At 43.8% G+C, this 120,000-nt stretch overlaps 4 protein-coding genes and 4 long non-coding RNA genes across 9 annotated transcripts in view; 2 read left to right on the top strand and 6 right to left on the bottom strand.

The window, feature by feature from the left end:
• Positions 1 to 10,956: 10,956 nt before the first annotated feature.
• LOC115593148 (uncharacterized) lies at positions 10,957 to 11,612 on the bottom strand. Its single transcript, XR_003986262.1, has 2 exons — positions 11,340 to 11,612; positions 10,957 to 11,250 (listed from the first exon to the last, which is right to left on the bottom strand). It is a non-coding gene; the product is annotated as an uncharacterized LOC115593148 (long non-coding RNA).
• Positions 11,613 to 17,957: 6,345 nt separating this feature from the next.
• Positions 17,958 to 21,378, bottom strand: LOC115592415 (uncharacterized). 2 transcript variants are annotated; one of them, XM_030435098.1, is made up of 2 exons: positions 21,210 to 21,378; positions 17,958 to 19,436 (listed from the first exon to the last, which is right to left on the bottom strand). In XM_030435098.1, the coding sequence occupies exon 2, from the start codon at positions 19,400 to 19,402 to the stop codon at positions 18,647 to 18,649; it is 756 nt and encodes a 251-aa protein (XP_030290958.1). In that variant the 5' UTR covers positions 19,403 to 19,436; positions 21,210 to 21,378; the 3' UTR covers positions 17,958 to 18,646. The 2 variants fall into 2 exon arrangements, with proteins under 2 accessions (XP_030290958.1, XP_030290959.1); XM_030435099.1 differs by lacking the exon at positions 21,210 to 21,378 and adding an exon at positions 19,474 to 20,340.
• A 5,577-nt stretch (positions 21,379 to 26,955) lies between these two features.
• LOC115592425 (uncharacterized) lies at positions 26,956 to 28,610 on the bottom strand. The gene is made up of 2 exons (XR_003986143.1): positions 28,388 to 28,610; positions 26,956 to 27,619 (listed from the first exon to the last, which is right to left on the bottom strand). It is a non-coding gene; the product is annotated as an uncharacterized LOC115592425 (long non-coding RNA).
• A 9,168-nt stretch (positions 28,611 to 37,778) lies between these two features.
• Positions 37,779 to 52,715, bottom strand: LOC115592308 (uncharacterized). The gene is made up of 5 exons (XR_003986112.1): positions 52,538 to 52,715; positions 49,978 to 50,069; positions 40,335 to 40,623; positions 38,654 to 38,714; positions 37,779 to 38,261 (listed from the first exon to the last, which is right to left on the bottom strand). It is a non-coding gene; the product is annotated as an uncharacterized LOC115592308 (long non-coding RNA).
• A 9,891-nt stretch (positions 52,716 to 62,606) lies between these two features.
• Positions 62,607 to 79,876, bottom strand: LOC115593128 (alpha-mannosidase 2). Its single transcript, XM_030436503.1, has 24 exons — positions 79,650 to 79,876; positions 78,303 to 78,445; positions 77,851 to 78,072; positions 77,593 to 77,737; positions 77,384 to 77,471; positions 74,633 to 74,716; positions 73,642 to 73,769; positions 73,388 to 73,561; positions 72,998 to 73,184; positions 72,702 to 72,879; positions 71,218 to 71,408; positions 70,474 to 70,671; positions 69,594 to 69,708; positions 69,368 to 69,435; positions 68,606 to 68,774; positions 68,027 to 68,263; positions 67,550 to 67,672; positions 67,344 to 67,458; positions 65,849 to 65,982; positions 65,556 to 65,697; positions 64,618 to 64,751; positions 64,066 to 64,260; positions 63,657 to 63,767; positions 62,607 to 63,380 (listed from the first exon to the last, which is right to left on the bottom strand). Exons 2-24 carry the CDS (start codon positions 78,441 to 78,443, stop codon positions 63,210 to 63,212), a joined length of 3,450 nt encoding a protein of 1,149 aa, XP_030292363.1. The 5' UTR covers positions 78,444 to 78,445; positions 79,650 to 79,876; the 3' UTR covers positions 62,607 to 63,209.
• A 5,616-nt stretch (positions 79,877 to 85,492) lies between these two features.
• On the top strand, positions 85,493 to 101,553 carry LOC115592679 (uncharacterized). Its single transcript, XM_030435721.1, has 2 exons — positions 85,493 to 85,562; positions 99,179 to 101,553. The coding sequence occupies exon 2, from the start codon at positions 99,195 to 99,197 to the stop codon at positions 100,800 to 100,802; it is 1,608 nt and encodes a 535-aa protein (XP_030291581.1). The 5' UTR covers positions 85,493 to 85,562; positions 99,179 to 99,194; the 3' UTR covers positions 100,803 to 101,553.
• A 5,934-nt stretch (positions 101,554 to 107,487) lies between these two features.
• LOC115592723 (uncharacterized) lies at positions 107,488 to 108,419 on the bottom strand. Its single transcript, XR_003986203.1, has 2 exons — positions 108,069 to 108,419; positions 107,488 to 107,984 (listed from the first exon to the last, which is right to left on the bottom strand). It is a non-coding gene; the product is annotated as an uncharacterized LOC115592723 (long non-coding RNA).
• Positions 108,420 to 114,519: 6,100 nt separating this feature from the next.
• The window catches only part of LOC115592686 (glycerol-3-phosphate acyltransferase 3-like), a 47,042-nt gene continuing 41,561 nt past the window's right edge, over positions 114,520 to 120,000 (top strand). Inside the window, 2 exon segments of the mRNA XM_030435732.1 lie at positions 114,520 to 114,643; positions 116,430 to 116,509. Coding sequence (XP_030291592.1) covers positions 116,482 to 116,509 — 28 coding nt within the window. The 5' untranslated portion in view covers positions 114,520 to 114,643; positions 116,430 to 116,481.

The following is a 120,000-nucleotide window of genomic DNA, read 5'->3' as shown; positions in this document are numbered from 1 at the left end:
TAAAACGAAGTGACATGTAAACGACCACCTGAGGACTGACGTGGTGTCAGTCAGTGTTTGTTCCTTCAGACACTAGACTCCCTCAGCTTCCCGAGAGTTTAATCTTCTGCCTGGTGTGCTCACAGTGGTCAGTGTTTCACTGTGAGTCTCTCTGCCTGTGAAGATGCTGCTTCATTGAGGAGTTGTTTGTTTGTTTGACTGACTGATGTCGTGAACATAACTGCTCAGCTCTGCAGTGAAACGTTTGGGTTGTTAAATGTTGGATCTTCTCATGTTTCTCTCTCTGAACTCTGTGATTGGTCCACACAGTGAACTTTCTCTTCTTTACAGGATGTTCAGTTTTAGTAACGTTATCTTGTTCCTGCAGAGCTGTAGTTGTTTTGTACACAGTGGATCCTGATGATGTCACAGATCAGCTGACACCAAACTAACCAGGCTCAGTTCTGTTCTGGAGTACAGAAACTAAACCACACCAACGACGACTCGATAACAAACTACCGTCTGACAAACACATGATGGAAAATCAAACGTTTCACAGGTGAAACTGCACTGAGTGATGCTGACAGATACAATGATGTGACCTGCTAACTGATTCATTTCACAATTTACTCAAATTAAAAATAAAGTTAGTTTAACGTGTTTGTAAACAAACTGCTGAGAGAGACTGGAGTGTATTTTAGTTTTCAATAATGTATAAACACATTGTTTTATATTTGTGAAACTGATTCATATATTTTATTTATATGTTTCTCACATACCAGCTGACCCACCAGGCCACAAGAATTATGATATTTAATGTGATTTCTCACCTGAATGTTCCTCAGGTGAGGCACCAGGAGACTTTCTGGATTCTATCTGCCTGTTTTACTCCTTTATATTTTTATCATGTGGAACAACGTCAATGAGTTTACAAGCGATCGTTTAAATCAAAGACAGAATGTTGCTGCACACACACTTGTAATCTTGGCAGAAGAAGAACTTCCTGTCCTCCACGATGCTCCTTCCTGCCACAGGCTGCAAACACAACCAGCTGAACGATGGAGAGAACCAAAGAGAACAGCTGGTTAGAAACAGGCCTCCTGTAGTTCAGCTTCCAAGCCCTCAGCAGTCTGACTGCAGCAGAGATCACAGGATATTTGAGCAGCGAGCTAGCTTAGCAGCCTGCAAACCAAGTCAAGCATTTAACGTTAGCATTTGTTTTTTTATTGTTATTTGGAGACCGCCATGAAATATGAAAAGCTGTTTTCTGGACTGAAGACTGAGCGTGTTTTCTGCAGATGTGTGTGTTCAATAGAGCTAATGTTCTATTTATATTTTTGACAGTCCAGATTTAAGGAGCTCTAACACAAGAACAAGCTGTGATTTATTGATTTGCTGTGTTAACAGACTTTTTTCTCTTGGAGATGAAGGACTTTTTGTTTGGATCATCGTCACAGTTCACATATTTTTAGACGTTTAGATAGTTAGAGGCAGAGCAAACTGCATTCAAATGCTTGAGATGCAATATGTGTTAATTGTGTTATTAAAAGTGATCGAAGATGTCGGTAGTTATGTAACGATAAACCTTTGTAGATACTATAAATAGACATAATTAGACATAAAATAAAATCCTTTCTTTTGGACGTTTTAATGGAGTCAAAGCTGTTATTTAAGTGGTTCCAGAACACACTGATTCTAACCCAATGTGACAATGATCCTGCTCGATGTTTGCAGTTATAGGTATTACTTCAAAGTGAGTTGACGGACTGATTGATTGATTGAGTGATTGAATTACAGTTCACCAGGGATATTAAGAGAACAGCTATGAAGAGAAGACGAGATATTCAGAGCTTCTTCAAAAAAAAGAGAAGAGTCAGAGCAGCCGCAGCTTCAGTTACACAGTTACAGCTGTCTGAAACAGAACAATAGTTACAACAGTTGTAAAAGACAGAAGAACGATAATAGAATGTGCATAATACACACACACACAGACACACACACACACACACACACACACACACACAGACACACACACACACACACACACACACACACAGACACACACACACACACACACACACACACACAGACACACACACACACACACACACACACACGTGTGCAGTAAAAAAACCTCTATTGCACTTTGTTACTATTATTAGAATCGTTGATTGCTCATGAGAGTTTTTAAGGTTTACATAAATATGACTTTACAGTATATACTTTGGAGTTAAGATTTGTTTGGTTTATGTTACAATTGTTTATGAGCATTCCTCACAAGTTAATTTATGAAGAAGCATCTGAGCCCTTTATGATTCTAAGTCTTAACTGTTTTATTTAAATAACTTCTTAATTTATGCTGAATCAAAGTCAGCGTTTTAATGCATGCCTCCATCACGGCCCGGACATGAATACTGTCTGAATACTTCTGACACCTTTTCATACATCACAAGGCATCAGCTCATCACCTGTGTCACCTGTACTGTTACCTGTGTTTGCTTTACTCATTCAGGTGCCATCTTGTGGTTAAATACAAACACACCTAACGAGACCAACAGACAAAGTCTCCGACAAATCATCCATCCGTTGTTTGTAACCACTTTATCCCTGTTAGCTTTGATTTGAATTCTTTGGTTTGTTCTTTGTCAGGTGTGTTTTCATGTAACCACAAGATGGCGCCTCAATGAGTAAAGCAAACACAGGTAACAGTCCAGGTGACACAGGTGATGAGCTGATGACTGATTCATGTTATTTATGAGTTAAGAGCAGGTTTGCTTCCCTAATCTAACTTGTGAAGAGATGAAGACTTTAATCCACTACAAGGAAACGTGAAGCCTCTCCTGAACATAATTACTGAGTAAAAACAGACGTGTTAAAATAACCAGAGGTTCCTGAGGACTGTGATAAGTACAGACACCTTTTTATACAGTAACGAGACAGGAAATGATGGAGCGAGAGGGGATGTGACATGATGTGACATGCAGAAAGGACCTCCGGCCGGGATTCAAACCTGCGTACGCTGCATTACAGCTGGCTGTGCCGTGGCCACCTGCAGCTTCAGGTGATACGTCACTGTTCAGCTGCACAAACTGCTGCTGTGTTACAGAAATGTTACAGCTGCTTAAAGTCTCCAAATATCAAAATAATGTGAAACGTTGTGTCATTAATAATGTCTTTCATCAGGTCATCACTGTGTGTGACATCTAGTCAGATTAGATTATAGCTCTTCCCTCTTTACATACTGACTCAATATCTGTAAATATGAAATCATTCTATATGAATCACTCTCAGTATTTGGACCAGACTTCTCATTATAATGACTCACATGATCTTCAGGACTGTTTGGTGGAAACGGGCCTGACAGAACCACAGAGCAGGTGAACCAGCATCAGATATTCATCATGATGTTTCACACATTACACACACACACTTTTCACAAGTTTTAAAGGTGCTGAAAGAAAACACAATTACTGACACGGAGACGTGTTCCTGTTACATTTCATCCCATCTGATACCGATACCAGAACTTTGTGTATCAGCCGATATCACTGCTGTGTACGACTCACCCTGTGTGGATGTTCAGTGAGTCGTTGTTGGCTTGGCTCAGGTTAAACCCTTTGAAACATGAACTAATACAGAGAACTCCAGGCAGCTCGATCCACCACTGAGGGGAAGTCCAACACACGGCGCGCTGCTGGGAAGGACCGGTCCATATCAGGGTTCATCAACACCGGTACCAACATTTCAGACAGTACCAGAGACATTTTCTGATGGTGGTATCAGTATCAGAACAGTCCAAATGATCTCTGGATAGAAACAGTGACACATGCTAAACACTGTTGACCCGTTACGTCTCTCTAAATATCTCTAACCCGGAAACAAACCGGTCCGTTTACATCAGTGACTGCCTGGTGGAACACTGAGGAACCAGTTCAGTGCTGAGCAGGAAATATAGTGAGAGTCTAACCCCCAATTTCCACTGGATACGTCTCCGCTGTGTTGCGTCTCCGCCACGCCAGCGGAGCAAATACGTTTCACTTTAGTCAATGTGTCAATCTCCACCAGGTCTGCTGCGCTGCGTATCCGCTCCGTCCGGTGTGCTTCACTAGACTGCACTCTAAAAGCAGATTTAATCACAGAAACATCATAGAAAAATTAAGCAATCATTAAATAACTTGAGCCATACCTTATGTTTGATCCAAGAACACTTTTTTTAACTTTTCTTTAAGGAAAATGAGCCTGAACTGGGTGAACAAAAATTCTTGTCCCTTCTCCTGGAGCCCATATTCACACCTGTGATGAAGTACAGGAACAAGAAGACAAACATGAACCCTTCACATTTATCAAGACCATTTAGAAACTGTCCAGAGATAACTAATAATAAATAAAACCAGCAGCACTTACTGAGGAAACTGTAACTGTCTGAGAGACAGTTTAATTGCTGTGCTTATTGTGTATGTTTCTGTTATAAGTTCATTATCATTTAAGTTCATAAAGTAATTAAAAATGTATAACATATGTGTCTAAAAGATACTTAAAAACATCTGTACAAGAATACTGCAGAATGTAACGCCTGTTTAGGTGAGTGGGATTTTGGGAAACGTGATGTCATACGATGAGGTCACTTCAGTGGCATTATGGGTCAGAACAGCGCGGCGGTGAATAAGCAAGAAGCAACTCCAGAGTAAAGTTATTCTACATGTGGTCCAAGAGGCACACGGTCATTTTCTTCATATGTTTAATGCTTCTGTGTGATATTGTTAATACACCTTTGTATGGATGTTAATGGTGCATTTTAAGTTGTTTTATTTTACCTCAACACATTTCAGTTACGCTAACGTGTTTCCGACTGTGTAATGGAAACTGGCTTGTGAGACTTTGACAGTGAGTCAAATCTGTATGTGATTTGTGAAACTTTAATGTCCTTTATTTCCGTTGTAGTTTTCACGGTGTCTGCTGAGACAGACAGAGAGAGAGAGAAGGAGCAAATAAACCTGGAAAAGACATCTGTATGAATCGTGGCCATTGTTTAATTGGACCGGTGTAGCTACAGAAACATTTAGCATGCTCCACTCAGGGATAATCTTCAGCCTTCCAGTTTCGCAGCAGAAACACGTCTTGACAGCATCATCACGATCTTGTGGAGAAATAATAAAATGTATGCATAAGATGAAAGACAGCTGTTTGAGATTTGAATACACTTGGTTTGTTCCTCATATTTCATTTCATTATAGTAGAAAGAATAGCCCATATTATACATTCAATTTATATGCATCTTACATTTGATTTTAATATTCACGTTACTTATTCAGATTTAGATTTTTAAATGGAAAACTTACATTAACAGATGCTTTCTCCTGAGTTTTGATGAGTCGAAGTCCTTCATAATGTCTTTAAATCCAGGGAGGTTGTAAATCTATTCTCAATTGCCAACAGGGCAAAGGCATTCAGTTTTTTTTCTGTTACTGTTGCTCTCCGGTATGTTTTCACTCGTTTCAACAAAGAAAATGATCTTTCTCCTGAACAGTTTGCAATCGGTAATGTCAGATACATGCGAAGGCAAGTGTCCACATTAGGGAAAGCATCCTCAGGCCTAGCTCTAGGAGCTTCTTGTACATGGCCATGACTGACTCTTCATCTTTTACCATTGAGATGAACTGGCAAAACTCTGCTGTGAAGTCCTCCTCAAGATGCTGAGGGTATATTTTCTTCAGCTTTTCTGTGGCTACACGGATTTGTTCAATGTCCACTGATTTCATTTTAGTAAGGAAACCAAATTTCTCCTCCACATTTTTGTATGCGTCTTTGCGTCGTTTCAGTTCTTGTGACAAGCAGTCACAGATGACATGATGTGTGTCAATCAGGAAAAGAGCTTTTGTTGCATCAGCTCTCACAGACCACCACCTTGTGCCGGAAAGGCTCTTCAGTGTCAGACCTCGCTCACGTTTTGCGAGGTCGGCTGTTAAAACTTCCCACCGCCGAGTTGAAGCTGAAAAAAACTTGTAGAGATTTTGAATGAAGCCAAAAAATGAAACTGCTTCCAGGCAACATTCTGCTGCACATGCACCAACTAAATTAAGAGAATGTGCAGAACATGATATGAAGTCAGCATTAGGATGTTTATTTCTTATTCTTGCCTGCAGTCCAGAATATTTCCCTGCCATATTACTTGAATTGTCATAGCTCTGCCCATGACAGTCCATCAAATCAATGTCCAGTTCTTTTAACTCAGATTTGAGTGTTTCCTCCATATGTTCTGCAGTATGACCATGTAGTGGTATGAACTCCAAAATCTCTCGACAGGCTCCCCACTTTTCTTCAGGACATAGCGAATGATCAACATGTGTGACGTCAGGTGTCAACAATGATGGAGAAATACTTGCTATCTTTAACTTCTTTTACAATGGCACGCAGAACCTTCTCAGCCATCCGCTGAATAAACTCATCACAAACTGTAGAGGACAGGTAACTGGTATTTCCCCTTCCCTTGTTTCCGTATCTGGCTAGATGTTCTGACAGTAGTGTATCAAATTGACTAATTAACTCCAAGCAGCCCAGAAAGTTCCCATTGTGGGCTGATCCTACGACCTCATCGTCCCCACAGAAGGGCAGTCCTCGCCAAGAAAGAAACTGAATAGTTGCCACTATACGTTTCAAAATGTTGAGCCAGTATGCTCTCTCAGACTCTGTTGCTGTACTATGTTTGAATCTATGCGTGCATTTTTATTTCCAAGTGAAAATAGACTCAGCACAGCAGTGCAATGATCCATACTATTCTCATGTTCATGCATGCGATGAGCACAGTTTTTCCAGTCATTAAATCCAGTGACAAATTGATTGTCTCTTATACTGAACAACTTGCAGCAGTAACAGAATACAGTGCCAGTAGACGGTGAGTACACTAACCATTTTCTTGACAGGGTTTCTCCATTTAGCTTTTTTCTAAAGAAATGTTCCTTAGTTAAGATTCAGTTAACATCTCCATATTTTCTCTGTGATGCAGAGAAATCTCCAATATTTTGACAGGGATGGTTTAGTGCAAAGTACTCACGCATCCTGTCGTCAATTCTGTCCCACTTTGCAGGATCAGATGGATAGCTTGTCAATAACGTTACCCTTTCTGGGTGAAGAGGCTCCGTCAAAACTACATTGGGCTCACTTTTTCTGGCCGGCTGCTGTTCTTCCATCATTTTGTCATTCTCCTGTGATGGCACTGATGTTGAAGGCCCCAACAGCATCTTCCGCTGCGTCTCCGGGTCGCGTCTCCGGGCCTGGCTCGGCCTCTGGCTCTGCTAACACTAGCAGGTTTACAGCTGCTGGGTGGCTGCCCGACAGAAACTTCTGTATAGCCCCCCGCTGTCTCTTCTTTGGTTCCTCTTCATTTTTTTTCTTTTTACGTTTTGCTGCACCTGAAAGCATCTTGAATGTTAGCCTGCTCAAAAAACGACCTGGCTGCCTGCTAGCTTAATTGTCCCGCTTAGTCCTGACTGGCGTTAATGTGACGTGACGTAACATTAAGTTAAGATAAACAATGTCACTATTTTTAGTTAATTAATAAATATTGATATATTAACACTGAAGTAAATTGTGGATAGGATATTTGTATATTTTTATTTTTTTGTAAATCTTTTATCTTTTTTGGTCCCTCTGTCTTATTATAATAATAATATATAATAATAATAACAATAATCCTTATTGATAAAATCACAGTACTGTAAATAACAAATGAATCTAAGAGAGCTGAGGCCTGGTTAAAATACTTACATGTAGCTGGAGAGGGTCAGGTCTTTCCAGGGCCGGAGTGGGACTCATTTTCAGCCCTGGAGTTTCATGCCTCAGACCGGCCCACTTTAGATCACAACCTAGTATATTAGAATAATGTAATTATAACATGTTAAGCCCTGTTCTCCAAAGCCTTGTAATTTTGTGTATTTTTCCTAAAATAATCCCAATTCAGTGCAAGTAATGGTTGCTGCACAATGTGGATATATTTCAACATAAGTGCACATCTCCACCATTATTCTTTGCAACACAACAACCTTTTCAACAAATTCAAAAAAGAATAATTAAAATATTGAATATTAAATTTGAATAAATTAGTGTTGCACACGTCCTCCAGTTTCCCGAGACTTGCCTGCGCCTGTATCACACGAAAAACAATAATCTGCATGGCTTTAGCATATTTGACATGGAAACACATTTTAACTGAACCAATTAATATTTTTTCAATGGGATCATTTGCAGGCTTATTCCATATCACTTTCATTCTATTCACTTTCAAATGTGTGCTTTGTTTAATATCATACTTTTAATGATAAAAAGTATATCGGGCCACTGCTATCATTTGGGCACAGAAAGTGGTTATATTGGAACTGATGCTTGCTTGTTCACACACTAGCTCACCTGTTCCTTCCATGACAGCAGCTCCCTTCCTCCCCACTGGCTCCTGCTCTGCCTCTGACACTAAATCACTTTTTAAAAATGGTCATAATTCTCAACATAAATCTCCCCCTTTTCAAGTCAGTTCCATTATTGTAGTGCTGAATCATCTATCATCAATAATCTCAGGGCATTTACCATATAGAGCAGGTCTGCACCTTACTCCTTATTATATTGATTCTAATAATATTCACTCAATGAGCAATCCTACCTGCCCACTCTGGACCTGTGGTGGGCTCCTGGCTGCTGCTTGGTGCAGCATCTGAGGAGCTACAAGACAAAGTTTCCCAGTTATGTGGCGTCGCATCAGTTAGACCGGCCCACCGGGAATTGTCCCGATGCTCCCGATTAGCCACTCCGAGCCTGGGTCTTTCCAGGCCCTTTTTAGATAGAAAAGGCGGCACATTTGCTCCAAGGTAAGGGCGGCAATGTGCCGGCCTGTCTTTCTAAAACCGAGGTGTAATATTCCTTCTTTTCCAAAAGCTGCCTCTGAGGTAGGCGTAAACATGTGACGTGACCTGAAGCTCGAAGTTGGGCTGTGAACAGTGACAACGAATCTCTCTTCAAAATAAGAGCTTTACATTGCACCCCATTGGAGTTTAGAACTGGGTTCTTAGCGGGGGCTTTTAATTTGAAAGTAGCGACCGTTCCTAGCTTGTTGCTACAACAACAAGCTAACACAACAAAGACAGCTCCAGAGACCGAGGAGACGCTGCATCTCCTGGATCTCAGCGGCTGTCCGGAAAATCAGCGGACCACAACAGACCCTCAATTTGCCGCCCTCTGCCTAAAACCGCGGACCGAGCTGCCAAAAGGACGGGCAAATTGGCGGCTTGGTGCTCTGTCTAAAAACGGCTTCTATTTGTGAATAACCTTCACCCATGTGTACGCACTCATGTTGCAATTAGGATGCATCAGGAAAACCTCCCACTGAATGAGATAAAGAAGATGCAAAGGTGGTTCAGGAAACTGGCGAGGTGGAAATAAGTGTTCCCTCCGCAAATTGTAATCCACAGCTTGTTGGCAAAGATGGTTAATCTGTTGTGCTTAATGTCTTGGTCTGTTTCTGCTGAAGATTTCTTGAAGTCCTTTCTGCGATGTTGAGGCTGCTCACATTCTCCGTCTCAGGTGTTTCTTCAAGGCTGGAGTGAGTGGAAGAACCAACTTTAGTCCGTGCTTCTCGGTTTATATATTCTTTTGCTTCGGACAGTGGCTCGGTTTTATGTCCCTATTAGGACATTTTCCCAGCCATCTCTCTGTTCAATGACTAATAATCCCTTGATGACGGCTGACGATTTTGTAAGGCTTCGTTACGAAAGAACCAGCTTGTTCTGGAGGCCGAGGCGTGGCCTTTCCTCTGACTCGTTCAGTTCTTTAACACTTTCTCATGACCTCAGCTCAACACCGTTTCTTTACTGATTTTCATTAGATTTCTAAACTTCAATGCATTGATAAATTGCAAAGTTAATACTTAATTCTCATTGTGATCGTTATCATAATCAAAAATGATCATCAGAGACAGAGTGACGGACAGAGCCTTGACTAACACTTCCTGTGGTGTTGTCACTTCCTCTTGGCCTTTCTTTCATTCACCTTGTAAACTTTCATACATTTATTTCAATCTCTGTTAAACATCTTTTACTGAAATTATGGCCAACACAATATAATGTCCATTTCTTGTATTTGTGTCTGGCAGGAGTGTATGACCAACTTTTCAGACACTGTCTCCGTGTGTTACCTGAACAGAGATTCTGCTCTGTGACTTCAGTGTACTGTCATTATTTTACAGTAATATAGATATTAAATCACTAAACTGTGTTTTGCAGTGAATATACAGCAGTATGATGTACAATGACGTGATGTAACTGTAATAAGAAACATTTACAGTCATATTACAGAAAGTTACTGTTTTCTCATGTTTTTAAAGATTTTTCTGAGGCACAGACAGTAAATGGGAGAGAGGGAGTGTGACATGCAGTAAAGGTCCTCTGGCTGGATTCTAACCAGGGTCCACTGTGTATGTGGCACGCGCTCCAACCACACAACTACCTGCGCACCCTGTTTTCTCATGTTAACCAACCACACTGTTTGTTAGCATGTTAGCATGTTAGCATGTTGCACTGAGTGTGAAAGTCAGTATCTTTGTGTTTGTCAGCGCTGCACATCTGTATGTACATGTTGTTGGTTTTACAGCTGACATGTAAAAACAATGACATTCTTTTTTGAAATTGTATTTTGAAATGTAAAAGGGAAGTTAATGTGCTGTGTGCTGGCAGCTGATAGCTGCTGAAGATGGATGAAGGCAGAAACATCACTAAGACTTCTGTCACATGTGACGGACAGAAAAACTGTGCAGACATGTTGTTTTGCTAATATGCAGTCAACTTTTTCTGTTCTTTTCTTTTGCTTATACTGTATGTGGTTGGTACTTTGTTATTGAATATATTTGTATATATCAGGATCATTTTCAGTGATGTGTGCGTTCTGTTATGATGGACAACAGAGGTTGAACCCAAATGCACGACTCGACTCAGGTGATTCTGTTCAAGGTGAGATTTATTGTGACCCAGTGAAAAGTACCACGGTGCAGGAGGGAATAATGGCGTGCTAGGAGGGGTCCCGGGGTCCCACGAGGAGTGCTGGTGGTGCTGGGTGAAAACGTGGTGATCTCCCCGGTAATGGCGGAGCCGCGTCTCAACGCGGTCTGCGTCTTGCTGGTCGGGAGCTTCCCTAAGATGGAGGTTGGATGGCTTCAGTGACTGGCAGTGGCAGGAGGAGACGAACAGGTGTGGGAGCAAGTAGGCAGACGAACTGGCAGGCAGGCAGGATTAACTGGGCAGAGGAATCAACAGGTTAGAGATGCTGCACAAGTGAAAAAAAACACACAAGAGATAACTAGAGGCCGGTGTCAAACTAGGTACCGCTCAGGCTGAGAGTATGAACTGGCGACGAGTGGCTGGAAATCTGGAGGTTATATGGAGAGGTTGATTAGTGGGATGAGATGCACCTGGCTCTACCTGCTGGAGAGAGAAGACCACGCCCATGCACAACACTGACTGGGAAGGGAAGAGATGAGGATCAAACATACACAGAGCAAACACAAAGGAGAGGAGGGGCTGCCATGATGTAGATCATGACACGTTCTCTACATGAACAAGTGGAATGGATTGATAGCGACGCACTGAAGGGGCTCTGTCTACCTTACACCATGAAGTGAAGAGAAACTGACAGATTTATGATCATATTTAAGTGAATAATGACAGATTATATGATTATTTATTTAAACTCATATTCTGGCCACTTTATATTGAATTTGTCAGCACTTTTTTGTAAAGCTCCCCATAAAATAGGCCTAATGATGCCACTGTTTTCATGACTGTTTACATTGTTATTAGTCCACCTTTAAAAAAAGATAAAACCCTTTAGATTGTTCATCATTTAGGCTTTTAAGTCTCCTCAACGTGGACTACAAAACTGTTGCAAAGACACTGGCTGGGAGGTTGGAAGATAAACTCAGATCAGGCAGAGTTTGTAAAATCAAGATATGGAACAGACGATGTTGTTGTTCAGTGTCTTAACACTGATAGAAACTCAGTGCTGATCGTCTCCCTTCATGCTGTAAAGGCCTCTGACTGAGTGGAATGGTTGTTTTTGTTTCTGGAATTAGAAAAATTCAAAACCCCATTAATATGATTAAAACCTTCTGCTGAGACCCAACAGCCACTCTAACACTACCAGCCTGCTGACTGATGGCTTCCCGGTGTGCAGGGCTGCAGACAGCCAGCATGGTGCCTCTGTCACCTTTACTGTTCATATTGTTTATTGATCCTTTGTCCGAGGTCATCAGAATGAACCCTGATATATCTGGAGTTAAACGTGAAGAAAAACACATTATTTCCTTAATCGCAGATGATGTCCTTCAATATCTGAATAAACCTGAAAAATCAATTCTGGCAGTTGTGAAATCTACAGCCTCATTCAGCCTGTCGGGTTATAAGATGAACTGAGGGAAGTCGGTCGACTTCCGGTGATGCAGCTGAACTAGGGAGACGTGTGCTTCAGAGCTCTTAATGAAAACTCGGCTTTAAGTGATAAAAACCGCCCGCTGTACCTCAAACTTTATCACACTGGTGAAAATAAGACGCAAAGCTCAATTATCTAGGCCTACCACTTTTCTTCTCAGGAAGCTGCAGCACGTGAAACGAGCGCTGAACACAACATGGCCTCTGAAGAGCAGTGTGGAGTAGAAGGAAGCTTCGCCATACTGCAGGAAATAAAACATGTAATGAAGCACTCTCCCAGAAGCTTCACGCTCTATTTCGGGGTTGAAAACGGCGATAGACGGGATGAGTTCACGACGTATTACGGAGGCAGAGGAGCGAATTAGCTCAGCTGAAGACAAGCTAGCTGACCTGGACTCCATGTCCTCCGCCTGTTGAAGCAGAAGGAGCTCCTTGTGGACAAAGTAGACCAACTAGAGAACCAAAGCCAGCGCCACAATGTACACATTGTTAACCTCCAGGAGGGCGGAGAGGGAACGGATCCGGTGCAGTTCTCTACAGACTGGATCCCCTCTGTGCTGGGACAACAGCACTTTCTCAAGCCGCTGATTATTGAGAGAGCGCATCGGTCCGCGACATACCGCCCGCCAGGAGACAAGCGACCCAGACCTGTTCTCATCCGTCTACTGAAGTACCAGGACCGGGACACAGTCTCAGAATAGCCGCCAAGACATCCAGAGAAAAAGGTGGGCCTATCACTTTCAATGGAAATGCTGTGATGCTTTTCCCAGATCTGAGTGCAAACCTGGTGAAGCGCAGAAAGGAATACAACCACGTTAAGAAGGAGCTGCATGCAAAGAAGCTCCAACTCAGCGATCCTGAGAGTCGTCCTACCTAACGGAGAGAAAAAGGTCTTCAAATCACCTGAAGCAGCGGCGTCTTTTCTCCGAGACCTCCCGGGAGGTGAACAGTCCTGCTCCGCTCCGGTGGCTACAGGTGCAGCACTACAGCTCCTCTAAGGCTGAGGGGAGAGCGATTCCTGCATATTCTTTTATACAAACTTTTCACAAACTTTATAATGACTCTTACGTAAGTGCAACGATGTCCCTGCTATCTCTTTTATTTTTTATTTGTATTATTATTACATAATAAATGACAAACACATTTTTTTGGACATTATTGACATAAAAGGAGCTTATCCTACTTAAACTTTCATTTACTTCTGGTTAAAGCGGGTGTAACAATGTTTATATTTGAGGTTGTCTTTATACCGAGTGATAAAAAGTTTATATACAAAAGAGCTCCGGGCCAAAAAGGATCTAAAGGTATGATAGTTCTAAAGAGCATTAAAGGGAGGTCCCGGTTGGTGATTTTGGATGGTGCCGAGTGTTCAGGGGGTCAGTTCTTAAGGGAACGGGGAGGTTTTGACCTTATTTGTTTTTTTCTGTTTGGTTGCATTGAAAGAGAGGCATTTTCTTTAAGCTTATTGTTGAGAGGCTGCAGGACAAGCTCCTGCCAGTTCTTTAAACTTTTCACATGAATAAGGTGGTGAAATTTGTTAGTTTTAATGTCAATGGTTTAAATGGGCCCGTCAAGAGGAAAAGAGTGTTAACATATTTAAAAAAGATTGAAACAGACATAGCCTTTATACAGGAGACCCATCTTACACAACACAACAAATTAAAAAGAGGATGGATAGGCCAAGTCTTTTCTTCATCTTTACATTCTAAGGCGAGAGGAGTCGATATTTTAATAAATAAAAACATTCCCATCACTGTTCAGGAAATGTTTAGTGACCCATTAGGCCGCTATGTTTTAATAAACTGTCTAATCTATTCTGAACAGTGGACTTTACTAAACCTTTACGCCCCTAACTATGACGACATTTCATTTATTCAGGATATTTTTCTTAAAGTATCAGGAGGTCATAAACATATTCTCATGGGAGGAGATTTTAATTTCTGTTTAGACCCAATTCTGGACAAATCAGCTACTTCCACTTCAAGGCCTAAATCAGCCTCAACCACTCTGTCATTCATGAAAGATCTTAATTTAACAGCCGTCTGGAGGCAAAAACATCCCCAAACAATAGACTATTCTTATTATTCAAACCGTCATAATTCATTTACCAGAATAGATCTTTTCTTACTATCGACACATGTGACTTACTTATATGATAGTGCTGCGAGCGAGCATCGCGGCTCAGATGGTGAAGCTGCAGCATGTGTGTCGTCTGTCTGCTCTTTTCATCAGGTTATTTCATGTTTCCTGCGTTGCTGTGAGAGACTGCAGCTGACTCTCTGTGGCTGTAAAGGAGGAAAGCTGCCGGCTGCCATCTCACACATACACAACCCCCCATTCACACAGTATACACACATATACAAATAGAGCGCCATAAAAAGTGAACTCACCTTTGCTGGCCAGCAGTTCATGTCTTCTTTTTGATCAGGACGATCGAAGGACACCCTTGTGATTTTTAAAATTTTTGGATTGAAGACGTTTCAGGTTTTATTTTCATCTCATGGACTGAGAGAGAGGCGAGTTATAACTTAAGTAGTGTGAAGTTTTTCCTCACTGGAATCGAGGGTCTAAGGACAGAGGATGTTGTTCACTGTACAGATTGTAAAGCCCACTGAGGCAATGTGATTGTGATTTTGGGCTATATAAATAAAATTGATTTGATTTGATTTGATTAAGTACCTCACATGTGTGACTGTACAGTTATTGTTTCATTTTGACAAACTGTTATAACACAATGGACCTAAAATCACAAAAAAACATAAAATCAGAGTAGAAAAAAGTTTGATTTTTTACTGTGAAAACCACAAACAGTTTAATGAACCAATTTTATTACTTATCATGCAAATATAAATTGTTGTTTGCTAAATTTGGGCATATGTGTTTGAAATTTACAAAGTTCCATGTAACTATTTACATTTAAATGCAGGCAATGCTCAGGTCTGCCTGAGCTCCTTCCAGCTGAATGAAGAGCTGCACTGCCTGCTCCACATTCAGCTTCTCCTCATTATTCTGACTCATTAAACAAAAACCGACTCCACTACACACTTAACACACTACACCAAACACTACATAACACAATAACTACACACTCCAAACACGCTAAATGTCACAAATCTCTCAACTCTCAAAACTCGCTATCTCTATCACCGTCACTGCTGCTGTCACTCTTTCCCCATCGTCCCTCCCACAACTTCCTGTTCCTCAGCTACCAATCACGTGGTTTGCCATCATTTTGTGATTGGTTGGTGTGTTGTCTTTTTCCACTAATAGGAACGTGTTTTTTTTGCTTGTAAACACTTCCCACTTGCGGACACTTTCGTGAAAAAAGCCGGTTTTTACCGTTTCTTCCTACACCAGACACAAAGCAAACGTGACAGCAATGTTCGCGAAAAAGCGTGGCGGACATTATTTACCCTAAGTCCGGTTTTGGACGTGCCAATGCTTCCGGTCCGTCGACTTGGGAGGTGGGGCGTGTAGCTAGCGGCTAGCAGTTAGCTACACACAAACATCCACAGATCCGATTCCACTTTGTTGTCTGCGCGTCTCCGGATCTCCTCAGACCCGAACAGACTCGGTCCGGACTCGTTTAATCTCATTAATCCACAACAGTCAGTTTAGATGCACAGAACAGAACAGAACGGGACCGAACGGCCGGCAAAATCCCGGTCCAGCTCGCACCGCTGCAGGTATAAATAGGCTCTGGTGCGCACGTGGCTACGGTGGCAATGGTTAGCAATGCTAGCAGAATTTGTAAAGCATTTATGAAATAATTTATTAACAGTATCATTGCAGTCCAAACAAATCCGACGTTGCACACCATTGAACCACGCAGCAGCCATGTTGAAACTCTCAGGTCAGTCTGATCCTGATCCGCAGACACACACACACACACAGACAGACAGACAGACAGAGATTCCTTGCTTTTATAGAGAGATATCTCCAGAAATGTCAATCCTTGTTATTGTTTCCTCACTCAACTTCTGGAATTTATCCCAATCTGCTTTTCCAAAGACCCACTTTGAGATTTCACCACCTGGTCTCACTTCATCTCTTTCTCCCATCAAGCATGATACTGGATAGTGATCGCTGCCTACTGTTGTAGCCGTCAAAACTTCCCAGTTACTAACTCCAGCCAGGGGATTAGACACTAATGTAATGTCTAATGCAGATTCAGTGCCTGTTGTTATGTTTACCCTTGTTTCTCTACCATCATTCATACAGATCAAATCCCTATCTTCCATCAAATCTTCAATTACTTTTCCTAACCCTAACCCTTCCACTCTGTATTCCTGATCATCCCCCTTTTCCAGCACCCATATGGAATATCTAGCTTGATGAATGTAGCACACCCTCCTCCTCCCCCATGACTTCTGTCTCTCCTTATCACTGTATACCATGTACACAAAGTCTACAGCTGCTTTTAAGCTTCTGCCTCACTTCTTCCCACGTCAGTCCAACTACAACTATCCAACTAACTTCTTCTTTCCACTCTGTGGACTGTTTGAATCTTGGTTTCCCTTCTCATGAGCTCACAGTCACTATGTGCCACACTATGGGCTCCTCCTCCACAGCTACAGCACACTTCCCATCCACATCCTGCACTCCTCCTCTTCTCTTTACACTTCATGGCTGTGTGTCCAAACCTTTGACAGTTCAAACACTTCCTTTGGTATATTATCTCCTTCAAATTCAATCAGTACTGTTTCACTATCCTTTTTCACTCCTTCTTTTGTCGTTTTCATTCTTAGTGCACTCATTATTTTTCCTCCTTTGAGATTTCTCTTTAGTTCCTCCATACTCACTCTTATTGGCATCCCAGTAATTACTCCTTTACATCCACCACCATTTTGTGCTCCCACCCTTCCTGTGTTTGCCACCTTAAGTTTTCCTATCTCTTTTAGTTTGAGTGCTTTCTCAAGTTGTTCTTCATTCGCACATCTCACCAATAGGTTGCCATCATTAAGGATCTTGGCATACATTATCTCCCCTATCGCTTTAGCACCGCTACTAAAATGCGCACCACAGTGTGGCGTAGAAGAAGAAGACGGTTCCGCAGAAGAAGAAGAATATGAATGATGGCGGAACATGTTGAGGAGAGCAGGAAAGCGAAACCAAACACGTCCAAAGTTTGGAAACATTTTCGGGCGGCAACCTCCCATCTTCAATATATGACATTAAATTTACGTGTGATTCTGTAGTAGAACTGAGATCGAGCCCAAAAGCATCAAACCCGACCCGACTCCGTGCATGTTGAGTCCTGGCCCGGCCCGGCCCGGCCCGGCCTCAGTAACGAGTAATCTACCGCGTTAATATTTCCAAACCAGTAATCAGATTAAAGTTACTACTCAAGTCACTGTGCGTTACTATTATTCTGTCATTTTCCTCAGTAAAAATATATATTTTTGCTTTCTTCTTGCGTCTGGAGGAGTGACGTCACGTGTCCTTGCCCTTTTGTAGCTGGAAATACAGTCATTATTTTGAGTTATTTAAAAAAAATAGCCTACAAACCATCCATCCATTATTGTGCAACCAAAAAGTGATTTATTAAAGTTCATAGTTATTAAAAATGCAACAGATCTCGAATGACAACAGCAAGTGTGGCTGTGCTGCCCCATGTGTCATCAGCCAAGAGGCCAGCTGGAGACAGGCTCTTTAATACATTCACTGGCTAATAATGTGTACAGATGTGAAGGGGGGCCAGTAAAATGATTCTATAAAAATAAGTCAAATTTGCAAATAAGAGGTTTCTGTCTGACAGCAGTGATATCAGTAATAATTCATGTGTAGGATATTAAGTCAGTAAACAGAAATAATATAAATTGGATAAAACACTGAATAGTAAACCTCCACTTAATGCGATGATTTATAACATAATAATTTATTTGTAAGATATGTAATCAATTAAAAACTGTAATAATTAGTATTAATTAGTTAAGTTAACATATTAAAAATCCAGTTGTGTTTCAAAATATTATGTTTTCAAATGCATGTTTCATGGGTTTTTAATTTGCTCTGAGAATATGAAGGTAAAACCAAAGCAGAGACAGATGCTGCCAAAATAATCATGACTAATCGAAAAAATAATCTATTAGTCGAAAACCAAAGTAATCGTTAGTTGCAGCCTAGTTTCAGTGTTCAGTCTGTTCACCTGGATCACATCTGCTCTGTCCTGAGACATGATGTCAGTCTGAACACGTCTGACTGTCTCACTCTGTGTCTCTGAAGACTTTCAGCTCCTCCTTCATGTTATCAAAGTTATCAAAGACCCTCTGGCACTGATCAGCTGACTGGATGATGGACTCTCTGAACTCTCTGTCCTGTTCAGGGGTCGCAGAGACTCTGAAGACTATTCCAAACAACCTTAACAGATGCCCTATAATGTTCATCACCATTACGGCTACATCCAAAACCTGTCCACTCCTCTTTCCCAGTTCAGCGACTCGTCTAAGAACCCTCTGAAACTCCTCCATGTCTTTCAGAGTGTTTCCAGCCTGAACTTCAGTTTTCTTTTGTTCCAACTTTTCACACGTTGTCTTGATTTCTTCCAGGATTTCCTTCAGCGGTTTAACTTTCTCCATGAATTGTTTCCCCAGGTCTTCTACTTTCTTTGCACTTCCATTCTCTATTATTTTTTTTGTTATATTTGTACCAACAACAGCAACAGCTCCTCCTCCTGCTGCTGCTGCTACTGCTAATAAACTCAGCCCACCAGTGAGCGGAGTTGCGAGGATTCCCAGTGCGAGGACTGTTCCTCCTACTGTTCTGGCTTTATCTGTTGTTTCCTGCATCTTTCTCACTTCATCAGAGATCTTGTTAAACTCTCTGACAATCTCTCTCATCTCTGATTCTTTGAGGTCAAATCCTTTGATGAATGAAGCTGCATATTTAATAATGTCGTTCATTAAATCAGTAAAACCAGGAGGGAGATCTCTGCTCTCTCTTCTTCTTGGAGCAGAATCCATGTTCAGGAAGTCGTGTCAGCTGATCACAGAGACTCTGTGGAGACAAAGAGAGAGAGACAGGTGATACTCACACAGGCGTTCTCATCTGTTCTGACTCATTATCACTCAGGTAGAAGGTGGGTGGAGCCATGATGGGGATTAAAGGTCACACAACATTCCCATTAGTCTCTTATTCACTTCTACTGACAACAGACAAGTTCAATTCAATTCAATTAAAAAAACACTATTTTTCCCCATGGGGCAATTTAAAAGGCATGAGGATGATTTAAAAAAGGACAAACAGAATATCAACAAGATAAAATCTGTACTGTGTCAGATGTGCTGTAGTCAGTATTTTCATTGCCCGTCACAGTCAAAGTGCTCTGTGCTTCATGGTAAAGTGCTGCGTGCTGTGTGCATTCAGTCAGTCGAGGGGCAGTGATGTTGGGACAGGGAGGAGTCAGAGTTCAGGAGCTGGACTGCAGTGGGGACAAAGGTGGCCCTCCTCCTTTGAGTTCTGCAGCGTGGACGGGCAGCCTGCGGCCTGATGGGAGGGTTAGGGTGTGTGAGGGGTCGTGTAGGATCCTGTGAGCAGAGCATATTGTCTCTGGAGGCACTTTTTCAGGATCTCCTTTGTGTTCGCGGAAAACCTCAGAAGGCCGTCAAAAATTGTGCCCAGGTACCTGTATTCCTCCACCACCTCCACAGGCTCCCCCCGGATGGTGGTAGTGATGGCCTCTGTCAGTTGTCTCTGTCGACAGCTGCCATGTTCTTCAGGCCCTGCCAGGCAGAGCGGAGGTTCCCCTTTGTTCTTATAGCCAAGCTTGGCCTTTTTAATGGTGCGCTTGACCTCTTAAAGTTGGCATGTTCTTTCAGTGTGTTTACATGACACTCAAGAAAACTGAATTACTGTGTTAGTCCGACTATGATGGGATGTTTAAGATGCATGTATTCACCTTAGTCTGACTAAAATCGGACCGGATCAGATTTCTCATAGTCGGATTAAAGCACCCAGATTATTGATTGATAGTCTCATTACTCCTGCATGTATACGTTCCATCAGATCGGATCAGATTTTGCGTTCTGCACAGGCTCGAGATTTCTTTCCCCGGGGCCGTGAGCCGGAAGTAGAAGTACGGCGGTGTCTTTCCTCCGAAATCACCGTAAGAAAGAGAGAAAGAGCTCCATTGTGCATCTAGTGTGTGTAATTATCATGTACACCATATATGAAGTGTACAAAGATGGAGCTTCGTCTCGCTCTTCGTACGCCATCTTTCTGGAATGCCGAGGCAGTTTGTTGTTGCTGGTGACGTAAAGAGGTCAGCCGGAGGTGTTTCTGTTTCCACTAGTTGAAATGGGTACAGCGCCACCTAGTGTACCGGGTATGACATGCTCCGGACAATAATCACATTTTCTCACCGGCATGTATACTCGGATAATTGCAGTTGTCTGATTGAGCAGCAGAGTCGAACTATGGCTGTAATCTGACTAAACTGTGCATGTAAACACACTGACTGATTGGTTCATCTGTGTTCAGACTGTGTTCTTAGTCCACCAATAGAAACTCAGCTGCACTACACATATGAACACATTGAACTTCTGATTCTGGTGTGTAATATCATCATATTGAGATCATCATCAGACTCCAAAGCTCTGATCAATGTCCTGATCCATATTAAAGTGTGATCTGCATTAGAAACATGACGTCATGAAGCAGCTGATCTCAGGTGTTTGAGGACGATCAGTAATAAATCAGAAGCGCACAGTTTATAATCCAGCTGCACTCAGTTCTGTTCATAAAGGCTTTATATGATGTGGCTCTTCTTACCTGTCTGTCTGAAGAAGACGAAGCAGAACCAAGCAGAACTGAGCAGAACTGAGCAGAACCGAGCCGCTCTGCCTTCGCTGTGTTTCTTCACTAGCAGTGTGTTTTCCGTGTTCAGCACGACGAGCCTCGTGTCTGACAGGATGTGAGCACTTCCTGTCAGAAACAGTTTTACTTTCAGTCCAAACTGCAGCCGGGCCTTCGCTCTGTGAACAGTTACTCTGTGGTGCCTGTTTACAGCAGATTTTACAGTAATGCAGGTCCAGAACTGAATTTATAATCAAAGCACTGACCTGTGAACACGATTTGAAACTTTTGCAAATATCAGGATGTGGAATTTCAAATTAAAGTCCTCTGAAATTTGAAATATTTTCTGTATCTCCCTGAAATCCAGATGTACATTACAGTAAACTGCCTGTTCCACAGAGCAGCTGCAGTCAGAGTGATGTCACTCCTCCTCACAGAGTCACTCATGTAATAACAGGAAGTTAAAACTGAACTGAACTGGACTCTTCATCCGGGACAGCCCGCCCTCACATGGACCTGTCAGTCACTGTCCAGGACGTCACGGTTCTGGAGCGGCCCGGCGTCAGAACAGCAGAGTCTGTGTGTGTGTGTCTGTCTGCAGCAGGAGACTCCAGACTGTTCAGACTGCAGCTCCACACAGAGCACCACTGCCTCCAACACAACATAATGTGATAACACAACAACAGAATGTTCTGGATCAACCCATCAGGGACTTACTTCATATCATCACAGCATTATTAAACTGTGGTTTAGTGTCTGTGAAACTGTGATCCGATCAGCACGGCACCAGTTCACTGACAGGCCTGCTGTTTACATTAATGCAGAGATCTGAATTACATGTTGTGTCACACTCTGTTTACATAAAAGCTCATATCAGATGTGGTGTTGGTTTCAGCCCACTGTAGGAAATGCTGAGATATATTGATCTGTGTTGACAAGCAGCCTGAAAATATCACAATATGAACTTTGGTCCATAATGCTGAGCACCAATCAGCAGCTAGAGACGGTCAGAACCAGCCAGAGGGTCACATCTCATGATGTATCTGGATCAAACTGTTTTTCAGTGTTTAATTTATTATTGATTATATAAAGAGTGTACGTGATTCCCATCAACAAAGTGTATTTGAATATAAACAATCATAATGTCAGATTCAGAGATAAGTTGCTGCCAGTTTGAGTCGCTGTTTCTGAGGAATCCATCGCTGCCGACTTCATCCACGTCCTCTCAGGATCTATCTCAGTTACACTGAAGAAGGATCAGGATCCTCTGACGTCACTGCTGAATGTGGCTGCAAACGTTCGGTAAAGTTGGAAAGATATTCACGGATTCGAACTTCCGGGATCAATAAGTGAAATGTTTTTAAAACACAAATGATGCCTCTGTCCCACCATAATAGCATAAACTACGAGCTAAAATAAGCCGTCCTCCGAGCTCGACAAGCAATTATATTTGATTTTTATTTTATATATTTTTTATCTCAAACATCCGGACCCTGAATCCCCAGGTCTAACAACGCGCCTGACAATTAATAATCAATTGATATATTATTATTTTTTAAAATACTTATATAACCATGGAGAGCACCTGACCCTCCTAATTATAATAATGATAATAACCTATGTTATCCAATGAGAAATTAAAACTCACCTGTTTTGTCAAAATTAGCATTTGGACCATGGAGATATATATTTTTCTGAAACAGTTGTAGTATGACCATGAGGTGACCCTTGGTGTGTGTAGTGATTTTAGAGTGTCTGTACTGTATAACAGTGGAGTTATTGATTTTTGTTCGCAGGGTCTTGCCCTTGTCTTGCAATTTGCAGACGGTCCCTGCGCACTCGCCCAGCTGCCGGCTGCGCATCGAGATCAATGTTGTCCGTCGAGCTCGGAGGACGGCTCATTTTAGTAAAAAATCGAGGTTTTGGTCCTTGTAGCTCGTAGTCTGTGCTACTATGGTGGAACAGAGGCATCGTTTGTGTTTGAAAAACGTTTCACTTCAGATGTATTGATCCCGGAAGTTCGAATCTGTGAATATCTTTCCAACTTTACCAAACGGACTGCAAATTGTTAGTTAAGATCTTAGCTCACTGCCTCGAGGCTGCCCTACCTTCGATTATTTCTCTAGATCAAACTGGTTTTATAAAAAAACGCCTTTTTAAAAAAATTATTCATCAGCTTTTAATTATTATGCAGAAGGTGGATCCCAACTTTCCCTGTCAGCTCTGCTGCACAATCACTCCCTTTTATCTCCTGCCCTGTTAAGGTGTCTACTGATAAATTCACGTACCTGGTTACAGTTGTAACTCTGAAAATCTCAGACCTCTCTAAACTTAACTTTGCTACTCTTTTACAGCGCACTAAGATGGCCCCTGATAGATGATCTACAGAATTAAAATAATACAAATGAATGTATCACCCAAATTCTTCTACCTGTTCCAAACTATACCGATCTTTATCAACAAGTCTTTCTTCTCACATCTCAGTAAGATTATCTCTGACTTCATTAGGAATAAGAAGCCTCCTCGTATCTGTGAGGAATAGACCCAAATCTGTGGGTGGGATGGTTTTACCTCATTTCCAACTATATGACTGGGAGAGTAACCTGAGAGCCTCGACAAACCCGGGCTAACAATGAAGCCCTGCCTGGGTCCAGATGGAGGCTGATGCAAGTCTCCCATCATCCCTCTCAGCCTGGTTGTGTTCAGCAATGCCTTTCACACCACGCCGTGCCTCACCTGCCCCCCCACACATCAGGCTCTGTGTTTATGGGCTCAGGTGTGGAGACACTTTGGCTGGCAGGCCGGCTGACTTTGTGCCCCTGTCGTGGCAAACCATCATTTCCCCCTCACTCAAACACGACTCTGTCTTAGTCTGGCGTGAGAAAGGTAATGTCTCATTCAAAGATCTGTACATAGCAGATACTTTCGCCTCATTTGATCAGCTCAGAGATACATTTGATTTACCAAAATCACGTTTTAAGATTTCTACAGGTCCGGGATTAGATTTGTGGCCAAACATGATCATATCCTCCAATCCCTGAACAACTGCCCATGGATGCTTCTCTTGATGCATCGAGAGAAGCATGGCAGGCTGATCTGAACTTACAAATCACAGATACTGAATGGTCAGACATATTTTCAACTCAAAGCTGCACACAAACTGCACTTGTCTAAAGCCAGAATTGCAAAGATGTATCCAGTGATGGATAATTCGTGTAATAGATGTAATGTTTCACCTGCAACGTCAGCTCATACACTCTGGTCCTGTCTGAGACTCTCAGGTTACTGGTCTTCTATATTCGATGCCCTATCCAAGATATCTAAAAGATCAATAAACTCGAACCCTCTCACGGCCATATTTGGTGTTCGGTGTGAGGGTGATCATCTTCCTCAGGCACAGTCTGATCACATTGCTTTGGTCACTCTGTTGGTGAGAAGAATAATGTTAGTTAGGTTGAAGCAGGCTGCCCTCCTACAAACATCACATACAACTAACTCCTGAAGCTAGAAAAGATGAGACTGGCTTTACGACGTCCTAATGATCATTTCAGCAGGATATGGCAACCTGTCATTACATATCTGCTCCAACAAACATGAGGTTTTGTCCTATAGGTCATATATATATATATATATATATGACCTATAGGACAAAAGTGGCAAAATATATCAGTGGCGGCTGGTGACTGAAAAAATACCCTACTTTCTTATATTCAATGAAAATTAAGCAATAAAACAATGACTTACAAGACTTCTTTAAAAAAACATTTCATTAAAAAGCTAATATACAAGACAAAAAAAAAATAAACTTCTATCTCTTTCGGGATTTGAACCCCAGTCATGTGAATAGCAGGCAACTGCGCTAACCCCTGTGCTATCTTAGCACTCAACACATGATCTTCACGACAGTGGGTCTGTTGCTGCTCTGTATTGTGTGCTCTGTAACTGTGCTGCTGTCCCGGTCGTGCCGCTAACTTTATGTCCTCCAGCAGGACGAACGAAATAAACGAAACTTCTCTCTGATTTCTCCTAACAGTTTTTTTTCTTTCAGAAATGTGCTTATATTTCCTTGAAACTGATTCCAATATCGCTGAAAACTCCATATTTCTTGTCCGAGCATGGCTGGCAGTGAAAGTTGTAAAATACATAACAGTTTTTTTTGTTTACGGCTGTATAAATGTGAGAATGAAATTTGGGAACTGTTATTGGACCAACCTGCTGTCAATCTTGTATTCTGGTTGCTGATTGGTAAGGGAGGACGTCCTCCCTTAGCGCGTCATTTTACATGTCTTAGCCAATCATAGATCAGCATGAAACATCCTAAATGCATTGAGTGAATGAAGGAGATCCCTCCCACTCCGTCCTCCTCTAGCCTTCACCTTCCTGCTCCCTGCTCCTCTCACAGACTGCTCTGTCTCCTCCGTCTGCAGCTGTCGCTGTTCAACTGCTTTAGGTGGATTTTCTTCCAAAGAAGAAACTTTTTTTAATGATATAATATATATATAATATTTAATAAATGATACTGAGATTTGGTAATGATTTATTTCAACCAGTTAATCTTTTTTTTAAAAAAATTGATCTTCCTCTTGCCTCTCAAATATAGAGGAGGACCAACCTCCTCTGCCTCTATGGACGAGCCTCCTCTGATATGTATATATATATATATATATATATATATATATATATATATATATATATATACATATGTATACACACTGTCTTTTACTATTGCTGAAGGCCACATGTTTGTTCTGTTTGTTCTGTTTGGTTGTTGTTCTGTTTTGATTGCTCTTGTCACTGACACAAGGTCCACACTTTTCTGCTTGTCCCCTGAGGTTGGTGGTGGGGGTTGAAGTTTGTTCTTGCATTTCTGTATGTATGCTGATACATTTTCAATTGTGGAAACCAAAAAATAAAGTGGAAAAAAAAAAGAAAAAAAAATGCAACGAAGTTCAGTCGAGTGAGGGACAGAGAGAAATTCAGATTTACAGTTCACTAAAGAAAACCAACCTCAACTCATTTGAATTAAGGGCATTAATACTGTTCCATCTCAGCTCTGTGTACAGTGAGCTGGGCACTCTGTACACAGAGGATGTTGTCTGTGCTTCACCAGAATCAGTCTGTCTCATGAACGACATCACCACAAAATCAGCCCCTCGATACAGAGCTGAGTGTGTGTGTGTGTGTGTGTGTGTGTGAGAGAGACAGAACTGTTTGTTTTATCAGTAACTAATTATTCTTATTTGCAGCAATTGCTAAAGTAATTTAATTAGCTTTGAGAGACACAACTGTAAGTATTAATTTGAATTAACTTGCCCATTTTTTATTTTGAGACGTAAATGATAACAATAAAGAAATCACTAAAGATATAAATCATGTGTGAATCCAAACAAGATTAAACAGTTTGAGATACTAAACTGTGTTACTGTCAGTTTCTGTTGGCTGCTGCAGCTCCAATACAAAAAAAACACAGGAGCTGCTCAATGTCCCACATATCTCTGAGAGGAAACATGTAGTAGTTTGGGCAGGACATTGAGCAAGACTACAGTGTGGAGACAGACAGAGATGTTTAGTTTGTTCTCAGAAAACCAGCAGGTCTCATCTCATTTCAATGACGATCACATTCTTTTGTTATTATTTTCTGGGTGTATGAATGTAATTCCTGTCAACAAAGTAGTTCACCTTCAGGTTATTCAGGGTGAGTGAGTAATTATTCAATCATGAATCATCTCTTTATTCTCTTTATTACACATATTTAATGACAGAATGAATGTCAATGCATGCTGATGATCATGAGTTATTTTATTTTACAAAACAGAACAAATCCAAACAAATCTGTGAAGTGTGGAGCTGCCACAGACGATCATCACATCAGAAGTGAAGTGCACTGAACAGTCCAAACGACCAGAACCATCAGGACAGAGCTCATGAGGCCGATGGATATAATGAGGTGTGTACACATCATGTTAATACTCAGACATGAAAAGCAGGATTTATGACTTTCATAGATTAAACTATACATCAGTTGTTTTCCTTTGGCAGAAGGTGGAAATGATCCTTCGTCAGCATCAGGCTGGTTTTAACTTCTGTCACTCAACAACGTTGTTGTCAGGGTCTGGGGCCAGGGACTCAAACGCAGACTAGAGTTAGTTGGTAACACGTGTAATTTATTGAAAGCACAAAAACAATTGTGGTGATGTGGCTGGTCCTTCGCGACACCGGGAGTGGTGGTGTGACTCAGGCTCAGGCTCCAGGTTTGTAGTCGGTGATGCTGGCAGGTTAGGTGCTCCTCCGAGACGTCGAGGGTGGTGGTGTGACTCAAGCTCCGGTTTCGGGTTCGTGGTCGGCAGTGCTGGCAGGTGACAGGGTTCAGGCTCTGGACTGGTGGTCTGTGATGAGGCAGAGAACAGGCAAGCAGAGGATTTTGAAAACACATGAACTAGTTCAGGTGCGGCTGGCGTTTTCTCACAATGACTGATACAACGATCCGGCGAGGTCTGGAAGGTTGGTCTGGGTATAAATAGGTGTAGCATCCCCGGCTAAATGATGGTCGAACTCTCAAACTGATGGTTCACAATGCTTTATTCCTTGGACCGTATTCAATGTAAACACACCGTAAGAGCTATGAAAGAAGAAAATAAAATACAGTTGCCTTTAAATGAAATTATTTTTAACTGCTTTTATCTCATAAACAATCATGCAAGTTGACTCTCCTTTTATCTATTTTAATAAACTCATTGTAGACTCACATGTTTTACTGCATGAAATGAAATATATATTTTAACTGCTACGATTGATGTTACAATCATGAAGGAAAATTCACATTTTAACTGAAGGACAACCTCCCACAGAGTGCAATATAAAACAATATTTAACATGAAATCAGCATTTTTAACCGTTCGTTTTTAACTCAATAAACAGTTTTTAACCTTAGCAGACCTCACATAAAACAGACAAAATACGTCCTGTTGCATTAATAAAACAACCTACGAGTTAGCTTATAGCTTCATCTCATTTCCAATACAGACCGACACGGCAGCTTGGCCGATGCTAATAGTAGCTACCGCTAACCACAACACGTTTTATACATGAAAATATCCACGGCAACCGAACTCGAGCCGGACATAAATATGGCATGAAAAGGTAACAAAACAAACCTTGTGCCCCTTATTAGCCAGGTGCTAGGGCGTTTCATGTGAGTTAGGCACACTTTAGCCTTGCAGACACACTTTTCCTACCGCGGTAAAGTCCAAAAGCACCTGATGTGTACAAGGTCTCGGCGAGACGCTTTCAAAATAAAAGCACTGAATGTAACGTCTGCTTAATATATAAAAAATAAAAGCCTGGCTTTAAAGAATGTTAATAAGTAAACATAAAAACACATTTACAGAAATACTATGCTCATATTAAAGGTCATTTACAATAGGTGTGCTGATAAGGTTGATGAGCTGCAGGTGTGCTGATCGGAGCTCCAGCGACCACGCCCACCAGCGGCTTCCAGAGGGAGAGAGAGGAAGAGCAAAACACGGAGACATACACCAAACCAAACACACCAAGCACACAAAAGGAAGCAAAGGAAGACAAAACATCGCAAACATACACACACTGGGCAGGAGGCCCTGATCACGGCCTGCGGGACGTGACAGTTGTGATGTGATAAACTATTTACATAATAACAGAACAGAACAGTGAGACAGAGGCAGCAGAATAACTCAGTCATCACTGTGTTTTATCTGCATTTAACATCTCTGTTCTGTTTGTGAGCGATCAGCCTCGTCTGGAACCTGAAATGTTCCTCTCAGTCCTCAGTGAGTCACTGTGGATCAGCAAGACGCCATCATGCATCAAACGATCAATGTGTGTGTGACAGGAGGAATAAGAGGCAGACAAAGCAAAGCAGTTTGTACAGTTGTGATATAAACATGTTCATGTTCATGTCAACTGAATGGAGCTCGTTCCTCTGTAATTATTGTAACACATACAGAAAGATTTTAATGAATATAGTCGATGTTTTCAGTTGTACAGTGTTTATTGTTATTGGAACTCTATTAATAATTGCATCTTACTGTTATTCAACCTTAAACAGCAGTTTCACTTGCAGCTCTACTGTGTGTTAGTGGTTTGTCTTGTATTTTGATATTAAAAGTTTATCAAATGTCCAGAACTGACAGTTCAATGTTGGTTAATGTTTGTACTGAAACTGCTTCATTCTAATAATCCATGATTACAATGAACTGATCACATTAAGTTAATATCATCATACCTGTGTTGAGTGCTGAATTATAGCTCACTATAATGTATTAATGTACAGTGCATGATAATAATAAGAATATTAAAATGTAAATATTTCATGTCACAGCAACAACACTGTGCATTTTCTTTATGAAACCAGGAGCAACACATCAGAGGACGATGGATTCATCTCCATCCACAGATCCATCGTTCATTCAACTGATGAAACAAAGAAACAGAAGCTTTGCAGGACTCAGTGATGGATCTGATTTCTAAGGAGTGAGGATCCTCCACCCTTTCTGCTCCGCAGCCTTCAACAGGCTCAAACCCGGAGTTCTGGTGCCGGGTTACTGCTGATCTCAAGACCGCCCACTGTCACTGTTACTGTGGAGAGCGAGGACGACCTGAAGGCAACAGCAGAGTTTCAAACTGGGGAGTGTGTTCACAATTAAACCCGGCTGAAACGATAGCAACACGTGCAGAGACCAGAGGAAGAACCGGCCAGGACCTGCAGAGAGAGTTACCTGGAGCAGGTGTCTGGAGGAGTTCTGAATGAAGGAGGATGTGATGATGAGTCCTGGTGCAGGATCAGGCTCCTCCTCAGCAGAGCAGCCGTCTACACAGCAAAGCCTCCAAATAATGCTACAGACACAAACAGCAGCCTGAGCAGGTTCTGCAGAGGGTTCTGCAGAAGGTTCTGAAGAAGGTTCTGAAGAAGGTTCTGGTCTCTAAGGAGCAGTGCAGGACATGTTTGTTTGGATGCTGCAGGAGCATTAAAACAGCAGAAGGACTCTCCTCTCTGCTGTGTCTACCTAGAAACACTCCTCTGTACCTGACGAGTGATCACAGCCTCAGAGTGTCAGACAGGTGAGCAGGTGGACATGCAGCAGCCATCATGCTGATGCAGACAATACAAACAACCTGCATGACATCATCCACTACGACTACAGACTGTGAGTGGCTCAGCAACAACAGCTGATGCTGAGGCGCCTGTTCTCCATCGCTGCTGAGTCACGTCATGAAGAATGTAAAAGACGAGCAGGAAGTCGTCAACATCACCTGTTCTTACTGTGTTGGTAGCAAACAGTCAGTCAGTAACAACATGTTGGTGTAACTCCACTCACAGGTCAGAGGTGATGAATCTGCTTCATTACAGGGAGAAACAGAACAAACTGTCTGAGCTTCATCTCTCACAAAGACCTGAGTGGTGAGCAGAACATGTTCGACTGATATGAACTGGTCTCCCTTACAGACACGTCACAGGTTCTTGTTAGAGCTCCTTCAGGATTCACTCACCTGAGATCTGCAGGTGAAATGCAAACAGTGATGATGTTCTCTGTAATTCAGCAGCTGCAGGGTTCTGTGTTCTGTTTAACACATTTGAAAAAAATCCAACTGCAGAATTCATCAAGACAATGTGCACTGAGTCTATATCCCTCAATCAGTAGACCCACTAGAATTACAACACAAAGTGCTACACTGATTGATAACATATTTACCAATGCAATTGACAGAAAAATAGTAAGTGGGCTACTTATATATGATATAAGCAACCATCTGCCAGTTTTTATAACTCTTCAAAGCAGTACCAGGACTAAGAAAGACTGTAAAACTACCATATTAACTAGACACAAAACAGAAGCTGCAATTCATTCTCTCAGAAATGATCTAACACATCAAAACTGGAACAAAGTTTATGTGGAAGATGTTGATGAAGCATATGAGTCATTCTTGTCCACAATAACTGTTCTCTATGAAAAAACTGTCCTCTAACAAAGAAAGTAGTAAAGCAAACATTTGCTGGGAAACCGTGGTTAACTAAGGGAATACAGAAGGCATGCAAGAAGAAAAATCAGTTATATAAAGACTTTTTAAAGAAAAGAACAACTGAAGCAGAGAATATCTATAAGACTTATAAAAACAAACTGACAAGAATTATGAGAAGCAGCAAAAGGGATCACTACAGTAAATTACTGGAGGACAACAAGAGTGATATTAAACAAACATGGAAGGTACTGAATGAGATAATCAAACAAAAAACTGCAAAACCAGAATACCCAAATTATTTCTTGGTAAAGAACAATAGATTCACTGACATGAATTTAGTTGCAAATGGATTTAATGATTTTTTTTGTTGGTGTCGGTCCTGGTCTGGCTAATGAAATAGTAAGGAATGATAGTAGAGATGATTTTGGAAGTGGTGACTTAACTGTAAATGAATTGATGTTTATAAGGGGAACAAATGAAAATGAAGTGATTGAAATTGTAAAGTCATTTAAGAGTAAGAGGTCCACAGACTGGAATGATATCGATATGTTTATTATTTAAAACATCACTGAGTGTGTGGTGTCAATCTCTAAAAACGGGAATATTTCCTAAAAAAATGAAAATAGCAAAGGTCATACCAATATACAAGACTGGAAATAGACATGAACTGTCAAATTACAGACCTGTCTCTTTACTGCCACAATTCTCAAAAATACTAGAAAAAATCATGTATAGCAGATTAAATGATTTCATCACAAAACATAACATACTGAGTGATCAGCAATATGGATTTAGGGCTAACAGGACAACTTCACAAAGAAATAACAACTGCAATAGAGAACAAAGAATATGCAATAGGAATATTCCTAGATCTAAAAAAGGCATTTGATACTGTCGACCATGATCTCTTGTTAAAGAAAATGCATAGATATGGAGTCAGAGGGGTGGCACTATCTTGGTTTGGCAGTTATCTGGAGAATAGGCATCAGTACGTACAAATGAATAACAACTTCAAATCTCAACTTCAGAAGGTCAGTTCCCACAACTGACCTTCTGAAGTTGAGATTTGAAGTTCCCCAGGGTTCAGTACTGGGACCAATGTTGTTTATTTTATATATAAACAGCATATGTAAGGTCTCTAAGTTATTAAAAACGATTGTGTTTGCTGATGATACAAATCTTCTCTGTTGTGCCAAAAACTTGGAAGAACTCATGGCTACAGTTGAGATGGAGTTAAAAAAACTAAAGAGATGGTTTGATTACAACAAGCTAACATTGAACCTAAATAAAACAAAATGTATCATTTTTGGAAATCGACCAATAAATTCAAATAAGAAACTCATGATAAACAATGTTGTCATTGAAAGAGTGTCTGAAATCAAATTTCTTGGAATAATAGTTGATAATAAATTGTGCTGGAAGCCACATATAAACTATATCAAAACTAAAATATCAAAGTCAATTGCTGTACTATACAAAGTTGAAGATTTTCTAAACCAAGTATCACTATACACCTTGTACTGCTCCTTCATACTTCGATATAATAAGTTACTGTGTGGAAGTGTGGGGTAATACGTACAAAACAAATACTAAACCAATCTTTATCCTTCAAGAAAGAGCCATAAGAATTATAAATAAAACGACATACAGAGAAACAACGAATCCATTGTTTATCATGTTGAACGCTCTAAAATGTAACGATTTGGTCGATTTCAAAACAGTTAAAATGATGTATAAAGCCAAAAATAAATGATTAACCAGTAGTATTCAAGAGTTGTTTCAATTGAAAGAAAATCGCTACAGCCTGAGGGGAAACGATATATTCAAGAAACAACTAGTAAGAACAAACACAAAATATCATTGTATTACAGTCAAAGAGTCACATTATGGAATAATTGTAACAAGGAACTGAAAACAATAAATATAAAACTGAATTATAAATACCACTGTGCTCATAAATTGCTGTATGTAGAATATGCAGGGCTTTTTTTTTTTTTCCAAAAGATTTTTTAAAATGAGCAAATGGAAAATGTTAATTTAAGAAGGGTAGGCAAAATAAGCTGATGCTTCAGCCTACACCTTTTCGGTCAAAGTGTATTGTATTGCTTGTTTTGTTTTTGTTTTTGATTTATTTTGTTTTTGTTTTGTTATGTTTTGTTTTGTATTTATACTTTTATATTTGTCTATTGTATTTGTTTTTTTCTTACAAGACCGAAAAAAACACACTAAACTAAAAAACAAAAAACAAAAAACATGTACATCATTAAATAAGTTCAAACAAATGTTCAAAGACAATATACTGAATGGATACAGGATGGAATAGGATGCGTAGGTTGTTTTGTTATTTAAGTACATCTTATTTATTATCTATGTGATCTGAATCTTTGATTTCAAAAGAATTATTATAAAGTTAAAAATGAAATATGAAAAAGGGGTAGGACTCGATAAGTTCACACTTCCTTCCTGCTCATTTCCGGACATGAAATATTTTGTTTATTTGTTTGCTTTTCTCTTGTGGGATTTAGTGATTTGCTGTATGCCTGATGTTTTCAAAGCTTGTTTGCTTTTGTATTATTATTATTATTATTATTATTATTATTAATTAGATTTTTTAAAACTTATTTTATTGTCTTATTTTGTCTTTAACATGTCCGAATAAATAAATAAATAAATAACCACTCCACCAGGCTGTTGGTCTGGGGATGGTATATACTAGTCTGGAGTAAGCGGACACCCAGTAATTCCTATAGTTCGCATAGTGTACGTGACATAAACGACGTGCCCTGATCAGTCAGGATCTCTTTCGGGATCCCAACTCGGGAGATGATTTGAAACAGTGCCTGTGCAACACTCTTTGCAGAGATTTTGCGCAGGGGGACTGTCTTGGGATAGCGCGTTGCATAGAGGACTAGCACAAAGCGATATCCCCGTGCGCTCCGGTCTAATGGCCTGATAAAGTCCATGGCAATTCTATCAAAAGGGACCTCAATTAGTGGTAATGGGCGCAATGGCGCTTTTGTGGTGGCCGGAGGATTGACTAACTGACATTCGCGGCAGGATGCACACCACCTACTCACATCCGCCCGAATGCCCAGCCAGTAAAATCGGGCCATGATCTGGTTCAGTGTTTTATCATAACCAAGGTGACCTGCCATGGGTGACAGCTTCTGAACATCTGAGGAAACGTTAACCACAAGGTGCGACTGTCACTTCCTGTTCACTCTTCTTCTTCTTCCTCTTCTTCTTCTTCACTAGTGGATACAGACCAACACTACAGGTGATGTTGCCACCTGCTGTACCGGAGCGGAAGACAGGGCTTTTCCATGTGGTTGTTAACCTGTTTGATTTAAATAAAGTTCAGTTGAACGAGCTGAACATTACTTGATGCTCCTCCTCCTCCTCCTCCTCCTCCTGACTCCAAAAAAACACCTGCATCACGTCTTACTGTTTTATTATTGAATGTGTGTATTGATCACTGTATTTACATCAGTTAAACATAAAAAAACTGAAAATAAACAAAACAGAAATGTTTTTTAACATTACGGATTTTATGAAAACAAATCAACAAAATACAAAATGATTGAATGAAAATAATGAAAATAAATTCACATGAAATAAAATCAATATGACATCATGTCGACAGAACAGAAACAAAATGTGTCTTGTTAAAAATATGTAAAAAACTATATCTACATAAAAACAGAAATAAAATCAGATCAATGAGAGAAAATATGTGCTGATGACTCATAACTGTCAGAGAAGAGCGTTGTTATCACCTCACAGGTGTTCAGATTCAGTCTCTGGCTGAAGGTGCTCCTCTGTTCGACCAGAGTGTTGTGGAGAGGGTGAGAGCCGTGCTGAAGTATCGCCCGCACCTTCGACAGCATCCTCCTGACATCACCTGTCAGGTGACATCACCTCACAGGTGTCATCACCTCACAGGTGACATCACCTCAACAGTGTTGCGTGGTGCCGCGTAGCGTTCTGAATGTTGTGTAACCAAATACACCAGTATGGCGATATATTAAAAATTCATATCATAACGAAAATATTCACCGGTATTCGGTTTGAACGAGTATACTGCCCAGCACTACATCACCTCACACATGACGTCACCTCACACTCAGCTCTGTTTCACACTGAGGCCTTGTCCACACATACCAAAATGATCTTTATTTCCTCTGTCTTCCTTGGCATCGTTTCAAGAATATTTGCGTCCAAACGGATCCATTGTAAACGACTCAAAACGCTGTAGTTCATATTTAGGGGTGGGAAATTCTAAGTTTTTATCAATATCATGCCATTGTCGCATCTGCTTATCGATCAAATTCCTTATCAATTCTCATATGGATTCCTGAGTAGTTCATTGAGTGGCAAAAAAGGAGTTCTACACAGACTTCTGCACCAAAAAGCAACCATTTTATTTTTTCCCCGAATTATGTCTGCACAAGACTGTGAACATGAACATATTCAACTCAAACATACAACAAAAAACTTTGCATGCTGCTTGCAGTTGCAAGGCGACAGTGCGCTAATGAAGGATATCTAATGTCAACGTCACCGTCTTCAACGGAGGTCCCAGTGGAGCTTGTTTGACCAGCAGCAACGCAGGCACCCTTACATGATATTACAGCATTAATAATAATACATTTAATTTAAATAGCGCCTTTCAGGGTACCCAAGGACACTTAAAGTGAAACAAACAAAACAAAGAACAATGGAGCGCCTGTCATTCTGCACGGAGGGAATAGCACCGTTCGTAAACAGACTTGCCTCTGGAGGTCCTGTCCAACATTGCTGCGAGCCGGGGGAGAGCACAGCAGCAGAGGAGAGTAACAAAGGAGCCAGGCGGTGAATAACCCCAAGGTTGTGGTGGAGGAAGGACCAACGGAGCAACGATAGACAGCCCACAGAGTATTGAGTATGTTGGTTTGAAAGTTAGCGTTGCTAGTCTAACAGCCTATGGCAGGGGCTAGCAGCTGATCAGTGGAGAAAGGTGAGTCCATGGAGCCAATTGTTCAGGTGTGCAGCCTTCAGAGTTAGTAGCATGAAGGGACAACTTGGCTTTCTTTCTCTAACAGAATTGCTACGAATTGAGAAGTGGCGATATTAACGCTAGCGTCCTCTCGCATACGGGTTGATTGCACTGGTAGCATGGGAAGCATTGCACTGATTATACACGGCAGAATTCTCATCTCGTTTGGTGAAATGCAGCCAGGCTTTAGATCGCTTCCTCCTCCCCATGATGCTGCCTCGCGGTTGATGGTCTGAGTCGCAGAGACTGTGACACAAATCTACCAGAATGCAAAATTTCCTTGTGCAGGCAGGGAAATGAGAGCATCATTAAGAAGAATCGATAACAGTGAAGGCATACAATGGGAACGGAGTCGGAAACCAAGAAGAACTCAACAAGAAGACGAAAATGGCTAGTTCAAGGAAACCAGAATCGTTTGTGTGGACCGTTAATGAGGTCGAACTGCTGCTGCGACTCACACTCAACTACAAGGAGAGGAAGTTACAAGAAAGGCTCAATATCTTCTGCAGCACGAAAATGAGCATGTAGTCCGCCGTTGTTGTTGTTGTTATATGAGACGTCACAGGGTTCAGAGGTAGAGGGGTGGGGCGATGGCGTCATTGATACGCAAAGTATGCGGATTCCCTGTCCACACAAGAACATTTTCGGATTTTCCACCCTGAGACCAGGTTTCAAAAAAGTGTGTTTACAGGATCCGTGTGGACGATCGACCAAAACAATGCAAAAATGTGCGTTTACGCAAAAGAGTAGTTCCATGTGGACAGGGCCTGAATCTCAATAAAGTTTCAGTGTTCAGTCTGTTCACCAGGATCACATCTGATCTCTTATCTGTCCTGAGACATGATGTCAGTCTGAACCACGTCTAACTGTCTCACTCTGTAGTTTCTATGAAGACTTGCAGCTCCTTCTTCATCTTATTAAAGTTATCAAAGACCTTCTGATACTGATCACCTGACTGGATGATGGACTCTCTTAATTCTCTATCCTCTTCAGGGGTAGCAGAGACTGAGAAGACTAATACAAACCACGGTAACATATTATTTATCCTCTCTGTCACTGTTAAAGCTAAACTCAAAACTTTTCTACTCCTCTTTCCCAGGTCAGACACTCGTGTAAGAATCCTCTGACACTCCTCCACCTCTGTCAGAGTGTTTTCAGCCTGAAATACAGTTTTCTTTTGTTCAAACTTTTCACACGTCGTCTTGATTTCTTTCAGGATTTTCTTCAGCGGTTCATCAGTCTCCTTGAATTGTTTCCCCAGTTCTTTTACTTTCTTTACTCCTTGAATCACTTTTATTCTTTTTGTTACATTTGCAAAAACAACAGCTACACCTCCTCCAACAGCAGCTACTGCTCCTCCTACTACTGCTGTTGCTGCTCCTACTGCTGAAGCTGTTGCTCCTGCTGCTGCTGCCGCTGCTCCTGCTGCTCCCCCTGCTGCTGCTGTTGCTGCTCCTATTGCTGCTGCTGCTGCCGCTGCTCCTGCTGCTCCCCCTGCTGCTGCTGTTGCTGCTCCTATTGCTGCTGCTCCTGCTGCTGCTCCTACTGCTCCTCCTGCTGCTGCTGTTGCTGCTCCTACTGCTGCTGCTGTTCCTGCTGCTGCTCCTGCTGCTGCTGCTACTGCTAAGCTCGCCCCGGCAGTGAACGGAGCTGCAAGGAGCCCCAGTGTGAAGACTACTCCTCCTGTTGCTCCAGCAATAATTCCTGCTATTCTGATTCCCTCTGTTTTCTCCTGCATCTTTCTCACTTCATCAGAGATCTCCCTAAACTCTCTGACAATCTCTCTCATCTTTGATTCTCTCTGGTCAAATCCCGTGATGAATGAAGGTGCATATTTAATAAGTTCTTTTATTAAATCAGAAAGAGCAAGAGGGAGTTCTCTGCTCCATCTTCTACTTCTTTTTGGAGCAAAGAATTTCAGTAAGTTGGACATACTGAAGTGTTTCAGATCAGAAATCAAAGCTGAGTCTGAAGTTTTCCAGCTGATTACAGAGACTCTGTGGAGACAAAGAGAGACAGGTTATACTCACACAGGTGATACTCACCTGAGGAGATGATCTTTGTTGGCCAACAGAAACTTTACACTACATATAAAATATATATTACATCTATATATATTTTAACAAACTACAAATTGCAGCATCAACCTGAATATTTTCTTCTGTTTGGTTAAATGCACAGAACACGTTTTCACAGAAGGAAAAAAATCAAGGAAATTTTATTTCCCCATCAGATCTCGAGTCACAAACAAGGACAGACAATAATTAGACCAGACTCAGAAAACAGATCACCAGAAAAACAAAAAATTCTCACTTGTCTCTCAGGGCTTCCGCAGAAATCTAACTGCAGGTAGATTTTGCTGAATAGAATCGATATAATGTGACCGTACCTGCAGGTGATGATGTCAGTGTCCAGCAGCCAATGATTTCCTCACAGCAGGTACCTCAAACCTGAAGGAGAGTCAGAAAGAGAAATCAGTCCATCAGTTCACTCTGTCAGCTGCAGCTCGTATGAAAAGTCAAATTAAATGTGGATCATCCCCTCTCATGTCTCAGTCTGAACATCCTCACCCAACCAATGTTCATGTGACTCAGATCTGGACGACACCAGATACATTCATTGCCCACAGACCAGGGAGGCTAATGATAGCTAAGAGGCTAATGACAGCTAACAGTACTATGAGGTAGCTCGTGTGACTGACAGCATCTCCAGCAGCTGTGATGACGAGGATGACTTGATTGACTGAAAGATGTTCATGGAGGACACACAGAGCTCGTGGATGTGTTGATGAGTAAAGCAGATGTGGAGAGACTCCAAATGTGTTATGAGACGTGTCATTTTACTGCTGAAGTCACAGATGAAGCTTCTGTACCTCTCTGACTGTGGCACTCTGGTTCTGTTGCATCTGTCTTTGTATTGGACGTACTGACACTCTGTTAATTTTCAGCTGTGTTATCTTTAAGTCCCTGGAGCCCAGGGAGTCTAACTGAGATGTGATTTATTGGACTGTGACCTCTTATTACTTTATAGAAGCTGTAAACTCATGTTGTCAGTTTGATCACTGATGGCAGCACAGATAAGACCCGTCTAACTCTCACGTACACGAAGCTGCAGAAGGCTGAGACACTCGTCTGAATATATGAGATATGTTTTAAAGTCAGACTATGTTTGTCATTATAAATGTTATTCATTCAGGAACACTCTCGTCATTTGCTTAAATAATTTATTGCGACAAACGATATACAGTTAGGCTTGGTGCTGAAGGCTCCGCTCAAGGAGCTCCCCGGATTTGACAAGCAGCATGCTAGGTCAATCTGGGGAGCGCAATGCATATCCCCCCGCAAGAGTAGAGTCGTAGCAACTAGATAAATTGAGCTGTTTCACGTTCAGATTAAGCACGTGGAGGCTGGGGTGGTGGAGGCAAGCTTGCCGGCAGCAGCAATGTGCGTACAGCAGTGTTGAAGGAGAGATCAGTGAATGACGGCTTGAGTTTAAATGGACCGCCTAATTTTGAAGAGTGACTGTGGTTGGTCGGAGACTGGAGATGATCTGATCAGCTGACTACAGCTGGGGCTTATGACTTCCGTGTGAATTTGTGCTGAGCTTTGTGTATCAAATTAAAGGAACAGTTCACCCCAAAAAATATAACCTCAGTCCTCCCTCCTGATAATCAAGGACAGTGTTAGCATGAGCTCGCCCGCATCCTCACCTGACCAGGTGGTGTTTGTGTTAACCTATCAGAACAGAACATGAGCACAGCGCTGCGACCACATGAAAAGTGAGCATAAAGTCTGTTCTGATATTCACCTGTCACAGCCTCAGATATCAACAACACACATTTACATATAAATATGATACTGTACTGTTCTATAAGGTTCCTGTGTGTTTAAAAGATTCTTACCTTGGTGCGCAGGTGGTCGAGTGGTTAGAGCGCATGCCATAAAACGCAGCCGACCCCGGTTCGCTTCCGGCCGGAGGTCCTTTGCTGCATGTCACCTCCCCCTCTTTCTCCCATGTTTCCTCTCTGTCTACTGCTAATAAAGGTGTCTATGCCACAAAAAGATTCTTACCTGTCCGTCTGAAGAAGCTGTGTGAGGTTGAACTGAGCACGCTCAGTCTGACCTTCACCAGTCATCGGACAGAGAGTCATCAGTGATCAACCAACCAACCCTCGGGAGGTGTTCCTGGCATGCCCCACCGGGAGGAGACCCCGAGAAAGACCCAGGACACGCTGGAGTGACTATGTCACTTGGCGGGCCTGGGAACGCCGTGGGATCCTCCCAGAGGAGCTGGAGGAAGTGTCCAGGAAGAGGGAAGTCTGGGTGTCCCTTCTCAGACAGTTGCCCCCGCGACCCGGCCCTGGGTAAGTGGAAGAAGATGGTTGGATGGATATTAAGATGATTAAACAGAATTATAAATGTAAATTGGATCATATCATTTATCAGACTGAATAATTATCCCTGATAATCATTAATTATCATTGATAGCCAAATTGAACCCAAAATTACATTTTGATGTTGTATAAACACTACTTAATGGTGCCCCATCCGAGACAACGGCCAACATAAATGGTGCCCCGTGTGAGGCAGTTTACTGTTGGCAATCATTCTTAAATGTGCAATGTTAATTTCAGCATAATTTGGACAGTGCTAAAATTTAAGATTCACATCTTTAACTTTTTAGCCAAAAGTCTTTACATTCAACCCCACTAGTCTACTACAGGAGTAGATGTTGATTTGTACTTACAAACAATTGCAGTGTGATAAGAATTGATTTATTAATCAAATTTACAACACATTTGATTAACCAAAATCTTTTAGGTCATTAACTGCAACTTTGAGCCATTTGCCGTTGCTGCTATCGATTCAATTTGAAAGTGCTCTGTAGAATTTCAGTTAAGCATTTGAATATCCAGTATTCAATGCATTGTAGTCAAGCTGTCATAATGTGATGAATACTTAGTGATACATAGAAGCGCTCGGTGAATTCTCTGGCATCCTTCTGGCCAATAGTTGTACGTCTTCTGCAATGAAGTTGTTGCAGAGGAGGAATCGATTCAGCCAACCAGCACTCGCTGCAAACTCCTCATCTCTGCTGTCACTCACGGTGGCGGACATTTGTTTCACCCTGATCATTTTGTGGGTCACTCTCTCGTGGCGTGCCCGTTTGCTGATAACTCATCCCCGCATGTTTATCTCAGGCTCCTCGCTGGCCTTCTTCCTCCCTCCACCAGGCAGCCTGGTCCTGCTGCTTTCCTCCTCGGACAGACGCTGAAGCTCACTTTGATTTTTTCGCCAATCTCTCACTCTCTTTGGGTCGACAGAGAAACTTTTAGCGGCTGCTTCTCCCGAGTTTTCCTCTGTATATTTTACGACAGAGTTTTAATTTCAAGTTGTACTTTTAATTTTTTTGCTCCAGCTCTGACAGTTACTATGTTGCCACAGACTTGGCAGAGTAATATTTTGAGTAATGAGTCAGGCGTGCTGTCATGCTGATTTGAGCAAAACCTGGCTGCCCTGAAGTCATTAGCAGGTTAAACCTGAGTAAGTGCAATGAAGAGATAGCGTTCCTACTTAAGGACAGGTGTGATGCGCAGAACACATCCACATGCCAGTGGTCAGGACGACCTTCCACAGGCAAACCAGCCTTGCTTTTCAGAGCAAAACAACCCTAGAACAGGAGTTGGAACTCTTTAGAGTGCATAACTCTAGTCTCCTCCATGAAGTTTAGATGGCTAATAAGAAAGCCATGCGCTATTTAGGTGACCTGCACTTAGCAGAGTTAGATTTTTGTTCACACAAGGTGGAGTTGTTAAGACTTAGGTCAGGATGTCTCTCCCCACCACCGTCGTTCAGCCAATGTGATTCTGGTTACTCCGATTCACACTCCTCCTTGATGGAAGGTTAACTCCCTCTCCACTTGGAAGATGTGAACAGTTCTCAACCGACCATAAGTCCTTGGGAATTAAGTCAGTTCCTCGACCTCCACTGAGACGGAGATAACAGTAAAATGACTTCCCATCTTCCTGAAACAGACAGTGAGGTCACAGGTAGTTTATCCTCCAGAAGATATTCTACCCACTGCTCCCAGTCTTGATGCATGACACCTTCACCAGTGCCCCTCCCTTTGAAAGGGGGACCCGATCACTCCAGGAGTGCCCTGCATTCTCTCTGCACCTCCATGCCTGCTTGCTGCCTCTCAGCTAGACAGAACTGCAGTATGGGATGTCAATGTCCATAGAAATGCTAGCTTAGAGTGCCTCCACCTTGAAGAGCTTGAGTCTATAGCTAGGGACATTGAACATTTTCAACAACTGTGATCACCATGTTGAGGATTACCAGTTAATTGACCACAGTCTAACTGACTTACCTCATGAAACCCAGAGGGAGAAACTTAAACTTGGAACTTGTGGAAGACCAGCTCTAAAGCTGTACACAAGTTTATAAAATCACAACCTCTCAGTATCAGAGATGAATGCAGAGAGCTTTGTCATGCATTGAAAGAAGAATTCTCTTCTATTGCTAATGAAGCCACAGCAATGGCTGCAGCCATCCAAGTTAAACATTCACATCGTGAGCACCCCAGAGATTATTACATGCATTAGAGTCATGCTTACTTTCAGGGCAAGAATGCTTAGAAGGCTTAGAAGCGAACCCTACCTTCAAGTCTTTGTTTGTGAATAATCTTCACTCATGTGTGCGCACTCACATTGCAATTAGGATATATCAATAAAACCCACTGAATGAGACAAGTGAGATGACACAGGTGATTTGGGAAACTGTTGTCACTTCCAAATCCATTGGTAAGACACCTGAGCCTGCTTGCTGAAACACAGCAGCGTCTCAGAAATCTTCTGCCTCAAAATGTCACCCTCCCAATAGACCAAAGGGGGGTGACAAAAGGATGCATAGGGACACAAAGCGTAACCGCCACATCCACCAATTGTGTCGTGATAGGCATGCAGACAAATGGAGTTGTAGAAGGCCATATGCAGAAATCTTGGCCCAGAATTATGACCAGCCAGCAAACTGCTCAGATGATGACCAAAGCTTCTCTGACCACAGTTCAGTGCACAGTCATAATGCCTTAGATAGTGACAGTGCCCCGGAATTACTTTCTGGTTCAGCTACTCAAAACATTACAGCCTGAAACTCTGTTGCAGAGTTACCTTCTGGTAACTACCAACTCAATCCATCCCTGTACTGACTGTTAACAATAAGTAAATTACTTTCTTATAGTTGCAACAGGAAACCTTCGATTTGTTAGCAACAGAACCATGCAATTAAGAATGAATTCTGATTGGACACAGACAGCACAGTCCAACCTTGTAAATACACTTTGAATAGCTCCTTCCTACTTTTCCCCTTCTTTTTGTGAAATAACTGTTGGAAACCTTATCTAGGGACACTGCAGTCTGACCTCACAGAACAAGACGTACACATGTCCTCGTCCAACACTGTTTTTTAACATTACCACACTGTCAACAAAAACCACGATACAGTCATTTGGACTTTTACATTTGTGACACCCTTCCGCTGAAAAACCTGCGTGAAGAAGCAAACTCTAAGTTTACCAAAATAAGTCTGACTACCACTTGAAGTAATCAGCACTGAAATCTAACGAGTGAACACAAACACTCTTGGACACTCCAGAAATTACTATATCACTGTAAGTGCCACACTCTGCATCTCACCCTAAGAAATTAACATCACTAACTTTCCTGTTCTCATTAACCCAGAGATTAACTGAGAAACACAGGTATTTAGTGAATTCAGAGTCATAATCATAGTGTTTACTGGATTTCCTTTTTCTTTGTGTAACTTCTGTTCATGATCCTTGCTTAGCAAAGATAGAGAATTAGCCAATGTCCAGCTGGTTAATGAACTGCCCAGATGTTACTAATATTAATGAAGTGACGGATGTACTCCTTCAACTATGGATTATACATGTGGATCTGTGCTCTCAGGATCCCACGTCAAGTGACAGCCTGAGACCAAAGGCAGCCCAGAAACTACACTTCTAATCCTCAACCTCTCCTCACCATCTCCCCCCCCCCCTCCTCAGGGCTTCCTGCCCTCAAGATCTCTTCTTCTGGTCTAACAGCTGCTGAGAGCTGCAAGCTGCATTTGCTGCAGGCCCAAAGAACTTCTCCTCACTGCAGCGACACAAGTTCCTGCCAGTATTCCAGATCAGTTAGCACCAGCAGCTGCGACGCAAAGCTCGCCAGCTAACTCCACATTCTGAGGAACTCCAAGCAGGTTAGCACTGAGCTGCTATCCTTGCAAAGGAAAGGAGCGACCTGTTTCCTCCTCTGCTGACTTTCATCAGACCCTCGCAGCAAGAACAGCATTCAACATTGGAACCCCAACCTGCTCCTGCAACCACCAGCACCTTCTCCTCAAAGACTGGTACCATTGAACTGGGCTTAGATAGCATAGCATAGCACGGCTAAGCACAGGATTTTAAACTCTGGTTGATGTGATGAACATGTGTTCAATTTATGTGTTTGTCCACTGTTTGGGTGTTATTGTGATCTCAGGTCAGGTTATTGGTAGTTTGCTTTCCTAGATGGCCAATTCAACATTAGTCGAATCCTGCATCATACAGACTCAGGGCCTGATTTACTAAGATCCCAGATAAGGGGCGCTAAATTGCTTGCGCGCGCTAACAGATTGCACGCGCTGTTGGTGTGCGTGTTGTGGGTGATCAACTAAAATTGCTCGCGCAATGAATAGCAGTTGCAAACATGTTGGAAACCGCCCTATTTAAATGAGGTTTTTGCGTGTGTTACTAGTTTTCACCATGGAGAACATGGGAGAGAGTGGGCGCAAACGAAAGATGAAATTTGAAGCCATTGAATTGGAGGTGTTAGTGGAGGAGGCAAACACACATATTCACGAGTTACAACAAAGAAACATTAATATAGTCTTCAATTGAGCAGCAGGTGCTGCTGACTTTCTCCGAAGAACAGATTTATGGAATTCAAGGATTTGACACCCTTGAGCCAGAAACTGCAGAGCAAGCTATGCCCATATAGCACAAACACGCATTTCTTTTACTGGATACATTTAATTTATTCAGATATGTGCCAAAAAAAAGGGAAAAAGAATGTGCTTCCTGTGTTAACGTTTAGTTGAATATGCACTGAAAACGCGTAATTTCACAATTTAGGCTACAAAAGTATTTTTGCTTCTGCATTTCTCAGAGGATTTTATTTTCCAACAGTGACGCAGAAGTGTGTGCGTTTCATTTTACAGCATCACAAGATGTTTTTCCGTATGATGAAACAGTCTGTGGCACTTGAAGACGGGTTACACTCCATTGCACAGGAAGTGCGAGCTGTGGCCTCTGTGACGCGTGCGCTCAGGCGGGACACTTGTGCCATCTTCACGCACACCAGGCAGCTGGTCAGTGCTGTATCTGGGCTGACGATGGCCATCAATGCCCTGGCAAAAGGGATCGAGGGTGGCGTACAGGGAGTCGGGAGGTCATTAAACACCAGTGGTGTTTCATCTGAGCAGCCGGGAGAGGGAGGGGAGATCGCAGGAGGGATGGACTCGCGTTACGCATTAGTGGACACCAGCGCAGCCTGAGAAAATGGAAAGAAAATAGATAATGGCAATTTCAACATTCATTTTGTTTAAATTTAGGCTGAGTTGTCGTTTTTTTGGTGGCTGTTATTGTTTGTTTTGTTTGTTAGAGATAGTTCGTTCGTTGTGCCTATGCCTCCTCCTTGCTACAACGACCGCAGCCATGTGTGCGTAAAGCTGTGCCAGTTAATACATGACTTTCAAACGTGCTAAATAAAGACGCAAAATCAGCGAACGCAATTAGTTCCAGGTTTGGTAAATCACATTGCGTGCGCTAAATTAATCTATTTGCATCTACTCCTCCCAATATTTTACGCCCATATTTACATATTCATTAAGGCAAACACACTAAATGGATTGCGCCTGCTATTTTGCCCGTTTGAGGGACGCAATCCTCGTTGCGTCCTGTTAGTAGATCAGCTTCAACACGTGTTTGCGCGCGCAATCAAGTTTGCACACGTTTTTACACACGCAAACCTTTAGTAAATCAGGCCCTCAGAGTCTAAGAAGATGCAACTACCATAATGTTTGGACTATTGAACGCACCTGAATATAAGCTGCACCAACTAATTTTAAAAAGAAAAAAAAATGTGTACATATATAGGCTGCACTTATCTATAAGCTGCAGGTGTCCACGTTGTAACATGAGATATTTACACAGAACTGATGGTACACAGAAAGATTTTTTAAATTTTCATTAAATAAATGCTTTTTTCCAAACAGTGCCTGTAACGTGGCAGTAAAATGTCTCACCATCGATTCATTGATGCCAAGCTTACGTGCAGCAGCTCTATTTCCTTCTTCAACAGCCAGAGCGATTGCCTTTAACTTAAAAGCTGCATCATGTGCATTTCTTTGTGTGTGTTCCATGATGAGGGTGTGTGCATGATTCGCAAAATGACTGTTCAAAACAAAAACTAGCGTCTTCCTTGCCACATTATCTTTTCCACCTGTCTGTCTTGCTCTTGCGCTTCCTGCTAGAGCGCCCCCTGGAGGCTGTTAGCCCGTAAAAATCTATGTATTAGCCACATCATAGTTAGGCCGCAGGGTTCAAAGCGTGTGAAAAAAGTAGCGGCTTATAGTTCGGAAATTACGGTAACCATCTTCTATGACCTGGCTCCTCCTCCTCCTCCTCACTGACTCCAAAGCAATAAATCGAAACATAAATGATATCTTAGTATTTTATTATTGAATGAATACATTGATACAAATAATCACTGCAGCTCTAATTACTATTTACTCTTTGGATTACCTTCCTGTCCAGTGGAAACCTCGTATCTCCAGGTGTGTTGATGTTGAATGTTTGTGTCGAAGATAGTACAAAGTTACACTCTGATACAGCATGTACTCTGTAGAGTAACTAAAGGTATCAAATAATATAGCGGAGTAAAAAATACAACATTTGTCTACAACATGTTGTTGAGAATGGAAATACTTGAGTAAAATAAAAGTACCTCAACACTGTACTTCAGGTCAGTACTTGAGTAAATGTACTCAGTTACATTCCATCACTGTGGGAAATGTGGCTCATCCTCATCATCAACAGATCCATCAATAATTCTCACTCTGTAGTTTCTCTGAAGTCTTTCAGCTCCTCCTTCATCTCATAAAGTTCAACATAAAGTTATCAAAGACCTTCTGACACTGATCAGCTGACTGCATGATGGACTCTCTGAACTTTTCATCCTGTCCAGGGAACACAGCAGCCAAGATAACTCTTGCAATTGTCAAGCGTGTTCATTTGTTTGAGATTTCAGAATAAACATACTATAAGAGAAGATGGACTACGACGTACTGTTAATTATTTATTAAGAATTGTATAATTAAGCAAAAGCAATAGCTTGGTCGGCCAAGGATCTTTTCCGTTTGAAAAATCGCAGGCAGCAGAGCCCTAAGCAGCAAAGCTGTTAACTGCAACCAATCGCCCAGAAAAAGATGCACCATTTCAGTCTACAATGCATCACTAGCAGAGCACCTATATACCCCAGGACACTTATAATTACAAGCCAAATTTCTCCAACCGAATCTTTCATTGCAGTCACTTGTGTAAGAATCTTCTGAATCTTCTGTCAGAGTCAGTGCGTTTACATGACACTCAAGAAAACTGAATTACTGCGTTAGTCTGACTATGATGGGATGTTTAAGATGCATGTATTCACCTTAGTCTGACTAAAATCGGACCGGATCATATTTCTCATAGTCGAATTAAAAAACCCAGATTATTGATTGATAGTCACATTACTCCTGCATGTATACGTTCCATCAGATCGGGTCGTATTTTGCGTTCTGCACAGGGTCGAGTTTCCTTTCCGGGGCCGTGAGCCGGAAGTAGAAGTACGGCGGCGTCTTTCCTCCGAAATCACCGTCAGAAAGAGAGAAAGAGCTCCATTGAGCATCTAGTGTGTGTAATTATCATGAACAGCATATATGAAGTGTACAAAGATGGAGCTTCGTCTCGCTCTTCGTACGCCATCTTTCTGGAATGTCGAGGCAGTTTGTTGTTGCTGGTGACGTAAAGAGGTCAGCCGGAGGTGTTTCTGTTACCACTAGTTGAAATGGGTACAGCGCCACCTAGTGTACCGGGTATGACATGCTGCAGCCCAATAATCTGATTTTCTCACCGGCATGTATACTCGGATAATTGCAGTTGTCTGATTGAGCAGCAGAGTTGAACTATGGCTGTAATCTGACTAAGCTGTGCATGTAAACGCACTGAGTGTTTCCAGCCTGAACTTCATCTGATTTCAGCTCCAACTTTTCACACGTTGCCTTTTTTTGCCTGTCAATAGTGAACCTTGATCTAATTCCTGTTTCCGCTTCATCAGAGATCTTGTTAAACCCTCTCATCTCTGATTAGCTGTGGTCAAATCCTGTGATGAATGAAGCTGCTTATTTAATATGCTTTCTATAAGGTTTATTATGAACACTGTTGTATTATTTCATGAAGCAGCTGATCTCATGTGTTTTAGGACGATCAGTAAAAAATCGAACCGCACAGTTTATAATCCAGCTGCTCACTCAGTTCTGTTACAGTTGTGCTCATTAGTGACACACTCTGGCAGTTTGTGATGTTTTGGACATTTCTCAGAGAATATGAATGATAATACAAAACGTTTCTTTCCCTCGTGGTTAGAAGTCGAGGTGAGGACATTTATTATCAGACACTTGTGTTTTCTCTATTTAAATCACCATGACGACAGAAACCACCCAAATGACCCTGATCAGAAGTTTACATACTCTGGTTCCTAATACTGTGTGTTGCCCCTTTAACATCAGCGACAGCTTCAAGTGTTTGCTGGAAGTCGTGGATGAGGCTCTTTATGTTCTCAGGTGGTTAAACTGCCCGTTCTTCAAAAAGCCTCCAGTTCCTGTAACTTGTTGGGCTTTGAGATCTCCCCAAAGAGGCTCAATGACACTGAGGTCAGGAGACTGAGACGGGCCTCCAGAACCTTCAGGTGTTTCTGCTGTAGCCAATGACAGGTCCACTTGGCCTGGTGTTTTGGATCATTGTCATGTTGGAGCGTTCAGGTACGTCTCATGTGCAGCTTCCGGGCTGATGAGGGCAGATCTTCCTCCAGTACTTTCTGATAACATGCTGCATTCATCTTACCATCGATTCTGACCAGGTTCCCTGTGTCTTTGTAGCTCACAGTGATCCACCTCCATGTTTACAGTAGGAATGGTGTGCTTTTCATCTGACTCTTCTCCAAATGTAATGTTCAAAAAGTTCAATTTTGGTCTCAACACTCCAGAAAACTTCCAGAAGTTCTGAGGCTCGTCTCTGTGCTGTCTGGTGTTTTGTAAACTGGCTTTCTTCTGGCGACTCGACCATGCAGCCCACTTTTCTTCATGTGCCTCCTTATTGTTAATCTTGAAACCTCCAGAGTATGCAAACTGTTGATCAGGGTCATTTAGGTGGTTTCTGTCATCATGCTGATTTAAAAAGAACACAAGTGTCTGATAATAAATGTCTTCACCTCGACTTCTAACCACGAGGGAAAGAAACGTTTTGTATCGTCATTCATATTCTCTGAAAAATGGCCAAAACATCACAAACTGCCAGAGTGTGTCACTAATGAGCACACCTGTTCATAAAGGCTTTAAATGATGTGGCTCTTCTTACCTGTCTGTCTGAAGCAGACTTGTGAGGTGAAGTAGAACCGAGCCGCTGTGTCTTCCCTGTGTTTCCTCAGCAGCAGTGTGTTGTCAATAAGGCTAAAGCAAAGTACAACCAAAAGCAAAGTTCAAATCAAAATGCATCAAAGAAATAAAAATCCAAAACATACCAAACAGGAGACTGGAGACACGAGAGGAGGCATGGGATGAAACTTGACGAGGAGCATCACAGAGAGCACACAAGGAGGAAGACAAACACTATATACACAGACACTAATGAACAAGAGGAGGAACAGGTGAGGTGGAGCAGCAGGTGAACACTCTGGACACCACAAGACACAGAACCATGACATATGTCCTCTCATCTGGAAAACAATAGAAGTGATTTTACTACCAGTGACTGGATCGCCCACTTTTACCATTACTGCGGGGAGCGAGGACGTCCTTTTATTGACCCTCTCCAGTTTGCATATCAACCTGGCATCAGAGTGGACGACGCCTTTCCTGTTCACCCTGTACACCGCAGACTTCTACCACCAATCACCTCACTGCCATCTACAGAAGTTCTCTGACGACTCTGCTATCATCAGCCTCATCAGGGACGACAGAGCCTACAGAGAACTTATTCAGGACTTTGTGGACTGGTGCCAGCAGAACCACCTCCAGCTCAACGCCGGGAAGACCAAAGAGCTGGTGGTGGATTTCAGCAGGCACAGACAACCTGCACACAGGTGAACATCCTGGGAACAGACATTGAGATGGTGACATCTTACAAGTACCTGGAAGTTCACCTGAACAATAAACTGGACTGGACTGATCACACAGCAGCTACATATAAGAAAGGTAAGAGCAGACTGTATCTGCTGAGGAAGCTCAGGTCCTTTGGAGTGCAGAGGGCCTCCTGACCTCTTTCTATGACTCTGTGGTGGCATCAGACATTTTCTATGGAGTAGTCTGCTGGAGCAGCAGCATCTCGGCAGCAGACAGGAGGAGACTTGACAAACTTATCAAGAAGGCCAGCTCCATCCTGGGATGCCCTCTTGACTCAGTGCAGGTGGTGGAGAGAGCAGGATGATGATGTCATCACTGCTGATGCAGGAGTCCAACCTGCAGGTGAGTGTCACAGCACTGGGCAGCTCCTTCAGTGACAGACTGATACACCCTCAGTGTGTGAAGGAGAGGTATCACAGGTCCTTCCTGCTGCTGTCAGACTGTACAACCAGCACTGCTCCGTATAGACCTCACCCTGTACTCTGCACTGTGCAATAACTCAAACTGATTTCAACACCCATATTTATCATACATATTTAAAATCTGTATATAAAAATGACTGTCCATTCTTGCCCTATATCATGTAAATATGTATATCTGACGATTCAATTCTATTTTCTTTCCTTTTTAATTATGTTGTCTATTTTGCTATTGCTTTGTTCTTGTAATATTCTGCTGCTGAGACAAACGCATTTCCCCGCTGCGAGACATTAAAGGATTTCTGATTCTGATTTGAAACGTTGTTGCATCATGTCAACAACCTCAGTCATGCTGAAGAGAGCTGAGACAGCGAGTCCAAGCTGAGCGCTGAGGACTGAATGCTGAGGACAGTTTGTGGTGAATCAGAATATTTATCGAACGTTACATTCAAGTCCAGTCTGGTGCTGTTTGATGGTTGTGTTATATTAAAGAAGACGTAAAGTTACAGGTGACTTTCAGAGCGAGCTCACAGCTCTGAGCCAGCTGTCCAACCAACAGCTCACAGAGCTCCACCTGCACAGAGCCACAGCCTGAGAAACACTGCTGCAGTTAGAAACACACACAGGTCTATCTCTGTGTGTGTGAGCAGAAGCGGATCTGAGTTCCGGCTGTGGGACAGGTGAGTGTCAGCAGGTCAAAGGTAAGACGGCTGTTTGTGTTTATTCTGCAGGTGAAAGTGTCACTGAGGGCGTCTGTAGTCTGTATTTGTGTTAGAAGACTCCACATCTTCACACCACTTATCACAACCTTTAACTTTAGGAACTCAAAGGAAACACTAAGTCTCAGAACAGGGACACTGTAGAAACACTGACAGTGTCTCTCAGGACCTCACATCATGAAGCTGATCAGCTGATCAGAGTCCAGGCGGTCGGCCTGATTCAAAGGTCCAGGTCTGTGCTTCGGTTCCGGTCCGGATCCCCTGCCGGTCCCGGAGCCGCCGTGACGTAGGGACTGATGAGGTCATCTGTCTCCTCGTGCTCCTCACGAGGGATCTGCTCACCACGGTAGTTCTGTACCGCGGAACTCCACTTGGAAAACCTCTAATTCAAACAGTTTCTACCGTGTTCACATATTATTTACCTCAGTTACAAATCCTTTATGTTTTTATCAGAACTTCCTCTGACTTGAGTTCGGCACCAACAGTTGTGAACAGCACCGATACAAACGAACTGTGAACGTGTTTCTGCTCCCGCTGCTCGGTGGACGTCACGTCGGTCGACACAGCAGAGCGGTGTTAAAAGAAGAGGAAATGTCAGCGGAGTCTGGTGGTCACCTCCGTGCAGGATTTGGCAACTCTGATGCTACGTCACACTCACCTGAGCAGTCATGAAGAAAGTGACAGCTTCTGGACATCTGAGGAACTGTTGCTGTGTCCAAGTTCAGGGTCTGCACACTTCCAGGACTCGCCCTTTGTGGTCTCCCTGAATGAGAGTACTTCTGTGGCCCTGCAGGCCGTCAGCTGTTGTTAATGGGACGGTCTACCCTTCGGAGCATTTCCTGATTGCGTCACCAGGTGTTCCCGCCCCTGTACGTCACTATTTCTGCAGCCCAGGTCCGCGAAAGTGACAAGAAGAGTAAAGTTTGACTGTCAGATCTGTTTGAGCTTCAGGAATTCTTGATTTCCTTTTTAATCCTCGTGCTTGTGGAGGAAGAGGAGAAGCGGCTCTGGTTTATCTCGGGCTGAGAGGACCGTGGAGAGGGAAACCTGTTATTGATCCCACAGTAATGTTATCAATATTATCATTATTAGCTAGCTAACAGTTTGGGCTCATTAACATACTGATACATTACGTTAATGCTGACATGTAAACTGCTGATCGCCACTTAGGGTTTTTTTTTTTTATTTTAACGGCATTGTATTTAAAATGTCTGGTAGATAGTTTTGTTTGTTGTAATGATGTATTATTATTATAATTGAAATTGCCTCTTTCTCAAAACATTCTTGTGACCTGGCAGCCGTGGATGGAGTCAGAACTGCAGACCCAGTTGATGGAGGATGTGGTGGACAGAGGAGACTGGACCCCCAAACACCCTGAGTACCGACCCAGATGATGTCCCACTGACACCATCCAGCCCAGCAGCACATCAGCCTGTTACTGTCCATCATCTCTAACTGTTTTAATACTGTTTTTAATAATAATTGTTTTTGTTAATAGTTAATAATAATCTGTAAATAGTTATTTATGCTGTAATTTTGTAAATAGTTGTAAATGTTCAGACCTTAATAATAAAATAAAACATTCAATCCCTTGTTGTCCCTGAAAAGTCGCACTTGATGCTGTTTACTGTTCTAAATTGTACTTAAGCTGTAAATACTGAATGGAATAGACAACGTGCAACAATACAACAATATTTTATTTAATGAATTATATAAAATAAACAACTAATATAAAAAGAACCCATACATTAACTAAATAATAACAGCTATAATGTCAGGATTGTTGTCTGAAGCAGAGAAGAGCCTCTCCATCCTCTCTGCAGCCTCATCTCCTCCTTCATCCTCCCTCCTCCTCTTCCTCCTCTTTGTTTGCTCCCTAAAACACAATGAAATGTAAAAGACGTTTTGTGTTACGTCAACAGACAAAAGAGATCTAATACAGCTATATATATATGTATATATATATATATATATATGTATATATATATATATGTATATATATATATATATATATATATATATATATATACATATATACATATATACATGTATTTTACCTTGAAGTTTAACATATCTGGCGTTGGATGTTTAAAGGAGTAAAGTATAGACCCAATATTTACATTTAAATATGAGATCTGCGCCATTTGAGGTTATTTATTTATTTCTTCTCTTCGGGTGCACAATGAATCTTGGGATATGTGAGACCACGAAGTGTAGTTGCTTCAAAAACAGGTAAAAGGAGTGCACATGTGTTGGGTGCATCATGAGAACACTTTGAATTGGGACACCCTTCGCTGCGGCATAGTGACGTAATCGCACTTCAAATGCGCACTCGAAGTGTGCAGACCCTGAATTGGGACATAGCCTCACTTCCTGTTTTCTTCTTCTTCTTCTTCTTCTTCTTCTTCTGTTCCTCTGGCAGATACACACCAACACTGCAGGTGAGGGGGGAAACTCAGGGCTTCACCATGTGGTTCTGAACCGGTTTGATTTAAATAAAGTTAATTTGAACGAGCTGAACAACACTTGATGCTCCTCCTCACCTCCTCACTGACTACAAAACAATGATAGACAGATATACTTTATTGATCCCAAGCTGGGAAATTACGGTGCAGTGGCAGCATTACACACAGAGACAATAACAACACAATGAAATAAGAGGAACAACCGAGACATATTATATAGCAATAGAAAAAAGTAATATACTAAAGTGTACAAAATGTATAAAAGTGTAAAAATAAGCAGAGTAACTGTAGTGCAAGATAAAAAATAAAATATAAGGTGCGGTGAACAGAGTGTGTCAAACCAGAGTGCATAGAGACTTTGTGTTATGAGTTTCAGCTGTAAGTCGCAACATAACTGATATCTTAGTATTTTATTATTGAATGAGTATTGATACAAAGAGTCACTGCAGCTTTAGTAACTAGTTACTCTGCAGATTACCTTCCTGTCTGGTGGAAACCTCGTATCTCCAGGTGTGTTGATGTTGAAGAAAGTACACAGTGATACTCTGATACAGGAAGTAATCTGAAGAGTAACTAGTAACTAAAGGTATCAAATAATGTAGTGGAGTAAAAAATACAACATGTCATTGGGTTGAGAATGGAAATACTCGAGTAAAGTAAAAGTACCTCAACACTGCACTTCAGGTCAGTACTGGAGTAAATGTACTCAGTTACATTCCATCACTGTGAGAAACATTTCTCATCCTCATCATCAATAATTCTCACTCTGTAGTTTCTGTGAAGTCTTTCAGCTCCTCCTTCATCTTAATAAAGTTATCAAAGACCTTCTGACACTGATCACCTGACTGCATGATGGACTGTCTGAACTTTCTATCCTCTTCAGGGGACGCAAAGACTGAGAAGACTTTTACAAACAACATTAACATGTCACCTATCCTCTCCATCACTGTTATAGTTACATCCAAAACCTGTCCACTCCTCTTTCCCAGTTCAGCGACTCGTCTAAGAACCCTCTGAAACTCCTCCATGTCTTTCAGAGTGTTTCCAGCCTGAACTTCAGTTTTCTTTTGTTCCAACTTTTCACACGTCGTCTTGATTTCTTCCAGGATTTCCTTCAGCGGTTCAACAGTCTCCATGAATTGTTTCCCCAGTTCTTCTACTTTCTTTACACTTAGATTCTCTATTTCTCTCTTTGTTATATTTGCATCAACAACAGCAACAGCTCCTCCTCCTGCTGCTGCTGCTACTGCTAATAAACTCAGCCCACCAGTGAGCGGAGTTGCGAGGATTCCCAGTGCGAGGACTGTTCCTCCTACTGTTCTGGCTTTATCTGTTGTTTCCTGCATCTTTCTCACTTCATCAGAGATCTTGTTAAACTCTCTGACAATCTCTCTCATCTCTGATTCTTTGAGGTCAAATCCTTTGATGAATGAAGCTGCATATTTAATAATGTCGTTCATTAAATCAGTAAAACCAGGAGGGAGATCTCTGCTCTCTCTTCTTCTTGGAGCAGAAGCCATGTTCAGGAAGTCGTGTCAGCTGATCACAGAGACTCTGTGGAGACAAAGAGAGAGAGACAGGTGATACTCACACACAGGTGATACTCACACACACAGGTGATACTCACACACACAGGTGATACTCACACACACAGGTGATACTCACACACAGGTGATACTCACACAGGTGATACTCACACACAGGTGATACTCACACACCACACAGGTGATACTCACACACAGGTGATACTCACACACAGGTGATACTCACACACAGGTGACACTCACACACAGGTGATACTCACACACAGGTGACACTCACACACAGGTGACACTCACACACAGGTGACACTCACACACAGGTGATACTCACACAGGTGATACTCACACAGGTGATACTCACACAGGTGATACTCACACAGGTGATACTCACACACAGGTGATACTCACACACAGGTGATACTCACACAGGTGATACTCACACACAGGTGATACTCACACACAGGTGACACTCACACACAGGTGATACTCACACACAGGTGATACTCACACACAGGTGATACTCACACAGGTGATACTCACACACAGGTGACACTCACACACAGGTGACACTCACACACAGGTGACACTCACACACAGGTGATACTCACACAGGTGATACTCACACAGGTGATACTCACACAAAGGTGATACTCACACAGGTGATACTCACACACAGGTGATACTCACACAGGTGATACTCACACACAGGTGATACTCACACAGGTGATACTCACACAGGTGATACTCACACAACGGGTGATACTCACACACAGGTGATACTCACACACAGGTGACACTCACACACAGGTGATACTCACACACAGGTGATACTCACACAGGTGATACTCACACAGGTGATACTCACACACAGGTGATACTCACACAGGTGATACTCACACAGGTGATACTCACACAAGGTGATACTCACACACAGGTGATACTCACACACAGGTGATACTCACACAGGTGATACTCACACAGGTGATACTCACACACAGGTGACACTCACACACACAGGTGATACTCACACACAGGTGATACTCACACAGGTGATACTCACACACAGGTGACACTCACACACAGGTGACACTCACACACAGGTGATACTCACACAGGTGATACTCACACACAGGTGATACTCACACACAGGTGACACTCACACACAGGTGATACTCACACACAGGTGATACTCACACAGGTGATACTCACACACAGGTGATACTCACACAAAGGTGATACTCACACAGGTGATACTCACACACAGGTGATACTCACACACAGGTGATACTCACACAGGTGATACTCACACACAGGTGATACTCACACAGGTGATACTCACACAGGTGATACTCACACACAGGTGACACTCACACACAGGTGATACTCACACAGGTGATACTCACACAGGTGATACTCACACACAGGTGATACTCACACAGGTGATACTCACACAGGTGATACTCACACACAGGTGATACTCACACACAGGTGATACTCACACACACAGGTGATACTCACACACAGGTGATACTCACACAGGTGATACTCACACAGGTGATACTCACACACAGGTGATACTCACACAGGTGATACTCACACAGGTGATACTCACACAGGTGATACTCACACAGGTGATACTCACACAGGTGATACTCACACACAGGTGATACTCACACACAGGTGATACTCACACACAGGTGATACTCACACACAGGTGATACTCACACACACAGGTGATACTCACACACACAGGTGATACTCACACACAGGTGATACTCACACACAGGTGATACTCACACAGGTGATACTCACACACAGGTGATACTCACACAGGTGATACTCACACAGTTATTACAGATATATGATAGTGCTGCTAGCGAGCGTCGCGGCTCAGATGGTGAAGCTGCAGCATGTGTGTCGCCTGTCTGCTCTTTTCATCAGGTTATTTCATGTTTCCTGCGTTGCTGTGAGAGACTGCAGCTGACTCTCTGTGGCTGTAAAGGAGGAAAGCTGCCTGCTGCCATCTCACACATACACAACCCCCATTCACACAGTATACACACATATACAAATAGAGCTCCATAAAAAGTGAACTCACCTTTGCTGGCCAGCAGTTCATTTCTTCTTTTTGATGAGGACGATCGAAGGACACCGTTGTGATTTTTAAAATTTTTGGATTGAAGACGTTTCAGGTTTTATTTTCATCTCATGGACTGAGAGAGAGGCGAGTTATAACTTGTCAGGGACAATTCATACGTGCACTTCAGCAGAACACCAAGTTCCTTCTCTAAAGAGAACACATTTCATGTAGACTGTGTGTTATATTTAAAGCCCAACAGGTAAAAGTTTGACTGTACTTGTGTATAACTGAATGTAAGTGTGGTTTCTCTGTTTAAGCTTCCAGTGTTGTGTGAAGGATGAGCTGAGGTGCATTTCAGTCCAGCAAATCTTAAACACATCTGGATGTTAATAAGCTGCTGTCAGGACTCTGACTCAACTCTGCTGATTGGTTTCACTCGCACTGTTGATCAGATGGTGCAACAGAGACATGTTACTGTGATGGAGATCGTGTACAACAGAGACATGTTACTGTGATGGAGATCGTGTACAACAGAGACATGTTACTGTGATGGAGATCGTGTACAACAGAGACATGTTACTGTGATGGAGATCGTGTACAACAGAGACATGTTACTGTGATGGAGATCGTGTACAACAGAGACATGTTACTGTGATGGAGATCGTGTACAACAGAGACATGTTACTGTGATGGAGATCGTGTACAACAGAGACATGTTACTGTGATGGAGATCGTGTGCAACAGAGACATGTTACTGTGATGGAGATCGTGTACAACAGAGACATGTTACTGTGATGGAGATCGTGTACAACAGAGACATGTTACTGTGATGGAGATCGTGTACAACAGAGACATGTTACTGTGATGGAGATCGTGTACAACAGACAGAGACATGTTACTGTGATGGAGATCGTGTACAACAGAGACCTGTTACTGTGATGGAGATCGTGTACAACAGAGACATGTTACTGTGATGGAGATCGTGTACAACAGAGACATGTACTATGTGATGGAGATCGTGTACAACAGACAGAGACATGTTACTGTGATGGAGATCGTGTACAACAGAGACATGTTACTGTGATGGAGATCGTGTACAACAGAGACATGTTACTGTGATGGAGATCGTGTAAACAGAGACATGTTACTGTGATGGAGATCGTGTACAACAGACAGAGACATGTTACTGTGATGGAGATCGTGTACAACAGACAGAGACATGTTACTGTGATGGAGATCGTGTACAACAGAGACATGTTACTGTGATGGAGATCGTGTACAACAGAGACATGTTACTGTGATGGAGACCGTGTACAACAGAGACATGTTACTGTGATGGAGATCGTGTACAACAGAGACATGTTACTGTGATGGAGATCGTGTACAACAGAGACATGTTACTGTGATGGAGATCGTGTACAACAGTAACATGTTACTGTGATGGAGATCGTGTACAACAGAGACATGTACTGTGATGGAGATCGTGTACAACAGAGACATGTTACTGTGATGGAGATCGTGTACAACAGAGACATGTTACTGTGATGGAGATCGTGTACAACAGAGACATGTTACTGTGATGGAGATCGTGTACAACAGAGACATGTTACTGTGATGGAGATCGTGTACAACAGAGACATGTTACTGTGATGGAGATCGTGTACAACAGAGACATGTTACTGTGATGGAGATCGTGTACAACAGAGACATGTTACTGTGATGGAGATCGTGTACAACAGAGACATGTTACTGTGATGGAGATCGTGTACAACAGAGACATGTTACTGTGATGGAGATCGTGTACAACAGAGACATGTTACTGTGATGGAGATCGTGTACAACAGAGACATGTTACTGTGATGGAGATCGTGTACAACAGAGACATGTTACTGTGATGGAGATCGTGTACAACAGAGACATGTTACTGTGATGGAGATCGTGTACAACAGAGACATGTTACTGTGATGGAGATCGTGTACAACAGAGACATGTTACTGTGATGGAGATCGTGTACAACAGAGACATGTTACTGTGATGGAGATCGTGTACAACAGAGACATGTTACTGTGATGGAGATCGTGTACAACAGAGACATGTTACTGTGATGGAGATCGTGTACAACAGAGACATGTTACTGTGATGGAGATCGTGTACAACAGAGACATGTTACTGTGATGGAGATCGTGTACAACAGAGACATGTTACTGTGATGGAGATCGTGTACAACAGAGACATGTTACTGTGATGGAGATCGTGTACAACAGAGACATGTTACTGTGATGGAGATCGTGTACAACAGAGACATGTTACTGTGATGGAGATCGTGTACAACAGAGACATGTTACTGTGATGGAGATCGTGTACAACAGAGACATGTTACTGTGATGGAGATCGTGTACAACAGAGACATGTTACTGTGATGGAGATCGTGTACAATAGAGACATGTTACTGTGATGGAGATCGTGTACAACAGAGACATGTTACTGTGATGGAGATCGTGTACAACAGAGACATGTTACTGTGATGGAGATCGTGTACAACAGAGACATGTTACTGTGATGGAGATCGTGTACAACAGAGACATGTTACTGTGATGGAGATCGTGTACAACAGAGACATGTTACTGTGATGGAGATCGTGTACAACAGAGACATGTTACTGTGATGGAGATCGTGTACAACAGAGACATGTTACTGTGATGGAGATCGTGTACAACAGAGACATGTTACTGTGATGGAGATCGTGTACAACAGAGACATGTTACTGTGATGGAGATCGTGTACAACAGAGACATGTTACTGTGATGGAGATCGTGTACAACAGAGACATGTTACTGTGATGGAGATCGTGTACAACAGAGACATGTTACTGTGATGGAGATCGTGTACAACAGAGACATGTTACTGTGATGGAGATCGTGTGCAACAGAAACATGTTACTGTGATGGAGATCGTGTACAACAGAGACATGTTACTGTGATGGAGATCGTGTACAACAGACAGACACTGAGTTTCTGGCGGTAGGTGTCAGACTGAGAGTTCTCCCACAGCACCGCAGCTGGTGTTGTTTACGTCCCTATATCCTGCATATATTTGACTTTAGTGCTACTGGCCTGTAACTAACGGGTGGTGAAGGATCATTACCAGGTTTTCTTATCAGAATCACTACTGCTTCTTTCCATGTGGTAACCTTCCCTCCTCCCACACTGTTAGAAAATGGACCTTTGAGTCATTGAAACAAATCTTTGTGGCCCTTTAAGATTTGAGTCCTCGTGCAGTAGATATAACACAGCGTACCTGATCTTTCTCTGGAGACGCTGGTCTTCATCTATTTATTCATCTTTTCCCTTCTTCAGCGGTGGTGCCCCGAAGCTTTCTAATGCAAACTGGATCATATCATTTATCATAGTTAATAATTATTCCTGATAATCATTCATTATTATTGATAGCTAAATTGAACCTAAATCTCCCTTCTAATGTTGCATAAACGTTACTTAATTGTGCCTCGTGTGAAGCTTTAATTGATCCTTTTGAATGTTTTTCTTACCTGTCTGTCATCAGGAGCAGGTGGTTCTGCTGCGGCTCTGATCCGCCTCTGGACCCGGTATCAGAGGCGAGCAGGGGTCTGTGTGATGGTTGGAGGCGTGGATCAGGACGGGTCGAGTCCTTCACTCATCAACAGACAGAGAAACGTTCCACAGAGCAACATTACAGAACCAAACAACAGTAACATAGTAACTGTAACTGTCTTTGGAAACTTATGAGGAAAAACAATGTAGTTAGATTGCTTCATTAATCAGTTAATCAGCTGCTCTCAGAGTTCTCTCATCAGTTTTAACAGGACGGACCTGGATCAGCTAACAGAACCACAGAACCACAGAACCACATGTGGAGATGATCCATTAAAATCATTCACAGCTCAACTCACATGAATAAAGTCCAAAGTGAACCATCATCATGTTCTGTGGCCGCTCAGTGAAACTGGTTCTGTCCAGACGGTGTAGAACCTCCAGAACTTTCTGTCTCACACAGTAAAACACATCAAACACCGACTGGAGGAGAAACGTTCAGCCCGTCAGAACCGAAGCCGCTTTAATGTCCTGACTCTATAGTTGATGACATCACTTCCTGTCTGTCCACTCAATGATTAAATATTAAAATCATAAAGTTCTGCAGCCCGAGTCGGTCCAGGAAATCACTTTCTCAACAGGAAGTTCAATTAAACAATAATTTATTTTGTATTAAAACCATAAAATCTCCCCAAACACAGAAAAAGCACAACATGTTGAACAGTCGTGATAGAAAAATACATACTTTTAAATAAACATCTGAGAAATAAACCGCTGATAGAAAATATACAGAATTTCTTAATTAAACAAAACCCAGAAGAAGTTTCACAGTGAAAAACATCATTCAACATGTCAGCAGGTCAATATGTGCTCATAATCAATAATCAATCATCAATAATCAGCAGGAACTCTCTCTCACACACACACACACACACACACACACACACACACACACACACACACTGGAAACACACACACAGCTGCACGTCCACTGATCATCAATCAATCAGTCAGACATTTTACCCATAATTCCACATTTTGTCATAAAACAGAAAAAACTTCATTTAAAAAAAATTAAAACAGCAGTTACACACACACACACACACACACACACACACACACTAATTCATTAAGCATTAACGATGTGTTTGGTCCCTTTGTGTTGCCGTAGAAACCTCCCTGTCAGGACGTGTCACCATGACGACGTGTTCATTAAAAGTGGCTTCATTTCAATACACTTTTTAAATAATTCCTGATTTTCTTCTCGTCGTTTTTTCAGCATCGAATCATCGAACATCAACTCGTTAAGTCTCCACGCTGGTTCATCTTCATGTTCACGGCTGATTAATAACATGTAATGATGATCAATGATGATCAACGTGATTAATGATGATCAATGATGATTTCTGCTGATTGTGTTTCACGGCTGATGAAGTTTCTGTCGTCCCGTCAGCTGGTTCAGTTATTTGTATCTTCTGATCACTTTTAGACGCCTCGTCAACTTTAGTTTACATTCATGTTCCATTTTTAATTTTTCACTAATAATCTTTTGTGTATTTTCCCTCCGACATGTTTTAAAGTGATTCCTCCTGATTGGCTGCTCGTGTCATCGACACAACAAGTGGAACAATTTTAACAAAAATGACAAAATGTCAAAATTTTGACAATTCATTTTTCAGTCGATCTCCACGCGGAAGGCGGTGATTTCCATTGGCTGCAGGCGAGTGATGCGTGGAGGCTGCTGTTGCCGGGCAGATTCCGGTTCATCGTCTTCACGCAGCAGAGTGAGACCCGACTGACGGACAGAACGGAACCGCAGAGGAGAGAACAGATCGTCCACGTTCACCTGGAGCCAAAATCAGACGAGACGAAACCAGACGAGACAGAAAACTCTTTTTAAAATAACAACTGTATAAAACAACATGTAGGAACATTAAGCTGTCACGTGAAGCTCAAAACACTATTAATTAAAAAAATATTCACACACTTTAAAAAATACGCTTTTATGTAAATTTGAATAATATTTCACTAAACAGAGATTTAAAAATACAAAGTTAAGATAATTATTTAATTATATAATTCTGAAATGTGTGTGTGTGTGTGTGTGTGTGTGTGTGTGTACCTCCTCGTGCGCGCTCCACGTGCACTGCAGTGGCGTGTCGGGGGCGGAGCTACAGTCGAAGCCCTTCCTGTGGAGGAGCAGCGCCACTTCCTGTGACGGAGTTTCTGCTTCCTGTTTACCAGAAAACACAAACATTCATTTGTTTTGATTTCATGATTAACAGATTTAAGAATCTTTAAAATGCTTTTTAAAATGATCTAATATTAATAAAGTTATTATATTACAACTTTTTTGTTAATTTTGTTTTTCAATGTAATTCTTTGTAAAAGTGTTTGAGTATGTTTTGAGTTATGGCTCAATTAATGACTCCTGCTTTTTATTTTCAACATAAAAAACATAAATCCAGGTGTTTGAAGGTGTCTCCAGGTGTTTCCAGGTGTTTCCAGGTGTTTCCAGGTGCTGCTCTCACCTGTGCGTCCTCCAGCGTCCTCAGGTTCAGCAGGTGAACGTCACACGGCATCGACGAGCTGAGTGGCAGGAAGGGGCGGAGCTTTGGCAGCTGGCTGTTGCTCGGGGCGACCATGGTGATTGGCGGGTGGCAGAGGGAGAGCGAGGACAGGTGGGCGAGCAGTGACAGGTGTTCAACTGAGGCTCCTCCCACCTCCTGTCAGGAAAATAAACAGAAAGATAAAATATAACCTGCAAAAAGTTAAAACAACATAAAAACAATCAGAGTCAGCTGTGATATTGATCCTCTGCACCGTCACACTGATATTCTACTATGATCAGAACACATGCGGCTGTCTGATCCGACCCGGTCCGTCCCTCAGGTGGAGACGGGTGGTGCAGCCTGTGATGTTCTGATGCTTCTGTCTGGGTGGAGTAAACATCATGTTTCTGGCTGCTCGCCTCTCGCGGGAACATCAGAGGTGACGTCTCATGGACGAAACTCTAATGCCCCTCCCCCCCAACAGTTGTGCTGGGCATGTGGGAGGAGCCAAAACAAGCCCCACCCCCTCACCTGAGCCCCGCCCCTCCGGTCCTCCAGCAGCAGGTGGTAGAGACTCGCCGTCAGCTTGTTGTCAGTGACGCCCTGACCGAGGCCGCGGTTATCGTCCTGCTGCAGCCGCCGGTCCAACACCACCTCCAGCTCACCTGCACAGGTGAGAGGTCAGAGGTCAGAGGTCACAGGTCAGAGGTGAGAGGTCACAGGTGAGAGGTCACAGGTCCGAGGTGAGAGGTGAGAGGTCACAGGTGAGAGGTGAGAGGTGAGAGGTCACAGGTCAGAGGTCACAGGTCCGAGGTGAGAGGTGAGAGGTCACAGGTGAGAGGTGAGAGGTGAGAGGTCACAGGTCCGAGGTGAGAGGTGAGAGGTGAGAGGTGAGAGGTCACAGGTCCGAGGTGAGAGGTGAGAGGTCATAGGTGAGAGGTCACAGGTCAGAGGTCAGAGGTCCGAGGTGAGAGGTGAGAGGTCAGAGGTGAGAGGTGAGAGGTCACAGGTGAGAGGTCACAGGTGAGAGGTCAGAGGTCAGCACACTGACAGACTCATTGTGTTCTCACTGCTCGAGGTCGCTGTTGTTTATCAGTAAAGACATTATCTATCCATGTATCTGATCTGATCCCACTTTCTTTTATTCTGCTGAACTTTTTCTCTTTGCGTTGACTAGCTGATGTTAGAATGATGACATCATTGTTATTGACACTGTCTAAAACAATGTGCAGCAAATATTATTGATTATAAAACTGATTCTGACACAAGTGAGTCACTGATAAAGGAAATGGAAGCCGTTAGTATAAAAACTGAAGTTCAGGGTTGACAACATGAAGGATTCATCCTGTTGAAGTGATGAAGAGTCTCTGATGTCATCATCACTGGACCTCCACGCCATCACCACGAAGCTGAAACACCTCAAACACCACAGAGACAGTGAGGCGGACGTGCAGGTGAACAGGACTCACCTGGTGTGAGCGAGGCGACGGCCTGACTCTGAGCCGTCAGCAGAGACACGCGAGACGTCGAGTCCTGCAGGAACGACGCCGACGTCATCGGGTAGAAGTTGGCCTGCAGGGGGAGCTTCTCCAGAGTCCGCCGCTGCTGCATCTGCAGGCCGGATCAATACGCTGTCAGTCAACTATCAATACACTATCAATACACTTTGATACAGGATCAATACGCTGTCAATCAACTATCAATACACTATCAATACACTGTGACATCATCATTCAGAGACTATAAAAACAAAAGAAGGAACCTGGAAACTGTTGAGGTCGGAGTAGAAACGGTTGCCGTTGGCAACATCGGTGACGAGTTTCATGGCGAGCTCACGGTTGACCTCTGACCTGATGTCCACCATGTTGGAAATCTCCACCGATCTCCCAGCATGCCCTGGGGCAGAGACAGACAGGAGACCTTTATTGTGAAATCACTGAGTTTGATGAGTGATATTAAGTGAACAGCTGACAGAGTCATCTGAACTCCAGCTGACCCTGAGCTGAGCGATATTACGATATATATCGTACTGCGATATAAAAATGTCTTCTGTAGGATATAACTCTGTTGTTTATATCGTAATTTTAACGTGTAGGCTACTTGATTAGCACTGTTGCTACACTGACGTTAATGGTGATTTAATACTCTGTGTAAAGCACAACTCAACGTCAGAATGACCGTTAGATATCAACACTTTTAGTTCAAAACAAGTTTATTGTACGAAGGTGAATGTAACTGCAGCTGCTGCTTTGTGGCAGCTGCAGTTACGTCACCTGCAAGGACTCGTTTACAGCACCGGCTGCTCGGGAGTAAACAGAGGCAAAGCAGCATGGCGGAGACGGAGGAGAGCGCAATGGAAGACGACAATAACGTTACTAGTAACGTTACATCAGACGCCGATACAGAAGCAGAACTCCAAGAAGATTTGTGCTGAAAAGGGAGAACCGGAATTCCACCGTTTGGCTTTGGTTTAAAAAGTCAGACAGCGACCTGACAACGGTAATCTGCAAAACATGCAGCCAACAAGTTGTTACAAACGACTCCAACACGTCTAATCACGTCTCAACATATTAAATACACGCCGGGATATACATCGTTATCAGGATAGACAATTCTGTTCATATCGCACAGCACTAAACTGACCCTGAACTCACCGTCGGACCCTGAACTCACCGTCGGACCCTGAACTCACCGTCGGACCCTGAACTCACCATCGGACCCTGAACTCACCATCGGACCCTGAACTCACCATCGGACCCTGAACTCACCATCGGACCCTGAACTCACCTCATGCAGTTTGTTTCACTGAGCTGGAGGTTAATAAACTCAGATATTCATGATAGAAGCAACTGTTTGTTTATTCATTTATTTAGTTTCCTGCCTTTTATATTCTTGTTTTTTCATGTTGGTGTTTTAAAAGCGATAACTCCTGATTTCTGGAGCCTTTAGTGTTTTTATCGTATCTCAGGCCGGACGCTTCGTCTTCTTCTGCAAACAAAATCATACCAGAGGTACGAAAGCAGCAACCAGAACCTGACAGACAGAACCGGGCCGCCTGTACACATCCTGACAGACAGAACCGGACAGACAGAACCTGACAGACAGAACCTGACAGACAGAACCAGACAGACAGAACCAGACAGACAGAACCAGACAGACAGAACCGGGCCGCCTGTACACATCCTGAAAGACAGAACCTGACAGACAGAACCGGACAGACAGAACCCGGGGCTGTGGTTTGAGTGCGGTCTCCTTACCGTCCAGGTGGTACAGTCGGACTCTGTGTGTGAAGTGTCGGAAACAGGAAGTGATGTCAGAGAAGACCGGACCTCTGGAGACCCGGACCAGGGGCGGTTCTGAGGGCTTGTAGAGCTGCAGGAGGGCGAGAGACGTTCACAGTGAAGCAGAGGACAGAGAGAGAGAGACTGATGTGGTTCAGACTGGATCCTGGTTCTGGTCTCACCTGACCCCCCTCCGTCCCCGGCAGGAACAGGTAGGCTCCGCTCTTGTCCCGGTTCGATGTGGTCCCGTACCACAGAAACTGGACCTGGAGCTGACGGACCAGACCGGACTGGAGGCGGAGCTTCTACATTTCAGAATAAAAGCATCACATGTTAAAAAAGTATTTTTTAACAGATTTATAATCAATTTAATGATCAATAAATCAGTTGTTTGTTTTATGATTTATTATGATTCTGCTCTGATAATCTTCATCACATTATTCTTCATGTAGCTTCACATGACTTTAATATGTTCTTATTCATTCTGCTTTAAAGTCTGTGTTGTTTTCAGACGCTCCAAAGTGACTTTAGTGATTCATTCACACACTGACGGTGCCGACCAGAACACCAGAACCAGAACACAGCACCAGATCACCAGAACCAGTTATTTAACTTTTTCAGTTTGTGTCTGTCGTGACTTTTAATTTGAAAAGTCTGACCTGCAGCAGGCCGGTCTCCGGGGAGCTCCACATCTGGACGTGCTTGTTGCTTAGCGACAGGGGGGCGTCGGCCTCAGGCCCTTTGGGGCGGGACACCTGGAAGTATTCGCTCTGGACGGTCGGAGGGTTGCCTTGACGATAGAAGGTGTACTGAGCCCGATGGGCGGAGCCAACAGCGGCTTTGGTCACATGATAGACAGCGAGCGACAGAGGAGGAAGTTCAGCCACGAAGTCGAGCTGAAGGCAAAAAAAGTTTAAAATATGAAACACCTGAACACGACTCACCTGCTGTGACAATGAACAGTCGCTCAGCTGTGATTGGACAATCACTGAGCAGGGGAGGAGCTTAACATTAACCAGGAAATGTTAAATGTAAAACATTTGTAAAATCTCAAAACATCAAACAGTCCAGACCAACAAGACCTGTGAGCATAAATACTTCTAATAATCTCACCAGTCCACGTCCGCTCCTCCTCCTCATGATGAAGTGATGATACAGAAAATAATAATAACAAATAACATTTCAGGACTGTGTGAGTTCAGACTCATCACAGAACATCTGAGCAACGTGTTCTTCACCTGGAAAGATTCTGTGGACGCCCGGGTCGGCTCCTCCCACACCGCAGAGATCTGTGCAGCCATTGGTCGACCCGTTTGTGCGTCGACAACACGAGCGTCCGGAGAGTCGACGACGACGCTGATGACTGACGTACGGAGCTGCTCCGTCGGGTTAAAGATGATCAATGACCTGACACAAAAACAATCAGTCAGCGGAGACGACAGGAAGTCAAACCTGCAGACAAACTGTCCGTCAGCTGACACACTCGTTCTCATCAGCTGACACGACCTGCAGCTGGAAGCATTAATAAGATTCACCTGGAAGATTAAATCACTAAATAACACGACAGCGTGAGCGATGATGAAGTTAATACAGTCCGTTAGCTCACAGATGTTTTCGTCTCGTTACAAACTATGATAATATAATCTGACTCTGGATCAGATTCTTCATGTTCACACTAACAAAGTTTTACCTTGTAGCCTCTAAAACTGTCTGGAAGATCTGCTAGCTTGTGATGCTACAGTGACTTCCTGTTTACTCAGCTGATTGCTCTCATTGGACAGAACTGCAGCTGTTTCCTAGCAACAGATTTAAATATTAAGAGACATTTGTTGAGCTTTGACACATGCAGCCTGATGTAGCAGAGCGTCAGCGTGAAGCTAGCTGCTGGTTAGCTGCTGGTTAGCTGCTGGTTAGCTGCTGGTTAGCGAGAAGTGAGGACGGACTTCCTATTTACTCTCATCATCAATATAAACTCCTCTCTTTAAGCCCCGCCTCCTCACCTGGGCTCGTCACTGAGCGTGAGCGGCGTCTTCTGAGGCAGAGCGTCCTGTGCTGAGATCACGTCATCCTGAAACATTCATCACAGTATCAACCAATCATCCTCTGTTGTCATGACGACCATGAATCTGTCACATGTTTCAGTTCATCAAATCTCTGAGTCTGTCTCATGTATAAAAGCTATTATCCATCATATTAAACTGGATGTCACAGAAACAAACAGGTCACCATTTGTAGGAAGGGCTTGGATTGGTCGTGGTGGTACTGGCTCTTGTCCAATAGAAGCAGCCAGTGGGCGGAGCTCTGCAGCACCTGGCGCAGGTTCAGGATGGAGTGAAGCAATCTGCAAAATAACACTTATTTCAGTTTTCATTTTTAATGATGGAAGAGTTTTGATTTTCTGTACTTTCATAAATATGTCTTTATATTTCATGAATGAACTGTTTGAGTTTTATTTTTTAAAAAACATGTCGACTTTATGAGAACTAAAAACTTCAAATGTTACAACTTCACTTCAAAGAGGTGAAACACACAGTGACTGACAGACTACACTGTAAAACACACGTGAAGAAGAAGCAGGGAGCGATGGGAAACTAATGTTAGATGCTAATGCTAAATGAATGGGAATGATGGGAGGCTAATGCTAACTGCTCACACTAAGCGCGGCGGTACCTGTTACCGTTGTCAGGGGCGACATCCTCCTTCAACAGAGAGCATGGAGGGACAAATGAGACAGAAAACATGCTAACGCTAAAGATGCTGAAGAGTTGTTGAGGCTACGACGCTAACACTTACTTATTATCTGGGAAAATAATCAATAAAAAAAACATTTCTACAAAAGAATGTGGTTTCTAAATTTAACCTGTTATTTTAATAATTCACAAACTGTGTTGACCTTTGATCTGTAACCCTTCATGCTAACATGCTAACATGCTAACACAGCTGATCAATAAATAAACATTCTTAGCTGAAACTATTCTTGTATTGTTAGCTGCTCATGACCCCTCTGCTAGGTTGCTAACATGCTAACAGCAAGTTTCTACTTATTCTTGCACTTTTGACTTCCCCAGCATGCTAACACATTTTGGTGCTAACAGGAAGTAGCTACCTGGTTCCGTAGTCCACCACCACAGCGTCGCGGGCGGTGCCGGTGACGGCGTCGTGGTGTTGAAACAACGCCAGGTTCCGTCTCCCGGCCGTCAGCCGCTGGAAGTGTTCACGCGCCGGGAAACCCGCGACCAGCTGACCGTTACCATGGAAACGACGCATTTCAGCCAATGTCAGGCTAAAAAGGATTTCTGTCGCTCTGACGGAGGAAACGTGAACAAAAAGACAAGAAGAAGAAACAAACTGAAAACAGGATAAACTGAACTTATAAAATGTATACACATTTAAAAACAAAATAAAATAAACACTGAAATATGTTTATGATTAAATCAGCTGTTTATATGATTATTATAAAATTATTTTACCAAAACAAAAAGTTTAAAACATTACAAAATATTAATAATGCTGATTAATAATCATTAAATGAGTCTGAACATTTATCTGATTAACACACAAAAAAAGAAACACTCTAAACAATGAGACCAGAACAAAATATAAAATATATAAAATACATAAAGACATATAAAAACATATAAATACTGCAAAGTTGTTTTCAAATGTCTCACTGAGTAAAAACTTATTTCTCTCTTCTTCTTTTACAATTCAACACAATTCCCAAGAAAAGACGTCCAGAAGAAAAGTGTTTGATCTGAAATGAATCGAAGGATAAAGAAAGAGAGGAAGGCTTCGGCTGTGGTCTGACTGTATCTGTATGACAAGAGATAAAACCTGTGGGATAACGTACCTCAGCGTGGCCTCCATGGTTCTGTCGAGGCGTTTGTAAAACGGTCTGGACGTGAAGTATCCGCTCCAGTAATGATCGTCACGGTCGGCGTACGTGAAGAAGTCGCCGCGGAGCGTCGGCAGCGTGGAACCTGCTGCGCTCAGACGCCGACGGAGAGCCGAGAAGTAATCTGACAGAGTCCCGAAGCGAGCCTGGAAACAGACAAGAGAAGAAGAAGAAGTGATGAGAGCCTGGAAACAGACAAGAGAAGAAGAAGTGATGAGAGCCTGGAAACAGACAAGAGAAGAAGAAGTGATGAGAGCCTGGAAACAGACGAGAGAAGAAGAAGTGATGAGAGCCTGGAAACAGACGAGAGAAGAAGAAGTGATGAGAGCCTGGAAACAGACAAGAGAAGAAGAAGTGATGAGAGCCTGGAAACAGACAAGAGAAGAAGAAGTGATGAGAGCCTGGAAACAGACGAGAGAAGAAGAAGTGATGAGAGCCTGGAAACAGACGAGAGAAGAAGAAGTGATGAGAGCCTGGAAACAGACAAGAGAAGAAGAAGTGATGAGAGCCTGGAAACAGACGAGAGAAGAAGAAGTGATGAGAGCCTGGAAACAGACAAGAGAAGAAGAAGTGATGAGAGCCTGGAAACAGACGAGAGAAGAAGAAGTGATGAGAGCCTGGAAACAGACGAGAGAAGAAGAAGTGATGAGAGCCTGGAAACAGACAAGAGAAGAAGAAGTGATGAGAGCCTGGAAACAGACGAGAGAAGAAGAAGTGATGAGAGGCTGGAAACAGACGAGAGAAGAAGAAGTGATGAGAGCCTGGAAACACACGAGAGAAGAAGAAGTGATGAGAGGCTGGAAACAGACAAGAGAAGAAGAAGTGATGAGAGGCTGGAAACAGACGGGAGAAGAAGAAGTGATGAGAGCCTGGAAACAGACGAGAGAAGAAGAAGTGATGAGAGCCTGGAAACAGACGAGAGAAGAAGAAGTGATGAGAGCCTGGAAACAGACGAGAGAAGAAGAAGAAGTGATGAGAGCCTGGAAACAGACGAGAGAAGAAGAAGAAGTGATGAGAGCCTGGAAACAGACGAGAGAAGAAGAAGAAGTGATGAGAGCCTGGAAACAGACGAGAGAAGAAGAAGAAGTGATGAGAGCTGAGAGGATGAAGGATCGATCAGCTGTGTCATGACAACACGTTCAGAATTTAAATGTCTTTAAATGAACAAACTAAGATGGAGGACGAGTCTCGGCCCGGAACTTCTGGTGCTGATCCAGATGAAGAGACAAAGCAGGAAGAACTTTGGACATTTTTCAACATTTTGGTGAATATCTGAGAAATAATGATGGATCAGGACGAGCCTGACTGAACAGAAGAGAGCTGTCGGACCTTGGCGAAGGTATACACTCTACTGAGTGCCTCTGTAGTAAATCACATGATGAGTGTGGCTGACTCCGCCCCTCAGCCCCGCCCCCCTCACAGGTGTCTCGGGTGTTCACCTTGATGTGGAGCTCCGGGTGCTGCTCGAAGTAGTCGAAGAGTTTCTGGTAGTTGCTGAACTGAGCGTCCCACTCAGACGAGTCCGTGAAGCGAAAGTCGTCACCGAGCGGAACCAGAAGGACCGGAGAGCGAAAGAGACGAGACTTCTGACGGTACTGATCCAACAGGAGGAGAGCTCTGAGACGACACAGGGACACATTACACACAACACCTGGACCACAGTCACACCTGGACCTGTCACACCTGGACCCGTCACACCTGGAAACTCAAATATCTGGCCCCGCCCCCTGCTTACCTTTCCTGGACATTCTGCTCTGTGATTGGCTGCGGTGATATCCTCCATGGACAGTAGACCCGCCCCCCTGGCAGGCGGTGGAAATCGAACTGACAACAGATCGACGGGTTCGGACCGCACGTGTGCGGTACATCGTAGCTGTAGAACGGCATCATGTGACACGTGATGTCACTGCGGGGGGAGGGGTCTGACAAACAGGAAGTGGGCGGAGTTAGAGAAGCAGAACAGAAACAGAACCTCGTCAGGTCTTTTCTTACTTTATTCTTTATTCTTCACTGTTTTTAATTTTTTCCTGATTTATTATTTCAGCTCCTTAAAATGTTTTTCTTTCTTTCACTTTTTTATTCTCTTGTTCTCTGTGGTTGTTTCTCGTCTCTTGTCCAAACTCACCCCAGCTCTGTCGCCACTGAAACTCCAGCGTCTGTTGCCGGGCGAAGTGCTTCTTGACGGCGTAGTGAACTCGCTGGATGACCATGTCCTGGAGCCCCGCCCCCTTCAGCAGGTAGGCCATAGAGGGAGAGTGGCCGAATGGATCTACAGCCCAACCGCTGCTCGGCTTCACACCTGGACAGAGAGGCGGAGTTTAAAACGATGACAGGTCAGATGATGTCACAGTCAGAGAGAGGAAGTGAAGCGAGATGAACCGATGTGTCGCTGGATCCACTGGTGTCCCTCGATCAGCTGATCCAGCAGAGCGAAGTAATGCGAGTTCGCTTCGTCCGCCATCACCCAGCCGCCCGTCACCAGCTCCAGCTGCCCCGCCCTCACCAGACTGACCAATCACAGAGCAGGAACAAAACAGAGACACACATGATGATGAACAAATGACGACATGTAAATATTAATGAACATGATCAAACACAAGAAGATAATAAGAAAAATCACACTGAGTTTTATTCATTATAACATTAATGAGGTAAAAACACAAACTGTCTCCATCAGTGAATAAACCAGCTGTTCTCAGAGGACAACAAGGTCTCAGAACACTGTCTGAAGCTAGAGAGGTGGCAGGGTCCGCCACATGTTAACACAGTGAAACTCCTTTAAGGTCAGTTTGATTGTTGAGTTTGTTTTCTTTCTCCTCTCATTATAAAAATATGTTGTTCCAGGTGTTTTCTCCACGCACATCGTGTTTGTTTGTAGATTCAGAAATAAAAACAGGTTTTTCTTCAGATTTGAGAAGAAACAGACAGAAACTTGTGTTAAAGGTGCGATATGTAAAAACTGACCACCTGTTGAATTCACACTCCAAACAACTATAGGTAGCCAACTGCTGCTAACTGCTGCTAACTGTGCTCTCCTCATGACTGTAGCTACTGTTAGCTTGTTAGCTGAGTTAGCTGTGCAGTTGGATGAACCACAGGAGCTTTGGACCGCTGGGAGAAGTTTCAGGCCCGGGCTAGCTGTTAGCATGCTAACATCAGTGGACAGACAGAAAACATGGATCTTTGAGATGATGTCATCACTGTTGTTTCTTCACTTCCTGCTGATCACTTTAATTAAGTCTAAATTGTTTTAAACTTGCATTCCTTCGTCTTGCACCTTAAACAGAAAGCTGGAACACAATTTTAAAGACGTTTTTGATGATGTCATCTGTTTTCTGTTTCCTGGTTGGTTCAGATTTTGAACAGTTACCGTTTGACCATCTCTCTCTTCTGCTCGTCGATGTCGTTCCACCATTTAGAGAAATAACTGATTTCTGCCCAGATCATCTTCCTCCTGAGGAACACAGAGCACGAGGCCGTCAGTCACACACACGCCTGCTGGGAGACGCCTACAGGTGAGCTACAGTTACCTGCTGGGTGACGCCTACAAGTGAGCTACAGTTACCTGCTGGGTGACACCTACAGGTGAGCTACAGTTACCTGCTAGGTGACGCCTACAGGTGAGCTACAGTTACCTGCTGGGTGACGCCTACAGGTGAGCTACAGTTACCTGCTGGGTGACGCCTACAGGTGAGCTACAGTTACCTGCTGGGTGACGCCTACAGGTGAGCTACAGTTATCTGCTGGGTGAGGGCTACAGGTGAGCTGCAGTTACCTGCTGGGTGACACCTACAGGTGAGCTGCAGTTACCTGCTGGGTGAGGGCTACAGGTGAGCTACAGTTACCTGCTGGGTGACACCTACAGGTGAGCTACAGTTACCTGCTGGGTGAGGGCTACAGGTGAGCTGCAGTTACCTGCTGGGTGACACCTACAGGTGAGCTACAGTTACCTGCTGGGTGACACCTACAGGTGAGCTACAGTTACCTGCTGGGTGAGGGCTACAGGTGAGCTACAGTTACCTGCTGGGTTAGGGCTACAGGTGAGCTACAGTTACCTGCTGGGTGACACCTACAGGTGAGCTGCAGTTACCTGCTGGGTGAGGGCTACAGGTGAGCTGCAGTTACCTGCTGGGTGAGGCCTACAGGTGAGCTACAGTTACCTGCTGGGTGACACCTACAGGTGAGCTGCAGTTACCTGCTGGGTGAGGGCTACAGGTGAGCTACAGTTACCTGCTGGGTGACACCTACAGGTGAGCTACAGTTACCTGCTGGGTGAGGGCTACAGGTGAGCTGCAGTTACCTGCTGGGTGACACCTACAGGTGAGCTACAGTTACCTGCTGGGTGACACCTACAGGTGAGCTACAGTTACCTGCTGGGCGAGGGCTACAGGTGAGCTACAGTTACCTGCTGGGTGACACCTACAGGTGAGCTACAGTTACCTGCTGGGCGAGGGCTACAGGTGAGCTACAGTTACCTGCTGGGCGAGGGCTACAGGTGAGCTACAGTTACCTGCTGGGTGACACCTACAGGTGAGCTGCAGTTACCTGCTGGGTGACACCTACAGGTGAGCTACAGTTACCTGCTGGGTGACACCTACAGGTGAGCTACAGTTACCTGCTGGGCGAGGGCTACAGGTGAGCTACAGTTACCTGCTGGGTGACACCTACAGGTGAGCTACAGTTACCTGCTGGGTGAGGGCTACAGGTGAGCTGCAGTTACCTGCTGGGTGACACCTACAGGTGAGCTACAGTTACCTGCTGGGTGACACCTACAGGTGAGCTGCAGTTACCTGCTGGGTGACACCTACAGGTGAGCTACAGTTACCTGCTGGGTGACACCTACAGGTGAGCTGCAGTTACCTGCTGGGTGAGGGCTACAGGTGAGCTACAGTTACCTGCTGGGTGACACCTACAGGTGAGCTACAGTTACCTGCTGGGTGAGGGCTACAGGTGAGCTGCAGTTACCTGCTGGGTGACACCTACAGGTGAGCTACAGTTACCTGCTGGGTGACACCTACAGGTGAGCTACAGTTACCTGCTGGGTGAGGGCTACAGGTGAGCTACAGTTACCTGCTGGGTTAGGGCTACAGGTGAGCTACAGTTACCTGCTGGGTGACACCTACAGGTGAGCTACAGTTACCTGCTGGGAGACACCTACAAGTGAGCTACAGTTACCTGCTGGGTGACACCTACAGGTGAGCTACAGTTACCTGCTAGGTGACGCCTACAGGTGAGCTACAGTTACCTGCTGGGTTAGGGCTACAGGTGAGCTACAGTTACCTGCTGGGTGACGCCTACAGGTGAGCTGCAGTTACCTGCTGGGTGACAGCTACAGGTGAGCTACAGTTACCTGCTGGGTGACACCTACAGGTGAGCTACAGTTACCTGCTAGGTGACGCCTACAGGTGAGCTACAGTTACCTGCTGGGTGACGCCTACAGGTGAGCTACAGTTACCTGCTGGGTGAGGGCTACAGGTGAGCTACAGTTACCTGCTGGGTGAGGGCTACAGGTGAGCTACAGTTACCTGCTGGGTGAGGGCTACAGGTGAGCTACAGTTACCTGCTGGGTGAGGGCTACAGATGAGCTACAGTTACCTGCTGGGTGACGCCTACAGGTGAGCTACAGTTACCTGCTGGGTTAGGGCTACAGGTGAGCTACAGTTACCTGCTAGGTGACGCCTACAGGTGAGCTACAGTTACCTGCTGGGTGAGGGCTACAGGTGAGCTACAGTTACCTGCTAGGTGACGCCTACAGATGAGCTACAGTTACCTGCTGGGTGACGCCTACAGGTGAGCTACAGTTACCTGCTGGGTGAGGGCTACAGATGAGCCAAAGTTACCTGCTGGGTGACACCTACAGGTGAGCTACAGTTACCTGCTGGGTGACGCCTACAGGTGAGCTACAGTTACCTGCTGGGTGAGGGCTACAGATGAGCTACAGTTACCTGCTGGGTGACGCCTACAGGTGAGCTACAGTTACCTGCTGGGATGAGGGCTACAGGTGAGCTACAGTTACCTGCTAGGTGACGCCTACAGGTGAGCTACAGTTACCTGCTGGGTGACGCCTACAAGTGAGCTACAGTTACCTGCTGGGTTAGGGCTACAGGTGAGCTGCAGTTACCTGCTGTCCTCACTCAGCTTGATCAGCATGTTGTTCAGGATGTGTCTCGTCTGATCCTGATAGTAACCGTCGAACGTCTTCAGCCAGCCTGACACACACACACACACACACACACACACACACACAGACAGACACACACACACATTAAATATCTGATCACATTGATCACTGACAGGTTCGATCCGTCTGGTCGTTGTGTTGTTTCTCACCCGGGTCGTTGTGCGAGTGAGGAACCAGAAAAAGTTCCAGAGGCTGCTCATCCCACTCGTTACCGTGGTAACTGATCTCGAAACCTTGTTTCCAGGCGCCGCCATCAGGATTATCAAACGGGAGGAGGTCGTAAACATCCAGCAGCTGAAACACACACATGAACACAGTGAAGTCTGTTTAACACAGTTTTCATCTGAAGCTCCTCAGTGACATCAGTGACATCATGGAGCTAACAGCTGTTAGCATGTTAAGCTAACCTGCACGCCGTCCGTTTCGTCCTTCATCTCATTGGCCAATCGGCAGCCAGGCAGTGTGCCATCTTGGCTGTGGGCGGAGTCTGAGCTCACATTAGCCCCTCCTCCTTTTCCCCATGATGCCTTGTGGGGGAGCAGATAGTCCCGCAGCGTAGCAACCAGGCGGTTGTTGTCGCTAAGGAGACGCTCCAACTCGTCGATCTTCTGCTGGAGGCGGGACAAATCCTGCAGACAGAGACCGTGATTGGTTTAAGAAACTTTTTGTTTGTAATGACACAAATGACGACAAAATATACAGACTCAAAAGCTTGATAATTTAATAATCATTAATTATTCAATTATTATTTAAGTTGTTTAAATATGTTTATGTAATAAAACATTTAATATTGAAATTCCTCTGCTGACTTTCAAAGACGAGAAACTACAATCCGTCCGGCGACTTCGCTGTGACTCACGTTGTCTACCTGTCCACCAGGTGTGTCTGGATGCTCCCGAAGCTCCGCCCCCTGCATCAGCTCCAGCATGCGGTACAGTGACATCACAGCCAAGCAGAAGACTCCGCCCACCAGCACGGTCAGGAGCCGACTCGTCTTCATCACTGAGCAGCGAGTATCAAAAATGAAGCGATAAAAAAATCATTAATAAAACATTTTGATAAAAACAGCAACAAGTCCTGGACGACACACTGCCCATGTGCATTATGGGAACTGTAGGAGGCAGTGTTACCTCCAGTAGACCTGTGATGAGGAGTTATTATCAGCCGCACAAAACTAATTTTACAACTTTACTGACAACTGAAATGTTGTCTTTCTCATTCTTAAAACAAAAAATCCCTAAATCTTTGAAATGACACAAAAAATAACAGACTGAATTTATTTGAGTTCTGGACATAAAAAAGACTGAATGTTAAAGTTTCATGTTAAAGATTTATTGATCAACAGATTCAAAGTTATCAGCTCTCTGAAGATCCTCATGTCTGATTCTATCAACAGTCAGTTTCACTTTGCAGACTTTCATATGATCAAAGTAAGATTTGAGTTTCATCACAGAATCCAAACAAACACTCGCTCTCTGTTCTCCTGCAGACAAACAGGACCGACCGGTTCTGCAGAGACACCGAGGCCGTCGTCCTGCAGCCACGACTATGGAAGTCCTTATTGATCAGTGATAGTAATCTAGTCATCAATATCCAGTCTGACATTTAATTAACTCTTTAACTGCCTCAAGTAGAAACAAACTTCACCTCTGACACACAAACTCTGATGACACACACTGGCACAGTAACTAAGTAAGTAAATGTACTTAGTTACTCTCCATGTTCAACACACTGATCAATGATGATGTAATCAAGTCCAGGTGAAGCGTTTGTCATCACCTCAGTTACACAGAGAACGTGTAAGTTGAGTTTTGTGTTCCTACTGAACAGGACAGGAAGGAAAAGTACTCTGAAAAGTAACGAGTAACTCCAGCTGATAGTGTAATGGAGTAAGAAGCACATGTTCCCTCTGAGGAGCAGAACAAACATGTTGTATATGATGTTTGCAGCAGCAGCGTCCTCACTGATCACTCAGGTGTTTCACAGGACACAAGATCAGTAAAACGTGTCTGCAGTAAAGTGTCCGTCGTGTCTACAACATTAGTTCCGGCTTCATTTCCTGCCGGAGGTTAAAGAGCGGACACACTTCATCTGCTGTTAATATTCAGTGTTAGCTCCTCTGCTAACTGAGCTCGTCGCCTCCTGCAGCTCGAACATGTCTCCAGAACAAATTTATAAACTTTATACTTTAAACTGAAATTCAAACCTTCCGCTCAGCACTTCCGCCTCGGACAAACTGCAGCAGGTCTCGCGCTCCGGTGTGTTTCACCTGTCCCGTGACGTTTTGCCCGTCCTGTGACGTAGCTGTCAGTCTTCAGCTCAACAAAACAGAAAAATAAAGTAAATGAAATTAAAATAAAGTCAGTTTGTGTCCGCAGCGCGCGCCTGCTGCTGCTGCGCCTGCTCCCTGCCGTTTGTTTTGCTTCCGGGTTGGTTCAGCTGACTCAGCGCTGCGGACACAGCACTTCCGGTGAGGGGGGGTCCGTTTCCGGCCAGCTGTTCTGACACCTCTGGAATGTAACTAAGTACATTTACTCAGGTACTGTTCGTTACTGGAGTACCAGTACTTTCTTCTTCTACTCAGCTGAATGTATCTGATAGTAACTAGTTACTCTTCAGATTACCTGCCGGTCCAGTGAAGAGCACGTTGAAGATGTGTTGAAGATGAATGTTTGTGTTGTAAAAAAGTCACACTAGAGTAAAGAATGTGATATTATATATGTATATATATTATATTGTAATGAAGTATCAAAAGTAAAGTAACTAATACATGTCGGCTGAGTAATCTGTAATCTCTGCTTCTCTACATTCAACACAACACAGTAATCTGTAGAGTAACTAAAGTTATCAAATATGTTCAGTGGAATAACTAAAGAACAAGGTGTTCTAAAATGATAATAAAAGTACTGTACCTGAGTAAATGTACTTAGTTACAATCCAGCACTGCCTTATATTGGCAGCTCTGCTGATGGAGCAGAAATAATATTCAGACACCATCAGCATGAATCTGATATGGACTGCTCAGCACCAGAACCTCTTCCTGTCATCTGTAATCTGCAATATGTAATCTGTAATCTGTAATCTGTAATATGTAGTCTGTCATTTGTAATCTTTAATTTTTTGTCTGTAATCTGTAATTTGTAATCTGTAGTCTGTACTCAAGTGAAGGACAAGTTTCACAGTGACCTGCTCTCAGTTTTTATTTGAGTATATTGTGTTCATAAGTGGTGTAATCACATTACTTCAGTCTTGTAAAAAGTACTCAGCCATACTTAAGTACAAAGTAAAGATATGGTTTTAAAATGGTGGAAGTCAAACATCAGAACATTACTGGACTGTAACTGACATTGTTGCACTGTAAATGTTTTCATCTCTACACAGCTGTGAGGACGAGCAGCTCTGTGGTGTTACTGATTAAACACAAATATTGATTTGTTCCTTGATTATGAAATATTGATAAACCTCACGTCTCAGGTGTGTTCAGGTGTCAGGGGAGGGACAGAAACATGGACGCCTCTGTAGAATGACCCCTGTGCTGCTGTTGGGCTCTGAACCCATCAGGCCATCACGTCTGTCTGGTTCTGGTTGATATGATGGGTGACATCATCAGACGTAACCTCCGGCCTGAACCTTGCGGCCTAGATTCAGACCTGCTGAAGTTCAGTGAATGTTTCCTGCCTCCAGGACTGCTGCGAGCCATTTTGCTGCCATAAGCTTAAATTCCTTTATTTCTGCCGTTGAGAGTCGTTTATGTGCTTCGAGTTTTGTTTGTTATTGCACTTTCTTGGTTTGTTGAAGTTGATTGTAGTCTGTCTGGTTGGGTATGTGTGGATTGTGTGAGCGTGTGCATGTGTTGGCTCTAAGCTCTGACATGCATCAAAATAAATCAAATAAACTGAAAATTACAAATAAACAAATCGTACTGTAAAGAAGGATTGGCTGACTATGGCCATCCTGAAATACTGTTGCTGGTGCAGGAAGATTGAGCCACCATAAATGATCTGTTAGAATCAACGTTCAGGAGTTCAGATGCTGTGCAATTGTTTTATTGTAGAATGAACAACAGTTAATTTGGTGTGGTTTCCTAGAAAGGAATAAACAGAAATAATTAGTTACAAACTCAGACTGGTGACTGTACAAAGGAAATTCATAATGGTAAATTATATTTGATTTAAGCAAAGGGCTCTTAGCACCACCATAAGTGCATCATAAGTGAAAGTCAACCATAATTATCATTAATAGAGCACTCAGTGGACCAATCTCCTAACATATGTGATCAGCAACCAAACAGTATCTCCCACAATGTGTACAAACCTAAAGTAACATCACATCAACGAACACAAAGTCATGACAATACCTACATGAGCATGTACGCACACATTACTGAGGGACAAAGACTGGCTGTGTGGGAGAAGGTCAGGTATACAGGGGGATAACAGGTGGCTTGATTAGATTAGGCTAATATCACTTAATCAATTGATATCCAAAATAATGTTCTATAGCGTGTCAGTAAGTGTTGAGTATCGAAACAAAACAGAGCAGAGCAGTGAAAGACTGTGTGCTCTCAGCATCACTGTGTGGTGCACACCTGCATGCAACGAGTGACCTGATCATTAAGGCCTTTCGGTAGTACCACTGGTCAACACCAGGTGGTGACATTTCTCATGTATTTAAAGAGTAACTCAAAATCCAACATTACTTATCTATCAACTATTTGATAAATCTAATCTAATCTAATCTTGAAGCATAATAGAATGAGTTGCAATATTGCACACAATTCAACAATAATGTTGCTTTATATGATTCATAATGACAATTTATATTTATATCTTACCTACAATGAGAGCAAAATGATACACATTACACAAGACTACATTTCTGAATGTTAAACATTATTATTTTACCTTTTAATTGAATACAACTTAAATATGGTTATGAGAGCATTTTGCCTACTACAAAACATTTCTCTATTTGATTTGATTTAGATGTGGAGGGTACCGACCTGGAGCTGGGAAGCTGACCACCAGCAAGGTCCCGTTAATTATGATGGCCTACCAGCATAGTGTTGCTGGTGATGTTGCTGAGGAAGCTGGTTCCATACTGGTGCTGCACCAGCATACCAGCACCAGCACAGGTGTTCCCTGGTGCTGGTATACCTGAGCCTGAGTTCTGTTCAATCAGCATCTTGATCTGCCACCTGTCAGCTGGATGGATTATTTTATTGGATTTTAACAAATGTGTGCTCAACATCTGAAAGAAGAAATTATTTTGCGTACATACAAAAGAAAAACTTTATAAAATAGTTAACTGAAACTTGGAATGGAATGGAAGCAACAAACAAAGTGTTTTATATTTCTGTATATTTGTGCAGTATTTACAGTTTGTTTCCTCAAATGAGCCCAAAATCTCGCAGGTTTGAAGCTTGTATTCAGTAAACGTGGTGTTCTGTGACGAGCTCACTGACTCTGTGCCTGTATTCACTCCTCATACTGCAATATGAGACAAGTTGTTGACACATGCTGGTCACCAGCATACCAGCAGCAAAACACAACATATGCTGGGTTTTCCAGCAGGGTTGTGATATATATATATATGCAAGTGTACAATATTTCTATACTGAAATAATATCGGCATTGTAATTATTATGACTATGATGATTTTTCATTATGATGTTTTTGGTGCCCTATGCACAGCGTGATGTGTGTGGTGGGAGCGGCGCCGCCTGTATTAGAATTCAAATCTGCACCGACCGGTTCGACCGTCACTGACTCAGCTGCATATACATGATGTTTATAACACACCAACACTGGACTGATTCACTGAGGACTTTGTGTTTCTCACTGACGGCGTTCAGCAGATAAACAGTCAGATGTTTCCTCAGCAGCTGCTGGAGACCAGAAACAGCCACCAGAGACAGAAGAAGACTGGACCTCATGAGAAGGCTCAGAGACACATCAGCTCTCAGAACCACAGCTCAGGTTGAACAATGTGGAGAGACCTGCTGATCAGGATTTCTTTCTGATCAAATTCTTTTCAACAAAGCAAAACATTTGATTCATCTGCAGTCAAGCAGATTAAAGCCCACACCTGTCTGCCACACCTGAGCTGGAGATGATTTCATGTTCCCAGACGATTTGTTTCTCTTCTTGTTCTTATAAACCTCAGAGACTCTGATGGTCAGAGGCGTTACAACGTTGAAGTTGAAGGATTTTCGTCACAGTGACATGGAAATGTTTAAGATAAGTGTAAGCAGCCTCTCTGATCATAAAGTCTGGGTGTTTAATGGGGTCAACGTGTCTTACAGTCTAAATAACAGCAGGAAACAGACCTCAGACCAGCTCTGTGTTGGTCTGTGTCACTGTGACCTGATGCCGCCTCACTTTAAGACCAACCAGGTGAGCACAGGTACATTTGCTATGTACACAATGTGGGCATGAAAAAGACATCTGTGTCAGTCTGAATCCAACAAGCTGTGTGCTGCATGACAGAGTCCTTTAATTCAACATGTTACACAGACCTCAGTTTCACCTCTGCTGTCTAACGTTTGTGCAGCGTTATTCCAACGTAGCATCGAGACTTGACCTGATGTCATCTGGAGTGAAAACACCAAACATGGTATTTCTGATTCACTTTAACAGAAGTTACACTGTCAGGAGTTTTTACTGCTGTGACAAACTAAAGAGACTTTATTCAGACACAAAAGAGCGTAAATATGATGTTCCAACACTTATTGCAGCTTCTCTCCTAACAGTTGTCTGTTATCACTATAATGACTCTGCAGAACAGTTTGGGCTCGTTTGCCTTCACCTACACATTCTTTATTCAGTTAATCCTCTGGTGTCTGCGGTAATCAGGTGGGAGCATCAAAAAGAAAACTGAAAGTAGGTGAAGCTGACAGAGGGAGGTGACAGAGGGAGGTGAAGCTGACAGAGGGAGGTGACAGAGGGAGGTGACAGAGGGAGGTGACAGAGGGAGGTGACAGAGGGAGGTGAAGCTGACAGAGGGAGGTGGCATTCTGTCTCCTCGACATCACAGAGCTTCCTGAAGTCATCAACAGGTAAAAGACTTTGAGACACGACAGACGAAATACTTTCAAATGTAACGATCAGGACTTTAACCAACGTCCAAAGATTCACTTTGCATATAACTCACATGTATACATGCAGTTTATAGTGGTTGTAATCTTTTTTTAATGAAATATTTGTCACTTGATATTCAGATACAGGATACAATAGACTGATATTCTCGTGCATACAAACAATATGAGAGACAAACTCAAGTCATCAGTCAGTGTGATGGCTGTAAACACAAATACTGTGGAGCCACTAGTGCTGATGGACTGTGACTGTCCTCCTGCTGCTAAAGGACGACATGGATGGAAGAATTGAAAACAACACTTACAACTTGTTTTCTGTGACAGAAATACAAACTTTCCTGTTCTTCCTCTCGGTTGCTGTGATTTATTGTTGAATGTAGAAACCCACAGATGTGACGGCTGATAGTACTCAGTATTCCACCCACGACACGTATGACATTTTCCTCACCCAGAGAAATATGACAGTCATGTTGAATAACCTGTTAACACATCCTGTGATAGATGCATCTTGTGTTTAGAGTGCAAAGAGAAACTAAACTCACCTGGAGGAACATGTTATTCACACAAGCAGTAAACTAAAGCCTCCTGTGGTCAAAATGAGTATTACAGAAACAAACACAGAACATTTAGCCTCAACTTTCCTCTTTAAAAATGTTCACTAGGTTTCAGTTTTTCTTTTTGCAACCTGCTCAAGACATAAAAATAAGAAATAAGTAAATGTTTTTTATGAGGAGACAGTAACAAGATGTATAAGTTCCTATACAATCTATCAAAGAGACACAATATATAAGATGTCGGTCCTAAAGACAGCTGGTGAAGATATCCTGCTGCTGCTCAGGACGCTCCTGCTCTGTGAATTTCTGTTAATGATCTTTAATGAGAGCAACATCCCAAAAATGACTCAATCCTTCTTTTATTGATAGAGGTTCTGGGGAGGACCATGAATGTGTTTCCATATTTAAGGACCTTCCTTCCCGGTCGGCGCCTGGAACCCAAACAACCAGGCATTGCCACGGCAACAAAGTGAGTGTCATTAACACAATTAACCTTAAAATATATAAAATGTGACGTCTTTGCATTTAAATGTTCACTGGACCTTCTATATGTTGTTGAGGTGTGTGTGTACTTACATTAATGTTCAAGCCAAAGAAATCAAGTTTCCTGAAAGTAACGGTGAGTTTCAACCAGTGACGGACTGGGAACAAAAAACGTCTCTGGCATTTTCACCCACCAGCGGCCCACGGAAGGGGGGTGCGCGCGCCCACGCGCACGCGCAATTTTTGACGCACATAAAGAACAGGCACTTTTGATAGCTCCGGTGATAGAAAACGTAAATTCCCAAGCTATAAACAACTACACCCCAATACATCAAACACATTAATAAATCATCAGAGCAGCCGCTCCATAATACAAACGTGTCTTACCGTCACGCAGTCATCCATGTCTACCTCTTCATCCTCCTCTTGCTCATATTCCTCACTGTCTTTCTCCCTGGTGAGCTGGTGCTAGCAGTATTAGCACTAGTGCTAGCTGAAGCTGCACTTGATTTTAAAAAACAAATCAGTCGGTTTGCAGCATTTTTCACCGTCAACCAACAGTGCTCTCTGAGATTTCTCTCTTTTTCTCCGCTCCACCTTGTGTCGCTTGATACCTCGATTCTTTTTTTTGCTCGCTTAAACTCAGTCAACTTCCAACTTCCAACAACCACACTCAGACGGTCCACTCGATTCAGGCTTGAAATTCCCAGAAGGCATTGCTTCATTTTAACTTTTGCAAACAACTTTTCAAATAAAAAATGCGGGTAGATTTGTTTTATTTCAAACCATGCACGTTTTTGAACATCTGAATGAGACATTTCGCTACAAAACAATGCAGAGTGATATAAAAGTTTGTGCCTGTAGAAGGTAACCATGACTGTGATACAGAGACTCGTATGTGGCATGTAAGTATTGATTGGATCATGGCAAAACTCACCTTCTAGAATTTGGAGAAATATGGCTTATAAACTAGAATGATGCTTAAAATAATTATAAGAAACGATCTTGAAACAGTTCTGAAAATATTCCGCCGCTATCAGCTCCGCTTTATATTTTATTATTTTTATTTGTTAACTTATTGATTTGCGGCCGCGGCCGCCTATTGATGCAGCCACCGCTTTATGTTTATTCATTTAATTATTTATTTATTTATTTGTGATGCGGCCGCAGTGGCATTTGCCCACATTGCCCAATGGCCAGTCCGTCCCTGGTTTCATCTGTTGATGTAACTTCAGGAGAGTCAGAGAGAGAAGAACCTAAAACATTACCTCATCTGAGTCACAAACACAGATTTATATCAGCAGTGCTGGATGTTTAACAGTCAAGACAACAATTATATGTGGTGTGTTTAAAACTAAATTAAAACAAAGTGCAGTTCGACATAAAAGCCAGATATGTTACACTTTCACAGTAGCTTTAGGGTCTCATGATGATTCTGTCGTGTCTCTGATTTCATGCCTTTGTGTTGTGTCTTATGTTTTGATTGTCCATGCCTTCCTGTATTCTCCTCTATGATCTTCCCTCTGTCTTCTCCCCTTCCTCCTCGCATGTTTGTCTCCCTGTGTCTGTCAGTGTTACCTCCCCTGTGCTTCCCCCCTCGTTACCTCCCCTGGCCTCCCCCCTCCTCACCTGCTCCTTGTCTCCTCATCAGTGTGTCTCTGTATTTAAGTCTTTGTTTTCCCGTCACTTCCTGTCAGGTCGTTGCTTCTGTCTGCATCATGTCCTTCCAGAGTGCCTTCTGTTTCCAGTCTCCCCATGGTATGGGCTCTTTGGATTTTGATTCTTGCATCATGCTTTTTTGATTTAAACCTTTTGTTTGCACTTTGTCTAGCATTTTTAGCCGTGATTGCTACTTTGCTTTTGATCTCCCTTCATCTGTTTTTTGGCACCTGGCTCCCTTGGTTTTTGTATCGTTCAGCTTTGAGAATAAGGTCCTGTACACACAGACGAAAACAATCTTTTTTTCCTCAGTCTTCCTCGGCATCGTTTCAAGAATATTTGTGTCCAGACGGGGTAACTGAAAATGATTGAAAACGCTGTAGTTATATTCCAGCCTATAGGTAAAATTCACCAAAGACGGAGAAGAAGGGATGGAGCATAAAGCTTGCACGCGGTAAACAAACAGACAGTAGACGGAGAAACCAGACACAAGAAGAAAAAGGCGAAAATGGCGAGTGCCAGTAAACCAGAATGGTTTATGTGGACCATTAATCAGGTCAAACTGTTGCTGTAACTCGCACTCGACTACAAGGAGAGTAAGTTGTTGGATTGTATGGATGTAGCATCCGTACAATCCAAATCCAAGGTCTGTGTCTGCGGTCGAAAGAGGGACCCTGATGGGTCTGCTTCTCCGTCTGGCCTGAACCTCTCAAACTGCTTTGCATCCCTGTCGGCTGACAACCCGGCTCATCCAGATGACCCCTGCCACTTCCCTTCGCCCGATGACGACAACACCTGCTGCTCCCTCCTGCCCGGCAGTGACACCAGCTGACCAAGATAACCCTCCTCGCCTGGGTCTGAACCAGCGGCTCCCATCCAGATACAAAACCTCCTCCTCGTGGCGCCGGATCCTGAGAGATGCCGTAACGCGGTGCTCTGGTGCTCTTTCTCACACCAAGCCGGCTATTGATGCCATCCCGAGGGACGAAGCTACAACATCGCCACAGCACTCCCCTGCTCGGACACAGAGTTCTGAAAGCTCACAGCCATCGTCTCCTCGTCCTCTCTTCACTCCTACCACACTCATCATTGGAGACTCGATCACAAGGAAGATTCCCTTTTTCAACGCAGCCACACACTGCTTTCCTGAAACGACGGTGCCAGTTATCCTCGATAAGCTTCCCGTCCTACTATGCTCTCTTCCATCATCTATTAACTGGGTAATAGTTCATGTCGGATCCAACGACACGGCTCGTCTGCAGTCTGAATGGACAAAAAGGACTTTAATGCCCTCTTCAGCCTAAACAGCTGTGGAAAAGATGTCCGGCCATGGAGATGGGCGTTTCTCCAGAATCCTCAGTCTTAACACCTGGTTTCAGTCCACCTTCAGAATCCACAACATTGGTTTCATCGACAACTTCAGCCTGTTCTGGAACCGTCCTTCCCTTTTCCGTACCGACGGACTTCACCTGAACAGTCCCGGTAGCACAATATTAGCAGCTAACATCCAGCATGCTATCCAAACCGCTGCTCCCCGTGATTGACAGCTAACCTGCCCCGCCCCCCATCTGGAGCCTTCTTCTTCTTCTTCTTCTTCTTCTTCTTCTTCTTCTTCTTCTGTGGTAGAGGTTTGTTGGTGAAGAGCAAGAAGGAATTTCAAAACTATTTGAGTTTATCTTTTCTTACTGAGTCTTTATTGTATGATCATTGTTTTGTTATATCAGTTAGTTCATTGTTTAAAGTCCATTTAGTGGTTTTTGTGTGTTTTGTCGTGTCTCGTGGCGGGGATGGCGTCCGCTGAGACGCCACCTGTGTCACTGAGACAGGGAGTGAGGCTGGTGCCACCACACAGCTCCACCGTAGAGCAGGTGTTGTTGGCTGTGGGAGAGCAGATAGGCCACGGAAACATCCTTTATGCCTCCCGCATGAATAAAGCGCTCGTGGTGTTTTTGAAGGACCAGAGCTGTGTAAGTGAACTCATCGAGAGTGGTTTAACTTTAGATGAGGAGTTCTTTCCAGTTTCCCCGCTGGCTGTGCACTCTACACGGATAACCGTGTCCGGCGTTCCTCCTTTCATCCCGAACGAAGCGCTGGAACGAGAGCTGAAGCGGTTCTGTAAGTTTGCGAGTGGTTTTCGTACTGTTGCTTTGGGATGTAAAGATGTGAAATTAACAGCCGAGTGTTTCAAGAGATGAAGCAGGGAAGGAGAAGGTAAATGTTGTGAGTGTAGAGAAGGAAAGTAGGGCCGAACAGGCTAGGGCTAATACACCTGGGGAGGTGGAGCATAGCGCAACAGAGCAGGTGAAGCAGGACAGGTGGAGGCTGGTACAGCAGGACAGGTGGAGGCTGGTACAGCAGGACAGGTGGAGGCTGGTACAGCAGGACAGGTGGAGGCTGGTACAGCAGGACAGGTGGAGGCTGGTACAGCAGGACAGGTGGAGGCTGTTGATATGGAGCAGATAGAGCTGCAGTCTGGTGCTGGGCAGCAGACAGAGCTGGTACAGGCAGCTACAGATAACAGTCAGGTGATGGAAATGGACTCAGATGGTGAGGTCGACTCTGACAGTGTGTCTGTGGCAGACAGTGTCTCTCAGAACACAGACTTGTGTTCTCTTAAAGAGGTAAATGATTTCCTGGATGATTCCTTTGGCAGGTCAGTGGAAATAAGTGAGTATTTCCCTGACATTAAAAAGTTTATTCAGATGGTGAGCACTCTTCAGAAGGTTGTGGGGACAGACCTGTTGGATGAGAAGAGACCTTACCGTCCGAGAAAACATGTCACTGTTCTGAAAAAAGGTCTTAAAGGGACCAAAAAAACAAGGAAAATGAGACATTTGGAATTGTTGCACTGATGTCACTTTAGACAGGACAGGACAGGAGCTCCATCCTCAGTCGTCCTCTTTCCTGTCTCAGCTGCTAAATGAGACTAGTTTAGTGGATGTGTGGAGGATGAAACATCCTTCAGCTAAACAGTTCACTTGGGTGAAAATGTCAGATGGTAGGGTTAGTGCAGCCAGGTTAGACAGACTTTACGTGTCTGCTTCCTTTACAACTCGCACAGCCAACTGTCAAATCCTCCCTGCATCATTTGATTTTAGTAGATTTGTTTTTTTCTACTGGGAAACCTAGGTCCTTCTGGCATTTTAATGTTAAACTTTTATGTGATTTAAATTTCTGTGAAAACTTTCAATTGTTTTGGGCTAATTGGAGATCCAAGAAAGAGTCTTTTCCCTCCTTGAGTCAGTGGTTGGAGGCTGGAAAGGGTCAAATCAGGGTATTCTGTCAACCGTACACGTCCTACTCTACTAGAGATATTAGAGGGGCGATGGAGCAGTTGGAGTCAGAAATCAGGGAGTTAGAGAGCATGTCTGCTGAAAACACCGAACAGTTACTCCTAAAAAGGCAGCAGCTGAACTTGTTCCTTCAAGGGAAAGCTAAAGGAGCTCTGGTCCGAGCACGCTTCACCACTATAAGAGACATAGATGCACCAACCTCCTTCTTCTTCAACCTGGAGAGGTCTGTGGGCCAAAGGAAGCAGATGGTGTGTCTCTGTCTGCCTGATGGGAATTTGATCTCTGAAGCTGCTGAGATGAGGAGGCATGCAGTGTCCTTCTACTCAGACCTGTTCAAGGCAGAAGAGTGTGATGTGGATGCTACTAATGAACTTCTTCAAGGTCTTCCGCAGCTGAGTTCAGGAGAACGAGACACCCTGAGCTCTGACATCTGTTTAGAGGAGCTGACCTCTGCAGTGACACACGTGGCCTCAGGAAAGGCTCCAGGCATGGACAGCTTACCTGCAGACTTTTTAAAACATTTTTGGAGTTTTCTTGGACAGGACCTGCTGGACGTTTTTAAGGAATCTTTTGAGAAAGGAACTCTTCCAGCATCCTGTAGGCGCGCTGTGATCTCCTTGTTACCCAAGAAGGGAGATCTGACCCTGTTAAAGAACTGGAGACCTGTCGCTCTCTTATGTACAGACTATAAAATCTTGTCGAAGGTTTTAGCTAACAGACTGAAGGTTTACATTTAATTTTTTATTGGTACTGATCAATCGTATAGCGTCCCTGATAGATCAATACAGGACAATTTGTTTTTAATGAGAGACATTTTTGAAGTTTGCAAACTTTACAACATTAATGTGGGTATAATTTCTATTGATCAGGAGAAGGCGTTCGATCGTGTTGATCAATCTTTTCTTTTTGCCCCACTGCATGCGTTTGGTGTTGGGGAGCACTTTTTGTCCTGGATGAAGTTGTTGTATAATGATACATGTTGTGTTGTAAAGGTTGGGGGAGGGTTGAGCAGACCTGTACCAGTAGAAAGAGGGATCAGGCAGGGCTGCCCCATCTCAGGCTAATTATACAGTGTGGCCATGGAACCAATTTTGTGTAGGCTTAGGAGCCGACTGAGAGGCCTGGTTCTACCTGAACTGGCTCACAGCCCCCCCGTGGTCATATTAGCTTATGCTGATGATGTAAATGTCTTTCACTGCATGAAAAGTGGGATTTTCGGCCCCGTAAACACCAGTAAATCTCCCTAATTTTCGGCAGTTAACGACAATTTTCAGGCTGTGAACGTGGCGTTTGTCTGTGCCGAAAATTGTCAGAAACGAACCATGACGTCAGTGGAGCTCCCGGAGGTGCGAACGGCTCTAATTTGCATATGAATAGCAGCGAAACCACGCCTTGCCAGAGAACGTGTGGCCTGGCTGAATAAATCATACATTTACATATATATATATATATATGTAAATGTATGATTTATTCATTTATATTTATGATATCAATGACATGAATTAATTTACTGAGGAAAGGAACATTTACCAGGAAGGAGTTGAACCGGCACCTTATCGTGGTGGAGGGGTTTGAGCACCCGAATGATCCTAGGAGCTATGTTGTCCGGGGCTTAATGCCCCTGGTAGGGTCTCCCAAGGCAAACAGGTCCTAGGTGACGGGTCAGACTAAGATCGGTTCACTCGCCCCTGATGAATATAACAAGACCAAGGACGTGCACGTCGCCCGGATCGGCGTCACCGGGGCCCCACCCTGGAGCCAGGCCTGGGGTTGGGGCTCGCAGGCGAGCGCCTGGTGGCCGGGTCTCTGCCCACGGGACCCGGCCGGGCGCAGCCCGAACGAGCAACGTGGGCCCGCCCTCCCGTGGGCTCACCACTCGCGGGAGGGTTCAGAAGGGGCCGGTGCAGAGGGATATGGGTGGCGGTCGTGGGCGGGGGCCCCGGCGGCCCAATCCCCGGATGGTGACTCTAGCCATGGGGACATGGAATGTCACCTCACTGGGGGGGAAAGAGCCTGAGCTGGTGCGGGAGGTTGAGCGGTACCGGCTAGAAATAGTCGGGCTCACCTCCACGCACAGCCTGGGCTCTGGAACCCAACTCCTTGAGAGAGGCTGGACTCTCTTCTACTCTGGAGTTGCCCGCGGCGAGAGGCGGCGAGCTGGTGTGGGCTTGCTTATAGCCCCCCAGCTCAGCCGCCATGTGTTGGAGTTCTCCCCGGTGAACGAGAGGGTCGTTTCCCTGCGCCTTCGGGTCGGGGATAGGACTCTCACCGTTGTCTCGGCTTATGGGCCGAACAGCGGTGCAGAGTACCCGGCCTTCTTGGAGTCCCTGGGAGGGGTACTGGAGAGTGCTCCAACCGGGGACTCCGTCGTTCTCCTGGGGGACTTCAACGCCCACGTGGGCGATGACAGTGTTACCTGGAGGGGTGTGATTGGGAGGAACGGCCTCCCCGATCTGAACCCGAGTGGTGTTTTGTTACTGGACTTCTGTGCTAGTCACAGTTTGTCCATAACAAACACCATGTTCAAGCATAAGGGTGTCCATATGTGCACGTGGCACCAGGACACCCTAGGCCGGAGATCAATGATCGACTTTGTGGTCGTGTCATCTGACCTCCGGCCGTATGTCTTGGACACTCGGGTGAAGAGAGGGGCTGAGCTGTCAACTGATCACCACCTGGTGGTGAGTTGGATCCGCTGGCGGGGGAGGAAGCTGGACAGACCTGGCAGACCCAAACGTATCGTGAGGGTCTGCTGGGAACGTCTGGCAGAACCCTCTGCCAGGGAGATCTTTAACTCCCACCTCCGGGAGAGCTTTGACCAGATCCCGAGGGAGGCTGGGGACATTGAGTCCGAATGGACCATGTTCTCCACCTCCATTGTTGACGCGGCTGTCCGGAGCTGTGGCCGTAAGGTCTCCGGTGCCTGTCGCGGCGGCAATCCCCGAACCCGGTGGTGGACCCCGGAAGTAAGGGTTGCTGTCAAGCTGAAGAAGGAGTCCTACCGGGCCTGGCTGGCCCGGGGGACTCCTGAGGCAGCTGACGGGTACCGGCAGGCCAAGCGTGCGGCAGCACGGGCAGTCTCGGAAGCAAAAACTCGGGTCTGGGAAGAGTTCGGGGAGGCCATGGAGGAGGACTACCGGTCGGCCTCGAAGAAATTCTGGCAAACCATCCGGCGCCTCAGGAGGGGGAAGCAGTCCTCCACCAACACTGTTTACAGTGGAGGTGGGGAGCTGTTGACCTCGACTGGGGACATCGTCGGGCGGTGGAAGGAATACTTCGAGGATCTCCTCAATCCCGCTGACACGCCTTCCATAGAGGAAGCAGAGGCTGGGGACTCAGAGGTTGACCCATCCATCACCCAAGCCGAAGTCACTGAGGTAGTCCGTAAGCTCCTCAGTGGCAAAGCACCGGGGGTGGATGAGATCCGCCCTGAGTACCTCAAGTCTCTGGATGTTGTGGGGCTGTCTTGGCTGACACGTCTCTGCAGCATCGCGTGGCAGTCGGGGACAGTGCCTCTGGACTGGCAGACCGGGGTGGTGGTCCCCCTATTTAAAAAGGGGGACCGGAGGGTGTGTTCCAACTATCGAGGGATCACACTCCTCAGCCTCCCCGGGAAAGTCTATTCCAGGGTACTGGAGAGGAGAATTCGGCCGATAGTCGAACCTCGGATCCAGGAGGAACAATGCGGTTTTCGTCCTGGCCGTGGAACACTGGACCAGCTCTATACCCTCCGCAGGGTGCTCGAGGGTTCATGGGAGTTTGCCCAACCAGTCCACATGTGTTTTGTGGACTTGGAGAAGGCATTCGACCGTGTCCCTCGTGGCATACTGTGGGGGGTGCTCCGGGAGTACGGGGTCGGTTGCCCTCTGTTAAGGGCCGTACGGTCCCTATACTGCCGGAGCAGGAGCTTGGTTGGCATTGCCGGCAGTAAGTCAGACCTGTTCCCAGTACATGTTGGACTCCGGCAGGGCTGCCCTTTGTCACCGGTTCTGTTCATTACTTTTATGGACAGAATTTCTAGGCGCAGCCACGGGCCGGAGGGGATCTGGTTCGGGAGCCAATGGATCTCATCTCTGCTTTTCGCGGATGATGTGGTCTTGTTGGCTCCTTCGAGCCGGGACCTCCAGCATGTCCTGGGGCGGTTTGCAGCCGAGTGCGAAGCGGCTGGGATGAGAATCAGCACCTCCAAATCCGAGGCCATGGTTCTCGACCGGAAAAAGGTGGCCTGCTCCCTCCAGGTGGGAGGAGAGTTCCTGCCTCAAGTGGAGGAGTTTAAGTATCTTGGGGTCTTGTTCACGAGTGAGGGAAGGATGGAGCGTGAGATTGACAGACGGATCGGTGCAGCGGCCGCAGTAATGCGGTCTTTGTATCGGTCCGTCGTGGTGAAGAGAGAGCTGAGCCGAAAGGCGAAGCTCTCGATTTACCAGTCAATCTACGTTCCGACCCTCACCTATGGCCATGAACTTTGGGTCATGACCGAAAGAATAAGATCCCGGATACAAGCGGCCGAAATGAGTTTCCTCCGCAGGGTGGCAGGGCGCTCCCTTAGAGATAGGGTGAAGAGCTCTGTCACCCGGGAGGAGCTCAGAGTAGAGCCGCTGCTCCTCCACATCGAGAGGAGCCAGCTGAGGTGGCTCGGGCATCTGTTTCGGATGCCCCCGGGACGCCTCCCTCGGGAGGTGTTCCTGGCATGTCCCTCCGGGAGGAGACCCCGAGGAAGACCCAGGACACGCTGGTGTGACTATGTCGCCCAGCTGGCCTGGGAACGCCTTGGGGTCCTCCCGGAAGAGCTGGAGGCAGTATCCGGGGAGAGGGAAGTCTGGGTGTCCCTGCTCAGGCAGCTGCCCCCGCGACCCGGCCCCGGATAAGCGGATGAAAATGGATGGATGGATGGATGGAGTTGTTTATTCAAAGAAAGAGTTTTATTAGTGTGGCGGCACGAGGTGCGTGCTCTGGACGGCACTCAGTTAAGACGACATTTTATGCCAAACAACGCCACCCTGGGGGTTTCACCCAGGGACCTTTTTATCTTTTAAAGGACAACTTGTAAATAAAATGAGGCACTCAGGTCCGTTTTACAATGAGGCAGAGACAGCATAACTGGGTACAAAACATTTGATTTTAGTTTCAATAGTCGTAAAAGCGTATTAAGAAGTCACTCACTGGGGCAAAAATGGGGACCAATCAGGGCTGAGACTTAGTGGGGGAGATGGGTCCAAAACAAAGGGGATCCCAGGAACACCACACGTGAAGTAAATAAAAGTGAAGCAAAATCAACCTAAAAAGTGCAAAACACAAGAGGGACAGGAACACCTCCTGAGGGAGGCGTCCAGAGGCCATCCAATACAGATGCCCAAGCCACCTCAGCTGGCTCCCCTCGATGTCAGGGGGCAGCAGCTCTACTTCAAGCTTCTCCCGGGTGACATACCTCACCCTATCTCTAAGGGAGCGCCCCGCCACCCTGTGGAGGAAACTCATTTCGGCCGCTTGTATCCGGGATCTTATTCTTTTGGTCACGACCCAAAGTTCATGACCATAGGTGAGGGTCGGAACGTAGATTGACCGGTAAATCGAGAGCTTCGCCTTTCGACTCAGCTCTCTCTTCGCCACGACAGACCGATATAACGACCGCATTACTGCAGCCGCTGCACCGATCCGCCTGTCAATCTTGCGCTCCATCCTTCCCTCACTCGTGAACAAGACCACAAGATACTTAAACTCCTCCACTCGAGACAGGAGCTCTCCCCCAACCCGGATGGAGCAACCACCTTTACTTAGACTTAGAGATGATTCTCATCCCAGCCGCTTCACACTCGGCTGCAAACCACCCCAGGACATGTTGGAGGTCCTGGTTTGAAGAGCAGAGATGAGATCCAGAGGCTCCCGAACCAGACCCTCTCCAGCCCCTGGCTGCACATAGAAATTCTGAAATTCTGTCCATAACAGAACCGGTGACAAAGGGCAGCCCTGCCGGAGTCCAATATGCACTAGAAACAGACTGACTTACTGCCAGCAATGCGAACCAAGCTCCTGCTCCAGTCATACAGGGACCTTACAGCCCTTACCAGAGGGCCCCCGACCCCGTACTCCCACAGAATGCCACGAGGGACACGGTTGAACGCCTTCAGCTGGACTGGTTGGGCAAACTCCCATGATCCCTCGAGCACCCTGAGGAGGGTATAGAGCTGGTCCGGTGTTCCAAGGCCAGGATGAAAGTGGCATTGTTCCTCCTCAATTCGAGGTTCGACTATCGGCCGAATTCTCCTCTCCAGTACCCTGGAATAGACTTTCCCAGGGAGGCTGAGGAGTGTGATCCCCCGATACTTGAAACACACCCTCCGGTCCCCCCTTTTTGAATAGAGGTACCACCACCCCGATCTGCCAGTCCAGAGGCACTGTCCCTGACTGCCACCTGATGTTGCAGAGACGTGTCAGCCAAGACAGCCCCACAACATCCAGAGACTTGAGGTACTCGGTGCAGATCTCATCCCCCACCCGGTTCTTCGCCACTGAGGAGCTTCCGGACTATCTTAATGACTTCAGCTTGACTGATGAATGAGTCAACCTCTGAGTCCCCAGTCTCTGCTTCCTCTATGGAAGTGTGTCAGTGGGATTGAGGAGATCCTCGAAGTATTCCTTCCACTGCCAAACAATGTCCCTAGTCGATGTTAACTGTTGATGTAAGATGTTAACAGCTCAGCTCAGGTGTCCCCTGAGCCAACCAGGCTCGATAGGGCTCCTTCTTCAGCTTGATAGCATCCCTTACTTCCGGGGACCACCACCAGGTACGGGTGTCACGACAGGCACCGGAGACCTTACGGCCACAGCTCCGGACAGCCGTATCAACAATGGAAATGGAGAACATGGTCCACTCGGCCTCAATGTCCCCAGCCTCCCTCGGGATCTGGTCAAAGCTCTCCCTGAGGTGGGAGTTAAAGATCTCCCTGACAGAGGGTTCCGCCAGATGCTCCCAGCAGACCCTCAGAATGTGTTTGGGTCTGCCAGGTCTGTTCAGCTTCCTCCCCTGCCAGTGGATCCAACTCACCACCAGGTGGTGATCAGCTGACAGCTCAGCACCTCTCTTCACCCGAGTGTCCAAGACATACGGCTGGAGGTCAAGTTGACATGACCACTAAGTCGATCATTGACCTCCGGCCTAGGGTGTCCTGGTGCCACGTGCACTGATGGACACCCTTATGCTTTAACATGCTGTTTGTTATGGACAAACTGTGACTAGCACAGAAGCCCAGCAACAGAACATCATTCGAGTTCAGATCTGGGAGGCCGTTCCTCCCAATCACACCCCTCCAGGTAACGCTGTCGTTGCCTATGTGAGCGTTAAAGTCCTCCAGTAGAATGACAGAGTCCGTGGTTGGAGCACTTTTCAGGACCCCTCCCAGGGCCTCCAAGAAGGCCGGGTACTCTGAGAGACCTATCCCCAACCCGAAGGCGCAGGGAAGCGACCCTCCCGTTCACCGGGAAAACTCCAACACAGGCTGCTGAGCTGGGGAGCTATAAGCAAGCCCACACCAGCTCCCTGCCTCTCATCATGGGCAACTCTAGAGTAGAAGAGAGTCCAGCCTCTCTTAAGGAGTTGGGTTCCAGAGCCCAGACTGTGTGTGGAGGTGAGCCCAACTATGTCTAGCCGGTACTGCTCAACTCACCGCACTAGCTCAGCTCTTTCTCCCCCAGCAAGGTGACGCTCCATGTCCCCATGGCCAGAGTCACCCGCCCATGACTGCCACCCAAATCACACCGCACCGGCCCCTTCTGAACCCTACTGCAGGTGGTGAGCCTACTTGAGGGCGGGCCCACGCTGCTTGTTCGGGCTGCACCCGGCTGCGTCCCGCAGGCAAAGACCCGGCCACCAGGCACTCAGCTGCGAGCCCCAACATCAGGCCTAACTCCAGGGTGGGGCCTTAGTGACGCCATTCCGGGCGACCTACACTTCCTCAATTTTAACTTCCTCATTAGGGGCTTTGGAACTGCTCTTTGTATGACTCATCACCTAGGACCTGTTTGCCTTGGGAGACCCTACCAGGAGCATCAAGCCCTGGACAATGTAGCTCATTGGATCATTGAGGTGCTCAAACCCCTCCACCACGATAAGGTGGCAGTTCAAAGAGGGGTGAATTGAATTGAAATATATATTAATATATAATACATAAATATATGGAAAAAAAGTTGTAACAGCATTCAGTTGCAGCTGCAGCAGTTTGCAGCCTCTCACACTTTTTATCTGGAAATGCACGTTCTAGTTGAGATGTTGGTGTTTTAAGCTAAATATTTAGTTACTTTTTAACATTCTGTACATCTCTTTGAACAACGTGTGTTTGACTTTAGAGTAGTTGTAATCTCTTCTCAGAATCAGAGTTTCGTAACAACAGTAGGACTACCTCCAAACACGGGTCAGCCCACACGCCCCAGAGAGAGCACTGCACTCTTCTACATCAGCGGGCCGGCTGGTATCGCCATCACTGAGAGTAAACAAAGCTGCTCAGCGAAGTCACATGTCTTCTCTAAATGTTAATTTAAATGTTCCCAATTTGTTGTGGCTTCAATGAAATGACATTGACATGCTAAAGATGTTTTAGGAGGGAAGGTTTAAATCTATACCTGATATTTAAACGTCTGTGATCTTCTTCCACAGCACAACTGACGCCTCAATGAAATATGAGGACATCGTTTCTAAAAGTGTTCTGATTCAATCAGGATCTCCTGCTGTCTACCAGTTGAGACCAAAGAAAGAGAAGATTGGAACTCTGAGAAGAATGACTCTAGGTGAAAAAGATCTGAACAAGTCAAACAGAACCATCTTACTGTTGGGAGAAACACGAGCAGGAAAATCTACTCTGATCAACGCTCTGGTTAACTACACCATGGGAGTAGAGTGGGAGGACGATGTCTGGTTTCAGATTGTCAAGCCGGAGAAGGAGAGAACAAGTCAGTTGGAGAGTCAGACATCAGATGTGATCGTGTACCAGATCTTTGGATTTGAAGGTAAAACTCTGCCCTACTCTCTGACCATCATCGATACTCCTGGATACGGAGATACCAGAGGGATTGAACAAGATGCTGAAGTCAGTAAAAGATTATTAGACTGGTTCCGCTCAGAAGATGGAGTTCATGAGATTAATGCAGTGGGTCTGGTGCTGAAAGCAACTGAGAATCGTCTGGATGAGCGACTGATGTACATCTTTGATTCAGTGGTGTCTCTGTTTGGTAAAAACATGGAGCAGAACATCGTCGCCCTCATCACACACTCAAGTGGTCTGAGACCTGAAAACACCCTGAAAGCTCTCGAGGCTGCAAACATTAAATGTGCCAAAGATGAAAAGAATCAGCCGGTTCACTTCCTGTTTGATAACTGCCAGAGCGAACAGAAAACACAGACAAATCAGGACCATTTGAAGAGCTCATGGGACTTAACAACAGATGAAATGGGTCAGTTCACTGACTTTCTGGATGAAGCTGCCCCTCAGAAGCTGATGAAAACTGTTGAAGTGCTGAACACACGAATCAGACTGACGGCCTGCATCCAAAACCTGCAGGAGAGGATCGAGCTGACGGAACTGAAACAGAGAGAAATCCAACAGACTCACGATGGTCTGAAGAAACATGAAGAGGAGATCAAGAACAATGAGAACTTCACTGTAGAAGTTGATGAGGTCTACAAAGTTCAAGAAGATATCAGTGAGAGGAGGTGGTGGGCGTTGGGGTTAAATTATGGAGGAGCTGTCTGCTGTACAGTCTGTGAGGAGAACTGTCACCATCCCTGCACAATGGCCTGGTATCCAGAACACTGTGAGGTCATTAAAGATGGCCGCTGCACTTCATGTAGAGGGAAGTGTCCTGTGTCAGATCATGTGAAGGAAAAGAAAATCTATGTGACCAAGACAAGAAAAGTTACAAAGACTATAGATTATATGAAAAATAAGTATGAAGAGTACAAGACAGAGCGTGAGAGCAAGTTGGGCCTTCTGGAGAATCTGGAGAAGGAAATGAAAGAACTTCAGAAAGAGAGAGATCGGATGTTGGATGAATCCTTCCAACAGGTTGTCAAACTGGAGCAGATCGCCCTGAATGTGGATTCACTGTCCTCTCTGGTCCACTTGGACTTCCTGATTGAGAAGATGGAGGAGAAAGGAGACAAAAAGAAGGTGAAGACACTGGAAGACATAAAGAGTCAAGCAGAAAAAGATGGAAGACTTGCTGCAGTGTTGCGATACAGGTTTGGTAAAATCACAGCAGCAGTTGGTAAAGTGATGAAGTGAGTGACATCATGACTGTAAGCAGACAGCTGTGTAGAAAACCAGCTGCACACTGCTGACAACAAGTTTAAACAGCACATTGATTTTTGTCAATCTGTTTTTATTAAGTCGCTTTAACTCACTACATGAGACATTAACATGTAATCACTTCTTTAATGTGTACTTGATGGAGACAGCGCCCTCTGTGGTCTGTAACCTGTTTGTTCTTGTAGATAGATTCAGTAATCAATAGTTACTTCACTGTCAGATGAGCATCAGTGAGAGCTGAGTCATCATGTTCTGGTGCTGAGAACAGTTCTGGACTGAAGACGCCTCCTGGTGGTTAATGTCGGGTACAACAGCTCCCTGTCCTGTATCACAAACTGAACTCAGTCAGATCCACAATTATTATTTTGTGAGGAGAAATTCTTCTTATAATCATGTTTCTCTCCAATATAATCAGGCTTTTGCTCACATGTTTATGCTCTTGCTGGTCTGAATAGATGTGTCTTATATATCCACCATGATATTATAATGTTGTAGAAGTTGTTGTGAAACTAAATAGAAGTAAAGTCATTGTAAAGGAGTTTAGCCTGGAGGGGGTTAAACCTCTTCCTGTGTGTTGTGACGGTGTTAATAACAGCAGGATGTATGTGTGGAGGAGTTTAAGGTGCAGCTGCTGGATGTTTGACACTTTGTCACATTTGGATGAGAGAAGAACAAAGTGTCTTTAGACAAGAACATGTAACCACCAAGTAAAGAAAGGTCAATAACAGCTGGAGTGAAATCATTTGCATCCTGTTGTTGCTTATTATTACAGTAGTTCTGATGCTTTTTATAATAATGTTAGGAAACAAAAAACACTTGACAGAATAAATTGCTGAACTATAAAAACAACAGTCACGTATCAGAGACCTGATATGATAAATATTGATGATATTTTATATAAGATATTTTTGACAGAAAATTCAAACTATATTTCCACTATTAACAATGAACCTTTATACTCAATAAAGATTTATTTCAAACAGCTCTGTCTGATTCTGTTTATCTGAGATTGATGATCAGATTGAGCTTCACTTCATGTGTAAAAGTAACGTTCACACAACATGTATGAAACATTATGAAGCCCTCATTAGAAGGGCACCACCTCCATCAGGTGATTGATCAACTGATTAATTAGCAGGAAATTAATCACATCAAATGAATCAGTCTGATATCTAAATTTCACCTCATGAGGAGTAAATATGACATTTGAACTTTCAACACATTATATGTGAATAACTCCAGAAGAAGAGGCAACATATAAGAAACCTAGTTTTTCTTGTGTTGGGTGAAGAGTATTTTATAATATTCAAATACAAGACAATCATGACTCCAGGAAACGAGGTGCACCAAGCTGTCGCTAATTCAGTCAAATACAAAGACCTGCTATAGTCTGCTTTCATGAGGGTTGATGTTGTGATTTCTGTCATCATCTCTTCATGTTATGAAACATATTCATACATGAGGGAGTTGAGAAGGTAAAACATCTCTCACAAGGTAACTTTAACTCCAACAGACTGACCTGTGATTTACTTCAGTACCTGCTGTACCACTGAAGACTGCACGGTCCCAGTTCCTCTCTGCAGACCTGTTTCAGAGCAGGAACACAGTGTTAAAAAGAACATGTCATTATAACGACAGACAAACTGTATGAAACTCATGCTCAGGATCAGACAGTGTTTGTGGAGACGTGTGGCTGAGGAGGTAGATGGCTCCTCATCCCGGCTGGTGGCAGAGGGCTCCAAAATATTTAAAAAGTGCCCTGCATTCGCATTAAAATACAACATGAATGATCAATGCAGGAATAGCACAATTAAATAAACATGTTATTAAGCATAATGTATCCAACTTTTAGAGTAGGAAACAAATAACACAACCTTAATGGCTAATTATATACATGACACACTCCAAGTGACTCCACGCAGTCGCCGTGTATGTAGAGGGGAGATGGATCTGTCTGTGTTTCCTGAAGACCAGGAAGATTTTTTTGGTCTTTGTGGTGTTCAGAGTAAAGTTGTTTGCTGAGCACCACTCAGACAGTTTCAGGACCTCGTCCCTGTAGGCAGACTCATCTCCCCCCGTGATCAGTCCCACCACCATCGCGTCGTCTACAAACGATGGTGTTACTGGAGTGGGCGCGTCTGCAGTCTGCGGTGTAGAGGGTGTAGAGCAGCGAGCTCAGCACACACCCTTGTGGGGAGCCCGCTGCTCAGTGTCCAGGTGGAGGACAGGTGGTGACCCAGTTTGACGGTCTGGGGTCGGTTTGTGAGAAAGTCCTTAACCCAGGAGCAGGTGAGTGGGGGGAGTCCCAGGTCAGACAGTTTGCTGACCAGGATGTCAGGGCTGATAGTGTTAAAAGAGAACCCTACCTTCAAGTCTCTAGCCCTTTTTAGATAGAGCCTGTCTTTCTAAAACCGAGGCGTAATATTCCTCCTTTTCCAAAAGCCGCCTCTGAGGTAGGTGTAAACATGTGACGTGACGTGAAGCTCGAAGTTGGGCTGTGAACGGTGACATAAATTTGTCTTCAAAATAAGAGCTTTACATTGCACCCCATTGGAGTTTAGAACTGGGTTCTTAGCGGGGGACTTTTAATTTGAAAGTAGTGTCCGTCGTAAGCTTTCCGACACAACATCAAGCTAACACAACCAAACAGCTACAGAGACCGAGGAGACGCTAGCATCTCCTGGATCTCAGCGGCTGTCCAGTTGTTCATCTTAATGTCCGCGGATGAAGTGATGGACTGACTGCTGTGATCAGCTGTTTCCTGGTTTTAAAACTCCCGGGCTGTGGGTCGCACAACAGTGCAGGTCATCGACACCTCCGCCCACCTCACGCAGAGGCCGGCACATTGCTGCCTCGTTTTTAGACAGCAGGTGAGGCGGAAATAAGTGTTCCCTCCGAGGCGGAAAATCGGCGGACCACAACAGACCCCCAAATTTGCCGCCCTCTGCCTAAAATCGCGGACCGAGCCGCCAAAAGGACGGACAAATTGGTGGCTTGGTGCTCTGTCTAAAAACGGCTTCTATTTGTGAATAACCTTCACCCATGTGTACGCACTCATGTTGCAATTAGGATGCATCAGGAAAACCTCCCACTGAATGAGATAAAGAAGATGCAAAGGTGGTTCAGGAAACTTTTCCAAATCCAGTGGTAAGACATCTGAGCCTGCCTGCTCAAACACAGCAGCACACACTCCAACACAACACAAACATGCACACACACACAGGCACATCTGTATGGGGGTGTTAGTTAGATTGTGTGTTTTCATCTTTGTGTTGAATAAGACTTTTGAACCTTCATGTTGTCTATTTAATACTGTGTAAGAGTGAATGTTGCCGACCTCGATTCTGTCAAGGACTCCTAACCCTTCAACCATTACAGCTGTTTATTAATTTTGGTTGTAGTTATTAAGTTAATTATTAACCAGTTACAAACTGACAGTTTGACCTTTTTATGAGACTGATTTGGTGAAGTGGCTCTTTCCCCTTCTTCAAGGGTGGTGTCCCGGTATGGTCTAATGTAAATAGATCTTATTGTTGATCATAGTTAATAACTATGACTGATTATCATTAATTATCATTGAGAGCCATATTTAACCCAAAACTCCCTTTTAATGTTGCATGAAGCATACAGCAGTTTGGATCTCGTGTCCTGCTACATTTGTTGGAGTCTCAGGTTTGCTGATCAGCCGACTTGTCTGCTCTGTTCAGTTTCCAGGTTGTCTGCCGACGAGCCATCTTCCAGCCCCACTCTCGCTGACTCGAGCCATTTTCTTCTAAGAACCTTTTGTAGCCAAGGGTGGGTGGGAGCCGAGCATGTTACGTGCTGATCTCGCTGCCTTGGGTAGCTACCCTGTGGGGAAAAACCTTTGTGGTGTGGTCCCTCCTGCTGGCTGTCTTTGCCCTTTTCAGCTGCCCGTTCACAGCAATTAGTCATTCACAAAAATTGAATAATGAAAACCATAATAAAACTGCACCCACTTCCAACTATCCATCCATCTTCTTCTGCCTTATCTGGGGGTGGGTTGCGGGAGCAGCTGCCTGAGGAGGGACACCCAGACTTCCCTCTCCCCGGACACTTCCTCCAGCTCTTCCGGGAGGATCCCAAAGCGTTACCAGGCCAGCCGAGCGACATAGTCACTCCAGCGTGTCCTGGGTCTCCTCGGGGTCTCCTCCCAACGGGACATTCCGGAGGGAGGCGTCCCGGGGGCATCCGATACTGATGTCCGGGTGACCTCAGCTGGCTCCTCTTGATGTGGAGGAGTAGCGGCTCTACTCCGAGCTCCTCCCGGGAGACAGAGCTCCTCACCCTACCTCTAAGGGAGCGCCCTGCCACCCTGCGGAGGAAACTCATTCCAGCCGCTTGTATCCGGGATCTTATTCTTTCGGTCACGACCCAAAGTTCATGGCCATAGGTGAGGGTAGGAACATAGATTGACCGACCGACCGATACAACAAACGCATTACTGCTGCCGCTGCACCGATCCTTCTGTCATCCTTCCCTCACTTGTGAACAAGACCCCAAGATACTTAAACCCCTCCACTTGAGGCAGGAGCTCTCCCCCAACCCGGAGGGAGCAAGCCACCTTTTTTTGCGGTCGAGAACCATGGCCTCGGATTTGGAGGTGCCGATTCTCATCCCGGCCGCTTCACACTCGGCTGCAAACAGCTCCAGGACATGCTGGAGGTCCTGGTTTGAGGGAGCCAACAAAACAACATAATCCGCACAAAGCAGAGATGAAATCCAGTGGCACCCGAACCAGACCCCCTCTGGCCCGTGGCTGAGCCTAGAAATTCTGTCCATAAAAATAATGAACAGAACCGGTGACAAAGGGCAGCCCTGCCGCAGTCCAACATGCACTGGGAACAGGTCTGACTTACTGCCAGCAATGCAAACCAAGCTCCTGCTCCGGTCGTACAAGGACCGTACAGCCCTTAGCAGAGGGCCTCCGACCCCGTACTCCCGGAGCACCCTCCACAGAATGCCACGAGGGACACAGTCGAATGCTTTCTCCAAGTCCACAAAGCACATGTGGACTGGTTGGGCAAACTCCCATGAACCCTCGAGCACCCTGCGAAGGGTATGTAGCTGGTCCAGTGTTCCGTGGCCAGGACGAAAAGCGCATTGTTCCTCCTGAATCCGAGGTTCAACTATTGGCTGAATTCTCCTCTCCAGTACCCTGGAATAGACTTCCCAGGGAGGCTGAGGAGTGTGATCCTCCGATAGTTGGAACACACCCTCTAGTCCCCCTTTTGGAATAGGGGGACCACCACCCCGGTCTGCCAGTCCAGAGGCACTGTCCCCGACTGCCACACGATGCTGCAGAGACGTGTCAACCAAGACAGCCCCACAACATCCAGAGACTTGAGGTACTCAGGGCGGATCTCATCCACCCCCGGTGCTTTGCCACTGAGGGACTTCTGGACTACCTCAGTGACTTCGGCTTGAGTGATGAATGAGTCAACCTCTGAGCCCCCAGCCTCTGCTTCTTCTATGAAAGGCGTGTCAGTGGGATTGAGGAGATCCTTCAAGTATTCCTTCCACCGCCTGATGATATCCCCAGTTGAGGTCAACAGCTCCCCACCGTCACTGTCAACGGTGTTAGTGGAGGACCAATTCCCCCTCCTGAGGCGCCGGATGGTTTGCCAGAATTTCTTCCGAGGCCGACCGGTAGTCCTCATGGCCTCCCCGAACTTTTCCCAGACCCGAGTTTTCGCTTCCACGACCACCTGTGCTGCCGCATGCTTGGCCTGCCAGTACCCGTCAGCTGCATCAGGAGTCCCCTGAGCCAACCAGGCTCAATAGGACTCCTTCTGTTTACAGTTCTGTTTAGTCAAGCCTCAGAAACTTGGGAGTCATTTTTGATTGTGCAATGTCGCTAGAGCAGCACTCCAGACAATTATTCAGAAACTGCTTTTTCTACCTGAAGAACATTGCAAAGTTGAGTGATATGGTCTCAAAAGCTGAACTTGAGATGGTTATTCATGCTTTTATCTCTTCTCGTCTAGACTACTGTAACGGCCTCTTTACCTGCCTAAACAAGAAAGAGCTTAACCGTCTCCAGACTGTACAGAATGCAGCTGCACGGCTTTTAACTCACACTCACAAAAGACACATCACCCCTGTTTTAGCTTCCCTGCATTGGTTACCAGTCCATTTTAGAATCAATTTTAACATTTCGTGCTTACTTTTAGAGCCCTTCATGGTCAAGCACCCCCTTACATCTCTGACCTGATTAAACTTCATGTACCTGCTGTACTATGAGGTCATCAGGTCAGAGATTGTTGGTGGTCCCTTACACCCACTTTAAGACCAGTGGTGACCGGTCCTTTCAGGCAGTGGCACCCAAACTTTGGAATGCCCTGCCTCTCTCTTAGGATGCTCCGAGTCTGTGGACCCTTTTAGGAAACAGCTGAAAAAAATCTTATTTAAGCAGGCTTTTAGTTAATATCTTTTTATTTTATTGTGAAGCACTTTGTGATTTTTATCTGTGAAAAGTGCTATATAAATAAAATTTACTTACTTGCTTACTTACTAACTGCTACTTTGAACTAACAGCTGACTTTTTGGTTACACACATGGAAGCTACTGTAAAAAGTATTTAACATATAGCTGTTTATATAAAAGCAGGACAGGAGGAGCAATAATGAGTGGGACACATGAGAGCGATTAACTCGACTTTTTAATCATCATGTTAACAAATTTTGACAAATCAGCATGAAGATAGACACATAAACATATTTTGACATCTTCTCAAGGGGAAATTGTTCACATTCAGCATCAGCTCATCATTTCTCCTGTGTATATTGATCCTCTGAGGATTCTTCAAGTAGCTCATTTAAAGTTAAAGTTCTGCAATTATGCACTAAACACTAGAACTGAACCACCTCCAACATATTTTGCAAATACAAGGCTACTCGCCTGTACGTGTCATCAAATGTCTCGTCAAAGCAGACTGATCAGAAAAACTTTCCGCAGGCAACATTATGGTTTCTCACCTGTGTGAGTTCTCATGTGATAATTTGATGCATGACGACTTTAATGCATGACGACTTTTGCAGGTAAATGGTTTCTCACCTGTGTGAGTTCTCATGTGAACTGTTAAGTTACTGGGTTGCTTGAAAGTCTTCCCACATGATTTGCAAGAATAAGGTTTCTCATCTGTGTGGATTCTTAAGTGAACCTTTAAGTTACTGTTTAGTGTGAAAGTCTTCCCACATGTTTTGCAAGTAAAAGGTTTCTCACCTGTGTGAGTTATCATGTGATAAGTTAAGTGACTGGTTTGATAAGATGTCTTCCCACATGTTTTGCAAAAATACTGTTTCTTACCTGTGTGGACTCTCAGGTGTCGATTCAATTCACCAAGACACTTGAAAGCTTTCCCACATGTTTTGCAAGTAAAAGGTTTCTCACCTGTGTGGATTCTTAGGTGTATATTCAATTCACACTTAAACTTAAAAGTCTTTCCACATGTGTCACATTTGAAAGACTTTTCAACTGGGTGAGTGTTATGTTGAATGTCTGATGAGGTAGAGTTTTTATTTTTTCAGTGAGGTCTTTTCTTTTTCTTCGGCTCTCCATCTCCAGCTGATCCTGAGTCTCCATGTTCTCCTCCTTTCTGGTCTGGGCTCTCAGCTACATGAGAGTTGTTAGAGAGGAGCTGGTGGTCACTTGTTGGTTCTGCTTCACTGTGGTCACTTTCCTCATAAGCTGGAGTCAACATGACGGTATCCGTCTCCACCTTCAGTACAAGCTGCTCTCCCTCCCGACTGGTGCAGAGTTCCTCCTGTTCCTCTTTAATCTCTGGAGGCTCTGGGTCCTCTTGGTCCAGACTGGAGTTCCTCTCCTGGTTACAGAGCTGCTGGTCAGCCAGAACCTCCTCCTCCTTACAGACATGTTGCTGTGGGAGCTCTGGAGGGACACACAACAAAAGACAGACAATATTTAATCAACCAATCAACCTTTATTTATCCTCCAGAGATCATTGAGAGGCAACCCTCATTTACAAGGGCACCGAAGCCCACAGAACAAAGGCCGAATAACAACAAGTAGAAATACTCAGAAAGTTTCAATAGCTTCCATCTCATGTGACCCACTGACTCCAAATCAGTGCCGAAATGTCTTCCTAACAGGTTGAATGAGACACACCTCTTTCTGTTGAGTTTTAGTGCTCCTCACATGTTTCGGAACGTTTTGTGTGTAAAATCATCATTTTCTGAGCGGAGTTTCGCCGCGGTCTTCTATAGAACGGAGCCCAGCCGTGCAGCGGACACTCAGAACCTCCGGAGTCCCGGAGTGGAATGAACCAAAACGAGGGAAACACTCGTATGTTCGCTCCATGTAGTGAAACGTGGCTGCGATGCATATGTCCCCCTCTGTGGCCACTCCAGGGCTCTGAACATTAGTGTTATTAAAATAAGAAACTTTTACTCACCTATCCTGTGTAACTTTACTTGGGGTTTCCAGCAGATATCCAGCATGACGCGCTGCCGATCGATCTCTTCCTCGTACTGGACGATAGTTGTTTTAAAAACTCTGAATATTTCTTCAGCAGCAGCAGTTAGTCGCTCGTTGACAAACTCTCTCAAACTCTCAACTGAACTCATTGTTCTTTAATTACTCATTCAATAATGAGCTGCGCTGTGACTCAGTACCGTCTTCACTTCATTCATTACACACAGTCAGCTAATGCTGCTAGCTGCTACTGTTTACTTCCGCTGGGTGTCACGCTCTAAAGCACCGACAGGGGAAGTGTGGAGGCTTTCAGTTCCGCTTCAGACTGAAAACATTTAATTCAGAACGTGTTTAAAACAAATCTGACTACAGTTTTAAACTTGAAGAAAATTCGGTCGACAAATGTTCTCCAGTTGCTAAGCAGACTCAAAAATACCTTTAATTATTTTCTTTCACATTATTTGAATTAATGTAATTAACTATATTTACCACCATCTTTATCCTCTTTTCACACAGTGTGTTTACACTATGTTTGTGTGCTCCTTGTATTAAGGTGTAGATCTACTGTGCTTAATTCCACAAAGAAATGCTGGGACTCTTTTCTAAACTGCTACTTTGAACTAACAGCTAACTTTTTGGTTACATACATGGAAGCTACTGTAAAAACTACAAGTATTTAACATATAACTGTTTATATAAAAGCAGGACACGAGGAGCGATAATAAGTGGGACACATGAGAGCGATTAACTTGACTTTTTAATCATCATGTTAACAAATATGGACAAATCAGCATGAAGAAAGACACATAAACATATTTTGACATCTTATCAAGGGGAAATTGTCCACATTCAGCATCAGCTCATCATTTCTCCTGTGTATATTGATCCTCTGAGGATTCTACAAGTAGCTCATTTAAAGTTAAAGTTCTGCAATTATGCATGAAACACTAGAACTGAACCACCTCCAACATATTTAGCAAATACAAGGCTACTCGCCTGTACGTGTCATCTAATGTCTCGTCACACTGATCAGACAAACTTTCCACAGGCAACGTTATGGTTTCTCACCTGTGTGAGTTCTCATGTGAGTTGTTAAGGCACTAGTTTGCTTAAAAGTCCTCCCACATAATTTGCAAGAATACGGCCTCTCATCTGTGTGAGTTCTAAAGTGAACTATTAAGTTTTTACGATGTCCGAAAGCTTTCCCACATAATTTGCAAGTAAACAGTTTCTCACCTGTGTGAGTTCTCATGTGAGCTGTTAGGTTACTGTTTAGTGTGAAAGTCTTCCCACATGTTTGGCAAGAATACGGTTTCTCACCTGTGTGGATTCTCATGTGTGAATTCAATTGTGAATTAAACTTAAAAGTCTTTCCACATGTGTCACATTTGATAGTCTTTTCACCTGGGTGAGTGTTATGTTGAATGTCTGATGAGTTTTTATTTTTTCGATGGGGTCTTTTCTTTTTCTTCGGCTCTCCATCTCCAGCTGATCCTGAGTCTCCATGTTTTCCTCCTTTCTGGTCTGGGCTCTCAGCTACATGAGAGTTGTTAGAGAGGAGCTGGTGGTCACTTGTTGGTTCTGCTTCACTGTGGTCACTTTCCTCATAAGCTGGAGTCAACATGACGGTATCCGTCTCCACCTTCAGTACAAGCTGCTCTCCCTCCCGACTGGTGCAGAGTTCCTCCTGTTCCTCTTTAATCTCTGGAGGCTCTGGGTCCTCTTGGTCCAGACTGGAGTTCCTCTCCTGGTTACAGAGCTGCTGGTCAGCCAGAACCTCCTCCTCCTTACAGACATGTTGCTGTGGGAGCTCTGGAGGGACACACAACAAAAGACAGACAATATTTAATCAACCAATCAACCTTTATTTATCCTCCAGAGATCATTGAGAGGCAACCCTCATTTAGGTCCGTTTATCATCTGATCATTCAATTATTCCATTTAATCTAGCACACGAAAAACGAATCAATATTTCATTTTTCTGTAAGCACCAAACATTGAAAACTGGTGTGTTTTTTCTATTTTCAACCCAAAACAAAAAATATAATAAACAAGGAAACCAAAACGAAATAATGAATCTAATTTACATTTTCCGTTATTGTTTCCGACGGTACATTTCTGCTGTGTGGCCACGCCTTGCGCATGCTCAGTGTATAGTCTGGTACCTCTGTTCGCCAATTACGTTTTCAATAAAGCATTGTTGGAAAAAAATCTCTGGTCGGTCAATATACTGCGGTCAGCCAGCCGTGGTTCACGTTTGCTTGGTCAAATCAACCGCATCTTTTTTCCAGTGCGCAAATCTATTAACATTTACGGTAATCTCACTGAACCCGCTCTGACTGGGTCAGCCTGCAGTCTCACATCAGAACCATGAAACATACGAGACTTTTACAGTCATTATTCCGGTAATAACCTGAAGGGATCATGAAGGACTCTTTCGGATTTCAAAGTAAAGGACGACGTGAGAAAAGAAAAAAACTTGGTACTTGGTACTTCCTGCTTGTATGCATTATATGAAGTACTTTTACTCTGTACTTTTCGAGTAATCTTGTGTCCAAATCCTTAACAGAGGACAAAATTAAGTATTTTTGCTCAAATTTGATATAGAAATGTACTTGTATCAGAGTGTCATCAGACTGTGGTGTTGCTCCCTGTTTGTTAGTAAAAGATCTGAGTATTTCCTCCAACACTGTGCAGATCTGAAACTTGGATTCATGAGTTGTTTTTTTTTCAGTCATAACAACACCCCAACCATATACAGCCACGGATACAACTTGAGAAGTGAGCTGACCGTCAGCCAGCAGACATTGACTGTGGTTGACTAGGAGCAGAAGAGAACAGTTGAGATAGATGTGCCAATACATTTCTATATCAAATCTGGGCAAAAATACTTAATCTTGTCATCTGTTAAGGATTTTGACACATGATTACTCAAAAAGTACACAGTGCAGGCATTGCGGAAAAAACTTCAATTTTCATGAATTGTTGTGGCAACCAACAACAGCATGTTGTACCTGAGCTCATTTTAAAATCAATTTAGCACGTATGACCTAACGCTAGTTGTTTAGGGCTAGCTTAGCGGCAGCGGCCATCATGCAGTTGCAAGGCAACCGGAAGCAGAAAACCGCCGGCGGAAGTAGTTATCTGTCATGGCAGCCCCCATTTTTTTTCCACCAATGCTTTATTGAAAACGTAATTAGCGAACAGAGGTACCAGACTATACACTGAGCATGCGCACAGCGTGGCCACACAGCAGAAATGTACCGTCGGAAACAATAACGGAAAATGTAAATTAGATTCTTTATTTCGTTTTGGTTTCCTTGTTTATTATATCTTTTGTTTTGGATTGAATATAAAAACACACACACCAGTTTTCAATGTTTGGTGCTTACAGAAAAACAGAAAAACGAAATATTGATTCGTTTTTCGTTTGCTAGATTAAATGGAATAATTGAATAATCAGATGATACACGGACCCATTTACAAGGGCACCGAGGCCCACAGAACAAAGGCCGAATAGCAAAAAGTAGAAATATTCAAAGTTTCAATAGCTTCCAGGTCATGTTACCCACTGACTCCAAACCGATACTCATTGTTGAAAATGAGTGCTATTAAAATAAGAAACTTTTACTCACCTATCCTGCGTAACTCTTCTTGGCGTTTCCAGCAGATATCCAGCATGACGCGCTGCCGATCGATCTCTTCCTCGTACTGGACGATAGTTGTTTTAAAAACTCTGAATATTTCTTCAGCAGCAGCAGTTAGTCGCTCGTTGACAAACTCTCTCAAACTCTCAACTGAACTCATTGTTCTTTAATTACTCGTTCAATAATGAGCTGCGCTGTGACTCAGTACCGTCTTCACTTCATTCATTACACACAGCCAGCTAATGCTGCTAGCTGCTACTCATTACTTCCGCTGGGTGTCACGCTCTAAAGCTCCGGCAGGGGAAGTGCGGAGGCTTTTAGTTCCGCTTCAGACTGAAGACATTTCAGAACGTGTTTAAACATATCTTATGGAGGGTTTTAAGATCCATAATTGAATAAAACATGGTGATGGTGATACTTTTTTCCCACCAATGCTTTATTGAAAGCGTAATTAGCAGCCAGAGGTACTAGACTATACACTGCATGCACAAAGCGTGGCGGCGTGGCCACACAGCAGAAATGTACTGTCGGAAACAATAACAGAAAAAAAATGTAAATTAGATTCATTATTTCATTTTGGTTTCCTTGTTTATTATATTTTCCGTTTTGGGCTGAAAATAGGAAAACGTTTTTAATGTTTAGTGCATACAGAAAAACAGAAAAGCGAAATATTGAGTTGTTTTTTTAATTTTTCGTTTAATAAGTGTCTCTCAGACAGACATGAGGCTGCACGTTGATGTCTAACTGGCTTCAGTAACAGTAAAGAGGTGAACACACAGAGGATTGCTTCATACACATATATACCTACACGTATACATACACACATATATACAATGTTTTGTCAGGCCTTATTAACACAATATGTAGATTAATTAATGTAAAATTAACAAACAAAGTATTTATAGAAAGCTAACTAGTTAGCTTTGTATCCTGTGTAGCTGTGAGTGATATGCAATTGCCATTTCTTTTGTGTCAACAAATTATTGTCAACATGAGTTTATTCACATTATAATAATACTGAGGTTTGGAAGACATGCAATTCCATTTCCATTTCGGCCGTTTGTACCTACAATCTCATTCTTTTGGTCATGACCCATCACTCATGACCATAGGTGAGGGTAGGGACGAAGATTGACAGGTAGATCGAGAGTTTATCGAGACATACATATATATACATATATATATATATATACATACATACATACATACATATATATATATATATATATACATATATGTATGTATATATATATATACGTAGACATATATTCATAAACGCCTCACTGAGCGGGTTGGCATTAACTTATAGCACTTTGTAGAAGGAGCTTTATGAAGTTTACTCCATTGACTTGTATCAGGTAACGGGGCTATATATATCTACATATATGTGTATATATGTCTATGTATATCAATGTATTTATGTGTATACATATATATAAATATATGTGTTTGTGTGTGTGTGTGTGTGTGTTTATGTATATATGTCTATGTGTCGCTCAGCAGTGAGTCGAGTTTCCCTTAACTTTCCCCTCAACTGTCGAACCGGAAGCTCGTGCATCGTGTGCGCAGTGCATGCGCAGTGACAGCCTGCGTGTTTCCAGCGCAGCCCTCCGTCAGCAGCCGAATAACGGAGAGCAGGGAGTGTTGAGACAGCGGCGAGCTGACGGAGAGTGACGGAGGAGCACAGCAAACACCGCGGGACGCCTCACCGAGACTCAGGTATTTACTGTCAGCGTTACTGAGCTTTACTGAGCGTCACTGAGCGATACTGAGCGTTACTGAGCGTTACTGAGCGATACTGAGCGATAATGAACGTTACGGACTGTTACTGTGTCGGACTGACGGTTCAGCCGCTGCTTTTCCGTTAGCTAGTGCTGGAATGTAACTGAGTCCATGTAGGTAACGTTACTTGAGTAGAAGTTGAAGGAAGTATTTATTTACTCGAGTCATTTCTTTTTACGCTTCTCTGCATTTCTGCTCAGATTAAGAAACAAAAACTCCAAACAGTCGATTAATGTGAACATGATCAATAACAGCTTCATCTCAACCAACTACTGCACTAAGTGCTTTTACTTAGAATACTTTTCCTGATTACACATACTTACTTTTACTTGTAATAAAGTATTTGTAGAGTGTGGTATTTAGTATTCATAGTAACTCAATACTTCCTTCACTAAATACGGAAATACTTTTAAATACTGGGGGAAGTATTATCATCAAAATGTAATTAAAGTATGAAAAGTAAAAATGCTCTTATTATCATAGATATTTTTTACTCTACTTTAAGTTACTTTTCCTTGTAACAGAGTATGTACAGTGTGGTAATAGTACTTTAAGTAAAGGACCTGAATACTTTTTTCAAGGAGTTTCCTGAAATGTAAGTAATGCAGTAAAAGTAGAAATACACCAGTATAAAAATACTCCATTACCAGTAAAATCATTGTATTCAAAGTCAAAGTGAAAGTACTTTACTGATCAGATGTTTAATCTCATTTAATATTTAATTATTGGATTATTATTGTTGTCGTTGCATTAATATCATGATTGATGTTAATCAATGAAACAACTGGCCGATGAAATAATAAAAACAATCAATAAATTCTGGCAGGACTGCAACTGATTATTCTCTTGATTAATCAATGTATTGATCTTCACTTTGATATCAGAAGAAAAAATCAGAATCTGGAACAAACGTCATTTTTGTCTTTATGATGAATCGATTATAAAAACATTGTTTCCTCAGTTCTGCTCCTGATTTTACTTCTTTGTTTTTTGAGGGTTTTTAATATTTTAGATACAAAAGTTTGACAAACTCTAAAAGTTGAAGGCGTTGTGAAAGTTTAAACGATGCAACACTTTGTGGAGGTGTGTCAGCAGGTGTGTGAGCTGACTGCAGTGTCAGAGTGTTCCAGCTACCTGCTTACAGCTTTATTCACACCTGTTTGTTTACACACTCGTGAACTTATGAGTCCACAGAATGTGTAAAGATTTACAGTTCCTCACTCAGTAAGTACTGAAACAAATCATCGCCACTTTTCTTAATTAATTGTTTCTATTTTGGTATAAAAATATCTTTAAACAGTGAAACTGTGTTATAACCGGAACATCTGAGTCAGACAGCTCATTTTATTTTGTAGTATTTCTTTAATTACTAAAAACTATGAAAGTTTTCAAAATAAATACATTTAATAATTTTCTGTAGACTGAGCTTCATCCCGCTGAGGCTGGTGTGATGTCATCAGTTCTGCAGGTTTGTGATCATAAATAAATAAAGTATTGAACACATGTTGACCTGATGACGGATCATCCTGAGAGGAACACGAACATCTGAACCGTGTTTCATCACAGAGTCAATGACGCTTCAGTCTGAACTGAGGGGCAGGACACACTGAGAGCTGTCTGTTAAACTGCCTGAAAATTAAAGGGACTCTGGTGCTGTCTGTCTGTCTGTGTGTCTGTCTGTCTGTCTGTCTGTCTGTCTGTCTGTCTGTCTGTGTGTCTCCAGATGATGATGTGACCTGACACCTGCACAGGTGTGGCTGCCTCAGCTGTCAGTGATGGAGGACCTGTGGTGTGTGGCTGCAGGTGTTTTCCAGGTGTGGGTGTTTGTGGTGGTGTTTCTCATCATGCTGCCCGCCATGTTTGGCCTCTCTCTGGGGGTCACGGGGGTCTACATCCAGATCCTCGTCAGAATCCTGGAGGTAACTGACACTGTGGGACTGTAGTTGTGTGTCCTCAGCAGAACTTCAGCTCTTACTTCAGATGTTTGTTCAGTTGTGAAATGTGCAGCAGGAGTCATGAGGTCAGAGGTCATCTGAGAATAACTGTGTTTGCAGTGGGCCACGTTACGGATCCAGAGAGGACGGCAGGAGCAGCCCAGCGTGCCGGTGCCTCTGCCCAACGGTGAGTCCAACACCCAGCCCGACCATGACTGGTAATTAACCATGATAAGCTGAGTCGTTAAAAACATCACCATGAAACAAAGAAAGAAATGCCTCAGAGTGAATAAATGTTGATGAAATAAACCATCCAAGAAATGATCAAAGCTACTTTATGTTGTTCGTAGGTAAATCTGTGACTGACACAGTTACTGTTCACCTGTGAAGACGTGTAGCCAGTGATGCCAGTGACATCACAGGAACTGATTAATGAATGTATCTGTAATCTGATGACATCTTTTCTTCCTGTAACTTAACTGGAATACAGTTTCCTTTTATTCTTTATCCTGATGACATGTGTTCAGTTAATCCCTTAACTTGACCCTTTAATTAAATAGGTGTCTGTGAGTTAAAACATCAGGATGTAGTCAGATACATGAATGTGTTATAATCAGTTCCTCACACTGTAATCAGACTACAATCCTACCATCAGAAGCTCTCTGGCTGCTGACAGTCAGCATATTTGTGTCTGTGCGTGTGGACGATGAGATAGCTTTTAAATTCAATTACACTCTTGTGTACTTATGTACTTTACACGAGTATTTCCATGTTATACTACTGTGTACGTCTGCTTCACTTTATCTTTGAGGTGAATCCCAAATTTAACCTGTGAGGAGCATCTTCACATTGTGGTGTTAATAAGGATCTGAAACCATCCTCCACCCTCCACCCTCCACCCGCCTGACGCTGAGGTTCAGCCCGGACTTTAACTCAGACGGACACTGTGAAAATCATTCAGGAGACTTCACGAGTCAGTCATGAGCAGCAGCAGTTCCTCCTTCGTGCTCTCAGGACATTGTGTTCTGCTGTATGAGGGATTTGTTTCAGCTGCACACAGAGATCATGTGACGCTGTGTGTGTGTGTGTGTGTGTGTGTGTGTGTGTGATGAGAGCAGCGTGAAACACACATGGCTCGTCTCAGGATGATGATGCAACAGAAGATTGCATAACTTTAGTCAAATAGACTGACATCAGTTTCACAGTGGTGTCTACAGTCTGAGGAAGCTCGTGCATCAGAAACTCTTCATCACATGATGGATCATATTCAGACGTTCTCAGTGATTTGAGAACCAGCTCATGTATCAAACCACAGAGCCTCCTTCACCGCAGAGATCAGAGTCATGGACACTGTTCAGGGGAAGCAGAGCTGTATGTTAAAGGGTTAACTGTTTGTGGGAGGTCAGCGTCCTCGTGATCCTCCTCTCAACATAACGTACACTGTTCCTCTGCTGCAGCTGCATTTAATCTCATTTCAAGCTTTAGAGGGAGTTCCCACGGTAGAAACAGCAGCTACACCTCGTTGTTCAGGAATACAACCATCCAGCAGCGTATTATTACTATTACCAGTCAGAACTTAACAACACAAAACACGTAGTCCAGATTGTATTTAGTCATATTGTGACGTTACTCTCTGAATTAATACCCTGAACATTCCTGCTGAGTGAAATCCTGTTTGGTAATGAACCTGATTCAGATTACAGGTCCAACTTTTTCTCTTCCTGTGTTTAAATACACAGAGTGATCTCAGATTTAGTTAATGAGTCACATGTTACACAACACAGTGAACCAGACTGATGTATGTGTACTGGTGAAACATTCATTCATCCACCGCTCCATTTAACACCTGTTAGTTTTACTATTTCTTTATTTGAGTGGATTACTGGTGTGAGATACAGAAATGTAATGTCAGAGTATACACTGGTGGATCAGTAACCACCAATGTTAGTCGAGAAATGTTTAATATGTTTGTGGACAACTTTAACCCACCAAAACAACAACACAGAAAAATGTATTTCTCTTTTTAAACTAAAAGACACTGAACCATTAATGGATACATTGAGAAATTATTAGTAGTTTCAGCCCTAAATTAACGTTAAATTCACAGTAAACCTGCATTAGTGGATTCTTCTCACCTGCTGTGAGCTGACGAGCGCTGACGTGTTCTGTGATTGTGTCCCAGGGATCATTGAGCGAGCGGGGGGCTCGATGCAGGAGGAGATGGGGCCTCTGCGGAGCTCTTGCTCCCTGTCCGGCAGGGAGTTTGCTCTGAGCGACGCCTTCTACTTCTGCAAGAAGGGTTTGGAGAGCATCGCGGACGACCAGGTGACGCAGCGCTTTTCCTCCGAGGAGCTGGCCTCCTGGAACCTCCTCACCAGAACCAACCAGAACTTCCGCTACATCAGCCTCCGCCTCACCGTCATCTGGGGCTTCGGGGTCTTTGTCCGATACTGCGTTCTCTTCCCTCTCAGGTCAGTCAGCTCCTCTGGGAGACGGAATGTGGCAGGTATGGACATGCTCACAGCACTTGTGTCTGACAGGTCTGTGTGGAAATAAATTCACAAATAACAGCAGCCATAGTTAGTTTTCTCTGCATGTATTCTGAGCTCAGCCTAACAGACAGAGTGAAGGGCTCAGAGGAGAACCAGAACCAGAGCTGCATCAGGGACTGCTGGAGTTCAGTTCAGCACTTTACATCTAAATGTTTCAAAGGTACAATCTGTAAGATACAGCCAGAATTTAATGTAATTACCAGAATGTGAAGAGACAACAGTCTACTGAGGTTAGCATGCTCATAAGTCAACAACAAAAACTCACTAAATATCAAAGGAAATATTTTGACTCCTATTTTCATTATAAACAGAAAAATCCAACCGTCCACTCAAGTTTCTGTCTCTGACTGAACTCAGACCAGTTTAATCTGCTTGTTAACTCATCGTCAGACTCACTACATTCAGACTGGACACAAACTGAATCAAAGTCTGTCAGCTAACAGGAACACTTAGCTCCATGGCTAACTGAGCTGCACGCTAACAGCAGCTAGTGGCTTCGGCCAATAGGTGGTCATATCTTACATGTTGCACCTGTTCAAAGTTGGCGCCACCATTGATTACAATGAAAGCTGCTGTCTGGATGCAAACACTCTCCACACTGAGCGTGCTCAGTAGAGACGTCATGCACGTCTTCTATAGGTAGAGCTAGCTCACTTCCTGTTGGCACCCACAAACATGAACAGGATAAACTAATTGAATCATATGACGGTTCTACACAGATCACATGTTATCGGACCAAAAAGGTCGAATTCTGATCAAGCAAAGAGTTCTTATCAGTTCAGTTTCACTCCTGATGTTAGTAGAACAA

This window comes from Sparus aurata, chromosome 12, assembly GCF_900880675.1.
Source record: "Sparus aurata chromosome 12, fSpaAur1.1, whole genome shotgun sequence".
In the NCBI taxonomy this organism is placed as follows: domain Eukaryota; kingdom Metazoa; phylum Chordata; class Actinopteri; order Spariformes; family Sparidae; genus Sparus; species Sparus aurata.
Note: the sequence above shows the minus strand (reverse complement) of the source record. Positions and strands in the feature narration are given on the sequence as shown.

Coding starts and splice junctions, on each gene's coding strand:
- LOC115592679 (XM_030435721.1), top strand. CDS start 99,195: ATGAAATATGAGGACATCGTTTCTAAAAGTGTTCTGATTCAATCAGGA.
- LOC115593128 (XM_030436503.1), bottom strand. CDS start 78,443: ATGAAGACGAGTCGGCTCCTGACCGTGCTGGTGGGCGGAGTCTTCTGC. Junction 73,185..73,387: donor TCAGTGGCGACAGAGCTGGG/GTGAGTTTGGAC, acceptor CCTGTTTGTCAG/ACCCCTCCCCCCGCAGTGAC. Junction 67,673..68,026: donor CGGAGACCGGCCTGCTGCAG/GTCAGACTTTTC, acceptor TCTGAAATGTAG/AAGCTCCGCCTCCAGTCCGG.
- LOC115592415 (XM_030435098.1), bottom strand. CDS start 19,402: ATGGATTCTGCTCCAAGAAGAAGAGAGAGCAGAGATCTCCCTCCTGGT.